The following is a 119,273-nucleotide window of genomic DNA, read 5'->3' as shown; positions in this document are numbered from 1 at the left end:
AAAATGACAAAGAATATATTGGAGATTTATTTATTAATGTCTTCAAAGTCAGAAGTTTACATACATGCTTACTATGTCTTTAAACAGTGAGGAAAAACCCAAATGATGATGTCATGGCTTTGGAAACTTCTGATAGGTTAATAGAAAAGGCCAGTACTTGAACAGGAATAAATTTCAATTTCATCCTGAATTGCTTTTAGCTATTGCAATATGTCCTTATTCAGCTATGAATCACATAGCAAATCGTTATTTGTGTTTACTGGTAGTATTTTTTAAAGCATTAACTGCAACACTAACAGGACTTCATGCAGTCTGAGCTTCTTCCTTATTTCTGTCCCCTCCAGTCTGAGCAAATCCTCTTAGAGTGGAGAGATAAAGCAAAACATCACGACTCCACCTGCAGCTCAAAGAGGAGTGGGACAATCCTGGTATCTTCAGCTAATCTAAGATGATCACCTCCTGGTTCCCTTTGCCTGCCTAGCTACAAGCTGAGGGGGTCAACACCAGGACAAGGGCAATGGGACAACAGGGTTGCTGTCTCAGATTCTAGGAGTTTCCTGTTGTCTTCTTCCGGTTCACTCCCACTTCAGTTTCCTTCAAAAGCAAATGGACAGAGCATACACAACATATTCACAGCGCATCACTTTTTCCACATTTCGTTATGTTGCGGTGTGGCGGATACAATAGCTTTGTCCGAATTCAGGGTCTGCATCCTTCGAAGGAAGGCCGGGAATAAACTAAGACCGGAAGAAAAATATCTGTGGATTCGGACAGGTCTAGCCTTCACCAGCTGTCCCCGCCCCTCAGCGTAACTCATGTTGCCTAGCAACCGTGACAGCGAGAAACAGAGAGCAAAGGAAAAAACGGAGCCGAAGATGGTTTTTCAGTCATGTATTATTGATTTCTATATTATTCTTCACCTTTTATAGTAAAGGATGTTCCATAGTAAAAAGGAAATATCTTAGTTGATGATTCTAAAATGTTCAAATGTGTACTGCACTTTTCTACAAGGAATACAAATTATTCATTTACAAATATAATACTCTCCACATCGCAGATAGGACATTCCGGTTAAATAAACATATTATGTTTGAAGGCTTAATTTTAATTAATCAAACCGATGTGCTCTGCTTTGAAATACTTTATAAACCAAACATTTTTCAACCAGACCTGTTTGAATAATATCGGTGTTTAACTCCCACTCATTGGGTAAAGCTAGCGGGAGTTTTTATAACAATGTGCCAGGAGTTAGGCGTTTTCTCTCGGTGTACCGAACCTGGAGCGCCCGGCCAGCTGACAGCTGGCGAGGGGAGCCTGGCTGTTAACGCAGCGGTAGCAGACAGGTCCGAAAATGTCAGAGCAATATTGCATTTAGGTGATGTATTGCAGATATTTGAGATTTACACACATTCACGCCTAAAAACGTTGTACCAAATCATGTTGTGTCATTTAAAGTGTTATATAGCTAAATAATTTGTCGCTATTCACCGCCATTGACGCTCTGCCTGAACGCCCAGTTGGAACCCGCAATGAATTATGGGATCTCGTGGGCCGTGAAGGATACACAGGACCCATCCTTCAAATCTGGGGAAAAGAAGGACGTATTTGAAGGAGTCTTTGAATTCGGACAGGCCTTGTCATAGACATTAATACGTAGACGCCTTATGGAGCGGGCCGGCCCGTTGCTGCAATACTTAACAGCGTCCGCCATATTGAATGTGGAATATGTGCCAGTAAGCTAATACAAGTGAATGGACCGAACTTTATAAAGTGCCGTTCTATAAAGTATTTTAAGTTAATTCCTGCCATTGACACATTTTCTCACACACATTTCTTTGGCAATCAAAGAAATGACTAAAGAGCGGTTCTAACTTTTGATGTGATTATTTAATTGTTTTGGGGCATTTCTGAATAAAGAGCACAATGTTTTGATAGAAATGATTCTGATCATTTTTATATTGAATTGATGAACAGACACACTTTTACAGTGTTTTATTAAAGAATATATTTACATAATTCCATAATTTAATTTACATTTCAAGATAAGAAACAAATAATTTTCCTGTATTTATTTTTTATACGTTATTGAGAAATGACTTTTGATTTATAAATCAGTCATTGTCAAACATTAAACTACATATTTTTCTTACTTTTTTCCAGAGAATAAATATTTATTACAGTATGTCAACTCTGCTATTGACAGCAAAGAGTGAAAATAATTCTAACAGAGTAAATTATGTTTATTTCATTACATAAGCTACATTAATACACTAATACTTCAGACTGAGATATTTAAAAATACACAAAAAGTGAAAGAATAAAACATGTATTTATTATACTGGGAACACTGGTCACAGGCTTCAGTCTGCTGGTCACACTGGGAGAACTCAATGACTTCTGAGACGTCCTGGTTCACAGGCTAAAGCCAAGAATAAAAGAGAAATTATCCAAAAGTGTAATAGAAAATACATGCTTCCTTCACATTCAGAAAAAGACATTTTCAGCATGTTGGGCTCTGACTCGTAGCATCTTTATAGCTAAATACCGACATGGTGAAGCTGAGCTGTGAAACAGACTGAAGACCAGCAGCTCCAGCTCTGATCCTGACTGATCTTTCCTCACTAAATCCTCTGGTCTTTAATTAATTTCTCCTCTAACAGCGGTTTTTCATCAGCTCTCGCTCATTAGAAAACAGTATGAAACGTTAGCTGCTATGCTAACAATCAGCGGTTATTTCACCGCGGTAAAGTTAGCCGGCTCTGCTTCCAGCCGGCCCAGCACACGATATACAAGTGCGCGGTAGCTCAAGATATTATGGTACACCCATTTACATGCTGCTTTCAGAATAAAAGCGCACATTCGGTCCATGTTTGAGCTACTCAAAATAGGATTCCAGCCGCTGCATTTGCAAACAGAAAATAATATATGCTGAAAAACTAATGCAAAATAAAAACTAATATCTCTCTCATATATATATATATATATATATATATATATATATATATATATATATATATATATATATATATATATATAGTTGCAACAAGATCTGATGTGTAATTTCAAAATAAAAGACCATTAAAATAGTACTTTGCATCTTTCCCCCCCTAAGTTTCCGTGCCCATTGCCGAGAAACTCTCTGTTTCCAAAGACTGCTACCACTTCTGGATGACAGAGGAACATCTCTAGAACAGAACCAGAAAGTGGCAACTAGATCTAATGTATAATTTCAAAATAAAAGACCATTAAAATAGTACTTTGTAGCTTTTCCCCCTAAGTTGCTGTGCCCATTGCTGAGAAACTCTCTGTTTCCAGTGACTTCTCTCACTTCTGGATGACAGATGGAGACTAATAGAAGACAACCAGAAAATATCAAACACATATATATAATTTCAAGATTAAAGCCTTTTAAAATAAGACAATTTTACCTTTGTATTCAAAAATAAGTAGAAAACGTAGTGAAAAGCTGCCTCACTTTTCATTTCGGGTTTAACTCAATCATCTTATTTATATACACATTTTTTACGTTATATCCATCTCTATCTATGTATGTATCTATCCATTGTCGAGAAAAGTCGAGCTCATCCCACTTCCCCATGCTGGAGATTTTAGTGTAATAGTAACAATAAATAAATTTACCTTAAAATTAATTACACAGGTGACATCAAGACCCAGCAGTAGAGTCAGACGGTAATAAAATTAATCTGGTTGTGTGTGTTGTTATTGTGTCCTGCAAACTTTGCTTTAATTCTACTTTTTTCTATTTAATCATAAAAAATCAAAGTCAGGCAGAAAGAGAGTCATGAAACAGGAAGAGCTGGTTTCCTGAAGAAAAGGGGAAGTTTCTATCTTGCATCAGTATAAAAATAGTTCAGACCATTCCTTATTTTACACGTTAGCCCCGCAACATGTGGCTTCAAATTGCACTTCTCACATCAGCTGGGTTTAGACCCCCAAAGACAAAGACCAAGGCAAAGAACAAAGGCAAAGAGGAAGAACTGGTGTGTTCCTTCCGTGGGACCAGGAAGATCGTGAGACGAGGAGAAGGGAGCTACAGAGCTGCAAGACAAGAAGCTGAGGACCGTTACGCACATGAGGATCTGGACTGCAGGCTGGACATTTCAGTACCCGGATCCTTCTCCTACGTAGCCATGATGTTGTGATTGCTGCAGAATGTGGTCTGGTATTATCTTGTTGAAAAATGCAGGGTCTTCCCTGAAAGAGATGTCTAGATGGGAACATATGTTGTTCTAGAACCTGAACATAGTTCTCTGCATTAATGGTGCCTTTCCAGACATGCAAGCTGCCCAGGCCACAAGCACTCATGCAACCTACTTTGAGTAGCTCAAACATGGACCGGATGTGCGGTTTTATTCTGAAAGCAGCACGTAACGTTATACCGGGCCAATTTAGCTACATGGGAAATATTTTCCGGTTGTTTAGAAGCACATTTCTGGCTGCAAAGTAAAGTAATTCTGATCTTTCATCTTTACCTGGGGAAGGTAATCCTAATGAATCCAGTTTGTTTCGTAAAACGGTTGAAATAAGTCCACACAGCCCAGGACTGAAGGAGCTCCGATCGCCCTGCTGCCACATAGAAGATGGCGGACGCTTTTACGTACGACTCAGCGCTCCATGAGGCATCTAGTATTGATGTCTATGGGTCTTGTCGCCACGCTATGGCCTACAAATCCGTCCTTCGAAGGATGCAGACCCTGAATTCGGACACAGCTAATGTATATATTTCACACCAGAATGTAGGCTTTTATTGTGAAGGGGAGAAGGTGAGGTGTGATGACACCAACGGTTGTTATTCATTCCATTTTTGGTTTTTGTTGGAAGACATTGAGAATTAAACAAGACTCAAATCACTTTTTCGTCCTTTTCTGCTGACTTCCACAGCGGTCTCTTTCCAAATTGTACTAAATTCATCTCTTCTTCAAAGTTCTAAAAACAGTGAAATAACAAAGGGTTTCCTGCCAAAACAGAAAAACTAGTGGATGTTTTTCTTTTCAGTGGGTTGGAGTACTGCAATGCTGTCTAAAATGCAGCTGCCAGAGTCCTGATAGTCTGTGTTCATTCTGGCAGTTTGTTTCTAAATTAAAAAACACCAGCTGTTTCATTTTTCTTTTTAAACCAAAATAAAAAATTATTAAAAATGATGAGTATGTAACACAGTTGTGTTCATATTTCTATCTCAGGGATTTATTCTAGTTGGTCTCCAGAGTGAGATTAATTTTCTGAGAATGTAGGTCACCCCGAGCTCATCATCTCGCACATGTGCATTAATACCAGCCGGGTGGGATCGGCTGTGTGTACTAAACCCTTTGGCTGTTCCTGTATGTCAGTGAATACTTCAGTAGGATGGGAAAAGCTGATGATTGTTGTCGCACACTCAGCAGATCAAACAGGGAAGTCATAGTTAATTCCCAGACCTGCTGATGTGGTAACAAACTGCTGACAGTGGTGTTCCTCGCCAATTAACTTCATTACAGCCTGAGCTCTGTCAGTGTCGCCATGGGAACATCTTGTCCCGTCAAACACCTGCTGGCTAAAAGATGTTCCAGCGTTACTGAGATCTCAGTGAAGGATCCAGTTATAGGAGCAACATCACCTGATGGACTGATGGACAGACCAGTAGTAAACAGGAATAAAGTCACTCAGAAGTGGCCTATTCAAAGGCTGAACTGCATTAAGATGCCATGGAGAACCTTTGTTATGGGAATTTCATTTTTTCATTTGTCAAAGAATGAGAATCTGTTTCAATAATAAGAGAAAGATTAATCTTTGTCTTTAAGTTCAAATAAAGATATTTGAAAGCAAAAGCGTTCGAAGACCCGTCTCACTGAACGCAGTCATCACATCATTATAGAGTCACAGCAAGGAAAAGAATCTTACCTCTATTGCCAGATGGACCATGAACGCAATCCTTACCCCCACCTCATGAAGTATTCCTCATCTCTTGGAGGGGATAATTTTATGGCAGGGAAGAGAGCTGATAAGGATTTCAGGAGAATCTCCCAATTCTTCTTTGTCAGTTACTCATGTGTGCAGGGTCAAACGGGTACAAACTACATTCCACACATGTCAGTCCTTTAAGACAATTGCCAGGTTAAGCATTTTACGCAAGATGTCTTCAGGTCTCTTATACTATCACAGCTGTGGAAACATCTAAATATTATCTGGAAACTTCTTTAATGGAAAACACATCTTGCAGAAATACAAACCACAGCAAATATAATCAGTAAATAAATGGTAAAAAAAAAAAAAAAGTATCATCAGTTCCATCAAAGATGAAATAAGGCAGAAAACGAAATTTTCTATTACACCTCAAACTGATGCAGGTTGAAAAATTCTGAACAAAAAATAAAAAAAATAAATATTTCCTTCAATATGACGGAAAATTAAACAGCATAGTGCCACCTGGTGGTAGACAGAGAAAGCTGGCAGTGGCTTCCTGCAAATTCGTGAGGAGGCTGCTGGTTGGTCATCACAGCAGAAAGATCTACTGAGGACTAAAGATGGTTGTCATGAAGGGGTTGAATACATTCAATTGGAGACTAGGTTGTTTAATTTGGATGAACCAGCTCTAATATGAAGATGTCAAAAATGTAATAGTTGGATTTTTTTTAGCTGCTATTTTTTATATTTGGTAATTAGTTTGTCCTGCTGTCTGGTCCATGGTTCTGTATGAACTGACAAAATCCCAGGAAACTCAAGCAGATCCAACTAGAAACCCGCTGGTGTGACCTCTGTGTAGTGAAGGTCGGTGCTCCACCGCGTCACAGTGGACAGTGGATCCTCACACCCAGAAATCCAAACAGCTTCCTTCATCGCCTCTCACTGCACAGGGGAACTGCTACACTTTCTGCATGATGAGAAGGACTAAGGTTGGTCTTAAAATTATTGAGCGAAGAGCAGTGGAAATTAACCCCTGCCTGGGGGCAGAGAGGCAGGAAGAATGTGATGCATTAAGCAGCTGCCGGCTCTGCAGGCTTTTGCCTCGGGGGTAAGGTGAAACCCTGAAACAGCATCCCTGGTGTTAGCTGGCCTGCAGCAGCTCCCTCCTATAATTACAGAGACAGGCATCTGCAACTGAATCCCACAACCTCCACCTGCCTGCACAGCCACCGCAGGATTACTTCACAGTTACAGAAATCCTAGAGTCACTTGAGACAACACGATCCCCCTCCCTCTCAGGTCTATGAAGTTCATTCATGTCTGAGGTGGGATGAGAAAAGGAGGATCAAATTTTCCGCAGAGGGAGAAAACAGGCCCAACATGTCTTCAGGAGATTTTTAAAAGCATTTTGATCGTCATATTTCATCTTTGTTTTTAACCAACTGAGAAGAGGCAGAAATTCTCTCTTCTCCTGCCTGACATTAGCTACAAAGTGGCTTAGAAAACCCAAAGTCAGACAGTTTAAAGGGAAATTTCGCCACTATTCTGGCATTTAGAAAAAATGGTCAAAATAATAAGATTGGTAACCCAAATGACACAAAACAGAAAATATTTAGTCATATTTAATCTCAGACATTGTGGCAATGTCTTTTTGATAAGGTTTTGTTGATCAGCTCCTTGTTGATAAAGGAGCTGATCTTGAAATGATCAGCTCCTTTCCTACAGGTAGTTTGGGTTCACATTGAAGAACTCCAAATAATGTAAACTTACTGAACTGATAAAAGAATTATTAGATGAAGGAAATATCAGATCTAAAACAAGTTTTTAGGTCTAACAAGGATTTCCAGTGAGAGTTAGCTTTTTTTCCCAGAATGAGCACCAGCACCATGTCCAGCAAAGATAACACTCTTTAAGTAGAAACCATTCCACATCCCTTTGGGTGTTTATTGTAGTGGACAACCCAACAACGGGTCAAATGCTTGATTCCTTTAAAGAGCTCGTTAAGCCTTTCCAGGAACAGGAAGTTCTCTTCCCCCCTTTTGCAATAACAATGCTTCTTTGTCCTATGAATACTCTACATGAGTATTCATAGGACAAATCAATGTCTTCCATTCATTGATTCATTCCATCAATGAATGGAAGACATTCATTGATGGAATGTCTTCCATTCCATCAATGAATGGAAGACATGGAGCTTGTACTGCATTAATAGTGTTAAAGAAAAAATACATAAAATTATGTGATGTTTCACCATAATACACTTGACCGTTTTCTTTCCAAGACAACATAATTACAGGAGCCAGTTCTGTGACTAGCAGTGTGTACTCCAATTTTCCAGACCAAGTGAGTTCTTATGTTTTGTTTCTTACCGTCAACTCTTCAACTTTATTTCAACATAGAAAGCACTCCTGGCTCGTCACTTTTTTTTGTGTATGTTTCATCTTAAACCCAGAATCAGGTGAGCAAAGATGTCTGCCAACAATGGGACCAGTTCTGGTTTTGCTGGCGGTTTCTTCCTGTGAAAGGCGAGTCTTCCCATCTAACGTCACCACATTTATGTTCAGTATGAGATTCCTTCAGAAGTTAGTCTTGATGCAGCTGACTGGGTTTCCTCAGGAAACTTCCTAGATGGAATAATAAATTTAACTGTTGCTGTAGAGTTTGGATTGAGCGTTGGTACATTTCTACATAAAAATTGACCCTCTTTGTTTTTAAAGAGCTTGGAGAAACTGAATTGAATTGTGAATTTACCTTGGCTGCTTAGTAGGAGGCTATATCAAATGAAGTGGACCTGATCAATGAGTGAGCAGCAAAGCTCCAGCAATACATGGAAGACTTTGACAGACATCAAATGAAGCACAGGACAAAGGTTCACTATACTTTATTTGTTTTCATCTCTGATTAAATAAAGGTGGGTGAACTGATGAAAGGCTTGCTAAACATCAGGTTGAGCATTTTACATCAACATGAGATCCTATGGAGTATTTAGGGTACCAGCATTAGGCAGAGTTAGTTAGCTTTATCTGAAATAAATGGAGTTCTACCTGCGACTAGTTTAGTCTACTTCCAACTACATTCATGACCAGAAGTTAACCATTGAAAGGTTGCAAGGCAAGACATGGACTTTAGCACTTAACATGATGACCTTCTAGAAAGGAGTACAGCATTGCTTCTCCAACTCACTTTGGTATTGCCTTTATACATTTAAAAGATTCTGCAAAGAAACAAAAATGTACATCTGCATAAATATAAAAATTTTTCCACCATGTTTAAATGACTCACATTCAGAGTTGCATCACAATGCTGTTTGAAATCCAGCAGAACAAAAAAAACAACAAAAAAGAAATGTTAAAAACAAGTCAGCACCATTGCCCCATCAGCAGGCTAAAGTGTCTAACAGGCTGGACACAAGTCTACATTCAAGGCAAACAAAAAAAAGAGAAAAGGCTTGAACCCCAGCAGTAAAACCCACAAGAGGAAAAATAGAATAAAGTATCTCATAATCAGCAGTAAAAGACACAAAGGGGAAAAGGTTCCCTGGACCGTAGCTTTCCTTACATAGATCAGAAGAGTGAACTACCTGTTTGAAATCATGGTGTTAATGGAAGTGTGCTTTGGTTTCAGGCACACCAAGAACTGCTAAAGCTTGCAGATGCATGGGGGGAAAGTGCATTTTAGAGGGACCAGATTCACCAAGTCCTGCTCTCTCCAAAACCACCACAAGGCAATAATATGTAGAGGGGACAGACATGATGAATTACACTCTTCAGTGATGTCCCATGGCTTGTGGGAAACTCATTTACATTTGAATAACTAGATGTTTATTGGCCCTATTGCTAATTTCATCTCTAAATTTAAGTCTAAAGGCTAGAAAGAGGTGCAGAAGCTAGTAATGAAGGCTGATTACCACAACGCCCCAACAAGCATTTCCTTTCATCGGTTTAAGACTAGTGAGGGTTGACTCATCCCTTTGTGTGTGCCATACCGTTTAAAGGGACGTGTGGGGAGAGATGGGGATGCTATATTCCGGACGGTCATGAGTTAACCTGGATCTTGATGTCAAAGCGTCCCTGGTAGCGGTCCTTCTCGTTGTAGTAGATGTTTTCTCCGAACACTTTGCACTCGATGCGCAGTTCAGTGTTCCGGGTCAGGTTGGTGAACTGCAGCGCTACCAGTGGCTGGAGGTATTGGGGTTGATGCCGCTTGCCGTAGTAGGGGTAATACTGCAGAGGGAAGCCTTCGCCTATTCCGTAATATTTGATCTCCCCGATTTTATCAGCATCCTCCTCTCTCTGGGATGTAGGAAAAAAATAAATGCATTGATTTGGAGAAAAAAAAGGGTGTTTATAAGAAAGAAAAAAGTTAAAAAGGATTTGATACCTTGTTAGTGCAGTAGAGAGGGATGACATTGGCCTGGACTTTGGGTTTTGCCTCTTCAGGAATGCTGTCATTGTTGCCGGGAGGCTAAAGAAGACAAATGATAGATGTCATAAAATGAAAGAAGCAAAGAAGGCAGGACAGAAGGTGGAGTGTTTGGACTTGTGGGAGAAAGTTACAATTAAGAAAGAACTTGAACAACTGAAGAAGGAAAGATAAAGGAAGAATGAAAAGAAAAAGAAGTAGGAGATTAAAGGAAAATGGCAGCAAAGATAAGGTAGAAAGGAGATGACCAAGGAAGATATGAAGGACCCAGAAGGAAATGTAGAAGTGGGACATCAAACATAGAAGTAGTGAGTAGTAGTACCCTGGGACGAAAATTGACAATCCGGTTGAGCTTCACAATCAGGCATGGCTTGCCATCCTTGAAACCAAAATCATTGTCTTCAAGGCCGGAGCAAGAACCCAGCAGAGTCCTGGGGAACCTGCAAGCCTTAACGCCACCCATGTCGCTCTCCAAGTCACCTCTATGCTTGTAGTCTGTGGGTTGTTCTGAAAGGGCCAGTGGAAGGGGACATAGAAGCCGTTTTAATTTTCTGCCTGCTTCTCAAACATCCCTTCAAAGAATAAAAGGAAGCCTACCTCCGCAATCCTCAAACAACATGTTGTTGCTCTGAATGTTGTCATCATATTTTTTCATGAAGTCCCTCAGAGCTTTGACGTAAGGCAGGTAGGTCTCAGACTCCCTCACGCTGAAGAACACCTCAGCTTTGTCAGAACGTGGGGTGTGTGAAAGGCCTGCAGGGGGCACCAAAGAAGCAGAGTTATTAATGACAGCACTTCCCACAGACCAGGATTCAGCAGAAGACCAGGACCTTCAAATCTGTCCGAAACTAAACAAAATTCTGTTAGATAAGCAAACAGCCCATACAACTTCAACACTCTTTGTTGCTGAAGTTGTTACAGTTGGGGGGGAACTCTTTGAGGATCTGTATTCTCAGAGAGAATACAGTATAGATTGGAGTTACATCTCCTGGTCAGTAGGTGGCAGTATGTTGCGTCAAATGAAGTGGCTGAGAGGAACATGTATGAGAACCAACAAACATCCTGTTTAGTTCCAGGTTTTAAGTGATGGATGTGAACAATTCCATGTCTGAAGTGATAAAAAAGTGAGCTGCCAACTTCAGCAGATAACAGGAAACTGAACAGAGTAGTTCAGTTTTAATCTTTTATGCATTCAACATTTTATGCCATGCAACATTGTGGCTATAGAAATCTGAGCTAAAGCAATTAGCACTAGCTGTGCTAAGTGCTAATATAGGACACTAAAAGAAAGCTTACAAATTGATTTAAATCTTTTTTCACACCTATGATAAAAGGAAAAATACCAGTCTCAATTCCCAGACACTGTAGGAACCCATCAAAAACCTGATCACCCCAAATCTCAACACAAAGAGGTATACTTTCTCTTTGAACAGCAGCTGACTGCCACTTGGCCTCCAATTGGCCCAGCTACCCTCAGGTGCGTCAACCTGCTTTGGCAAACACACTGCAGAGTGTGGCCTCTGGGAAGGCTGCGATGGGACGAAGGGTACCAAACAAAACAACATGCATCAATGCTGATTATGGTCAGAAGGAGCTCAGGTCCATAAATGTTAGACAGACAGAGGCTTCATTGGCCAGATTAACACTAGTTTCCTCAAAAGATTATTTTCTCCATGCATTATTTTCCTAAAACTTTTCATGTCAGCAGGATTAATAAAAGCTACATTTTCTGATCCACCGAGTAAGCTCCACATCAATATAAAATTTCAAAAACTCAGCTGGAAATGGAGCCAGTTGATCCTTCCATAAGGCTATAATTTTACATTAAATCAGCAAACATCCCAGACACCATTTTCTTACAGATTAGACAGAATATGGGTGGCCGGCTCTTACCAGGGGGTGCAACTCTGTCCTGCCAGGTGGGCTTGTACTCACTCAAGGTCATCAACATGGCCTGGATGGTGCCAACAAAGACCCCTGCCAGGAGGCCGTAGAAAATGACATAGAAGAGTGCAATTTTTACTGCAGGAGAGAAAAACAAAGGAGCTTAGAGTCACGTTTTAGAGAGAAACACAAGAGGAGTGTGATTCCTCACCAACACATCTGTTCTGCAGAGGAAAGCACTCTGAAAATACCCTATTCTGAGCCTACTTTATGAAGGGACATGCACGTGGGAACATGACTGCAAAAAAGTTGCAAATGAGAAATAAAGGAGCATGTGGTGGTCAACTGAGAATTCATGCAGAGTGACATCACTGCAGCACTTTAATGATCTGCAAGAGAACATGAAGCTGTGGCAGCCAATCAGCAGCCTCAAGCTCTTTTTGCAGCATGAAGGGAAGGTCATCAGGTCACGGCGGAACATTACTTCTAACAGTGACCAGCAGACATTTGTGCTTTCTGATCTTGACTGTTTTTGCATAATTCTGCCAGTACTAATGGTGAAAATTGTAGTTAAAACTTAAAGCTAATGAGAGCATCTCATAATATTTGGGGGAAACTTCTCATTTATGTGCAGCACAACATAAATGGGACCAAAGAAGGTAACCTTCAATCCACAGCACTGCGCATGTCAGGTTTCTCTCATGCATCAGCACTTTCAGGTGTCCTCAGGAGGACAAATGACCTCTCCCCTCCCAGAGGATGGAAGCGGGATGCAAATGATGCGGACCCTAGCTGGGGCTCGTGCAGAGAGCCTCCCTGCTCCCAGTCATGTTAGCCAGGTGTTCCCATTTGTCCCCGGCGTGACATTAAGAAGCGGCTACCGCATGCGCAGTGGCGACGATAGGGGAAAGTAGAGCAGAGAGGTAATCAGTCATATTGTTGTGTCCCGGTGACACCTGATCAGGGGAATGGACGTCGATAGAGATCCATAAACCGACTTTTCGCTTCAGTTCCGTCCAGGCCCCGTCACCTTGAGTCACCTTGGACTCTGATGCAGTTTTAACCCTTAGACATCTCATTCCAGGGCAGTATTAAAAACGTAAAAGTTGACGTTTCCCCAATAACCAACTCTGTGCCCACTGTCTCAGCAGCCCGCAGTGCCAGAGCTCCCTGCCTGTACAATAAGGAGGAACAAACGTGTCTTAACCAACAAGATGCGTTCCATACATTTTTATAATAAAAATAAAATATTTAGAACTAGCGGAGAACTTCAGAAATAAGTTATGCAGAGAGAGAACAGGGGAACGTCGTCAAACTTCTCATCAATTATGTTTGTTCTAGAAAACAGCAGATCAAACAGGTGGCGGCACAGCGCGGCACGCGCTCACATTCAGCCTGATGATGGGAGAAGAGAAAAGCGGCCATTCAGCACAAATACTCACACCAGCTTCCCCCGGTTCGCCCCAGCAGTTCCCCCCTCTCTGAATTCCACAGGAACTCCTTCCAGCCGCCGTCATCTTTATTGGAGGGCATTTTGCTTGCTTTTATTTTCTTGTATTACTCGTTCCCCGGCGGACTCCCTCCGTCTGCCACCCAACCTCAGAGTAGTGGGAGAGGTACCAAGGTTACGGCTGAGCTCCCATATATAAACCCGACGCTTCTTGACTCCGCCCGAAAACTTCGGACAACTTACCTAGTGGTGCTGATTGAGCGCAAGGGGCCAATTACGGACCGGAGACGCAGTGCGTCGATCTGACGTCAGGACCATGGACAAAAACTATTATAGAAGTATACAATAATAATAATAATAATAATAATAATAATAATAATAATAATAATAATAATAATAATATAGACATATGTGCTTGGTGACAAAAAGTGACATTATAGTGTGTTAGACCTTACATTAAACTAGACTTTAAACTTTGATATAAAGTATCTCTAGTTTGTAGAGTAAGAGATCTTCCTGTTCAGGTTAAATCAATTCATGTCAACTGTTATGTGGCACACAAAGCCAGATTACAGTCCTCAAACCTACAATTGCGTGTGATGGTGGTTCCTCTAAAACAATAATTACTGAGCAAACAATGTGTTCATCTGATCCCCGTCATGAAGTGAAAAGTTTTTTTCAGCTTGTGCTTGTGTTTCTCTCCTTTTTATTTTTTATCTGTATGGTGGGTGTCCATAGCTGTGCCTGTATGGAAACCTTCTAATCAGATATCCCCTACTACTTTCCAACCACAGGTATAATAATAATAACCAAAGTACTGTCATCTATAGTGACAGCTTAAAATGAACTACATAGTCTGGGTTAAATTTGAGAGCAACTTAAGTTGTCTTGGTTAGAGAACCCAACCGTCATGTGCCCACTATTAACATACTCACATTCAATGAAAAAGGCACAAGCCATTGAGTGTAAAACTAATTATTCAGACCACAAACTGCTGAGCAGTGTGTGGCCATGTGGGTGTCTTACGCTTATGCGTTTGTTTGGATGTAAACATGTGTGTGTAAGAGTGAATGGATTTCACACATGGTGGTTTTACCTTTAAATATCAGCTCAAGGGCAAGGAAAGTCAAATCTCTAATGTCCTTTCTTCCAACACGACTTTGACAGAACTAAAATCCAGTATTCTACTATATTATTTTTGCTAAATTTGAAATTTGAGAAATTTTGCTGAATTCAAAAGTTATTACTGTATATTTATACAGTTTGTATAAATATAGTAAGTTTGTGAAAAGGTCACTTTGATACTTTTATCTCTCCTTTTGATCTCTCCTCTAGGAAGTCAAAGCTGAACTTTCTAAACATATTCACAAGACGGTTTAGATTTACTAAATGCCACAATAATGAAAAAGAATTTTTTTTATGACTTTTTAGAATACTTAAATATTTACTCACTAAAGCTGGGTGGACAGCTTTAATGTGCATGGTGTTTATACTTTCAGAGTTCTGATTATGACTTCATCAGAAGTTGGGTCTAACTTCTGATTAGACCTAAGTCTAATCAGAAGTTAGAAGTTAGACCCAACATCCTTGGGTCTAACATTCTTAGACCAAGTTATTTAAATGACAGTCTGACTGTATGTGAAGTTCTGACTTCCACAGTATATGTAAACATCTTATTAATTTGTGTTTGAAAGACGTTCCATGATGGAATGGAGATGCTTCCTCACCCTGCTTTCTATAATAGGCCATTATTACTGTCATTGACTCTGTGTTTAGTCTTTCCTTTTTCCCACAGCAGGTATCTTTTGACCTGAAGTTCTCATATTTGTTTTCTTCTTTCTGGCATACTTTCATTCCCAACATGTTGAGGCGGATACATTCTGAGTCTGGCTCTGCAGGAGGTCTCCTTCAGAAAAGTACCGTTCTTCATCTTAAATGTTGCTCTACTACAGTGAATTGGATTACATTCAACTGTGGACTAAGGTGGCACAATTAGTTGATTGTGAATATGATGTTTTTCTGGGTCTTTTGGAAAAATGTGTGGATTTGTTGTGCCTCCCAAGTGTAACACACAGAAAATTATTTTTCCTTTACACAATAAAATTTTTATTAATTACTTTGAAACTGATCCTACTACTACAAAGATAAATATATCTAAAATTAGCTAGCGTTTCAGTTGTACTAGGGCTACTTTCCACCATTTGTTGTTGTTGACAGAAGACAAGGTCAGATAATTCCTGGCAGCCATGCGGATCCAAACTGGACCATAATTTGCGCTGCTCCAATCCTTATTTCCTGTGTTTGATAAGAAGCTGTCACATGACTGTAACTGATTGCAACCCAGCATGGTGATGTCCTCATAATGATACGGCCCGGTGTCTGACAGGTACTACGCCCAGTCACAACTGCCAACTATTGTCAGTTTGTATACACTATAAACACTTGTGGTGTGGAATGATGTGAGGAGCAGGGAGAATCAAGGTGAAAGGGACTCATCCTGTTTTGGGCCTACGCCTTTTTCATGTGGAGGTGTCGCCCTGAAGGAAGACAGTTTATGCATAATATGGCAAACATCCTGCCTGAACTTGGTTACTTTTTTTCCAGGAAACAACTCAAAACTGGTTTTGAAACTCATTTCATAAAAATTCCAAGGTAAAAGTGAAAAAAATTCAGATTTAAGTAAGTTGGTAAAAACTGATTTTCTTAGTCTTGATTTGCTTCAGTTTAATGTTATTTAACCCTCCCTCGGTCCTAAAAGACGGGGTCCAACGGACCCCATGAACTTTTCACCCTGTGGAGTCTGGAGGGGTCACACTGACCCTGCATGTGCTTTTATGAGGGTTTTTTGTTTGTGATTTTTGGGAACTGACAGTCCGACGGGACCCTCTAACCATTATTGCTCAGTCCAATTCAATACATACAAAATCAAATCAGTGTCATACAATAAAACATGATTAAATTAGATAGTATTTGTAAATTCATATACATATGCATTAATAACTAGATAAGAAAAGCGGACAGAAAGAAATTAATATATATTATTATCAACACCCAGCTTTAGTGAGTAAACATATATTATTATCAACATATACCTTATTTTCCTGTTCATACTACAGAAAGTAGATATTTACTCCATAAACAGACACATAACCTTTCCTGCTTTGGGTCCGTTAGGATCAACCAAATGACTTCTGTTTGACAAATGTAAGGAGAATTAGAATAGGCCTTCGCAGCGCTTTCTTTGCTTGGGCCTAATAAGGGAGATAATTGTTTTATTGCTTTCTTTAAATTTAGAGACACAGTACAGTTATCATGCCTTTAAATGTTTGTCCTAAATATGTGTCATATGTGTTCTAAAACTTCCCCACAAAAGCTCTCTGTGTAAGAAAAGAAACCATTTTCAGATATTAGTCAGGATGTTGTGGGTCTGTACTGCTTACATATCAACAATCCTTCACTGACAGAGTCAACTACCAATTCACCTTAACAGGCCTTAAAGTTAAATACTATTATATACTGATTGGGACTCAATGTGAAACCAACAGTAAGTAGTGCTTAATTGTGAAGTAAAAGGCAATAAGTCTCCGTTTCTAGCATTTTTTTACGACAAATTTATAAAAGGTGGAGTGTGTGTTAGTGTTTAATAGTTTTACTGTCACTGTTATCACTCCCTGTTTCTGTGTTGCGGTTTTAGTGAAGTGACAGTTTGTTTAGGGTTAGGGCTCCATTCTGTTAGCAGCAGGATGCCCAGGACTCGGGTCAGCACATTTTAAAGGAAATTGTAAAATGAAATACTAAGTCCAGAGTTTGTAGGAAGATCATATTTCCAGCAGTCAGAGTGATTGTGTTGCTAAAAGTAGCTGAAGACATTCAAAGCACCTGACCTTGACTATTCACTGACGAACCTGAAAATGTCCTATGCAGTTGTTTACAGATGAAACACTCAGATGAAAATCATAATGTTTTTCCTAAAGGATATTTCTCTGCAAGTATTCTTCATGAAGTCTTATTACTTAACTTTTTATATTGTAGGTTTTCTAAGTCAAGCTTCTTCACTAAGTGTTGTTTTTTTGATTTGATAACAATAAAGAGGCGCTGGAATGAGGAAAATATTTCTATTTTCTACCCTGGTTGTGACATGTTTAAAGCCTCTTCATGAATGTTCCTGTCAACATATTCCAGGCCCATGCTCTCCCTGTTCTCCCTGTTTACCATGTGTTCCCTGTTCTCCCTGTTTTGGCGAAGGGTTGGTTCCGGTATCTCCGGTTCTCTCTTGCAGCCCCGAGACATGAATAATAAAAATCAGCTGACAAATGTTTTCTGGAGTTGTGAACATGGCAGTGAGAGAGAGAGTACCTGTATTCTTTTACATTTCCCCAGTTCATGCCAGTGTTCTAAATCCTAACCAATGTGTTAATACAGTGAGTACAAAGTATTACTTTGACAGGACTGGAAGTTGTTGCTTTTTTTGGAACTCAAAGGAGCTCAAACACTGCAGGGTTCTGTATGTCCTTCAACTGCAAAATAAACCCACATCAGTAGCTTCTCACCACCAAGCATTAGTTACTATAAATATTTCTACTGTGTGTGGTTTTTACAAAATCAAGATGTTTAGGCTGATGTGAAACAAAACGAAGTTATTCTAAAAACAACTGTTTCGCAAGCGGATTGCTGCTCTCATTAAAACACTCCAGAGCAGAAAAATGTCTAACGTTTATGTTAATCAAACAACTTATTGGCAAAATGTTTAGCTTATCAGAAAAGTACAATATTACAGCAGACCAATTAAAAAACATCTATTAAAATCTGAATCACAGCATTAATGTTATGGGAAATGAAGGTAATCAGCCTAGACCACTGTTACGCTTGTGTTGCTGGTGGAGTATTTTCTATCACACTTTTTCCTTCCACTCAACTTTCCATGAGCAATTTAGAGGTGAAAATTATAAACTGCATTTGTTTGAGTTTGTAAACACTTTAATGGTTTAACAGATTGTAGCCATATGAATATTTCTCCTGGTGGAACACTGATATCCAACCCCTCTGGGCAAAACATGATGTCATGATGCAGTGAAGGTGGCAACTAGATATGCTGGCTAGCACTTCACTTGCTACCGTACTCCATTACGCTTATAGAAGCAGGGTGATTGGAATGTAGGAATTCTCACCAATTAAATAATAGAAAAGCATAAAGTCAGTTTATGATGATCAGGTAGTTTAAAACTCTGATTACATGCTAACGTACTGGAACTTTAAACGGGACTGAGGGCAAGCAGTGGCTGTGTGTTTATTGTTAATGGCTCATGTTCCAGTGTAACATACACTCTCCCTATTAAACTTTCATTGTTTTTCCTTGTGTCTCGGAGATCTGGACATGAGAAAACCCGACTGCTCAGTGTTCTGGTTCTATACAGATAACTCTTGAAAAGTTTTGCTCTGGTTACAAATTAATCCACACGTCGCTCATAGATAGCTACTGCTTACCATAGTGCAAAGTTTACCACATATGTTTCTAATAAACATATGTGACTTCCTGTACGATTATATAGGAAGTCAGATAATTGTGATAGTGGCACAAACATTAACACGCCTGTTGCTCAGCAACAGATAGTCACGCAATACCTCAATATGACATTTTACTCTAAAGAACTGCTTTTCACTGAGTCTGAAAAATATCCTGGCCAGCCCACATTCCACAGTAATGATGCCCCATGATCTGCAAAAGATGAATGTATTGATGACTTTAAAGTATTATCACCATAATGACTGTGCTTCTATGTTACACAAGTATAAACTGGAGTTAGTGTAACTTCAGGTGTGAAAACGTTTGCATTTTATAGTAAGTTGTAAATAAAAAAGAATCACCAATTTACTGTTTTTGGTTGAGATGGCCAATGTCCTAACCTTGACTTTCTCCTGTTGTTGGGAGTGTGCTAGGACTCTGGTCTTGCAGCTAGCACAGTGTGATGCCAGACCCCCGAGGCAGACCAGGTCTGGTACAGGATCTGTGTGGTCTGGTATTACTGTCTGCTGAAAGGCAGGACGAGAACTGATCCCAGGCTGAGACACAAAGGAAACACTGTGAGTCTGTTGAGCCGAGACGTCCTCTAAGAACAAGGTGAAAGCAACACCTGAGGACAGCCACTCTCTGTAAGAAAGGCTTAATTTCCTGATCATACCAATCACTTTATCCTAAATCTTTATCAGTTCTTACTTCCAGGATTTTTCGTGATTAATTTTGAGTTAAGAAGCACCAAAAGCAGAGTTAGAATTAACCCCTGGGTTCTGTTTGAGGGAGTTCCCTGTCTGAAGTTCAAAGCTGCTTTCCTGAACTTTCAAAATTTTCCTATAGCGGTACAGGCTGTTCCAGAGTGAAGTAAGGTTGCTAATTTCATGTTGACCTCTTTCTTTTTCACATCCTCTACATACTAGTGGGTTTTGTTTTGGCCATTTTACAGCCTTTTGCTAAATTTGCTTCTGTTTCACAACCAAATTAATGTTTTGAAAATGGGAATGCTTTTTAAGGTGCAATGGACCCCCAGCTATATTCAAATTCTTCACATTGTTAATTGAAAATGTGCCTATTTGTGGATATTTTTGGTGGAACATATCCAAAATATTCCAAAGAAAATGCAGCTTGGGAAGCTGAAATACCTTGGCCCAATCCCAGTTGCTGGCATTTGGAAAGCAGCCAACCCAGGACTGGCATTCATTTTCCTTGCTGCTGATTGGCTGTATCCAGAAGAGCAGAGGTACAGAAGACAGTGAATGCTAGCTTAGAAGTGCCCAGATGGTTTCCATGTAATGCATATTAAAGTATATTTGTTTTTTAAACAAATAGGCAGTAATTAGCATTGGATTGCGGATTTTAGCTATCAGTGGTTGGTTAACCCCCTCAAATACCTCAAATACCGGAGGTCCACTGTAATCACCCTCTGAATTCCTTTTTATACTTAATGTTCTTGTACTAGTCTATTAAAGTCGATGGTGTCAGATTTTTCAATCAGCTGTTTGACATTTAATATGGTTTTCTATAAAATATCCACTCTAGTTTTTGTGTCTCTTGATCCTGTTTCTGCTTTCTGAAGCATAAATGTGTATATGTGGATGCTATGTAGCAATTTTACACTCAAGCTACATTCAACGGAAATACAGAGTACTTAGCAATGTGGGGTAAGGTGCCCTGCCAAAAGGCACATTAGTGTATAATAGTGGAGAACCATGGAGAACCCATAACTTTCTGACTATTTCTGTTTTTATTTTCCTTTCTCCCATCCTATCCCACCGGTGCCTCCATACCTGTGGTCCATTTAGCTATCAAAGGCCCTCAAGCCCACCCATACCGGGCTAGGCAAAGATAAAGAGGTGTGGTCGACTGCTCCACCAATACAAACCCTTTATTAATTCAACTGATCAGGAGTGTCACTCAGGGGTGCGGTGTAGGGTAGGAAAGTGATGACAATTCTAGGGGCCCTGATCAACAGGGAGCCCTCCACAATTAATTAATTTATTTATTGTTAATATAAATAAAAAAAACTAAAAATGCGGGGCCCTGTCAATTACAAAATTAATCATATCGTATTTTCGAAGATTGTTTTTATCAGTAAAAATTTAATGTTCCCACTCCCAGACCAAAAACACACATCCATATTTCCCCTGAATCTCCCCCCTGCGTTAAATGGTTCGTTCCTGCTTGGAGCGCTTCACTGTGACGCTGTTTTGCTGCAGTCAGTGGAAGACACCAAGAAAAGTTATAAAATCAGGTTTTCAAAAAATAAAAATAAAAAAATAGAGAGCGGGAGAGAGAGAAAAAGGCAAGAGTGTCAAGTTATAGCTCCGTTTTTCTCTGAGAGGTGGGTAGACTGTGTGAGATTATCAACCATTTAGCATAATTAGCTTAGCTACAGACTACTGATTACCTCCATTTCACTAGTATTTAATGAATTAAGGAAAACAAATTACCAACATATTTATATATTTAACTTGTCCCTTATACCTTTTACCACTTAACAGATGAGTCAGTCAGCAGCAGCTCTAACCCACGCCCTTCCTGACCTGTTCTCTCCTTAGTGAAATTAAAGCTGCGGTATGTAACCTTTATATGAATATGTTTTTTCCCTCATATTTGTTAAAACTGTCATTATGTGGTGACAGTATGGTATGAAAGGTAACGTGAAAAATATATTTCTTCTGTCTTCTCCCAGTGCTAGAAATAACCAGTCAGTGACAGGAGAGTTTTAATGCTGTCAGTCACAATCTCATGTGGCGCATCCTTCCTCCGCCTCGCTCTCTGTGCTATTCTGCAGCTAATATAGCCTGTTGTAAATGCTTAGTCTAGTAAGCATAGCTACCAGTGATAGCAGATAAACGATTTTCCTGTAACAATAAGTTGTTTCTCCACCGTTAGCATATTTAGCAGTGAGTGAATGAGGCTAATTGACAGCGCTGAGAGCGTCCTACTGGTTCTGATCGGTTGTTTTGGTCAGAATGGTGCATTACTTTAACCAGTAATAGTAATTCAGGAAGGAGATGGAGGAGATTGATTGTTTTCACAGATTATTTTTCTTATAACAAACTGTCAAGACATGGTGACAGTTTTAACAAATATGGAGAAAGCATATTTTTTATTAAAGTTATGTACTGCAGCTTGAATAAAATGCAACTACATAGCATTTTTTAAGAAGTCTGGATTGCTTCATGTATATTTTGCATGTCGCTCAATGGAGAGACATTGCAATAATCTAAAACTAATAGAAAAAAATTAAGCAACCTACTTTCATACTGTTTGCAGACTGTATGCATACTGAATTTTACTCTTGCATGTAAAATTCATGAGCAGTAAATATTGTACTAGTTATCAGTATTGGACCAAAGAAAGGATGGCAGTTGCAAGCCTTTGAAATTGTGACACTTTTGATGGGTCAGATAGACTCAAGAAATTGTAACAGCAGCTGCGTGAGGGGGGGGGGCAATTAAATTTTTTGTCAGGGGGCCCAAGATTCCTGGCAGCGCCCCTGGTGACACCAACTACTAAGAAACCTTATTCATGATAAACTACCTTGTAGTTAAGAATTATGGCCTTGTATGATACACATTTTAGCCGTAACACTACATCCTGCCAAGTCCGGTCCTTCTCCTCACTGTACACAAATATGGAGGCCAGACAAACCACTCCTCCTGCACAAATACTGTGAAGGTCATGCTGACGGGCAGAGTTCTCTTTTCACCTGGACAAAAACTACCACAGAGAAATATTCATATGTTCCATAAAGCGCCTTATCACTCATGCTTCTGAAAACACAGCCTCCGTGCTGCAGATTTATGGCTTGATAGAGATCTGAGAAAGGAAAGTCAAGGAGACACTCATGTCTGCTACGGATGACTGTCTTCTCTTCAGGACGTCAAGATGGTGGCTAGCAGAATGCCACACAGACGGAGGTTTGTTTGGTTTCTCTGATTGTTTCGGTGAAATATGTTCCCAGGAATTGGTTAACTGATCTAATCAGCTGCTCTGCTCTAAACATACCCTCCGCAAAAGGGAGTGTATACCTTGCTCAGCCCCGTCCTGTGCAGGAGTCACCTTGTCCCTGCAGAACATTCCGCCACTTCCTGTCCAGCCCTCCCTTTTACTCTCACTTCCTACTTGCGCCTCCACCTGTGTTTGACTGCGTCAGGCTCAGTTCCCGGGTGGATGCTGAACATACTATGAAAGAAATTGATTATTTCTACCTCGACCTCCTTCTGCACCCACTGATCACCTGAGCGTTGAACCTGGAGGAGAGGACTGCAGCGTCCAACAAGGGCTAACCTTCGACTTCAGAACTCTGTCAGTCTTAAATAGTTGCATGTGTAAAGTAATAAGGATCATTTGGGTGGATTAATGAGAGAATGATTTGTTTTCTGAATAAGATTAATTATCTGCAGAGACTCAAGCCTTCCTCCACACTATCAATGAGCAGAGATCTCATGTGCTGAAGGTCTCTTTACCAGCACTAACCCTGTTTTCAGTAACAACAGAACATTTCCATGTACCAGACACTGTGTACCTGCACACATGCAAAGAGAAAGAGAAGGAGGCAGAGAGTCAAATTGCAGTGGATGCTGTGTGCCCTCCAGATGTCACCAGTGACGGAAAAGTACCGTCACAACCTGCCGGAGCTCTGCTTGGTTCTGCAGGAGAAGGGATTAAATGATTAACCTCCCGGTCGATCTGCTCATCTTGCTTTTTGTTCTAACATTCTCTCAGTTCAAAAAGAAGAGAGGAGGAAAAATATGCTGACTGCGGTGTTCTTTCAGCAGCTGCTGTGTGAGCATGGAATGAGTTCACTGCGCTAAGTATAGAGATGATGTTACAGGATGCACACAATGTCTGATTTGCATCAGCATAGTTTGAATATATGCAATGGAAAGTCAATGATGGAGATTTTAAGGGATTCTGGGATTGATTTAAGAAGTTATTGTTTGTCGCTGTAAAAGTTACTCAGAATCTGCTGATGTCTTCACCTCCTTTAAGGATTTGCTTATTGTTCCCCAAGTGAACCCCTGGTCTGTCTGGACTTTCTTCCTTTTGCCATAATAATGTAGTGAGGTCACTTCACAAGTACTGATGATGCAGTCAGGGCATTACAGCTCTGACGGCACTCTCCTATCCACTCTACTGCAGTACTGGGAGACTGCCATCAAGTGGTTGAAAACTGCACCTCATCTTTACTGGGAGCTAGTTGGAGCTAGTAATAGTTTGGGATTTTTAATTATAGTTTTGTCTTATTTCGTTGTGACTTTTTTTGTCTAATTCAGTTAGTTTTAATTAGCGTTGAGTGTATTTGCTAGTTTTTATTAGTTAAATTGTTTTTTGTTTTGGTTTTTAGTTGTAGTTTTAGTTCTGTCATTTCCTTAATTTTTAGGTGAAGAATTAAAAAAGGTCAAGATATTGTATTGTGATTACGTATAAATCGACTGGGTAATGAATTCTGAACAGAAGATAACATTTTCACAAACTGTATGATTATTGTTGAACAACCGACTGGCGTTTTCTTCCAACTTTTGCTGTTACCATTTTGCGGAGCATGAGTGCAGCCAGGAGGAGTATGAACCCGATGACTGATGTAAACTGCTTGTGTATGGTGTGTGTGTGTGTGTGTGTGCGGGGGGATCAATATGACATAAGTTATAAAGATTAATAAATAGATTCATAAATACAAAAATGAAAGATATTATATCTATAATTTCAATATGTTTTAGTTAGTTTCATAAATGTGTGATATTCCAGTTAGTTGTAGTTTTCCCCCATTAATTATCATTTTTATTTATTTCAGTTAGCAAAAATGTTTTCTTAATTTCAGTTTTTGTTATTTTGTTGGGTTTTGGCAAGTTTGACCAGCCAAATAATTCTGTCCACTGGCATAATCTGTGGTTTGAACCCAGAACAGCATGGAAAGCTCTGCAGGATTCACTGTCTCAGAAAATGACAGAGGTTATGATTCAAAAGAGATTGGGGGAAGACAGCCTCCATGGGACAGCTCCAGGCCCAGAATCACTGCTGACCCAAAATGTCACAAAGACCCGTTTCACATTTACCAAAAGACATCTTGACAATCCTCAAGATGTTTAAGGAAAATATTATGTGGACTGATGAGAAAAAACTGGACCTTTCTGGAATGATTGGGTCCCGTTACACCTGGAGTAAAACTAACCCGAGTCCGAGAAAGAACATCATGCTTGCAGTCAAATATGGCAGTGATAGTTTGGTAGTCTGGGTGTAATCAATGGAACCATGAATTCTCCTCTCTGGAAGAAAATCCTGAAGGAGAATATCCAGCTACCAGTTGTGTTATGCAGCAGAAGAAAGTTTCAAAGTTCACAAGAAAGTTCTCCTGTGAATAGAAGAACCAAAGTAAAGGTTTTAGATTGGCCCAGTCAAAGTAGAGTTAAATCTGACTGCTGTGGGAAACCTTGGTGGTGAATCCAATGAATTCAGCATATAGAGTAGGCTGGAAAATACTCATTTGTAAGAGGACAACAAAAATGATATATTTGTGTGCATTAAAATGTAAGAGAGAGAAAACATCTGGAAATAGATTCTCTACAATGCCAAAGTAAACCTACTTTCACATCCCACCCGTATAACATTTGGTTTAATATTTTGACCTTTAAGCATCATCTCTTCGGGAAATGTTTTCCAGAAGGTTCAGGAAAGTTTATAAGATCATTTGTGAGGTCAGACACTGATGTTGGACAATAGGGCCTGACTTGCAGTATTCACTAATTTATTCCAAAGGTCTTCTATTGGATGAAGGAAAGGACTTAAACTCTTCTGCTTTGAAATAATGATTACAAGAGTAAATATTTTAGTGTGAATAAATGAAGAAATTTGTGAACAAAACCAAAATAGAAAGTTTCTTTTCACCATTCATTTATTGGTTGTTTACATGGATCATACAACATATTATACCATCATATTATACAAGTACAGGGCGAAGATCCACAGTGCTATATATCAAAAGTAAAAGGATGGAAAACCACAGTTAAGAAAATAGAATCACATAGTTATTAACAAGTTAGCATGGAAGTCAAAGTTCAGACCTACATCTCCTCCCACAGCTGTGACGTTTACTGTCAAATACAATTACAGTACAAAGATCCAGAGATTATTGGGTCTGCAACTGATCACAGAATCAAGGAGGAAGAACAGTACAGAGAATCCATGCACACAAAAGCTACCTTCATGAAATCCCCACTGAAGAAAAACAGCATCTATTTTCAGACATTTCTGATGAATAAATTCTCTTCAAACCTTATTACAGAAACACAAACATGATAGCCTTGAACTTCTACATGGCACAGCTTCCATCAACACGTAGTGCTTACCCCTCTCAGTAGCTGCAGTTTCTGTATGTAGATAAATGAAGTTCTCCATTCTGAAATTATTTTGATTTTTTACAGCCAAGCTGTGTTCAACAAACAAGAGTTCAGACCATAGCTTTTCGCTGCTCACATCTCCATGGAAACCATAGGCTCTGCTGAACGCAACTCTGGTCATTTTAATCTATGGCCACACTGGCACTTAGATGGCTAAAGAGTGAAATGACTTTGGAAACACAAATAAGGCACAAGCACACAAACACACATAGAATTTCCTTTAATAAATTCTAAAAAACAAACTTGTTTTGACTTGGTTTTCTTTCTTGTTTTGTAGTAATTTTTTGTGGTTTTCAAAAGTCTATACACCCTGGTGAAAATGATTTCTCCTCCTTTTGTGAGACTTTACTTCTGTCTAGAAATCAGTCAAAAGGGAAATACGGACATAAAACAGATGAAAAATGGAACTTTAACCAGGGTGTGTGGACTTTTGAGAAACACTGTACCTTAAAGAGACGTTTCACATCACATATCAAATAAGAACAAATCTAAAAATCAACCATGCTGGAGTTACAACGTGGTCACCTGATTACACACACCTAACAAATCCATTGAATTTAATGACTTCTACATACAGTCACACACGCACACGCACCCTCCCCCCCCACACACACACACACACCACAACATGAGCATGTCAGTCACCATGGCACCGCTGGAACAGCTACTGCTTTTTTTTTTTCTTTTTGCTCCAGTTGAGCAAAAATTTCTCATTTTTTGGTGTTTTTCAAACATCTTAGGTAACATAGCAACATCACATCACAAATATTCAAAGGTTGCAGATTATTTTGGTGACATATTTATGACTGTGACAGAAACCGAGCCAATCGATTCTGTATGACTCTCGGTTAAAATGTATGAAGATTTCACTTTGACACTGAATACTTTGGATAAACTGCATAATAAACGGATAATAAAAGCTTCAGAGTCCAACACGATGTAAAACAACGAAAACTCACAGGTCATGACTAATAATAATTTTAAAAAATGGAGCAACATGTTGGCAAGTATTGCAGGCGCTTCTGTTTCACACAGCTTTAGTGTTAATAAATATTAAGTCTTTTAACAGCCCTGATACATCCCACAACATTTAAACCATGAGTGGAAGTGCTTGATTTTGCTCTACTAAAAGCTAATCTGCAAATAGTCAAAAGACTAAAATTTAAATTGAAGTTACAGATATGGTGAACAGAAGTCCAAGGGAGAGACTACTATGCTGGACCCAAAATGAAACACCATATAGGCTTGGAACTAGATGGCAGAGTTATGAAGAAAATTGTGTTTTGGTGGGAATTTAATAAGGTAGGCCAAAAAAACCCCAGCAGGAATTCTGGATCTCAATGCTCAACTGCAGGCAAGGAGCTGCTGTCTTGCAGGAAGAGGGCAATTCACTAAGGCATATGTGGAGATTTAAAACCGTATGCACTTAGTAAAAAAAAAAAAAAAAAACAGCAACAAAAAAACATTGTACAACTTGGATGAACTCCATTGGTGGCACAGCATGAAACAAGTTATAAGGCAACAAAAACACATGGAATAAAACACTAACAACACACATCGGTACAGCATTACGTAATTAGCGTTCTGAATATGTTACATGAAGAAAAACGTGTAGAAAGTGTTGCTTACAGTATGACTGAAGATGATCCTCTGTGGCAGCTGGAATGAGAAGCAATTACTGTCATGTACCTATAAAAAATGTGCTCCTATTAGCAATAAAAGTCTAAAAAGAAAGGTCGACACCATCCAATCATGTCTGGTCTTTAGGGGGCGATGAGGGCGAACTGTACTTTCCTACTCACAACCTGAAGTTTACCAACGAGGCGCTGAAAGACTATAAAAACCAAGAGATCATTACCAACAATGAAACATAACTTAAGCCAACTGTATAAGGAAATATGACAGTAATGTGGGACTAAATGGTGCATTGCTATGGAAACAAAGCGTTTCTAGTACATGAATAAGATAATGAATTTGCATCCCACTAGGAAACAGGAAGTTTCTCCACCACCTAATACTGCTGACTGAAGCGGTCACTCAGTCACCAAACAACATGATGTCAAGCTGGGAAGGAGGTCTAGAAATCCAAAGGTAGAATTAGTTAAATCTTTCGGTCTAGTCCAGACTCTACTCCAGTAGCTGAGTTTGGTATCTGCAAGAAATGACACCGAAGCCACTCAATGGCTTCCTTTGACCACAGCACTCCGAAGATTGTCGACACAATTTCAGTACCAAGTTCACAATTATTTAGGTAAACCTGAGTCCATCGCAGACACACAAACTTCCACCTCCGTTCTGACGGCCTCTCCTGACTTCAGCTAAGAAAGTCTCCCACAGGACATTTGGTCATGATTGAGGCAGTTTTTTTTTTGGCACCAATCAAGAAAGGGGAGCAAGAAACGGGACATTACCTTAGAGAGAGCAAATAAATACATGGTTTTTGTTTCATATTGTTTACCAGGATCTTAGCAGTTTAACTCATTCATGCCTGACTCACATGGATAGGAATGCAGCCTACAGGCGGGGTAATCAACAGGACAATGCTAGTGGACGAGTCAGAGAGATGAAACTATTTGTGATTGGTCCACAGTTTGTGGTGTTGGTATGAGAGTTCCTTCCTAATTGGTGGTGCTCATGTTTAAATGCTGCAGAGGAGGGAGGTTTCCATGGCAACACAGGCTGCATGAAAGACCTCAAAAAGAAGAAGGGGAGAGGGAATTAGGTAAAAACCAGATGCTGCTGGTCCAGCAGGGTTCTGGTGAAGTTGTTGATTGGCCCAATAGCACTGAGCGACATGGCATTGTCCCGCCCCCACAGCAGGTTTGGGCCAAACACCACAGCCAGGTTGCTGTTGGTCATCTTATTCACTTCACTGTTGGCTGACACCTGGAAACAGAAACACGTTAGTGGGAGCTGGTGGAGTGAAGTGGAACTGTTCTCAGAGTGTGTGTTGTACCTGAGCCAGGAATGTGATGAGGTACCGCAGTGAGGCGTAGTTCTCCTCTGGAAGAGACTCCACCAAAGTTTTCATTACTTCTGCCTGATTATCACTGGATACAGCTGAACAAACCAAAGAAACCATCAAACCCATTTGAATTATTCAGCACATCTGTCTAACCACTTTTTCCTTAAACATTACAACTGGTTGGAATGGCGGGGTAGGACACGTGTAGTTGAGCTCCCGCAACAATTAGATATAATTGCTATTTTAGGCACATTTTTGTTAGTTTTTTACTGCTTTTTGGTGTGTTTTTTGTCCACCCGTCTCAAGTCCCGGCTTTTTTCTCAACCAAAATACCTCCAAAAGTCAAATCGTCTGCACAGCAACAGAGGCCTGCATCTCATGCTACATCCCCGCCTTGTGGTGACTCTCCTTTCTGCACGGATGAACTCACTGGCAGTTCTCCTTCCTCGGCCTTTAAGTCCAAGCTGCTATCGGCTCTCCGGGTTGAAATGGCACTTATTTTCAAGACCGAACTCCAAGCAGCTCTCACTGAAACTTTGTCGAGTATAAAGGCCGAGTTCCCAAAATTTTGCGGCTGATCGGCATTTCAGAGGATTTTTCTACTGCATCTACAGCCATTTCCACTTTGCTTAAGGAGGCTTTTCAGTTGGAGAAGGAGCCCTTGGTGGACCGTTCCCATCGTACTCTCCAACCGAAGCCGAAACCTGGAGAGCGACCTCGTCCTATAGTCGTTCGTATGCACTATCATTCGGACTGTGTGGACATATTGCGCTGATCTAGGACCCAGCAGCGGATCATGATTGGAGACACACGCTTCTCTGTTTTCCCTGACCACACTCCGAGGACGGCTCGTGCCCTTGCTGCCTTCAATGATGTCTGCCGTCAGCTTCGCGAAATCCCGGGGATCCGTTTCGGACTGCTCTATCCAGCGCGACTTCGGATCACACACAATGGTATGGAGAAGCAGTTTAATTCACCAGAAGAGGCCAGCGTCTTCATCAAGTCGCTCAGAACATAAGAGAACTTTGCAAAGGTACACGGCTTTGAATAAGCAGCTACGTGTTACATTTACTGACTATTATTCTCTTTGCTTTACTGAGCTTGTGTTCTCTCTTTGTAATTAACATTTTGTAATTCGTTATATTTTGGTCTCAACCAGATGTGCCACAGTGATGAATGTTGTTGAGCTTGCAGGAGCTCAGATTGCAGCTTTTCTGCTACTATGTTGCTAAAAACTGTAAGCATCCAATTTAGGGATCTGACTCCTTTCGGAGTCTGCACTGGGTTCTCCATCATTTGGGGATGGAGTCGTTGTAAGTGCTGTGGGGAGGCGGATGGCGGGGAGGGTGGTTGTTCAATTTGTTAGGGTTCTTTTTTACTTGTCGTTATTTTTATTTTTTCCTTTCTTTTTTCTTTTGCTCCTTTTTGCTCCCCTTTTTTTGTGGTGGTGGGGGACAGTGCACCATATTCAGTTTTCTTGTCCCTTCTTTTGCAATAGACTTAAAACATGTCTACTAATGATAATAATGTGAACAACCCACAAACGGGGTCTTCTGTGAGATTTTTGAGCTGGAACATCAAAGGTATGGGAAGCCCACTTAAGAGATCAAGGATTTTTGCCCATTTGAAACGTCTTAAAGCTGACCTAGTGTTTTTACAGGAAACCCATATGCGCACCAAAGATCAGGTCAGGCTAAAATGTCCTTGGGTTTCTGATGTATTTCATTCAAATTTCAATTCTAAAGCCAGGGGGGTTGCTATTTTAGTTGGTAAATCAATTCAGTTTTTAGCTTCTAAAATTATATCAGTTAAAAATGGCAGATATTTAATTGTTATTGGTACCTTATTTCATGTCCCAATTCTGTTAGTGAATATATATGCCCCCAATTTTGATGACCCAAACTTTATGAATAAGCTATTTGAATCTCTTCCTTCTTTAGATAATAATCTCCTTATAGTAGGTGGGGATATGAATTGTGTCATTGATCCCAATTTAGATTGGTCTGACCCACGCAGATTGGTCCCTTCATAAATGTCTAGATCACTCTCAGATCTCATGTCAAAAAATGGATGCGTTGATCCTTGGAGAGTTTACAATCCCCAATCCAAGAAATTTTCTTTCTTTTCCCACTTGCATCGGTCTTTTTCTCGTATTGATTATTTTTTTGTCGACTCTAAACTAATTCCAAATGTTCTACCTGTTAATTATCACCCTATTGTAATTTCTGATCATGCCCCTCTTTCATTAGATATTAAGTTTGCTTTTCAACATAGGTATGTCACGCCGTGGAGACTCAACCCTGTACTTCTTTCAGATGAAAGGTTCAACACATTTATTGCAGCTCAAATTGATGATTTTATTGTACTAAATCAAAATGAGAGTAATCCAATTTCATATTCTTTACTTTGGGAATCACTAAAAGAGTTCTTACGAGGACAAATTATCTCATATTCCGCCCATTTGAATAAGATGCATAAAGTGAAATTGCTAGAATTTAACGTTGATATTACTAATCTGGATCAACAAATTGCTATTTCCCCCTCATCAAGTTTACTTAAACAACGGGCTGATTTACAGACTGAATTTGATCTTCTTACCACCAATGATGCAGAACGACTTCTCTTACGATCACGGTCCACTTACTACGAACATGGCGATAAGGCTAGCCGACTTCTCCCTCACCAGCTTCGTCGTCGGGCAGCTTCGCATATGATCCTTCAGATAATGGACTCATCAGGCACTTTGCATCAGGATCCCACTACTTTCAATTTAGTTTTTCAGTCATTTTTTTCTTTGTTATTTAAATCTGAATTTCCAGCTAATCCTACTGAAATGAATCAGTTTCTTGACAGTCTCAAGTTCCCTGTGCTAAATTCAAATGTTGCTAAGGAACTTGACTTGCCTTTAACCAGGGAGGAGATTGTTGCTGCCATGAAAAGCATGCAAAGTAACAAAGCTCCCTGTCCGGATGGATTCCGGATGGATTGTTGTTTTTTTTTTTTTTAAATCTCTCTCTTTCTCACTGATTATTTCTGTTTTTATTTTAATTATGTAAAGCACTTTGAAATGCCTTGCTGCTGAAATGTGCTATACAAATAAAATTTGATTGATTGATTGATTGATTCCCTGTTGAATTTAAAAAAAAATTCCAGGACAAGCTATCCCCAATACTCTAAACGATATACAAGGAGTCATTACAAAAGGGCAGTCTCCCCCATACTTTAACACAAGCCTCTATTTGTCTCCTCTTAGAAAAGGATAAAGATCCAAATCTTTGTAGCTCATGCAGACCTCTTTCTTTAATAAATGTAGATGCTAAGATCCTTGCTAAGGCTTTGGCTTGTCGTCTGGAAAGTATAGTACCAACCATTGTTTCACATGAGCAAACTGGATTTGTTAAGGGCAGGCAACTATTCTTTAATATCCGTACACTCCTGAACATTATTTACTCTAAAGCCACCACTGAAATACCTGAAGTCATGATCTCGGTCGACGCTAAGAAAGCGTTCGACAGAGTTGAATGGGATTACTTATTTGCAGTTTTAAAGAAATTTGGACTGGGTGATGCATTCCTTTCTCTTTTATATTTCTCCTCATGCTAGTGTCTCTTCCAATGGTATTCAATCCAGTTTTTTCAGATTTTTCCGTGGCACTAGACAGGGATGCCCGTTATCCCCTCTATTGTTTGCTCTGGCCATAGAGCCTCTCTCAATCTTTTTAAGGACCTCCAACACTTTTACTGGAATTTCCCGATTAGGTACAGAATCTAAACTATCTCTTTATGCTGACGATTTATTGCTGTACGTCTCAAATCCTAGTCTTTCCATTTCATCAATTTTATCTGCTTTTCAGAGATTTGGGTCTTTTTCTGGTTATAGAGTAAATATTGCTAAAAGTGAATGCTATCCTATCAATGCGGCTGCATTAAAGCTTTCACACTCTGACATCCCATTTAAGTTGAGCTGCTCTGGTTTTAAGTACCTGGGTGTCAGTGCAACAAGATCACTAAGCTCTCTTTTCGCTGCTAATTTTCTGCCTTTAATTTTTGAATTTAAATTGGACCTCCAAAGATGGAATAGTTTACCTCTCTTGCTTATAGGTAGAATCAATGCAATTAAAATGAATGTTTTACCCAAATTCTTATTTTTGTTCAATAGTCTTCCACTGTTTCTGCCAAAACATTTTTTTTAAATGTTGGATCAAGTTATTTCTGGCTTCCTATGGTGTGGAAAATCACCCAGAATCCACACTTCAAAGATGCAAATTCAGTGGTGGATTGTCACTCCCAAACTTCCAGCTGTATTATTGGGCAGCACATATTCACAAAATTTCATTTTGGTTTGGATCCTTGGACTTCCCATGGTGCAAGTTGGAGGCACAATCATGCTCCCAATCCTCACTAATTGCTCTTCTCACTTCCTCCATTACATCCAACCCCTCTGGCTTTACAAACAATCCAGTAGTTCGCTCTGTCTTAAAAATTTGGTGCCAGTTTAGGAGGCACTTCAAATTTAACACAGCATCTATGCTTGCTCCTTTAATGAAGAATCACTTGTTTCAACCAGCACTCACAGATCCAACCTTTTTGTCATGGGGTAATAAAGGGCTGACATGTTTTAATGATTTTTACAAAGAAGGCATCTTTCGCAGCTTTACAGACCTTTCATCAGAATTTCATCTTCCTCCTTCTCATCTATTCCGGTACTTTCAAATTAGACACTGTGCCAGGGCTCTGTTTCCCAGTTTCCCTTCCAGGCTGCCGAACTTGCATTGGGAGATGTTTCTGAGCTGGGATCCTCTTCAAAGTTCATATATCTCTAAAGTTTACAATGAAATTTTGTCTTTTGATTCTTCACCCATTACCAAGGTTAAGGCAGCTTGGGAACTCGAACTGGGTTTAAATTTGGGAGAGGACTGGTGGAATAATGCTCTTAAGAAAATTCATTCAAGCTCAATCTGTGCTCGACTTTCTCTTATACAGTTTAAAGTTCTCTTCAGGGTTCATATGTCTCTAAAAATCGATTGTCGCATTTTGTGAGAAATGTCATGCACCTTCCTATAATTTAACTCACATGTTTTATCCTTGTTCATCTCTCCATAGTTTTTGGCAGACCTGCTTTGATACAATGTCAAAGATACTTTCAGTGGTCATTAAACCCTCTCCCCATGTTGCCATATTTGGGCTTCCACTTAACTACAAACAGTTCACTTCTAATCAGTTGGATATTTTAGCATTTACTTCCTTATTGGCAAGACGCCGTCTTCTTTTCCATTGGAAACTAACTAAACCACCCTCTAGCGGCCAGTGGCTTAAAGACACCATGTCTTTTCTAAAATTGGAGAGAATTAGATATTCAGTGAAAGGCAACTCAGCTAAATTTCATAACTTATGGCGCCCTTTCATGACATTCTTTCACTCTCTTCAGTCTCTTATCCCGGATTGAGTGATACACCCCACCCCACTCCTTTCCATTTTTTTATTTATCATTATTTTATTTATATATTTAAAAAAAATTATTTTTTTATTTTCCTTCTTTCCCTGTTTTCATTAAAAAAAAATTATTCGCTAGGTTTGTACATGTTGTGTCTTGTTCACTTAAGAAAAAGAAAAATACTCATAGGAGGTAAATTGTATGCCTTTTTTCATCTATATACTTTTTTCTTCTTCTGTACCTGTGTTGTGTTCTTTTCTATCGATGCCACAAAGAAGTTGTTTACCATATGGCATACTATGTCGTTAATGGTTATAATTTTGCTTGTAATGTCTCCTTCCCTCCTAATAAAAATATAAAAAAATAAAAATAAAAAACATTACAACTGGTTGCTGCAACCCTTTGAAAGTAAATCCTTACAGAGTAAAGAGCAAAATTAGTTAGAAAAGCTGGATTTTCAGTCGTTTCCACAAAAAGCAATAAAGTCCTGAAAACATTTTAGACTGAAAATAAGCTTCTGGTACTTCTGCCAGTCTGTCACCCTCCAGAGAATGAGCGATTAGATTGATTTATCCTCATTCTAACAAGTCTTGAACTTACATGTGAAGTTGACAATGTCATTGTAGAGCTGGTATGTCAGCAGAGGCTCAGGAAGCTCTCGAAGAAACGTCTTTAGTATGACAGCGGCCAGGTGAACGTCCTCCATGTCTCTGAAGTTCACTGTGGCTCCTGAAACACAGTCAGAAGATGACAATAAATGCAAATTCTCAACATTAAAGTGATCTACCACATCATAACTACAGCCACAGATTACTGTTTGTCAGTAGATCTTGGTTTGATCAAAATTTTCTGGTAAATTTCTGATCTCTCATTTTTGTAATGGTCAGATGTCCAGATACCAGTTTTAGCCAATTCTGATTTCCGTTTTAAGAACTATAAAATAACTGAATATTAGAAACAAATTCTTGGATCTTTGAACTTGTCTTCAGCATCTTTTATCAGGAATTAACACAGCTATTTTGCAATAGCTCAACCCCAAAAGGTGTGGATTTATTCATGTTTCCAAACAGTTGGCCTCTAATAAGAGCTATAAATCAGCTGGTTTCTCAGTTCATTCCAGCTTTAAAAGACATGGTTAAGGAGTGGGGTGATTCACTTAAAGCTGGCCACCAAGTCCTGTCACTCATACCGGAGTTGTACTTGAGTTGGACCTCCTTTACCAGAGTCACATTGGCGGACCGCCTGAAGATCCCCTCAATCTCCAATCCTGACAGCAACAGAGCAGAGAACAGGAAGCAAAGGTTTTCAATGTCTGTTTTACAGACCAACAACGATTGGCTGTCTGTTCAGACAGCACTGTTGTCTGTCCCACCACATGAGATGCACAGCACTTCATTTCTTGCATTACCTTGATCTGACAGGAAGCTAATCGTATCTCTCATCACTATAGGAACTAGATGATTATCTGGATCCTTCTGTCTCAGCCTAGGACACAAAACAAAAAACGTCAGCCATGAACAAAACCAAAAAGCATTCATCTGCAGACAGAAAAAGCAAAGATTCTGTGTTGTGAACTTACATGACTAGTGAAACCCCAAACACCTGCTCAGGCAGTGGGGGGCTATGAGGAGGAGACATGGAGGGCAGCGAGCTGGGCTTCAGAGATGCTCTCAGTTTGTTGTCATACCTGATCCAGATCAGATGTAAACATGCTCAGTTTGGGATCAAGAACCAGATTCAAATGTCTGCAGAGGGTTCTAATGCCAGTCAGTTCTTACTCTCTGACACGGGTTGGGATGACCAGCTGGTCACACTTGACCACGTCCTCCAGCTCACTCAGGTAGCTCACGTAGTTAATCTTCCTGCCGAACTTAAAACTATGACCAGGACAGAGAGACACCATCACAGACTATTCACTCACTGGTCAACACATATACAGAGCAGAGCTGCCTTAAACTGCTTGGATAAGAGTGGAAACCTTTAAGCTAAAATTTATTCAGGCTCTTAGCCTCCTCCCTTATCTTGACCAGTGGAGTTTAACGTGACACTGATCTTATCTACGTCTGCAAAGATCTAAACATCAGCCAAAATCAGAATCAGCAGGTCAGGCTTCTTAATGATTGGCCTGAAAACTGCAATCAGTGCATCTCTAGTATAGACTTTTTACATCTGTTGTACATTTAACAGTTAACTGTTCAATATTTCCCTACTTTGTGACATTTGGTGGTTCTATATTTGAGAGAACAAATATCAAGTGTGATTCCTCAAGGCTTCATTGCTGAAATATCCACATGCTTCCGTAGTTCAGATTACCAAGCATTCCAATATATCCTGTCATAACTAAACCCATGAAAAAACTTTGTAGTTTCTCTTTACATGTCAGCAAGCAAGCAAGCATGTTCACAATATCAACAACGCTCCTGTTGGTCAGAATTTATATTAGCTTAATGCAGAAAAGACTGGCGTTTTTGTTTTTGTCACCAAACATGCCAACATGGTGGAAGATCATAGAATGTGATTGGAATTATTATTATAAGTTTTAGTAAGACCAAGCACTGGTTTATGTTTGCACTACTTTGAATTCAAAAGCTGGAACAAGGTGCATTATAGCAACAAAGCGTCTCACCAGCAGAAGGCAGTACACAAACTTTTTCTAAAATGTTGACCATATGACAACTTTTAAGAGAGGAAGATATCATTTTACAAATTTCTAAGTTCTCATCACTTTAGTTACCACGCTATTTTTCTTCTTAAGTCCCAGTTTTAAATTTTTCCCTAAAAATCCAACCTGATGATCGGTTTGAAGAGGATCAGCAGAGTCTTGATGAACATGGTGGGATGGACGATGTACAGCGCCTTGATGTTCTTCTTATACCTGAAAATACAACCAGCAGATTTAAACTCAGCATTCTGTCTCAGTAGATGGACCTTCCTTTATTTATCACCAAGTGTTTCTCATTTTTACTGAGGAACTTGTTTTTAAACACACAGTCATAAAGAGAACCAGGGTTAGCAGAGTGCAACCAAAAGACTGTCTCAGTTTGTTGTTGGGGTTTTATTGTTTAGATTTAGGAGCTCTGGATCTACAGACGGGTTTCTCAGTACATTAGATTTATTTTAATATATAAAATATGACAGCTCACTTCCTGTGAACTTATGCAGGGATTCCTTCAAGTTAGTGAACTTACTTCCGGTCGAACTCCTTGTATGCTTCTCGAAGCCAGCCAAATGAAGGCTTGTTGTCACTGGTCAGCCCATGATGGAAGTAGATCAGTGTGTAGTCGCTCTCTACATACTGATCCAGAGTGGCTTTAAGATACCTGCAGGAGAGAAACCACTTCAGCATCAATCAGGGAGACAATCAATAGAATTTTATTCAGTAGGGCTCCGATTCAGCCATCTTATTTTCAAGGGTAAAATGAAACCAGTCAGTGAAGAATGGACAAAAAAAAAAAAAATCAGATCTTAGATAATTTGATGTGGGTAGTATGGAGATACAATTCCAGACCTTGAAATACTTTAATTAAATTCCAGATTGTTCACTTTAGCCATATGAAACTCCAACTTCTAGAAACATTTCTGTTAAAATTTCAACTTGGGAGTAAAAATCAACGCATCATTAAACCCTGTGGCGAACTGTGTTGATGTGCAGGGTTACTTACATCAGCAGCTTCTGATGGTCGAGCTGATGCTGTGGCGGCAACCTGCAGGCACTGAACACTATCACCTTCCTGCCAAAGTTGTCGTCGCCTCCACACACAGATCAAACGGCATCAATATTACACACACTTTACTTTCTCAGAAACAAATAAGCAGAGGTTTAATATTAAAGAGAATACCTGCAACCTCAATGATCTGATGCCTGGCTATGTCGTAGAACGGATGGTCCCAGGGCAAGTGGGGAGAGCCGGGGTCGAAGCCCTGGGAATTCTCCGTCTCTGAAACACATGGAGCCACATGTTAATACAGCTGAGAGATAAAAAATCACCAAAGGAGAAAAACCAGGATGTCTGTCTCACCTGATTTGCTAAGTGAGGACTCATCAGGTGGCCATTGCTGGTCCTCTAGGGTGGAGAGCTTCAGCTGTCCTAACTGTGCAGTTGCAGCGTCTTCACCCAGATCTACCAGCAGCTCAGAAGACATCCCACACAGAGGATGGGACAGCGATGTCTGGGAAACCTTCACACACCAAGATGGAGTCTGGAAGACACAGATATGCCTCATATCCTCAGCAACATGCTCTTCTCCTGCCATACTGAATGTCTTTTAGTGGATGACGAAATTAGGATCAGACTCATATGGGATTACAACACAAAATAAACATTATTTTTTGTTTAGCACTTTTGCTAAGTTTGAGAAAGAACTTAGCTACTTAGCTTCCCCTGAATTCATTTTTCAGGATAAATACTAAAGCGCTAATTAGTTGCTTTGTAAACTTCCAGTTGAATAAAGTTTTACATCTGTGTTCAAGTTCCATTAATTTTCTTTTTTTTATGCCCCAGTGACTTTATTTCAAACAGGAAACATACAGAAACAAAAAAGAAAACAAAACACAGAAAGTAGTGAACAAGACAAACATAAATACAATGTCTATGCGCATTAAACAGCATATAAATTATGTCAAAATTAAATTGGTGTTCTAGGGTTTAAGTTGTTCAAAGCAAATACAGTGTGAATTGAAGTTAGCAATTTAGCGCTAGATGAACTAATGTTTATGAGTAGAACGATAGCTTTCACTACATAGTGACATATAGTGCTTTAGCATTAGCAAAACTAATGTTTATAATTAGCTTCTGTTAAATATCATGATTGCATGATTGTATAGCACGTTAGTGCTAGCTGAACCAAAGTTTATGATTCATGTCATCACTTCGGTTTCCGCTAAATACTGTGACAAAGTAGCACGTTAGTGTTAGTGGTGTTTATGATTAGCACATTAGCATAAGCTTCTGTTAAATAGTGATGATATAGCACATTAGTGATAGACAAACTAATGTTTATGATTAGCACTTTAGCATACACTTTCATTAAATATAGCACTTTATTGTCAGCAGAACCTAACTTTTTAGTTAGCGATGGTCAAGTTAGGAAAAACATACATTTTATAAAATGACAAAACACAGAAAATGAGGAATATATTCTGCCCAATAACCATAGAAGAAATTCTATGCTGTGTTAGTGTATTTAGGTCAACTGCAGTTTTTAGTGACTCAAATGTTCACTGAAAGTGATGGGAACATTTTAAAAGAGGAAGAGTGAGAAAAACATAACATGTCACTAACATGACATGATCACTTTGTCCAAACAAGAGGTGAAAATTGTTTATCGTTGTTAACTTTTTAGGCTAAAAATTCATTTGGTGAATAGTATGGTCAGTTTTGAGGCTCAAACCATGACTGTATTCTGGTAGAAAACCCACAGCAGGAGAAATCCTGCAGAAAACTGGGCTTTGTTGCATAACAGCTGGATTATTCATAATCAAAGAGAAAGCAAAATACCCAGCATATGGAGCAGATGCTGGGAGAGAAACTGAAAACTGTAGTCAATGTTGCTGACAGAAGGAGCAGCAGATCCGAATCGACTGAGCAGGATGTTTCAACATTCCGATGCTCCCATGTCTACGGGTGTGGCACCCACTCAGGCCTGGATGCAGAGAAATTAGGTGTGAAGTCATTAAAGGCACCGCAAGATCCATCTGCAAAAGCATCAGAACTGCCATCTCCTGGGTGATGCCAGTAGTCCAGATTACGTTTGGCAACATTGAAGGAGGGGGTGAGGGAAGACATTTGAAACATCTGCTAAAATGTCCAGATTCAACTGTCCAAGAAAGTTCAATCTGAATGGAGATTGAAAGAAGATACTAAAAATCCTGATACCCCACAGCTGTCTCTGGCTGTAGCTCATAAGAAAGCTCTGTTCAATCAGCAACAGGATGAACACCTTTAACCTTCATAGAAGCTGAACAAGGAGAACCCCAACCCAGTTGTGCAGCATAGAGGTGGCTGTGTCATGGTGACCACAATCCTAGAATCTGTCATCTATGTATTGGGGCTTCTTTTCGATCCTTGGCTTGCATCATGGAGAATACATTAACTGTAAACTTCATGGTTGGGTGTAACACATCATAATTAGCTTGTTGGTTATTGACTGAAAGTGTGCATTAATGCTTTATTGTGTTGCATTTGTGTGGCGAATGGAGACAAGGTTGGAAGTATCATCAGATGTAGATAGTGGTCAGCGAAACACCAGGAACGGCAGAATTCCGACTGCTGGGTAAGGATTGACACAGATCCAGCCGATGGAACATGGTTGAACAACTGCACTGTGCTTCCTCCTCTCTGATGGCCGCAGCGTGCAGCCAAATAAGAGCCTGGAGCAGCTCCAGCTACTGCCAGTGAACCTGAAACTGCTGCATGCTGGATCTGCATCCAAATAATGGGAGCATCTCCCGCCTACTTTCCTCAGATTAGCTCTGTCCCCACGCCGCACTCTCATCTCCCAACCCCCACATGTTCTTCCTTTATTCTCACACACACATGCACACACACTGCTGTTTGATGTTATGCTGGCTGACAGCATGTTGCTTTAAATAAACATTGCTAGAAACCAACAGTCAGTCAGCTGATTGCTGCTGACTAAACACACTCACCCACATAGTGAAATGCAGCTGTTAGCACTGACTCCTGAGTGAAGAATGGAGGAACCGTAAAGGCTGACGAGGTCTTGGAGGTTGAGTGACGCCGACAGCAGTAAGTTCCTCTTTTCGCTGTGAGCGTGCTCACACAACGCGCCGCTGCAGGGGCTGCGAGCGCATTCCCACATGACTCAGCTGTGCAGTTTGTGTTCAGAGGTGAAATAGGTGAGGCCTGCAGGTGGGCCGGAACCGTTTTATCTCTGTGCTACTTATCAGGTTGCTGCACACTTTATTCTTTCTGGTCAGAACTTCACACACAGGCTGCAGTGTTATTAAAAGAGGTGGAGTTTTAGCTGGAGCCATCATAAAAAGCCTTGGAAATCCTGGGATGGATGAAGGAATGTTACTGGCTCAAAGAAAGATTTGAGTTTGTTCCACCCATCGTTAAAATCTGGTTATTCTTCAGACATGGTGAAGAAAAAAAATACCATCTGGCAGCTAACAGGAGCAATGCAGAGACCAGCATTCCCAGTTTGAATGTGCGTCTTCAAAGACAGGTAGGCACGTGACGTTATTCCACCACTAAAGTTGAGCCTGGTATTGGTGGGAGTTACGCAAGCTCAAATCTGTGGAATACTTGAGACTCACTATAACATACAACCAACTACTGTATGAATTTAAGATAAATTCATACAGCGCTCACTAGAGTTGCAAAACTCTAAAGTTATTTTCAATGTCTAAAACTTTTTATTTGGAGATAATGCTGATAGTGAAGAACACAGGCAGCAATGGTGTGAGAACTAAAGCAGGAAGCCAGACTAATTATAAGCTTATGTCACCATATGAAGAAGAAGAAGAGCAAAAAGGGAAAAAGAATATTCTGTTGAAAATGACTAAATTTAGCAGCTTTTCACTGGTTCCTACTGGAATTAGTTTTACTTGAATCTGCTTTAATGTAACATTGAAATGACAACTTCATCTTTGGTTTGTAGTCTTGGTATTGTTTTTCTTATTCACTTGAAATCATCAGCCTCTCAACACACTGCTCCCGTCGATCAGCTGGTGACCTAATCACTCAGTCTGTAAAACCAGTTTGTTAGCTTAACAGCTGTGTAAAGGTGACGTGACAAAAAATGCTGGTTATCAACAAGAGAATGTGTAAAAACGGTTTCAAATCGTTTTAAATAAGAACGTTGCTGAAAGGCCACATTTTTTTCTGGCTGTTCAAAGCACACTCACACTCTTCCCAGCCCCATTTGTTGTTGGACACAACCAGGAAGACATCTTTCCCCAACCATCCGTATAAACACAAACACAGCCTCCCTATGTTCATGTGTACAGGATAAAATGGAGGCAGCAGTCACAGCATGCATCCTGCCTTGCCTCTATGACAGCTGCCATTATAAGTTTGAAAAGTAATTACCATGAAAACTAGACGCCAGTGGAAAGCTTTGTTGCTACTGCTGGTCATTTGCTCCTTGTGTTTGATCTAAACAGCTCATTTTATAGACCTAAAACATCAAGCTTACAGTAACAGTCACAGTTGTAGGAAGGCATTTTTCTCCAACTGTTTGCTTTCAGAACAGTTGTCTACATCTGATGTGACTCTTCACATACACATCTATTTAATGGTTCTGCTGTCAACCAAAATGTACTAGAATTAGGAAAAACCTCGTTTGTTAAACGCTATGTGATAAACATGTGATCAACTACAAAAAATAATCAAAAAGAATCGAAAAGAAACCCAACATGCTACGATCTGTGACTGCTTTATCACCTCATGTGGGTTATAGGTCAACATGTTAACAGATGACGTTAGCTCATGCCATTGGGTATGTTTACTCCTTCACTGTTCCAGACAGAAGAGCTGTACTGACCTTTTTAAATTCTAATCAGACAACCAGGGTTGTGGTGTTTCTCACCAGTCCCCACAACTGATTTGATGCTCATTAGCATTCATTCAGCTTTTCCTGTTGTCTGCCTCATAACCCCATCAATGGTTTTACCATTTTCCAATAAAGAATCACAAACGCCTTTCTCCAGTCATATTTGCAGTGTTTAAAACATCTGCAAGCAGCAGATTAGGGCTTTAATGATTCCTTGATTGATTTGAGTATCTCAATTATTAAAATTTCTCGAGGAAAATTTATCTGCCTCAAAGCTTCGTTAAATTATGTTTTATTAATTAGCGCAGCGTGTTCCGGCTGGGTCATTATTTACGTTGCACAGCGCTCTCATTTCCACCTACGAGTTGAGACTTGACTGGACCTACAGCACCTTGATACCTGCTTTGTAGAAGATTAGATATGTTTGGAATCATCGTCCTGTTGCTGACCCAGTCCAGGCTCTACAATACTTCAGTATAATCCTTGCTTGGTTGAACATTAAGTTGCATCATCAGATACCTCAATGCTTTCAACAGAGATAAGTGGTTTGTGTAACAGTTTTTAAGCTGCCAGTTCACAAAGTTTTTAGCTTTTTTCACATCTTTGTCCAAAATAAAAGAGGAACGAACAGCCAGTACCAGAAAAACCATCTGGATGACCTGCCAAGGAGAGTTCTTCACATCAATGTGAGAGTTCTTCCCATCATTCACATCATTTAAGGGCTGTAACAATTCCTTGAATGATTTGAATACCTCGAATATTACAATTCCTTGAGGCAAATTATTTGCCTCGAAGCTTCGTTAAATTATGTTTTATTATGTGGCCAGGTGATTATTTGTGTTGCGCAACGCTCTCACTTCCGCCTATGAATTGCTGACGAAAGTCAAGTGCTAGCAGCATAATGTCCAATTTTCAAATTTGGGTCATTGATTGATGATAATGTCCAGATTTTTATTATTCGGCTCAGTCAAAAATTCTGGACACCCTAGATAAACTAGATATTGTTCATTTGACTTTTTTATTTTTTTCACAATTGTTTCCATAAGCACGTCAATATATTCCAAATTAAATGCAAATATTGTGTGCCGTTTAGCAGTACAACTGCACTACTTAGTAGTACTGGTCATTTTCATGTTAGTAGCAGCACTTATGTCTGCTGGGCTCTATGACATACAGTCATGTTAGCTTTGTCTGGAGGTATTTTGCCTGCAAGGCAAAAGAACAGGATGCCATGCAAGCTGTGCTACAGTGCCGCGGCTCAAGGTCGAGTCACTCTACAAACTCAGTCAAGCATCTTACAAACATACAATCTAATGTTTAAGAGGAATTTAGAAAGTTCATAGTTCCATTTCTACAGCAAAGTGTTAAACATTCCAGGCAGCAATTATAGCAACTTCCCCACAGCTGCCATTACTCCTCTGTTCTGTAGTAAATTAACCAGTGGAGGCTAAAAATAAATCAAGTACTAGTAATCTAAGAAAACATTAATTATGTTTTCTTTAGGATTCTTAAAAAAATCTTTAAGGATTTTTTTTTCTTAAAACTGAAACTGGGTAGTTGTCCAGATCTAATCAGAAACCATGGGAACCTACTCCGCTGTCTGACAATCAGAGAAAATGTAATGACAATCATTACATTTTTATGGAGTCCCCAACATTATAACGGTCGTTATAATGTTGGGAACCTGGGTTCCAACTAACTGTTCAACAACTGAATCCACACTTCCTCATGACTATCAACACTTCTACATGTTTTTATGACACGCATCAGTTTTTGTTTCGACCTAAATTGCTGCCAAATCTCCCGTTACGGTTTTGCACTACTGTGTATCCCACCTTTTCACTGATTTCTCTGTGGAACGTAACTCAAACTTATTTGGGAAAAATTAGCCAAATAAGTTTGGCTTAATTAGCCAAATACAGGTAGCATTGTATCAGGCAATGCTACCTGATACAATAATGGCTGGCATCTGCAAAGCAGCCAATCCAGAAGCGCCATTAATTTTCTTTGGTGCTGATTGGCCCCAAGAATGGAGATGAGGAAGACTGTGTAGATAGTAGCATCTAAAACTATTTCTAATGAGCGTAATAATACATATTGAGGTATATTTGGAAACTGAACTGCAACAGACTGGCGACCTGTCCAGGGTGACCCCGCCTCTCGCCCGAAACGTTTAGCTGGAGAGGCACCAGCAACCCTCCCGACCCCACTGAGGGACAAGGATGTAAAGAAGATGGATGGATGGATGGATGGATGGATGGATGGATGGATGGATGGATGGATGGATGGATGGATGGATGGATGGATGGATGGATGGATGGATGGATGGATGGATGGATGGATGGATGGAAACTGAACTACTAAGACGGGCAGGCATAAGTCCTTGGTGAGGGGTGTCTCGAGAACCCCCTCTCCTTCTGTCTTTATTTTACCACCAGTACCAGACAGAGCATTGCATCTTTGTCAACTCATCACTTTGGGCTACAAGCAAGAAAAGACTATCTAATTCTTGACTTGATAGAGTCCACTGACCAGACTATAAGGAACATGAACATTCTGACAGGCCAAGTTGACCAAGCTATCAGTCGTCTGCAACACAAAGGAACTGTCAGCAGGGTCCAGACAGAAATAACTGGTCTAGAATTGGAGGAAAAACCTCAGTTCTGGTCCAAGAATAACCAGAAGGAGAGGAACAAGATGGTGATGACAGAGGTGATGAGGATGGAGGAAGAAAGCCACAAGATCAAGGCTATATCATACAACACTGAACAACCTTGGAGGGAGAAGACCTCTGGAAGGTCAACAAGATGCAAGAGCCACAACAACCAAAGGCCACAATGGAAGTTATGTCAGCATAATATAACTTCCATTGTGGCTTTCTTAGTGTTGCATTGCAGCTTTGTAGATAGGTTGTGATTTTTTGCTGTCGAGTTGTGGTTCTTGTTGTTGCACCTTCTGCTGTTCCATTGAGACTCGTATTATTCCATTGTGGATTTTACTGTCACGTCGGTTTTTAGTTGTTAACTTCGTTGTTGTGTTGTGGCTTTTGCATTTTGTTAACCTTTCTAGGACTAGGTAAATTTTCACCAAATGGTGTTGCAAAATTTTTTAACAATTATGGGGTGTTATTATTTTTGATCCATCTCCACTTTGACCACTGCTGAATGGTTATAGATAGGTATTTATAGGTAACCAAAGTCAGCCTAAAAAGGGCATATTAAAAATATAATCTGGAAGTTCCTTTGTACAGAAAGCAGCCAGATAAAGCTGCAGCATGTCTGAGTAGATCAGCTCCAAGGCATCAGCCATCAGAAGCAGCTATGCTATAAAAATGCTAAGTTAGCCACATTAGCTGCGAAGCTACAAAGCCAGTATACCTACCGTAGATAATAGAGCTTTGTGTCATAAACCTGTTTTCACACACTGAAAGCAGTTCAAGGCTAAAGTCACTAGAACGAGTGTAAACACGTCCAGAGTGGCTAAACCTCATCACAACAAACCAACATGTAAATAAAACAAACAGCCTGCAGATAGATACAGGAAGCAGCAGCAGCAAAGCTTGATGAAATATTTCTGATTCAACTTCATTCGATTTTAATAAAGCAGTTTCTACCGTCATAGAAAACATAAATGATTATTTACCGTGTTATCTCTCGGACAGTCGCTCTGGATTCAGTCGAAACGGTCTGAGCTGCCTGACGTCGTTGTTTCAGCGTAAACCACTTATCCGGTTCGTTTCAAAATACAGGTAGGAAGTCGTCTTTCCGTCAAACTGAATCTGTCAAAATAAAATAACTTAAAAACAGAACTTATCCTCTTCCAAATTCAATGACAAGTGCGCACTCTAGTGTTTTTGGTAGAGTTACCATAGCTTTCAAAAGTATTCATACCCTTATAAAACCGTAAGCATTTATTCACATCCCAACAACAAACCTTAATGTATTTTCATGGAATTTTATGAGACACACTGGTCTGTCTCATAAAATAAATCATCGAAAGAACCAGCAGTTTACCTTTTTTTCTTTACAAATAAATGTTAGGCGCAGCCACTCCTGAATATCAATATTCAAGTCTTGCCATAGATTCTCATTTAGATTTTATTAGACCGTTTGTCACATAAATATAGTTTGATCCAAATCATCTCCTTGTATTGTTCGGTGCATGTTTATTGGATGCCATTTGTAATACTACATAGTCAAAATTCACCACAATGGGGTGCTGTGGTGGGACAGGGGTTTAAACACAACCCACATATGGAAGCCTTAGTCCTTGTCGTGGCTGTCGCTGGTTCAATTCCCAGCCTGATGACCCTTGCTGCATGTCTCCCCCCCTCTCTCATTACACACTTCCTGTCAATTCACTATTAAATAAAGGCCAGTAGAGCTAATAAAAATACCCCAAATACTTTGCGATACCCCAAAGTAATATTTTCACCATATTGTAATTCATTTGAAAGTCAGTTTCTAAAAAAATATTTAATTAACAAGATAAATATTTAGTTTAAAAACTACATACCTCACTTACTACTTAGCTTCAAACTATTTAGGTAGAAGATTATACATATTTAGTTTAAAACACTAATTTCAGTTAGGATTTTAAATATTTAACCTCCAACTAAATGTTTAGTTTGTAAACTAAGATAAAATTTTATTTACAAACAAAATATTTAGTTAGCAAGCTAACTGCTTTTTATTTAGTTTGCTAACTAATTATTTCCAAACAATATTTAATTAGAAGATATATTTGATTCAATAGTAAATGAAGTTATCAAGTTTGTGTTTAGCATGTTAACTAAACTTTTAGTTTGAAATTTAGTTGTTTATCACTACATTTAGCTTGTTAAATAAATATTTGAAAAGTTGACATTTATAAATGAAAGAATTACACAGTGAAAATATGACAACTAATATGAAAGGTGAATCCCCATTTTATTCTCTGTTATTGCTGAAATTTTGACTGTGTCACTTTACAAACACCTCAAATATGAATTTAATTTAGCTGTATAAAGGAGGTGAATGCAATGCACGCCACACTTTTCAGTTACATTTCCTTTTACCTTTTAATGTTACACTACTGTATGCTGATTTACGACTTAAAATCCGTATAAATCATAGATTCTCTGCAGAGAACACTTTTGCAAGTCGCTGTAAATGTTTTACACCTTTATGTTTGAAAACCGGTTACGGAAACTCCTACAGGACAATCTTGTGGGCGGAAGTGCTCAGGCAGGTACGTTAGTTCCTGGATGTGATGCGGATCAACGTTCGGTCTCAGAGAACCGGTTCAGAACCAGCAACAGAAGCGCTCTGACATGCCGGGAGGGGCGTCCTGGAGCCCGGCCCGACCTCCACAGCGATCAGACCGCATCCAGAGCTCTCGAGGCGCTGAGAGGGTCATGTCTACACACGGATTCAGTGGGAGGTTGGGGAGCAGCAGACTCACACCGTGGCTCAAAGCCACCTTCTCGGTTCTGGGCTCGGCTTTTGCGATGTTTGCTGTGGGTGCCTTCTGCGCCCTCACCTATCCCATCCTGAGAGGTAGCCACGGCTCTAAAGCTCTCTGAGTTAGGGTTGTGTTTCCATCCATGTGTCTCCATGTTCTCACGCTAACCTCTGCTGAATGTCTCAGAGCTGCGGGTGGAGAGGCTGAGAGACGAGAGTGGAACTGAAGAGAGGATGCTGGGTGAGTATCCCAGGGTTCCTTTCTACGCATTTTCCCCATTAAAGGCCATCAAGACTTTTTGTCGTAATTATAAAAACTAAAGTTTTGTTATAGAAATAAGATCACATTTATAATTTTGTATAAATTCCACAAGGCCAACATAAATGATTACAGAATGAAAATGTTTTGATACAAATCAAAATTACATATAAATCCTCTCTGGCCCTGTCAGACAGATATTAACGTCTTTGTCAATTAAGATACTCTTTCTGAGACATGCACCGAGAAATGAATTCCTTATACCAGGGATGCATGATATTATTGGGATGGTATTGGTATTGGCCAATATTAGCTGTAAAATTTAATATTGGACGTCAGCCATTCCATCACAATAACTCACCGATATAAAATACATTGATTTTATATGACAAGCAGCAGGGCTTAAAGAGCTCCGGCCAGGGGCCGGATTTCCGGCTTTTGACCAAACGGTCGCTTCAACCAAACTGAAGTCTCCGGGCTTAAAGAGCTCCGTCTACAAAGATGTCTGCCAATCAGAATTCTAGCTCCCGTGTTCTTGACCAATGACTGTAAAACGGTTTGTAGAAAAGAAGCGCATGCGTTCGGTTCGGCGGTTAAATCAAATGCGATATGAAAGAAGATGGAGTTTGTCTGACCCGGTAAAGAAACACGTTTACTTGAGAAATGAATTAAAAACAAGTGGCCCTGGGCATGGCTACAGGAAAGAGGACAAGACGGGAAGCTGGTGGAAAGTTTTACAACAGGGGGCGCTGGGATTCCTTTGGGGGGCGTTTGGTCGAAGGTAAACTTTACACCTTACAAACACAACAATACCAGTTTAGACTTTGAGCAACTTGCTAAAACTATATTTCGTAGCGTTCATTTTATAGCGTTAACACCGGAGCTGTAAGTGGTCCGGTATGAAACGGGTGTGATGGAACAACGCAGCACTTTTAAATTTCAATAATCAGAATAGAATACCGAAATTGTTTCCGTTGTTTTAAAAGGTTTATGTCAGTCTGCCTTTTCCCCATCGATACGCTTCCCGAACCCCTGCACCATACTGGGTAAAAAAAAAAAAAACAGGCGCACATTGCGCAAAACTCTGAAACAGGAGAAGTGGGACATGAAACGGAGCGACGAACTAGATGTGAATTATGGCATAAAAACAGAGAATCCGACGCTGAACAGTGAAAAATCAACACATGATGTGAAACATATGATGATTAGGCGGCGCAGCAGGTGATGAGTGAAGATTACTGATGGTCAATAAACGATAAAATAAATGTAGTAACAGGAAAGAAACTAAAGTGGACATAGCAATAAACCAAGAGAGGATAATATTAATCAAAGGAAACTAAATGGAAATGAATGAAGAACAAAATTCAAGAATAAACTAAGAAACTAAAGTAAATACAGAGGAATAAACTGGTATGGCAAGACCTTTAGAGCAATAATTAATACAGAGACTGTATGGCAAGAATAAACAGACACTATTTCCACATAAAAGGTAAAATAATATTGTTGAAATGTCATGGGTTTGTTGAGATCACATCTAGTACTGAGAATAAATATATCTTACAGACCATAACAGTAAAGAACTGATGACTTATTTATGTTTTTAATTAGATTTGATATATTTATTTCTTCAATATTATTTTTCATGTCAGTGTTGATGTCATGAGGCTGATGACTCCATGACACTTTCAATTTGACTCATTAGGATTTGATTAAGAACCAGATTTGTTCTTTGTAATTTCTGTCCAGTAAAACTATTAATCTATAATCAATAGACAGGTCTATATGAAGATATAATCCATGTTTCTGTCTCATATTTGTATGGCATTAAAAGGAGCTTTAGTTTTTCCACTGAAAGCTCTGGTTTGCACAATAAATGCCATGTGGGTGAAATTTATGGTTGATACTGTGATGTCCCATTCTCCTGAAACACTGAAGAGAAGAAGAGTTATGATTAATGTAGTTACAGTTTTATCCATGTTTTAATGTTGCAGAGCTCAGTCGTTTGCAAATAGTTCAAAGTTTAAACTGGCATGTTGAACATCTTTTATCTGGTCATTTTGTGGAATATTTAACAACTAGAAAATGGCAAAGAATAAGAATATTTTTCCACTCTGATTGGCTGTTAGGCCGACCGATTTTAACTTGAATGTTCATTGCATTTTTCTTAGACACTTGTGAAAATAATTTCTACTCCCATGGCTTTTTTGTTCTCTGGGAAATTATCTTGATGATAAATACAGAAACAAGCATAAAAATCAAAACATCTACAATAGTGATAGTAATATTAATGATAAAATAATAGTCAGTGCAAAGTAGCCTACAAATTCTTTGGTGGGGGGCGGTGAGGGACCTGGATAAAGGCTGGGGGGGCGCTGGCCCAAAAAAGGTTGAAAAACATTGATCTAGTTGGTAATGTTGCAAGTTCTAAATTACTTGCAAAAACATTGACTGAAAGGACTCTTTATTTAATGTTGAGGGATTTTCGCCTGTAAGGCGAACCTTTAGGGCACAGACACTTTACATTTTGTTTTGAGTTGAAATGTACTCAAGTCTTATTTAAGTTTGAGTGTTTAGCTTGTTAATTGTATTGTTAGAAGCCATTGTTTGCACTATTCAAAGACACTTTTTATTAAACTGTGGCAATAGCAACGGTATAGTTAATTTCTATCATAACTATAAGTTTCAGGCTCAGGATTTTTTTTTACTTTAAGCCCTGCAAGCAGTGACAATGATGCCTGCAGCACAGTACAACATGAAATTTGCACTGTTTAAGTGTCATTATTGTCTTAGAGAGCAAATGCAAATTTGACATTAAACATAATGCAAATGCTTAAAATGTTCCATCATTTTCAGCGTCCTTTTTAGCATTTTGCATTTGGTAACAGGCTAAATTGACAAAGACAATATTTTAATTCTACAGTAGAGAAAGCCATATAGTTTCAGCAAGAAGGTATAGGAAAAAGTATTGGTATCGGTTATCAGCCAAATGAGTTTTGGTATATCGGCATGTCAGATATTGACCAAAAATCCAATATCGTGCATCTCTAAAGTCAATGTGTGTGTCTCATAATTTGCACTTGCACCAAATAATCTTGTACCAAGAGGCTCACACACTCTTAATTCCTCTCCTAACACACCATGGTACAAACAATCCCCATAAAAGTAGTGTTGCACCAATTACAGTGTTATGCTGACCTGTCAATTTCAATTTTGCCAATGGTGATTTTTCTGTCTGAAAAGTCGCTAAATGTGGTGTCAAAATCAATAAGCCAGCGACCAGAAACCAGTAACCAGTGACCAGTCACCTGCGTGTTCCAGGTTTCTGGAGCATCTTGATGATCTCGGCTGTTGCCGGATGCATCTCCTGTATCTACTCATGGACTCTCACTCAGCTGGACTCGTACCAGCCTGGCATGGCCTTCCCCAGCCTCCTGTCTCTGCTTGATTTCAGGTACTGCAGAGTGAAGCTGCACATGTGTTTAGCTTTACTTACTGGATGACATTTATTGTGTCTGTTTGCTGCAGAGACCCTTCCAGCCACGGATTCAACATGAACTCTGGGCTAGCTGTTCTGAATGGCATCCTGGCCATGCTGACTGTCATCTGGAGCCTCTCCTGAGGCTTCGTTCTCAGTTGCACAGAGACCTGAAGACAATACACTCTGTATGAGACTTTTGTATTGGACTTTGGATTCATATTTCTGTATGACAAGATAAGGGATCTAGCATTGGAGCCTTAGGAACATGGGCGAGCCTGGAGATTCTGCAGTTGCAATTTGGAATATTGTGCTTTTTTTTACCATTTATTGCTGTATTCACATTCAATTCTCTCTATTTTTATGAGTATAAAGAAACATTCAAGTTATTTTATTTGTCTTTTGTTTCTCTTGGTTCTTTTTTACTGGGGGTCGTTTTCTCACCGATCACCAGTCCTTAAAAAGGTTGACCTTCAGTTTCCAATTTTTTGGCCGATATCAATTTTGTTTTTCTGACAAAGTCATTACATTATCAAGAGCAGGGTGGCTGACACACCACTGGTGGGCTAGCCTGTCAGTCAACTGACAGGCTAGTTTTTACTGTGTAGTTTTACTGTGTAGTTTTGTACAGTTTCAGTCATTCGAATATTAGAATTGGGGCAGTTTTGAGGTTCAGAGGATCAAATATTTCTTTTCCTGGTCTTTTCTTTCAATAAACACATCATTCAACAGCTGGTAAGTTGCTGTGAAAAAGTATTTCACATGTACTTACAGGTTCTTTCTGGTTTTCTTTTAATTTGACAAAGTTTGTTTCAAATCAAACTAAATTTAATATCAGATCAAGATAATTTCAGTACATGCAACAATGAATTAGCTGCCATTAAGTGTTTGTGATAACTGGTAATGAGCAACAATTACTAGTGGATAATTGTTCTTTTAGTAATTTTTTAAACTTTGTAACTTTTTCCAGATAGATGTAATTTAATTTGTTATTCAGTTTCTTTATAACAGGCTATGATGTAGTGCTGCCTCTGATTTTTCATTGTTTTAATCCTTTGAATTCTAAAACAGGAATCTGCAAATCAGACATGAAAGAAAATTAGAAGTAGGCATCGGTCGATGAATATCTAGTTTCTGAATTATAAACATAACCAACAAATATTTAGGAAAGTTGCTTGGTCTCTCTTCACTTATACTGATTGGTTTAAAAATGCTTCAATAATGCCAAATTCTCTCTAAGACCCTTATCTGATGCCAAAGATCTCAATTATTAAATTGCTAGAAAGATTCAGCAGCAGAGTTCTATCTTGTTCTGTGGTTGAAGCTTCCTGGAGTGCATCAAATTTTCTCTTGAAAACAAAGATGGAGAACCAATGCAAGAGCCTGAAAAACATTTTTGTGTTTATTGTTAAGCTTATCGTAATGGGGCTAGAGACTCCTAGAGCTAGCTACCCTTCAGGTTTTTGATAGACATATGTGTCAAACAACTTTTAAAACATCCTTCATTACCTTCAATATTTCCATATTTATTTTCTCATCTTTGTTTCGTACACCAATCTCTCCTGCAGCAAATAGCCCCACAACATGATGCTGCCACCACTGTTACACTGGATGGTTTCTTTAAGGCATGAAATCTTCCCCCTTTATTATCCAAATGTAACAATCTCTACCAAGGGACGTCTCCAAATATTAGGGTTTTCATACCAGAGAGCAATTTTAAGAGATAATCTGGATTTTCATGTTGATTTCGGATTAATTGATTCTTCCTCTCAGAGTGGCCTTTCAGTTCCTGTTGCAGGACGTGTTTCACAGACTCTCCTACCAGCTTCTGCAGCATATTCACATGAGTTTTAACTTTGACATCATCTCATTTTTGCAAATTGTATAAAAAGTCATAAACAGTGTGTAAAATGTTAAGAAAATAATACAATTTAAAACAAAAATGTTAAATATTTTTGCTAACCCTAACAGACCAAAGACAGGAAAAAGTCTGATGGCACACACACACCTGTTCAGATAACAAATGAAACACAATGACCACATGTATAAAAAGAATTTATTCAACATATATATATTACAAAATGACATTTTTACATTGTATAAAAAGTATTTGGTTGTCTTTTGCATATATTAAAATAATTGCCCTTCAGCAAATAGAGTAAATTTCATGTTAACTGTGAAGATTGTTCGATAAGTTTACAAGAGCCTGAAACATTTACTTCAAAGCATCAAAAGATGACAGATGTGAAATCAATAGGCATAGAAACAGATTATAAGGCAAACACTGCAACTCAATTAGACATCTCTAAATCTAGAGACGAGTGATGAAGGAGTAGTGTCTAGTTGTACATTCATATGTCCAGTGGTGGAGAAAGTACTCAAAGAATTTACTTAAGTAAAAGTACAAATACACAGACAAAAATGTACTCAAGTAAAAGTAAAACTACCACATTAACATTTGTACTTAAGTAAAAGTAAAAAAGTACTGGCTTTTAAAAATACTTAAGTATTAAAAGTAAAAGTACTTGCTGAATGCATTACCTAATCACTAATACAATATCAAAGTGAACCAATCGTATTTAATTTTAATACATCAGAAATGTGCCATTTTAATAATGAACAATGCCACAGATAAAGCATGTTTTTATTATGTTTACTCTCTGTAACATAGTTTAGACTTAGATATGTGATTCTATGCATCATAATTTCAGGGATGGAAACATCTTGTCTCCTGTCCTAACAGCATGAACTTCACTTTTTTTTGCCACTAGTGGCATTTATTTTTAAAGAAATCCAACAGAAAGGGGATGGAAAGAAGGTGGGTGGGGGAGGACATGCAACCGAGGAGCCACGTAGCAGAGTTGTAGTCAAGACCACCTACCCAAGACCAAGTCAAGACCAGCACCCTGCGCTACGTGACACAAAAAAATTAAGTTTTACCTATCAAAATTGCTTCTCAAATTGATCTGAAAGATCCACATTCCCATAAAACACCTAGATATTAAATACTTAGAGCTGAAATAAATTTAATCAGTAAAGATCCGTCCAGAAGAATCGGATCGTTCCTGAATGTCATATCAATGCAGACTTTGATCACAGCGTTGTCCCATATTTGCGACACCTCAGTCAACACCTCCACACAATAATTAGCGCATGAGTGACAACTTTTTTTTTCCATCGCAGATGCAACATGTGTCTCTGTACAGCTAGCTTTGCTAGCATCACGTCCACGGAGCTTACGTTTCTTTAAGCTTTCCTTCGAAGTGACGCTAAAAGTTGGACAAAGTCCCCACCGTCTGTGAAAGCGAAGCGCTGCTGAGTTTACATGTCGCCATATCTATGATTTATGCAGCGCTATTATATTACTGACGATTAGACAGACATCTTCTTCCCCTCAGAGGAAACCACTGCGCATGTCTGGAGCTCCGCGTGCCAGTAAACGGGGAGGCGATGGGTGACAACAGACACGCAAGTCACGTTATTGTTTGGATTTTACGGCACCACCTTAAATCCCTGAACTTCACATTTTAACGGACAAAAAGCGCAACGCGACTTGGATGTAACGAGTAACGCGACAGTTTGTAGAAATGTGTCGCGTTACTACATTTTACAGTATCTGTACTGTAAAATGTAGTGGAGTAAAAGTAGAAAGTATCCATTATTAAATCTACTTAAGTAAAGTACAGATACACGAAAATTGTACTTAAGTACAGTAACGAAGTACTTGTACTTCGTTACTTCCCTCCACTGCATATGTCAGACGAGCCAATGGAAACGACAGTCTTTGGCATTAAGCTGCCACAGCAAGGAATTCTGGGATTATATTCTCTGATTATATCAAAATTCATTTGGTCATTTTGCTTCATCACATATGAACACCTGGCAACAGTGAAACAAAAAGTTCAAAATGTTTTGTTTTTCTCTTTAAGAACTTTTCTTTCTGCCTCTTCATAAATTGGATCCATTTTTGCTTGACAGAGATGAATGTTTCAGATCAGGGGTGCACTGATAATTCGCCTGGCCATAAAATTGGCCTCGATTTCCTTAATTTTAAGTTTGTGTTGGGCCAATACTTGGGTGACAAAGGAAGTAAAGGTTTGAAAATCAGCTACTGTCCAATTCAGCTGTCTCATGGCGGAAGGGACTGACAGACACACCCACCAGGTCACGTCTACACATGCTTTGTTAACAATAATTGCTCCACTGTTGGCAATTTAACAGCTTTGACCCTACACTTCGTTATAGGCAGGTCAGGCTTTTTAAAGATCAGTGATCGGCAATCGGTACACACCTATTTCAGATCAAACTATCTTCACAGATAATCTGAATAAAAAGATAAAGCAGAATTTAAACGAGGATTTTATTTATTAAAAAGAAGAATGGTATGAACTAACCTGAGGGTGTAGAATAAATAATCACCTCTAATCGTGAGGAATGGTTGTTCAACTCTTAACTGCTGGAATTTGGGGTCAATCTGAATTTAGCTGCATTAATGGTCTTCACACATGAATTGTTTATGGAGTTAAGACGTGGCTTTGAAAACTTTCCAAAAAATGTGTTTTTGTTTTCATAAAGAATTCATGACATAAGGTGAGAGGGTGAATACTTTTCACATATTGGGTTGGATAATTTTCCCCTGAAATGGAATCATTTGAAAGCTGATATTTTTCTTCAGATTAAGTTTGTCTAATTATATGAAATATTTACCTCTGACAAAAGAAGCAAAGAGACTGGCGACCTGTCCATGGTGACCCCGCCTTTCGCCCGGAACGTTAGCTGGAGATAGGCACCAGCAACCCTCCTGACCCCACTAAGGGACAAGGGTGTAAAGAAAATGGATGGATAAAAAGAAGCAAAGTAGAAACACAATTACTTCTCCTTACTGAACATTTATCTTCATTGATGTATTTTAAAGCAGCTTTTCAGTGCAATTTGTCATCAACTAAACAAAAACTAAAAGCAGCAACAACAAATGACAAAGGAGCAGGGGATCATTTCAAGTTTCACAATGTAGTGTTCAGTGAAAACCTGCCAACAGTAATTGTGCGTCTCAGTACCACTACTTCCAACATGGAAGTATACATCTTTGTTAATTAGTGCATTACAGTCTACAGACTCGCAGAAAGAGAAAAAACACATTTACAGTAATATGAAGTCATTTTGGCTGGTAACAAACGGTAGAACACTTAATATGGTACTGTAGTGAATTTGGTTTCTATTACAGCCCAAAAACACAAGATAATGTTTTTCTGTCAATTGCCAACCTTAATTTATCTAAAACACAAGTTTTTAACAGTAGGAAGCATTAGATCAGACAGTATTTTTTATGTATGAAATGTAATCTAGGACAGTTAATATCTACCGTCTATGGTAATCTAACCATTGCTATAATATACTCAGTGCATTTTATGCACACTTTACTCCCAATGACTACATTATGTATGAATAGGATAAAATAAGGGTTTGATGATGCGTTTCTACAACATGCTGTAATTCAAGTAATTTTAACATTTAGAACTGAGACTCCTGAGATGCTCCTGTTTGATAAGCAACGGTGACAATTTTTATAATCTCATAATCTGAGTAACAGACTACAGTCACACTGACTGCTTTGACTGAATTAACTTATCCCATATGCCAGTGCAACACACATTTGTTTTTTTTTGGCTGGTCATTCTTTGGGGGCTCGTCTATCCTTAAGTTCTATAACTTAAGGATATTTTCTAAACTCCCAAAGACATGTGAAATATTTCATGTTATATATTCCACATAATAACCAAAATGTGCACCTTGTTAAATTGTACCTTCCAAGACAAAATGTAAACATAGTTATATAAAAATGTTTTCCAAATAGTGAACTGCTCCCAAGTAACATCTTAAAAATTTTATGTTTCTCTTCTTTAACCATGTTTATGACAAACCTGTGCATCATCAACAGGGTCAAAGTTAAAAAATAAAAATATGCAAACATACTAGTTATTTATAAATATGATAAATACAATAATTTGACAAGGACATAAAAACATTGAATATTTAGTTTTTAACCATTTCAGTTGATAGACATGAAGAAAATGGTAACACTTTATTTGAAGGGGGGTGAATAAGACTGTCATAAACATGACATAACACATGTCATGAACATGAATAATCCTTCATGAATATTTATGACTTGTCATAAAGCGTCATTCAGTAAATTATGACACTTTTAATACAAAGTTGTCATTATTCAAAATGTCTTTGTTATGACAACTTGACATTAACCAAGAAATCATTACTGTTGAAATTTTACCTTTAATAACATAAAGTTACCTAATTTTTAAAGTGCAATCAGTAATACTTTTATAACAAATTTATATCAGTAATGATTTCTTGGTTAATGTCAAGTTGTCATAACAAAGACATTTTGAATATTGTCAACTTTGTATTAAAAGTGTCATAATTTACCAAATGATGCTTTATGACAACAGTCAAATATTCACGAAGGCTTATGTATGTTCACGACATGCGTTATGTCATGTTTATGACAGTATCATGACAGTCTTATTCAGCCCCCTTCAAATAAAGTATTACCAAGAAAATTAATTAAAGCTGTTCAGATTTGAGTTTGTCACGTGATAGCAGCTCCTAATACAGCATGTTTTAGAGACATCATCTGAATCTTGTTTTAGCCATCCCATTCATTCTCCCATCTGCAACAGTAGAGGTCACAAAATTGTTATAAACACTGCACAGAGCTGCAGAAGCTAAATAACTATTGGTTGCTGTTCATTATGTCATCATATGCGTCATCCAGCTGAGTTAAGCAGTTTTATAAACTCCCAAAGTGATCAGGAAATTAACCGACTTTAAATAGTTCCAGGCATCGACACCCCCAGGAGGCAGAAAGATTTGGAAAACGAAGCTTTTCCAAATCTTTCTAATAACTAAGGTTAAAAAATGGTTTGGTTAGAGGTTTGACTTTCCATCCTCGTTTCCATAAATGCATCAAAGAATATCTCACATTTAGAAATTAAGATAGAGTGCAAAATCAGAGTGTCAAACCTCCTCTAAAAACACTTCTAACTGTATTTTAACAGTTTAAACACCAAATGTTGGTGTTAAATTTCACTGAAAATCTGCAAATACTGAATCAGTAATAAGTGGGAGTCCACTGTATGGCATCTTGTTAAGGGCAAAAAACCTGAGGATTATATATAAAAACTTAATATAGTTGCTTTTATTTCTATTGAAAACAAACCCACTGACTTCTGTGGTTAAGTTTCAGGTCTGTATCACTCAGACCTGAAATTACTCGGCTCAGAGGAAAACTTGGACCATTAATACTTTGGTGGATCAAGAAGTTCAGGTCCAGTCCGCTTCAGAATATGATGACATTATGAAAAGCCCCCATTCAGTTTGTTCCGAAAAAGTGATTCAATGTCCACTCAATGCTTTAAGGTGAATTATTCACTGTGTCACGGCACCGTTTGGAGGAGGGCTGGAGTCTCCATTGACTTCCTGCATGGTCCGCCTGGAGGAGAAGACTCTGTAGAGGCCGGCCAGGAGGAAGACCACCGAGATGACTGCGAAGTAGCCTCCGTAGATGAAAAACTGAGGGAGCGTGACCAAACAGCCAGCCATTAAACACAACTCTGGCATCAGCAAAGCTTTCTTCACATCACTAAACAGCCGACATGTTACCTGAGTGACAACGTCAAGGCCGAGTCCGGCTGAGTCCACCACGACCACGGTGATCAGAGTCCAGAGCAGCAGGGCACCGAACGTGTTGACTCCAAACACCAGAGCGTATCTCTGCATGCTGAGGCTGGCCGCTATCTGGTACCTGGAGGTCAGGGAGCAACACTGAAACCAAGCGCAGTACTCCACCTCATCTATGTTGACATGCTGCAAAAAAAGCTGCAGGTGCTTCATGCTGAAACAGCAGGAAGCTTCAGATGGAGTAAAAGCTGCTTGCTGCAATCTGGATTCACTGAGGCACACTTCTCCTTTCTGCCTTCCCTCTTTTCTTTCTTAAGGTCTCAAAGAATTGCTCAAAATCAGATTCTGATGCTTCCTCCTCACACTGTGGTTTTCTAAGCAAAGTTAGACTCACGTTGCCACGGTGATGAGAAGCATGTAGATGGTCCTGAAGATGATGTAGGAACTGTAGCTCACCCAGATGTTCTTCAGTATGGCCATGAAGAAAACGCAGGCGGCCATGAGGAGGGAGAGGACCCACAGGAGCAGTTCTCCCCAGTGGGTCCAGTCCACTGGGAGGCAGCCCACCAGCAGAGCAGCCAGAGCGCCTGCAGGACACAACACAACTCAGACATCTGGACTCAGAACAACCAGGGATGAAGAAATCACTTTTTTCTGAATATGACTTTGTTGTAGTGCTGTAGAAAAGTATTTACTCCCCTGTAGATGGCTGTGATTAAGGAAAGAAAGTGGTTGTCACATCAAGGGGATAACCCTGTTTGATTAAAACAGCCCAGGTTACTTTTGGTAGTTTTCATTAGAAGTAAATGAGTGCTTTAGAATTTATTCAGAAAAATTATTTTAGGGAAACTAATTACATAAAGCATTTTCAAAGTTAGCAAAAACGCTAAATGACACTAGCTCTTCTATTAGCGCATCAGCAGATTAGCGGAAGTGTGCTCACAGCTGGGATATTAATAACATCTCACATTTCTGTAGCTCATTCATTTTGAGAATTGACAGCAATCTAGCTAACGTTAGCCTTGCTAAGGTGCTAAGCTTGTTGCCATTTTGTACTTTTACAAGTTGAGGAAGTTTTGAGAATCTTAAACTGTTAAACCTTAACTGTGAAAGAGTGTCTGTCCAGTGAAGATTCATCAAAATGTGGCTTGACTGGTCAAAATCTTTCTATGTTGAACACGGAGTTGTAGTGGTTAGCTGCTAGCAATTTGTTGAGGGATTGTTTAGTAATCACATCTTGTCTGTTTCTCCCATTGTCAAGCCAAAATGGGAACATTAAAGTGTTGTTATGGGGTCCTTTAAACAGCTTTCAATAACCAGCATATTAAAAAAATATAATAATACTTTCTGTCTTACGTCAAAACTAAAGTCTACTTCCAGAATCTTACAGGAAGAGTGCTTCATAAGCAGTTTCTCTTGGTAGTATTGATATTCAGTATATCAGTATATTTAGTTAAACAGTTTAATAAACGCCATACTATTCCACATTTAACAATGGTTACCAAGAAGGAATATTCTGTTTTTATTTGATTTACCTCCTAAGTGTGACTTAGATTGAATTGACTTGTCATGTCTGAAATTTGCAAAACACCAGTCTAGAAATTCATAAATGAAAGCAGATGCCGTACCAAGCAGCGTGGACAACGTCTCTACATAGCCGTTGTAGATTTCATGGTGTTGGGATGAATAGAACTTCTCCCACAGTGCCTGAGCGTAGTTGATAATCTGGAAGTAGCCACATGTGGCCAGGGCCCACCACACCGACCATGCCAGCAGGGGGCGACACCTGTAGCACTCCACGAAGTCATGGAAAAGCATCCATAACACCTGCACAAGCCCACTGCTGCCACCTGCTGCTTCGGATGACCTGGATATCTGAAAGAGAAAGAGTTCCCTTCTTCACACAACACACAATCTTCCAATAAATTGTCAAGACATGTAGATTTCTTACCATGGGCGCTCTGCTTTCTGAATCCTCCACCTTATCAGGGCTGGGACTGGAGCCAGCTGCAGGTTCCTCAACTACTCCTGGACTCATGTGGAAAAACAAACTCCTCTTGGGCATGGGGAGGAACCAGGGGGCAACGAAGGCCACGGTGGCTGACGCCAGCGTAATCTTAACGAGGTGCACTAGCTCCACTTTGGCCAACGACAGCAGGAGCTGACCGAGGAGTGACCCAGTGGCCGAGCCGAACAAAGTGACACTGCGGCAGTAACCGGTCACTCTCTGGTAGAGCTCTGGCTCCACCACACTGTAGATGTAGGAGTAGTAGGCCACCTCCGACGCTGTGGCCAACCCAAAGAAAAACTCCAGCAGCTGCATGGCCAGCATGCCATGGGCCTTCCAGAGCATGGCGTAGGTCAGTACCAGGCTGCAGGCCTGCAGTACCAACACCGGCTTGTAGCAGAGGTAGTCTGTAGCCAGGAAGACTGGGAGCAACAGGGCAAGGTAGGAATATGTCCATATGGGATAGATTCCATTGACAACCTGCAGAGAACACAAGAAACAGATTTTTAACTTAGAATTATAAAAGAAAAAAAAAGATTTCCCCCAGAAAACTCCATATTTATATTTTAGAATTTGTTTTTCAGAGTGGCTTTGCTTCTGCTTTTGATATAATTAATTCCTACAAAACTAAAAAAAAAACCTGTTAATTTATTTCACGAAAATGTATTTTTATACAAGTTTAATCAGTATAGTGAGGTCAAATTATTAGACTCCTGAAGAAAATCACACAAAACTTGTAATATTTACAAAGAAGTGACTATAATAAAACTGTTCACATTTTATTGCTTCCAAAAGACCAAAGACAAAATCTCCAAAGATTGATCTGTATGTTTTACTGATGTGCTAATTTGTCAAAACTGAAAAATCAATCAAAAATTTATTACAACTGATTACAATTTTAAATTGCAATCAGCAACAATTATACCTTTCGTTTAGACTCCAAACTTCAGTTAAATGCAAAATAAAAACTTGGTTTCTAATACTGGACTTTGTGGAAAACCAAAAGATTTTCTTAAACTATGGTTTGGTATTATTGTTCAATACTGAAACCTCCTCTGAATGTATTCTTAGTCTAAAGTTTTAAAGCATCTATATCAGTTTTATTTGGTTTTAGTTCAAGTCAAACCTTATGAATCAAAAATTAGCAGCAAGATGTGAAGTTGAGCTCTGAACAATCAACATCTGTGTTAGTAGAACAGCACTGAAAAACTGTTACATGTTTCACCACAGCACAAGAAATAGTAACAGTTTTATAGTAACATTAGATTTAGAACAGTCATATGCTTCTGCCTTGTTTTCTATTAGCTACTAATTCTCTTCCTTTCCCGATGCAAACATAACATGATGTGGCTACATGATCAAATGTAGAACCGTTTCATGTTGACAGATTTGTTGCTGGTCCACATTACAACCTGATGAAGGTCATTATTTAAAGGATTAGCAAGAAAGCTGACATTTTTTGAGAGATTATCAAAATCTGAATGAAGTGTGTGTGAGCCTCCTTCTGCAAACAGTACGACTATAATGGAGAAGTGCTGCTCACACACTCACACCGGACGTGCTGGTTTTACACAATCACCTTCCAAAGTATGGCTCATTAGCCATAACAGCAACTAAAACTGTTTTCGTTTAGGATGCACCAAAATAAATTTTTTTAGCAAAGAAGCAAAACTAAAACCTGACACTTTTAGTGTGTTAATGGATCAGCCAACAACCTGTTCTATCTGTGGTTTAGAAGAATCAAAAAAGTTTATGGACGTATGTTTTATTGTGTAAATGCAGTGAATGTAAAATTAAAATTGATGCCAAAAAAATCTACTTTATTCCAAGTGTTTCTGAAGACAAAGAAAAGTGAATGAATTACAAGATTTTACCAATTAAATTTGATATATTTAAACATCAGGGTTTCCCGCTCTGTATTATAAGCCTGGTGGGCTAACAGGCTTTCCTTGTGGCCCCACAAGGTTAAGCATTGCTTATTTGTTTAAAGTCTTTTTAAAATGTTTGCAATTTGAATACTTCATAGTTTGTGTTCAGGTATTAATTTTCCAATCTTTTAATAACACATAATTATCAAGTGATATTTTCAAATTTCATGTAAACTTAAAACATTTTTAACTCAAAAACGTGATGGGCTGAATGACTGCCCTAGCACCCAACCACCGGCCTTAGCGAGTTTTCTGGGGGAAATCTTTAACATCAAAACACATGCTTCATCTTTTTTTCAGTTACTGGTGTATTTCAGAATAGAAAAACAGTAGATTTTTTTGCTTTGCTATGTTTAAATCTCTTGCAATGAACAGAGTAACAACATAATGAAACTCAACAACTGAAGGAACATGTGGATGTAGAAGAAGTAATTTCCCAAGAGCCATACATTCCTGCTCTGCAAGCCAGCAACATATCTGGTCAGCTGGATTTACTGGTCACTAACCTTGATGCTAAATATCACATAAATCAACATGCAGATATTTGTACATTATATTTTCATTTATTAAAATGTAATTAGAAATTGTAACTCATGAGTAAACTGTGATAAACAAAATTCTTGGTTCCCTTTCATCATGAAAGGGCACACCCAAAACCAAAAAAATCAATTAAATCCAAAATTATGACAGATCTAGAACAGCAACAGAGCGTATTAATCATCTATCAGGGACAGTGGCGGAGCCAGAAGGGGGGTGGGGGTGGCTGTCATCTGATTGCCCCCCCCAAGGCCCCCCCCGAAATGATTGACATGTAACAGCACCAGGTCATTCCTGTACATTATTTGGAATCATTTTAAGCCAACTTAATATCTAAAGAAGAAAAACAATAATAAATATATGATATTGATATATGAAAAGAAAATGTATAAAACTTTACATAAATCCATGTGATGACATAAATATATAGATTTATATCAGGCGTGATACCAGCCTCCTTTATACTTGTACTCGTACAAAGCAAATTCAAAAGTGTTAAATGTTTTGGTGTTAGTAGACTTTGTGCAAAAGCAGAGTTAATTTTACTCTTATAGAGTCACTTTCTGTTTATGTATCTCTGGGGTGTATATTATTAGTAGTTAAAATCCAGTGTTAAAACAAAGTGTTTCCGTATGAAATCTAGAGCTGTTAAAATGGAATCAATGACTCTTTACTTCTTAACTCTGAACTCCACCAGCGGCTCTAACACTGAAGGAGTTAATTCACTGACTCCGCTCCCAGAATCACAGATTCCCACCAAAGCGAAGCGACAGAAGCCAAGTTATTTCAGGACTATTTGCTTTCCACATGTCTGAGGTGTTTATCACGCTTGGTAAGTTATTTCTTTTGGGGGGGGTTTCTGAGATGGTTTATAACTATAATTTTGAGTTGAGCTCAACCTGTATGATAGACGTCACGTTTGCCACACGGCTCGGTGTTAGTTAGCATATTTACCTTAGCATGCCGAATGTCAGCGGAGTATAAGTGTTGGAAAAAATCAAGCCGGTGAACATTCAATCAAATTCTTGGCTAACTTGAACAGATCCGTAATAATCTGCAGTATGTTTTTTCATGATGTTGAACATTTACATGCATATTGGTCAGATTTATCAACCTTTCTGATCAATTATTTTCCTTTGAAAAAAATGTAAAAGGCTTTTTCACGTTGAGAGCATTATTCCCGCTGTTCTGTCTTCTTATATACGTTTTGCAGCATGTTTTAATCCTTTTATTGCCTTTGTGTATATATTAGATCCAGTCTGGTTGAGGATGAATCTCCAGTCGTCAGCCTAACCTCTCCCTCCCGATCCCTTCATGGATTCAAGCTCAGAAAATGATTATGTAAGTATTAATATCTCTGAAACTCTACATTTCTGTAATTGAGACTTGTTGTAGTAAAAATGTATTCCTTCGCTCCATTCCTCATTGTTATGATTTTTGTTTGTTATGATCCAGAGACCGACACTGACTGTCCTACTCAGAGACAGAAGTCTGTCTGATGCAGTAGAGGAGCATGTTGGTGTCTCCGGCCAAACGTCACTAACAGCCCAACAACCTGAAGACAATCTGTTAGAGAGTGGACATCTCTCTGGTGGAGTCAGAGAGGAACTGACTCTTATCAACAGAAACAGAAACTGGATAAGAAATGATGGATCTGAGTATCAGGTTGGTCTGTTATGTAATGTAATATCCAGTAATCTACCTGTTAAAAGAAAATGTGCTCCATCATATTACATTAACTGCTTGCTTTACTTTCTCCACCTTGTACTTTGAACAATTTCATGCTTATTGTATGGAAGAAAAATGTATTAAGCACAGCTGATATGTCAGTTCATTTGATAAGCAATATGTGAATGAAAGTGACATGTGAAACATGCACATTATTCCACGTTGTAATATGTTTTGTAATCATGGTGCACGTTTTAAAATAAATGCATTTTGAGAAAATCATTGCCTATTTAATAAATGTTTATTTTAAAAAGAATTTTTAAAAGTTAAAAACAATAAAATACCTATTTAATATTAATTACAAATAACTCTTATGAAGTTAAAAAAATACTCTGTGAGAGTCAATATTAAGATCTAACACTGAATTAGTGTTAGTAAATGTTAAATTATTAACTCCAGCAGATTTGATATTTGACACTTTATAAGAGTTAAGGTACTAACTCTCCAAAAAGAGTTAAATTAACACTTTCTGGTGTGGACCCATATAGACACTTTAAAAGTGTTGAAATCAAATCTGACAAAGTTAATTTGGGCCTCCTGGATTTGCTGTGAACACACTGCGCTTGGATCTAATTAACTTCTGCACCTTTATTTATTTCCTCAAAATTAACTGCTGGCTCCTCTGTTTAGACTGTAAATGGATAGCTCTACGTTGCATTTCTTTAGTTTTCTCTGTTCTGTACTGGAGACTGGAGTTAAAGGCGCCATTTCAACTAAAGGTTTGCAATGAGCTTCCTTATCAAGGTGTCCATAACTCTTCAACACGCTGCCAGCTCCCGGTGAGAAAGACGCTTTTAGTTCAGTGTCCATGAGATGATATTCAGAAAGGATTTTTTTATTGATTGATTTTAGTTGCCTCTGCGATGAACCTCTTTGCGTAAAGTCTGTCATGTCTCCATGTGCGCCAGTCAAAGGTGTTAATTATAAACTGTCAAATGACAGAGGGGCTTAAAAAAAGAACCAAATATTCAGTTTGGTTATTTTTTTAAATTATATATAGTGGAGAATAATTCAGTTCAGGTTTGACCAGTCTGTTCTCCGGATTACAGAAACTTGTGCGTCTCTGGAACCAGAATATAAAAAGTTAAGAACTGGGTCAGAAGCTCTGCGTTAACACAGCAGGTCAGGTTCGTCTGGAAAACGTCAATTCGGTGCAGCGTAGCACGTGGGTTCTTTAAAAACAACAGGAAGTTCTTTACAACTATAACTTCATACCTAGAGAAGCTACAAGAAGCCACGAACAAGCGGGACCAATTCTCCTTTACTTCGAAGGTCCAGAACCAGTCAGATCCAAACATGTGTGAGGAAACAAGCTGGAAAGTGATGCAAGAGCAGCTGTGACCCCCAGCAGGGAACCTCACCTGGGTCTCCGTCAGGTTCTTGTCCGGCCCCATCAGGTAAGCAGTGAGGAAAGGTTCCGACGGCCGCAGGCTGGAGAAGAAGCCGTACACACACAGCAGGACAGTGGGATACACCGCAGACATCGTGGACCAGTTCGTTTCGACCTCCAAGCGCTTCTGCTTCTATGGTTTCTCTCATTTTTGACTGGACTCTGCAATAATCTGGTTTGAGTAAATTACCGCCCCAGCTGTTCTGAAGATGAACTGCAGCTAAAGGAGTTGATCTTCCTGAGCTAGAATAAAAATGAACGGATCAGTTTTAAAGTACGGGGTTCGTTTTAGAAAAATTTATATAATCTTTTATTTTGTCACAAATCACAAACTTCCACATATTTTATTATGATTTTATATAATGTTGTCTTTTCACAGCAAAATCTTCAAATATGAGCGCCACACCTCAAATCAACTCAATCCTTTTTATGATTAGTGGTGGGATATTCATGAAACTTCTTTGGGGGGAAAAAAATCCTACTTTAGAAATGTTGACTTCCTCATTAGTTGACATTAGCATTGTTTAGCGTTGAGATGCTATTTTAGTCTTGAACAGCTTAGCTGATAGGCTAACTCCTTTTAGCACAACTTGAACACAACGGTAGTATTTTCCATCGTCCAATCAGGTCATTGTTTGAAGCAAAGACTATCCCTCCAGTGGGCCAAGAGAGGAGGCTTCATTGTCCGTCATCTTTAGCCCGGTCCCAAGGCTCAGTGCGCAGCCTACGCCCCTCTGTGAAGTGTGCATTCAATTGAAGTGCACATAAGGGTTCGAGTGCGCAGGTTTACAAGCAGCAAAAATGTGAGAAATGGGACAGTACGCCTCTGTGTCATAACTTCACATCCAAAATGGAGGGACTGGTCAGTGTTTAGGCATTTGTGCTACTATAAAGTACAACTACAAGAAAACAAATTATTTTAAATGTACAGTAAATGTATTTTAGCTTTCCTAAGTCATATGTGTTTTGCTATGGCTTGTTGAATACAGAAAATTCTATGTAATCACACATGTTCAGTAGAGTGAAACAAAAATGATTTCAATAATTTACTTTTGAAAATTCCATCCACCCATCCATTTTCTATACACTCTTATCCAGGCACGTACAGAGGGGGGAGTGGGGGTGCTTGAGCACCTGCCCTTTTTGCTCCTTGCCCCAAAGTGCCCTTTTGGTCTATTTTTTTATTTTATTTTAATTTTTATTTTTTTGGTATTATTTCCTAAGCCCTTTTCTGACACATAAAACATGTGCTAAAATTCTTTGCTTTTTTGTTTCTTTTTTGTACAACATAATAAGCCGGTCACCTTGTTACCTTTGACCTTTTGCCTGTGACGCCTGACGAGTTGCCTCTCGTGCAGTGTGATAAAGCGGCTAACTGCGGAGCTCAACGTTCCAGATTACAGAACAGTTTTTGATTAATTAAAAAAAAAGTTTTTGGTGAATAAAGTGGAGTAGACTTGCTACTTGTCAGATGACGGAAAACGTTGAAATATGTTTCTGCTTCAGCTCGGAGTTACGGTTTAAACAGAGAGGTAATGAAATACAACAGACACTGACAGGCCTCTGCGTCTGCCTTTCTCTGATGAACTACTGAGTGGAGGAGACAACCAGGTGAGGAGAAACTGTTCTTATCTATCGATTCACTATTTTTATCATACAGACATTAGGCTGTTGTTGTTGTGCTATTAGCTAGCTGCTAGCTAACGATTTTGCTAGCAAAGCAAGATAACTAACAGCTTCTTCCCTGTACCGTTAATGATATCAGTCATTCTTCAGTATCGCTTATGCAATGGGGAACATCGCCCGTCCAAAACCGATCATCTCCATAATGGATATATGTCCGATCTTCTAATTTCCTTTGCTGCATAATGTACATTTCATTTATTCCAGGGTTATGTAAATGTATCTTGAAGTAAAATAACACTTAAATAAAAGTCCAACAAGGATATTTATTTAGAATTAAAAATAACTCACCCTGAATTACCATGATAGATATAATGAATGTAATAAAAGTGTCATTAATGAAGGGAAAAAAACTCAACCCAGATTTTAAGTTTAGGGTCTGGTTCACAGAGTATGAAGTTAAATGTGTTTCCCAATTATTCAATGGAAAAGAAAAACTAAACTCAGTTAAGTAAAATAAAATTGTAATCAAAACTTGTGGAATTGTAATGATTCCTTTAAAAAAAGTTTTGTTTAAAAGGCTTTTTTTAATTAACTCATTTTTACCAAACATAAACATTTATTTCCCTTACTAATAAAATATCTTACATAGGCATAGTGTTATGCTCTATATGGAGATGTTCGTTAGCTTTGATTGTATATGTCACAATTTTGTAATTTATCATTGTTTATTAAACTCTGAAAGCAGAGAGGCTTTGTTAATATTCTGTCCTAGAATGTAGTTAGATGGGCCCTTTTTTTGTTGTTGAGCACCTGCCCCTTTAGTGCCCATGTCCCTTAGTGGGGTCGGGAGGGTTACTTTTGAAAACTGATTTTATTAAATTTTTTTGCGACAGACAGCTTGCTCAATGCACTTTGCCATATTTCCAAGATGGCAAAAAATACACATTAAAATGTGCTAATAATCAATTTAACATCAATTTGACTAATTAAAAACGGGATTTGTTTTTACTCATAAAACCATCTCTTTTATCCAGCTAAAAGTTGGTATAAAGTGGAGCTAATGTGCCAACAAAGATCAGGTTAAGGACAAACATGAGGTATATATATAACAATTTCTTTTTTTTAAAAGAATTATTATAATGGAGGCTTGTTTGTATTAACTTTTGGATAAATTGTTGCCACTTCTTAGATTTTTTAATATTGTTCATTTCATTTTAACTCTTCTTCCAGTTTCTTTTTAAAGTCTGTTTGGTTGTGAACACAACAGTTTGACCTCAGTCACATGAAATAAGTCTAGATTTTGCTATGATTGTTTTTTTTGGGGGGGGTCAGGGGGTTGTTTAATCAAAACAATATATTGACAAAATATTTTGTTTAAAAAAAAAAATAAAAAATAAAAATATATATATATATATACCTGATGCTACATTTGTAAAATAAAAAGCAAAGGTAACTAAAATGTCATTATTAAAAGAAAAAATAAATGTTGTGACTTTAAAGACAAAAAATGTTACAAAAAACTCGTCAGTTTTCTTCCCCTCTACCCTGAAAAGAAAACATTTGTTTAAAAATCATATTGCTACAGAAAAGAACCAAATAGCTTTCTATTCCATGCACACAAAAAAAGATATTAATTTCCCTATAATGACTTTCTGTGAAAGAAATTCAAACACATCACAAAAGCCCAATATTTATACTAATATGTTAGTATCAATTTAAGATTTGAAATTTGTCTTGCATTTGTGACATTTTGTTTTACTTTCCTCACAGTTGGTTTGTGACCATATTCTTTATTTCTTCTTTTTCTGCTCAGTTTATCATAAGCTTTTTTATTACTAATGTGTGCCTTTTCATGCTATTTTCTTTGAATTTTCTATAAAGACTGGAAAAAACTAAACATTACCCTAAACCCCCCTTTTAACTCAAAACGTCACATGCAGGAATGAATTGTGGGTAATACACTTTGCCAAAGTCCGTAAAAATGCGGACTTCACATAAGGGCGGAAATAGTACCCAAATGGTGTGAAGAATGTGGGACACACTGCACTCAAACCCTTCAACATGAATGCGCATTAGAAGTACACAAGGGCAGAATGACGGTGGAAGTGCCAGTATTGGGACAGGGCCCTTGTTGTGGATGTTGCTTGTGCATCACATTTATCGGCATACCAGAAACACGAAAAGACAAAGGTTCCCTTCTGTACTTTTGTATGTTCAAAAAATTTAGATTAATTGCATAAAAAATTTTAACATTAAAATCAATGTTAAAATGAGCACAATTAGTTACTTAAAACTTAAAGTTTTAGTTACTCAAAACTTAAAGTTTTGAGCCTTGCCCCAGACCAACAATCTGGGAGCAGGTGATCAATATCTCAAATAACCAAACAAACAACGGGGAAATCCAAACAATTCATGTCAGGAATTACTACATCTAATTTATTCAAGGGGTTAAAGCAGCAGAATTAAAGTGTTCCAAATCAGCCAAGTTTAAGCCACGTTCTACTAGGTCGCAGAGTGAATAATGAGGCCTTTCTCCAGTATGAAAGGCTGTCAGATATTAGTGGATATCAAACCAGAATTGAAGGCAGTTTAAACATTCACAAGCACACCACAAAAGGATTTATTCAGCTGGACTTCATTTATTTTTTAGAACCTGACTCGTACATCTAAAGCAGTGAGGAATGATGAGTTTAATAAGTCAGTTTAAAGTTGTCAGAATGCAGCGATTGAGTTGAACAATTGATAGAAACCATCAAAAGCATCTGGACAGGATCGTAAAGATGCTAACTTTCATCACATGGATGCCTGGGTTCTCACCGAAAGCAAGCAAATTATACAATAAATGATTCATCACGTGGCTTAATACACCTACATCCACAGAGCATCAAAGTAACATAAACCGGTTTTATAGTTGTGTTGAGACCAAGCAGACCAGATATACCGTTAGCTGAAGCACTGCTATGCAGTTGGAACTACATTGTAAAGTGTCTTGTGTAGTCATATTCTATTGTGGGAATGACAGCCTGGACAAACTTTAGGAAAATCAGAAGATACCTGGAAGTCTTAGTAAAGGAAAACAGTTGTAGGATGGAAGGTCAAGAACACAGAAACACAGCAAACTGAACTAACCAAAGGAATACACAGCAGTTTGTTTGGATCAAGCCACTTGGAGCTGTCAGTATCACATGGTGTAAGATTAAAGGATACATATGCACTCCCAGCTCTCCACCTCCTTCAGCCACCGTCTCAATGATCTTTTTCATCACTTCAGCATGTCTGAAAACAAAGGTCATATCAGTGAGGTTCTTATCGACGAGTCTGAGATGACGCCACAACAAAAGTATCTCAACCTTGTAGAGAAATGGAAACAGTTTGGGAGTTTTTGTGCTGTAGACTGTGTAGGAACTGGTCCCAAGTGAATTCCTCACCTGCATGGATGAACAGAACACATGGCGGGTGGAGGCAGGTGGGGGTGGTTCTCAATGGTGACCGTCTTCTTCACATGATCCTGGCTGATGTCCTCATACATCTGCTCCACAGTCAACGGCTGCCTGTCCTGGGAAACAAAGAGCTGGCCATCAGTTAGCGTTTTGTCTGTATCAACATTAATTTGTTGATGTTTAATAAGAAAAAACCGTCTCAAACTACTGAACAAAACTTTTTGATAAAGAAGAAAATGGGGCAGTTAAACAGTTGTTTGCAATTTGTAGGTTATTATGGTCCAATCATTTTCACTTTATGTTGTAGAGCTCAATAGAGTTAGCATAACCGCAGCAGAAGTAGAGTTGTCTACCGCTAAGCTAAGCTAAACAGGCTAATCATGTGACTAAAACAATTTGCTCTAATAGCAAACAAATCTACAGCAAAGTTTACAGGCTAAGCTACAACAGCATGTTAGGGCCACTGTATATAAAAAATAACAAAAGGGGTAGTAAATTTCCACCAAAAATACAGAAGCTTTTAGTTTAATTTCGTAGAAAAAATGGGAAATTTTACATTTGAAAAGTAAAAAATTTTCAAGCGATCAATTTCAAAATTTCGAAGAATTTTACTCTTTTTTTCCCAATCTACAATTACCCTAATACACCGTTATACTAAAAAGATCCATGTATTCTGTTGGGTAAAAATTTAGATGAAATTGCAGTTTTACTGTGTACAGTTTGCTGTACTTCTACAGTTTGCGCACCTGCCTGGACCCCCTGAGAAAAAAGATCTAGACACAACCCTACACACCTTGAGCGTTCAACTACATACTTCATCATATCCAAAGAGCCAGAGTCGAGGCGTCTGGTAGTATTTGTCGTAGGTGATGTAGAGGTCGTAGGTTCTGGTTTGGAGGATGGCATCCTCACTGCCGGGTTCTGCTTTGGCTTTGGTTTCCACCATCTTGCTGGTGTCCAGTGTGGCCTGGAAGCAGGAGACAGATGGCCATGAGACAGATGGATTCCCCTCCGCCGACACCAGGAAACACACTGAATGTACCTCGTCTGTTTCCAACAAGCCGCTCTCCTCGTATTCTGGAAAAATTTCAAGAAGGCACCGTCAGAGCGGCTGCAGGCACTGAGATCTGACAACACACTCAAACATCGGTACCTTCCATATCCGCTGCTTCTCCATCTTCATCTTCCTCTTCGTCTTCATCGCAACACAGTGAGGACGTGGCATTCATGTTCTTGTCCTGAAAGTATTCAGAGTTCTGACTGCGTGCTCTAACCATCCAGAAGGACGAAGAAAAACACTTTGATCTTAATTCCCTAAAGACTAGCTTAAAGAATGCTGCAAAGCTGATTGGTTCCCTGCATCACAGGTAGAGATCATCATCCTGGCCAGCAATGTTGTTCCACTGTTCAGACAGAAGAGGGAGCTGAAGGGCAGTCTGCATAATCTTATCTCAGCAAGTTTTTACATTTTTGTCCCATGAAAATCAGAAATGTGACGGCAACAAAGTCTTGATGGACTCTTGTTGCCATGGTGTTTTTTAGAACTTAAAAATTCTGAAAAGTGTGACATGCATTTATAATATTCCCCCCTTTAGTAACCAGCAATCCTACAGCATGTTCCTGCCACCACCATGTCCAGCCTCAACTCTCCTGTAACCTCTAGCAGGTTTTTCCCCAGGAATTAGTTCCATCCACTTTCTCCACCTGAAGAAAAGCATCCCTGCAGCATAATGCTGCCACCACCATGTTTCACTCTGGTGATGCTTAGTGACTGCTTTCCACCACGTATATGTTATGTTAGTTCTGATTTGTTCATTTCTTATTGTAGCGTGTTTTAATAAATATTTCTTCTGGTTTTGGATGCTGTGCAGCCAAACCTTTTCTTTTCTGACATTTATTAGGATGGGTAACCATAGCAACACATTTTTTTAGTTAGGTTCTGTTTTTTCCTAACAGTGAGCTGCTAATTTGCATCACAAAAGTTCAAATAATACCTGAACTAAAATCCCAGAGAAGTTAAAAAGGAGCAGAACCAAACAGGAAGTTCAAACCATCTCATCTCTTCCACTGATCATAACACACACGTTTGGTTCTGTCATTCTAAGAAACACAAAGTGAAGAAGCTGACCTTGTTGTTGTCCAGAGAAATCTCTCGTACTGCATCTGTGACGCCTAACACACCTGCTGGGGGACACACACCCACATGTCAGCCTTCATCATCAGTGTGGAAAAGAAACCACATAGACAAAACCAGAGGCTGGGATTCCGGGTGATTAGGTCAGATCAACTGCATGCTGATCAGAACCGGTTCTGTTGGACTGAGCGTCTCCTACCCGAGTTGTGGTAGGTGTCCACCCAGCCGCCGTCTCCATCATCCTCCTCTATGATGGCTTCCAGCTCATCTGAATACTCCATCTGTTTACAGCGCTTGTAGCATGGAACTGGAAGAGGCAGAGAAGAAGAGTAGGAAACAGACGGAGCAGAAATCTGAGCAAATTTATTCATCTGGAGTTTAACGCAAAGAGGAACAAAAAAAAAAGAACTCTGAGAACCTAAAGAACTTCAGAAGACTAAAACAACAACCAATCAAGATCTCTTTAAAGCATCAGCAGGAAGTCTGACTGCTTGGGAGTGAAGGCTGGACTGACAGCAAAATTTAACGTCATATTTGACATGGAATTTTGCATTCCATGTCAAAATTCCAGACTTTTCCGCAGTTCTCAGTCCTTTACAATCATTTTAAAATATAAAATATGGGTTCAATGGATGGGATAATGTAAGAAAGAAACAATGAGTAACTAGAAAGAAATTAAGTATAAAACAAGAAATGAAGGACAAGAAGGAAAACACTGAAGAAGAAAAGAAGGAAGGATCAATAGTAGATGGGAAAAAAAAGAAAAGAGGATTTTGTCCTGATAGAAAATAAACCAGGACACCCTGGTACTGAAGGAACAGGAACTTAATCAGATTATTATTCATTGAACTAAAGCAAAAACAGAAACTAAACTAAAATATTTGCTGAACAGTCAGAACCAACTGTCCTCGTATTTGGTATTCTGGAACCAATCAGAACTTCACTGAGAAACTAAAACTCAGCTTTGAATCAGAACTTCGGTTTTCTTTGAGCGACGACTGTAGACTTTAAATTCATCTCTGGATGGGAATGCTGCTTCCAGAACAAATGGATAAGAACTAAAGTGTGAACTGGACCTGGACTTACCATTCCGGGTCAACAGAAACTGTCTGTCCTGTGGCAAATATGGCTTCACCTTTGCTTCTTCCCCAGAGGCCCTAAACAGAGACATCATTCATATAAGGCAAGGTTACATCAGGAAACCATGCCAACAAGAGTTCTTCTAGAAGGCCAAAAATCTTTATTAGAAAACAACATTTTACAGTAACCCTGATATTTACTCAACTTCCAGTTTCACTTCCTGTCATGTCAGCTGCCTCTCTTCCTGGATGTGAACAACATCCTGGTTGGTGTGGTTACTCATCAAATCAAATTTTATAAACATAGATATTAATCAAACACAGTGGTTTGTTTTTGTGACACATAAATAAGTCAGATCAAACTAATTAGAATATCAAAGATTAGTGAATATTTACAAAAATAATTTTATTTAATAGCAGAAAGCATTCTAATTGTATGCAAATTTAGAACTTTATCACTTACTAAATTATGAATTAACTGTACTTAACTAAATCTGATGGTTTAGTTTCAATATCCAGATATATTACTTCCTGAATGTGAAATCAGAACCTATCTGACAACTCGAAGCAGGCAGAAAACATAATAATGCCTGCAGACAAACAGTGCTTTAACATTAATTAACAGTGAATGCATTCAAGATCTTAAACAGGCTGTTTATTATGGAATTTCTTATATAAGCTACTAGGTAGATTAGTTTATGGGAAAAAAGAGAAATAATTATTTCGAAACTACTGTTTGTTTTGATCTAGGTTGATAATTTGGAACATCACAGTGTGACCAAAAAAGAAGCAAAAACAAAAGAAATCTATAATGAGGGAAGTATTTTGAATTGAACCTGAGGTCTCTGAATCACTCTGAGTTTATCTCTGCAAACAGTTAAATGTAACCTCTGACCCCACTGTATGTGGGAGCTTGATAAGACCAATCAGCCAGATGTGGCCACTCACCACTTCCATGTGGGACAGTGATGAACCAGGTGATCTCCAGCTGCTACAAACTAAAACAAGACACACAAACACACACAGTCCTGAGTTAGTTTGTCCTCATTATGATGTTCAGATGGACCATTTAAAGTATGCTCTCACCTCCTCTGGGGTGATGACTCCAGTCTCTTTGAACTTAGATTCCTGTGAGGAACAAACCAAAGCTGTGTGTTAGGAACCAGAAATATACAAAACTACAATATTTTAGATTTCCTAGAGCTTCAGAGGAAACTGTGTTTGAGTGAAGCAACGACAGATGCAACTGAACGCAGCTCTGTTTACTTCTAAGGGTTCCTATTCCTAGATGAGCCACTACCTTAGCTAGCTTCTCCCTGGAAGTTTACCTTTAACACGGGCGTGAGGAACTCGGCCACTCCCAGAGCGGTTCCCTTCACCGTGTTTATGACGTTCTGCATCTTGGATCAGATCTTCAGCAGCGAAACGAGCTTGTTGGGAACCCCCTCCTCTAAAGTATACCCTTATTTTCACATAGCTACTCAGGCAGGCTGCCAAAAAGAATGATCACATGACACGAGACTGACACTTCCTTTTCCAAGTTATCGCGATACACAGGCACAAGCATAGACAATGCTGTCCGCCATATTGTGTGTGGCAAATAAACTTAGAAAAACCTCTTGTAAGTTGTTTTATTATTATTATTATTATTATTATTATTATTATTATTATTATTATTATTATTATTATTATTTAATTAAATAATAAAAATAACGTCTGGTCACTTTTTTTATTATATTCTAATAATGGTGATCAATACGACCAAAAAAAATATCAATAAATGCTAATAAAAAACGAACCTAACAGCCAGTATAAAACAATTAATGCTCTACATCTGTTCTAATGTGATACACGTATAATAATTATACTGTAATGAGATTTTATGCTAATTTTGGCGTAATGGCTTTTTCTTCTCTGAATTGCATTTCAGTCCCTGTTAGTCTGACTGCATAAATATGCCACAAAACTTCTGTTCACTGGAAAATGTCTCCCAATTCAGACTATTCATTAATTTTATGTCGTGTTATTTTGAGAAATATCAGGAAAAAAAGTCAACTGAATGAAAATAAATGTATACGTAAACGTGACAGGGGTAGTTCTGGGCTTAACTGTGCAGAGAAATATTATATATTTATTTAATTATTTTTCTTCCACTTGTTGTTTACTATGCAAAGTACACGGAACCAGAACCAAATAAACCTGATTCAGCTCTTTCTTTAACAAAAATGCAACTCACAACATGGCGGCTATGCTGACATATGGTCTTTTCGGAAATTTTTTTTCTCTTAACATTCATTATGACAACACGCTCATTATGAACACATTAAATAAAAGAGTACATGAAGGGGAAAAAATCGAAATAATAAAGTTAGGAAATAATTATGACGTCATTACGTCTCAAATATTCAAATTAGCCGTAGACATCACTGAGCTGGAAGCCTAAATGTTAGCATGATTTAATTTCAAATCACTTTCAGTATTATTATGCTAATAACAGATATAGAGATGGGGTGTACGGCCATGGTCATCACTGACATTGATGACAGTTGATTATTACAGGTGGGACATTGAATGGTGTAGCTGCTGCTCCAGAAGCTAACGGAAGCTAACAGCTAACAGCGGTTGCTCAGAGGGCACTGTGACTGAATGAGCTGAACCATGATCCGGAGTGGAAAGGCCCTCTGCGGGGTCCTCATCTCAAGCTGCTGTGTCCCTGTCAGGCACAGTGTTTCAGGGAAGGCCTGGATCACTCCTAAAGGCTTTGACACGGGAATAAAGACCTTCAACAGCCTGACCAAACAGAAAGAAGCTCTGATCCTAGCAAGAGAAGGAACAGCCACCTGGTAGGGAACAGACATGACTCTCACTCTGACTTTAACTGTTTTTATGAGCCTAAAAGCTTGTTTTATATCACAGGTACAGCTGTGGACCTACAGTGTATGACCATGCTCACCTGGGCCATGCATGGTAAACATGTCAACACTGATCTATTCCAGGCTGAGAGGCAGGACTGAATGAGTGAACACATGAACCCTCTGCTTCCTCCCAGTTCTTATGTCAGGTTTGACATCCTGCAGAGAATCCTGACCAGGTTGTTTGGCGTCACCGTGATCCACGCCATGGTCATCACTGACATTGATGACAAAATCATCAGAAGAAGTTGGGAGGTTTGGATCAGATTAATATGTCCAACACAGGGAGACTACAGAACGGTTGTTAAGTGTTTTCTTCTCATGACAGGAAAATGTTTCTCCAGATGTAATTTCCAGAATGTATGAGGAGAAATTCAAGAGGGATATGCTGTCATTAAAGGTACATTGCAAACTGTAATCATGTCTGCTCAGAGGAGAGGATGATTGTTATGTTGTAAAAAAAAAAATAATAATAAAGTTTTGACTTCTGCTTGTCTTTGAGGTGGCTCCCCCTGCTGTGTATCTAAGAGTCACAGAGAATATGCATCATATTGTTGCATTTATTGAAGGGATCATCAGAAATGGGCATGCTTATGCCACAAAGGAAGGTAAACATTTCTAATGTTCTAAAGTAATGCTTGTGTTTTTCCTGTGCCTGAATTATCATTAGTCTGCTTCTTTTGTTGCAGGCGATGTATATTTTGACGTGCAGTCCATTGGTGACCGCTATGGGAAGTTTGTTGGAGCTATTAGTCCTCCTGGACAGTCTGGTAGGCATTGAGAAGGCATTTTGAGAAGATGAATATTATGTTTTTCCAAATTTTTGAGTTCAACTTATGAGAACTGTTTGTGGACAAATGTTGGAGGAGCTCTGTTGGGTTAGTTCTGATTTATTAATTTATTCACTTCCTCTGGTTGTGGTTGCTGTGCAGCTGGGAATATTACAGGCTGAGCTAAACCAAATGGTGTCGTTTAGTTTTCCTATAATATAACATATTAATAAATGTTTTTTCCTCCAGGTAGCTCAAACAAACGAGACTCCAGGGATTTTGCTCTGTGGAAGCGCTCTAAAGCTCAGGAGCCACACTGGGAATCTCCGTGGGGCCGAGGAAGACCCGGCTGGCATATCGAGTGCTCCACTGTTGCCAGGTTGGATTTACCACACTTTGTTTTCTACTGTCCAGACCTGCCAATAAACTGTATCACAGTGCAGCAAATGAACTTCATCACTGCTGCATTGAAGATTTTTTTAATTTAATCTTAAAAGGTTATGTTACATAAACTGTGCATGTAAATATTTGTTTTTACCATCATTTCCTTTATTAATGAATATACTTTCCTTACTCAAAGTGTTTCTGAAGGAATTGATTGTGTTTAGGAAACAATTGTTTAACTGAATGACTGTCATATGATTTCACTACAAATCCATCTAATTCTAACTGACCTGAACAACGAAAAGTTTTGTCTGATTTCATGTCAGACAGAGAGAAATAAAGTCTTTTTAAACAGTGGATGTAAATATTTGGTTTCAACTGGACACTTGAGACTTCATCTGTTTGAAACGGCAGAATAAAAGAAATCCCTCACACTGGATTAAAGTGTAAAAAATGATTTGAGTTCATTTTTCATGTTATTTAGGGGTAATAGCAGTTACTGGTACAATTTTTAACAGATATCTCATTATGCTGCCGCTTTCAGTCACATGTTTGGGAGTCAGCTGGATATTCACTCTGGAGGAATCGACCTGGCCTTTCCACACCATGAGAACGAGATCGCTCAGAGTGAAGCGTTTCATCAGTGTGGACAGTGGGCCAACTACTTCCTTCATTCAGGTGAATCCTTTACATTTTCTAAAGCCTTTTGGACTTTGTAACTTGAAGCAAATATGAGGACTCTTCTTTAATTTAAGGACTTTTGTCCCTCTTAGAAATGATACGTTTTGACTCATTTTATCAATATATTTCAATACTTCTTGTGTGTTTGAGTGTAAAATATGCATGTGTAGCATGTGTGTAAAGTTCAAGTGATAGAGCAGTTGGAGTGAATGTGTTGCATCAGCAAAGCAGCAGGGAGGGAATATGAAAATGTTTCAAATTCTATTGGTAATGACCAGAAATTCCTGTTTCCATCTGAGTGCTTTTGTTTTTGCTTAGAGTTGTTTTTACCTTGTTGATATCCATGGAAAACTTCACATGTACAAAACTGTTTAGCATACTGAGGAAAACATGACTGACAAATCATGAAATGTTTGACCCAGCTTCTATAACTTTATATCAGTACACAATACTGACATCTGGATATTTTTCACACATCTTTAGACAAAATACATCAGTGTTTTATGGCTTAATGAAGTCCAATAAACCAGATGTACAGAGTGATGTGCTGTGTATAACAAAATTAGTCATAAACTGTGAAGAGCCAAGAAACATAGAATCTAATCAGGAACGTGCAACAAACGTCTGCATAAAAAATGTAAATGACATTAAAACATAGAGCCAGAAATGGAAACAAACCCTATTTTTACAATTAAAGTCTATTTTAACTTTCTGCTTTAAGAAAAAAGTTAAACATATTGAAAGGCAGTTATCCAGGAAAATATCCAAATATTTATAGGATGACAATCTCTTGATGAAAGTTCTCCCTTGGTGGTAGAAATACCATTATTATCTGAAATACAGAAGTTAATTAGGAAAACATTTATATTAATAATACATTTTTAGCTCTGCCTGCTGCTGCCTACACTGAAATTTTACACCAACTGTGTAAAATATGGTGTTGTCTGCATGTGGGTGGACCTCAGCTGTAGATACCTTCTTCTTTTGGGAAAAAATGGAACGGGGCCCAAAATTAAGCCCTGGTGAACTCCTTTTGAAATCTGATTTGTAAAAATATTTTCAGGTCTTTGAATCTGTGTTACTTTTACACCTGACACAATCATGTTTAATAATCCCCTACTTACTCATAGCAATAGCCTGTGTAACAATATGGTTGATATGAATGTAAAACTTTCTCTTTATGATGTGTCTAACTGACTGGTTGGTCTAATTTTTTAGGTCATTTACACCATAAAGGCAGTGCAGAAAAAATGTCTAAATCTCTGAAGAACTATATCACTATCAAGGTAAAGATATTGTAGATTATTACAATTCAAGCTAAGCTGGAAACTATAAAACTCCAGCTTCTTTGTGGACTCCATACAGAGATTTTTTAGTTTGTTTTCTTGTTCTTTACTCTTGTTTCACATTAGCGAAATCCTTTTCATATAATTTGTGTAAACATTTTGTATGTTCACATCGTTATGCTGATTGGTTGAACCTTCTCTTAACCAATCAGCTGCTGCATATCATTTTTACAGGCACTTCTGTAACTTTGAATAACCTCTTCTAGGCCTGTCACAGTAGCAGTTACCTACCACTCAAGTTAAGTTGTTCAAAAACAAGGCCTTGTTGAACTCCTTAGTGCTCTGTAGTTTCACTGAAACTGTAAAGCAACTTGCATGTGATGGAAGCTTTTGTAAAACCTCTAAACTAGTTTGTTTTGGTTTTTTTGCTAGAAAGTGTCCAGATAGATCTCATATTTGGAATTTCTACCTCAGTTACAAACATTTCATTAAAGTAGAAAAACAAAAGAAACAATAAACAACAGCAGCTTATCTTGTGCTTTTCAAGTAAATATTATTTTTCTTCTATCAGGATTTTCTACAGTCTCACACTGCTGAAGAGTTTCGGATGTTTTGTCTGTCGACCAAATATAGATCTGGTGGGTAACCTGAAAAACTAATTACTATAGAGTCTCTTTCTGCTGTCAGTTGAACTGATACAATCAGTGAATCTTTACTGGAACTACATCATATCTACTTCCTGTTTCTCTTTCTGACATTTAGTAAAATCAAACTAAACATTTCCTGTTTTAGGTCAGTTTGGATTAACACAATTATTTCTAGTTCTAAATTCCAGAATAATTTCACTCCAGAATAATAGAATTGTAGATCCCTGATTCATGTTGAGAGATTTTTGTTAATTTGACTTTGTTGTCCGTAAGCCTCTTTGTTACTTATTTGATGGTATGCTGAGGAATATTGTCTGTGTGGAAGACCCATTTTTTCTTGGCTAGAGTGAGTTGGAATGCTAACGCTGGTTATCAAATGTTTCAATTTCAGTTTCATCCGACCACAGCAAGTCTCCAACATTTAAAGTCTTTGTTCCTAAGGACATTTACAAACTTTAATCTGACTTTTTATGTCTGTGTTGAAGTAATCGTTTCTTATGATTGGCCTTTTATGATAGAATAGGACTGGTTTCACCATGAAGAATGCCAATCTAATCTTTTTAATTTTAAGGTTGAGCCATCTAGGTACCAAAGCTAAATCTCTAAAACCCTTTCTGTGTGTTTTATAAAGTGTGTGAACATCTGGTGTTAACAGTAGGTGTGCCCCAGCATTCTTCTGTCTGAACTTTGACAGTGACAGATCAGAGCGTGATGTTGTCCTGCTGTCTCTACAGCTATAGATTACAGTGACGGCAGCATGTCAGAGGCCCGCACCTCTCTGGAAACCATCCTTACCTTCATTAGCGCCGCTCAGGCCTACATGAAGGGTCAGCTCCACTGTCCACCTATGCAGGAGGATCTTCTCTGGCAGAGGTATCGAGGTTTTGTTGGTTCTTCCATCATTTGTGTTTTTCTCCATTTCAATCTCTACGTTTCATTGATTCCTCAGACTGACTGAAGCTAAATCCAACATCCTGACAGCACTAGCAGATGACTTTGACACACCCAGAGCCGTCGGTGCACTGATGAAGTTGGTTTATCATGGAAATTGCCAGCTGCAGCCAGTTTCTACGGTAACGCAGGATCTCTGATTCAGCTATTTGGGGTGGCGGCCTTGTGGTGAGAAGTGTGTGTCTGTTTCTGTTCAGGCAGAGGGAGGCGTTCGGAGCCCAGCGGTGTTTGGAGCCATGCTGACCTACATCAGAGATGTGCTGGACGTGTTCGGGATCGACCTGCTGCACAGTCGGGTCAGGACCTCCATGTGGAGCAGCTGGTGATCTGACCCCATATTTCCTCTTTACTCTCCCATGGCTGTTTTATTTTTGTCTGAAGGAGGCTGACGTGCTGAGCAGCGATGGAAATCTGCAGGCTGTGGTGGAGCAGTTGACTCGTTTCAGAAGCGAAGTCAGACAGTTCGCGCTCACCCATCAGGACTCTCAGGATAAGAAATCTGACTTGTACCCAGACAGAATCCCCCTCCTGAAATCCTGCGACTCCCTCAGGAAGGATCTGGCCCCATTAGGAGTGGTGATAAAGGTAAGCTTCATCTGAATCTGGTCTAAGCACAGACCCTCAGTGTTGGCAGTAGCAACAATCTGTGAATACCTGAGACCCATTCTAAAATTGTAATTATTCACACCAAATATACCTTAATATGCATTGATACACAGTGTAAACCCTCTTACCACTACCACCAGTGGTAATTCGCTAATGGCAAAGCTAATTTCTCTAACTTTTGGTAACTTTAAAATCATTTAGCGCACTTAGCTCCTCATACATAAATTTTTCTGTATGAATTCTAAAAGGCTAATTACATTGGCTGTTTTGTAAACTTTCAGTTGATTATGACTTCTTGAAGTAGACATTTATATCAATGCTTTTATTTTGAAGTGAAGATGATTTACATGGCAGTTCCTTTTTCTTTCTGCACTTTGTTGTTTCCCCAATAACTTTATTTCAAACATATAGCAACAACACATAGACATTAGAGAAGATTTAAACATGAATACATCATTAAGAATTAACTTGGAACTTAAGGGTTGTTGTCTTTTAAGGGCAGATATAATTTGAATTTAGTTAGTGGTTTAGCATCAACTTCCGCTTGATGTAGCGTGTTAGCAGAACTAATATTTGTTTAGCGCTATAGGATTAGTGCAGCTAACGTTTTAGCTAGCAGTGCTCACCACTGACTGTCACAGAAGTTTACATCTACAGTCTGTCTAATCTCCACTGTTGGGATACAGCCAATCATCAGCAAGTAAAACGAATGGTGCTCATGGCTAAGGTGCTTTGCAAACACCAGCCAATAACATTTCAAGAAGCATTGCGCTGAGACACTTCAGATTCCAAGCCAAATATTTCAAATATTCTTTATATGCTGTAAAAAATATCTGTGAATAATTTAGTTTAACAGAAAAATTCAACAGAGGCTGGTCTGATGTGTTCTGTGTTTCCAGGACAGAGGAGCGACGTCCACCTGGGAGATAAAGCAGACTCAGAGTGGACAAACCACAACCCGCACCAGCAAACATGAAAAATAAGATTTCAGAACTTTATTCTTTTTCGCCTAGAAGTAATCAGATGAATTAAAAGGTTATAATCACTGGTTTTGATCTTTGGCTCAGATTCTGATCAAACTGGTCACAAAATGTAGAACTTCAACCTAACTGTTGTACTGATTCTCAGCAGTTGGTAAATAGAGCTGAATTTTAATGTTCTCAGAACTGATAGATCCTTGTCTGTATTATATGAGGTGCTGTCCTATTGGGTGTGCAAACTATTAGCAGAGGAAGCAAAAACTGAGCGAGTAGGTGAATATTTTCAGTTTTATTTTCTGTTTTTTCCCCCAGGATTTTTTATGCAATGTTTCCAGTGTTACCAAAATGTTTTTGGAGCATATTTCTTGCAGACTCTATTCTGGAACTTGAAATCAAAAGATGATTCCAGAATTTAAAAAAATATATATTCTAGGAAATATTTTATATGCAGAACATTCTGAGATCTCATGTCACAATTCAGCAGATGTTAAATCAAAGAAACCATGTTATTTTTATTCCTTTTCAAAGTGAAAAGTGTGATCAGAGAAGCTGTAGCCTCAGCCGTTATGACATCATACGCTCCAGTCCCGGTAGTTGTGCAGAGCTCCCTGTGCTGCCCGTCAAGCAGAGCTGCAGCTCTCAGGCTCCAGGTTGATGAGGGAGTTGCTGGCCTGAGCCAGCTCAGTGATGGAGACTCTGCCTCTCTGTCTGATGAACTGAGCCACCAAGTCCAGCTCCTCTGGAGTGATGAAGATGAACTTCCCTCTGTCGTCGATCACACCTGCAGCAACACGGACAGCGACTTTAAATGTTGGAGATGTGCTGTGGTCGGATGAGGAAATCTAACAAGGAACAGACAGAGTCATGAATGGGCGCTAACCTGTGAGTGTGCCCTCAGCTAACAGGTCCTGCAGCCTGGCGATCGCGTCCTGTGTTCTCATCCCGAAATGAGAAGCCAGGTTCTCAAGGAGAACCACTTTAGACTTCTGCAGACACAAAGAGGATCCCAGTTATCTCAGAAACATCAGCACAGGTTAACATGGAGGCAGAGGCTCAGACTCACCTGGATATATTCTATGAAGTCCTGCAGCAGGCTGCGGGACTGAACACAACAAGTGGAGCAAGTTTAAAATCATCGCTTTGGGAAACAGGAGAGAGACGTGGCAAACATCTGACCTGGTCCTCTGACAGCTGCTCCTGCTCTCCCTGGTCCTCAATGATGAATGAAGCTTTGAGCTTCAAGTACTCCTCCTCCTCTCGCCGCTCCTGCTCCTCTTTAACGCGCCGCTCGTCCTCTTCCTGCAGAACACATAAGCTCAGGCTCTCAGCTCCTCCTGACGCAGCAGGTCTCAGATGCAGAGGAACCAACCTGTTTCTGCTCCAGCTTCCGTTCCCTCTCCTCCTCCTGACGTTTCTCCTGCTCTCTGAGCTCCTGCATCCTCTTCCTCTCCTCCCGCTCCTCCATCTCTGCCTAACATAATGAAAAAAATCTAACTGAAATGATGAAGTCACCTTTTAATCTGCAAGTCCAGCATCCAGAATGTCTCGTCACCTCTCTTTGGGCTTTCTTGGCCTGTTTCTCCTCCAACTTCTTTTGCTTCTTGGCTCCGATTTTTGCTGTTGGCTGGGCAGCCTGCAGCTCTGCCTCCTCATCTCCTACAGGCTCCTCTTCTGAAATCCACAGAAACTTTGTTACACACTCAATAGCATTCATCAAACGGTCTGTGTATCATGTCAAAGTTTAAGCTGAGGTTTGCACCAACAAACAGAAAGCTGCTGGAGTTTACCCTCCTCTGGTCTCTGAGGCCGCCTGTTGGCCATTACAGCTGCCAGGTTCCTCCTCCTGCGGGGCATCCCGGCTCCCCGCTCCTCTGGGGCCCGCAATGGGACCGCCGCTGCTCGGACAACATCTCTCCTCTGCTCCTGATCAGCTGAAAACAACCAACACATCCGGTTCCAGCTCAGATTGTTCACATTTACATAATAAGAAATGTCTTTTTTAACACATATGTACACATAAAAGGATATAAAACAAAACAGATGTCTCAAAGATAGCGTTTATATGGACCTCTTGGGCTCCCATAGTTTCAAAAGCAGTAAGCTGACGTAGCCTGATGGTAAACAGTAAAACCAACAGCTTTCATCCCCGCGGCCTTTACAAGTGTCTATATTTACAGCAAACAGAGCTTTGAATCATAAAAGTTCTCGTCTAAAAGTTGAGAACATCTTAAAAGTTAACGTAGCTCCTTAGCATTAGCCTCAAGCTAACCTACCTTCCTGTGCTTTCCTCTGTACCTTCAGCGCGAACACAATGAGGACGAGAAGGACCGCAGCAGCTAGAATATACAGCACTATGTCCATGGTTTAATAAATACTGGTTTTATACAAATAACTATTCACCTCATTACTACCGAGAGCGCGACGTTTCACCGGGACTACTACTACTTTTTCTTTGGTTTTAGGCGGCGGCTAATAGCGAATTGGAACGTTTTCGCCACCTGCTGGTACATCAGATATGTGTTGTGGGGTGGAGCGCATACTGCGGTTAATTCAACATAAAAGTTGAAACTGAAGGACTAAAGTCTAAATTTTTGTAATTAGATTATGTAATCAGTTACTCTTAGATGTTGAAGAACTGGATGTATCATAGACTAGAAGAACTCTGAGATCAGTAACTTGTTATTGAACAGACCCCTCCAGTCCTCCAGCCCCATCTGAGCTGAGAGTTGCCGACATGAACTTTGGCCCTGGCAGATTAGTGACAGCGAGGATCATCTGGGACATTCCGACAGACCTGGATGTTTCCATCCACCACTACAAGGTCAGCTGGAGCTGGACAGCAGCTGGACACTCATCCATGACCAAGAGGAGGAAGACGGAGAGGTAAGAGCTGTGGAATAAGTGAACTTTGTAAATGTGCAACAATTTACACAAATAGATTGCTTTACGTTTGTCCTAATCATTGATAGCTTAGTTTGTTACTTATTTATTATGTGTAATTATGTTGGATGAAGTGTTATGTTCTCTGATTGAAAATATATTATAGAACTGGAAAATAAATTTAATTCCTGGTCTTCTGAAATGTGTAATATTAATTACCTGGAAAGGTCAAAGAATCATATCAGATTATTAAACTGACTGGCTAATAAATATGGGAATTGATGATTATTCTTCAAAATTTTAAACTGGGTTTCCAGGCAGACAGTGTGATGCATTAACACTTTTTGCTTCAGTCAAGTTACTTACTTATCTCTACAAGTTTGCTTGTCTGTGTGCCTGAAGAACCAGGTGGAGCTGAGCAGCATGAGGTCCAACAGGAAGTACAGTGTTGAGGTCCAAGGTGTGTCTCAGTGGGGACAAACGGAGCTCAAAGGTCCTCCAGCTGTCCTCCATTTCATCACCCAGAGGAGTAAGTCTCCAGAAAAAAATGACAAAACAGATTTGGGTGTTTTAAGTGTTAATGTTTATTCTTGATTACATCACAGATCTTTTTAAAATAACTCCAACGTGGCAAAAAGTTAACATTTTTGTCACTTTGTATTCAGTACCTCAAAAACTATTTTTAATATTTGAAAGCCACATAACAAAGCAAACTCTTTTCTTTGCACACACATTTTTAAATGTTTTAATGGATTTCTCATGTTTTCTGTGGAAGCTTTCAGTCCTGCACCACCACATCCCACAGGCAGCATTCTAGACATTGGGACTCTAACAGGACGGTCAGCTACATGTTTATGTTTACTGGCAGACCAGTTCAGGACAGTATGGTCTGAGACTTATCTTCAGCTTTTGTTATGATGATTGGACGTTATACAATCACTGGAACAGATGCAGTGTGTTTGAGATGTTGCCTAAAATATGTCCTTCTGACCTCTGACCAGAAATTGAACATGATTTTCTAAAGCCTCATCCTGAAAGCTGATGATAGTTCAGCGGATAGATTGTTTTTATCACTTTATAGCTACGTTTTAACATATATTCACAAAATGCTTTTATTTTCAAACATTTCTTTTAAACTTGAAGTAATCCAGTTTAGCTGCGAAGCCTGAACAACACTCCAGATAAAATATCTTCATTTAAAATATCTTCATTTCTCTTTCCTTGAGCGTTTTTCTTTTCCACCACAATATTAATGTGATTTCTTCCTTTTGTAGATCCTTCAGTTGAATTCTACAAATTTCACTGGGGACCTGAAAGCTGCACACCCAACCTTACCAAACCCATAGAGAAGACCAGAACAAGGGTGAGTACTGAATATGAAACTCCACCACCATCAACAGAAATGTGAAATCCAGAGCTGTGAAAAATATTTACTTCTGTACAAGGATTGTGATAAAAAGAATATTTTAAAGTCAATTCAGACATCAAGAAAGATACTCAATACTCGCTACCATTTTGATGTCATGGCAACCCTTTTGAAGGCACAGGATTGTTTCCAATAAAAAGCAAGAATTGTTTTTCATTTTCCTCATCAGCAAACTCCCCTCTCAAAGAAAGGGATATTTAATTAGAGAAAACTGCACTTTTATGCCCTCTCTCTGATTTAGAAGAACATTGTTAGTCTGCAAGGTCTGCTCTTCTCCTGTAAGTACAAAGTCGTTCTGCAGCCAGTCAGCTCAAAGAGTCGTCCTCCAGCAGAAAGCTCCAGTTTCTTCACTCCTTCCTGTTCCAGCATCCAGGCTAAGAGCCCCAAACTCATCCACTGTCCTGGAGAGAGGGGTATAATGTGTCTATTAATACAGAAAAAAAAGTATACAGTCAGAATCTATTTTAACTCCTAAGTGAAAAATTAAAAACGAAACGAGGAATGTTCAGCATTTTGTGAAGTTATGCTTTTGAAAGTTATGGTTTACAAATATGGAAATACTTAATCTTTTAACACCAAAGTATCAGCAGGACTTTGAATCAACACATGGACAAGCTGATCATATTAGATCTGCATAACTTAAACAAAGCTTTGCACAACTTTTTACCAATAAATTTACAACTTTTGGTAACATTCCATCTTTATTCTAATAATATTCTGACTTTTCTCATAATTAAAAAAAAAATCTTAATCTGGCCCTATAATTCCATTGTACGCCAGAGTTTATGAGTGGAGAAATGTCTGTGTGATGTTCACCAAACATTCTGTTTGATTTGTTCTTCCAGCTGAGCCACCAGAGTTCATCCACATGAAGGTTGTTAACCTGACAGCATCGTTTGAAGCTCACCATGACAATGTGTCGGCCTTCTTTGGCTGGGATTTGGCCCTGAGTCCTTCCAACCAGCAGCTTCTTGATTACCAGGCAACATGGATGGAAGTCCTTTCGCCCAAACGCCACAGCAACAGGAAGTTACCTCACAGCCTGATCTCTCAGTCTCAGATCTTGCCTCCGGTCAGTAAACTTCTTTGGTTGCACAAAGATGATCTCTAATGACTTAATAGGTGATTTATGAAGAGATATTCATAAACTATCATTAAGGGTATCAGTGCAAAAAGTCCTCACGTGGATCAATGTTTTTAATGTTTTTATTTTTACTTTTAATAATGTTCTTAACTTTTTATCTTTTTTAATCTTTTTTCAAAATCTCTTTCTCACTGTTTATTCTGTTTTTATTTGTATTATTATTATGTAAAGCACTTTGAAATGCCTTGGTGATGAAATGCGCTATACAAATAAAATTTGATTGATTGATTGATTTCCCTCACCTTCACAAATGTGTACTTCTTATAATATAATCATAAAATCCTAATCTTTTTTTGCCATTATAAATCCTTTTGCTTGTAAATGTTTAACAGTTGTTAATTTTTCGGTTCAAACTGATGCCTGCCTTCCTGTTTTAGGACAGTAATGTTTTGATTGTATCAGGCTTACAGCCTGCCAGTGTGTACCGCCTGGAGGTTCGGGTCATCTCAGCCAAGGGCGAAGGCCCTGCAACCAGCCGCACCTTTCAGGCTCCTGGAACACAGCACTTTTAAATTTCAATTATCAGAATGCATAAATTGTTTCCGTTGTTTTAAAAGGTTTATGTCAGTCTGCCTTTTCCCCATCGATACGCTTCCCGACCGCCCTGCACCTTAGGGGGTTAAAAAAACTAAGAAACTAAAGTAAATACAGAGGAATAAACTGGTATGGCAAGACCTTTGGAGCAATACTTAATACAGAGACTGTATGGCAAGAATAAACAGACACTATTTCCAGATAAAAGGTACAATAATATTGTTGAAATGTCATGGGTTTGTTGAGACCATATCTAGTACTGAGAATAAATATATCTTACAGACCATAACAGTGAAGAACTGATCACTTATTTATGTTTTTAATTAGATTTGATATATTTATTTCTTCAATATTATTTTTCATGTCAGTGTTGATGTTATGAGGCTGATGACTCCATGACACTTTCAATTTGACTCATTAGGATTTTATTAAGAACCAGATTTGTTCTTTGTCATTTCTGTCCAGTAAAACTATTAATCTATAATCAATAGACAGGTCTATATAAAGATATAATCCATGTTTCTGTCTCATATTTGTATGGCATTAAAACGACCTGGAACTTTTGTTTTTCTACTCAAAGCTCTGGTTTGTACAATAAATGCCATGTGAGTGACGTTTTATGGATGATGCTCTGATGTCCCATTCTCCTGAAGGCAGCACAGAGCTGCACCACCAGAAACCCACAGAAACACTGAAGAGAAGAAGAGTTATGATTAATGTAGTTACAGTTCTATCCATGGTTTAATGTTGCAGAGCTCAGTCGTTTGCAAATAGTTCAAAGTTTAAACTGGCATGTTGAACATCTTTTATTTGGTCATTTTGTGGAATATTTAACAACTAGAAAATGGCACAAAATAAGAATATATTTTCCACTCCGATTGGCTGTTAGGCCTACAAATTTTAACTTGAATGTTCATGGCATTTTGCATTTTTCTTAGACACCTGTGAAAATAATTTCTACTCCCATGACTTTTTTGTTCTCTGGGAAATTAATTTTGATGATACAGAAACAAGCATAAAAATCAAAACATCTACAATAGTGATAGTTATATTAATAATAAAATAATAGTCTGTGCAAAGGAGCCTGCAAATTCTTTGGTGGGGGCGGTGAGGGACCTGGATAAGGGCTGGGGGGGTGTTGGCCTGAAAAAGGTTGAAAAACACTGACTTAAAGTGTACTTTCACAAATTTAAGTATGTTTGAAGTATACTAATGTATCCCTTTTTCACCTGGGTATGCATGCTGTACATTTTCATGAGTGAAAATGTACAGCATGCAGTCCACCAAATGTCCCCTTGTTGTAAAATCCAGGAAGCCGTCTGTAGATCATGGATCGCTCTGATACTGTATGAAAAGTCTGTTCATGTTGTTTGCAACTATCTCAAATGTTTTTGAACACATATGGCCGTTCTGACTCCTAGAAACATATAGCCTGTATGAAAATGCTGATTTTCCATCAGAAATACATTTTATGCACCAAAATGAATCTGTTTTGAGTTTAAAAAATTAAAACTGTTTAAATATTGTAATCATGTGTGACTTTTCTTCAGTTAGAGAAGAAAACAATTCAAAATAAACTTATTTCACTCATCACTACAGACTTCCTGGAGAACCTTTAGATTTATATTCTATAGAGCGGGTGTATCAAATTCATTTTCATTTTGGGCCAAATCAAAATCATGAATGCTCTTAAAGGTCCGGTATGAATTGATTAAATCAGTTCACAAACTGTTAAAATATCAATGAATTCTTCAAATTAAATAATATTATTGAACTTTTTTTCAGTCCCTCCAGGATTTCAAGTTTCTGGTACTAATTTGGAAATATTTGCAATATTTGCGCTTATTTTTTATGGTAAATGTGACTTTTTATTACTCATTCTAAAGATCGTGGACTACAATCTGACATCAGATAAGGCTGAGGCAGCTGTTTAGCACAAGTAAGAGTTTTTGACAATTTTGTATTAGTGCAAAAAAGTGTGGGGATTTGTTGATTTTACATAAATTTCCACGACAATTCTCAAGAAACTGGAGGGACTGATTTTATAATTTGGCAGCAAATAGATAAAAACTGCATTGATTTGATCGAAAACATAATATTTAAGCATACTTAGTGTTTAGTCTAGAATATAGAGGGCTACATAAAAAGCTAAGGCAGGCCAGATTTGGCCCATGGGCCTTTAGTTTGACACAGGTGCTTTAGAAGATCCTACATTATGTGCACTAACACACTCTGCTCTTTCTTTTGCTTCACAGTGAGAAAAATATTTCATAATGCCTCATTTTGACAGTAAATGTTTTAATATTATTGAAAATGTCATGTGTCAAGCAGTTATTGTCTCATTCTTTAGCAAAGACGGTGTAGACGAAAATCAATGTGTGATAAAAACACAGATGTTAACATGTTAAGTATTTTTATTCCTAATAAATTCAATAGTACACAGCTACTCGGAAGGTCTGATACATTGAGTTGTCAAACTGAGAAATAACGGTTCACAAAATATTCTTCAAACTATCAAGTTTTTATCAGCTCAAATCATTCCTGCTTTGATATAAGACCAGTTCGCATTCCTTGTAAATTGTGATATTGGACAAATAAAACAATATAAAACAGCCATTTACATTCTGCAATTCTTAGTAATTTCCCTGGAGTTTAGAGAGGTTTTCAGAAAATTATGCAGATGAATATTAATGCAAAGATGAACACCTTCTGCAGACAGTGAGAACTTGATCACTCCTCATACTCTGCATCACAGTGAAGAGGAGGAGGAAGGTGACGCTCCTCTGGGCGGTGTCCAGCCTCCGGCCTCATCTTCAGCTCCATCATGGCCGTCTGAACCAGCTGCAGTCGGGTCTCTCTGAGTGAACGCCTCAATTTTGCTCGTCGGTTCTGGAACCAGATCTGATAAGAAATGATAATCTTGTAATTTGTCTTTAGCCTCACTTTTTATTATCTCACACTTTTAGTTCTTGTATGTCTTTAAGTGGCAATATGTGCTTAAACTCATCTATTTGGTTATTTTTAAGTCTCCATGCATCTACAAACTTCTAGACCTTCGTCTTTTTAACAGCTGATCTAATTTTTAAGGAAACTGCCTGAACCTGGATTCGGTCCTCGTCCAGGTCCAGCCTCCCTGCCAGCTGCTCCCTCAGCTGGATCCCTGGATAGCAGTCGACCTGGAACACCATCTCCAGAACATTCACCTGATTGAGCAGAATCAAAGCTAAGTTTGTAAAAAAAAAAAAAAAAAAAAAAAAGGTGCTGTATGAGATCCTAAGTTCCAGGTTAAATGGATGACAGAACACCTGGCTGCTGCTGAAGGCTGTGCGCGGCCGTCGTCCAGTATACCAGCTTAGTTTGGGTCCAGTTTGGTTTTGCAGCGGAGCTTGATAACAAATGTTTTGTTTACAGCAGAAACTTTTCTCTCTCTTCCCCATCTCTGCTCCAAGTTCTGAGGAGATTTTTAAAAGATAATTTAATAAATAAATGGAAAATTAAATAACTGGACATGCATCCATGAAAAGTATTTCATCCCAATCTGTACTCTGATCAGCCTAGGAAAAAAGGATCCTCACAGATATGATGCTGCCACCACCCTAAACTTGTTTCACTTTGGGAAGGTTACCTGATTGGTGGTAAGTTATTATCCATATAAAGAGTTTCATTTCTATTTCAATCTAATCCAACTAAAAAACGTCTTCCAAGCTCCCCAACAAACCTCTGAGACATTTTACAGAGTTTCTACACAAGATTGATAGTGAAAATATGGATATGAAATTCCATATTTTCCAGACTTGGACATTAAGAATCTTCAGTTATAAATTTCTCTTTGAATTTATGGTGGATATTTCTAGAGTGATAATGCTTTGTACCTATAACCTGCTAACGCAAAAAGTAGGCGAGTTGATGGGGCAGGTAAATTGGAAACATTTTTAAAATAGTGGTAAAGTCTAGCAACATATTTTTAAAAAAATTATTTAACTTTCAGATTGAAAAGAACAATTAACAGTAAAAAATTTATTTATCTTCCACTTTCATAAGAAATCACAATAAAATAAACCGTTTTGTGGACCTCTTACAAAGAATCTTTTAATAAAGATTGTTATTAATTAACATGTCAATCTGTAAACCAAAGAATAAAAAAAAAAGTAAAATAAAGAGATGAAGATACATTATGCCTATATCAGCCTCATCAAACAAATCAACATAAATGTGTGTCATATTAAATAACTAAGTTAGGGTAAAAGTAAAGAAATGATCGCACAGCTTGATCAAACTTTCAAACAGATGTGACTGTTCAAACAGAAAACAGAGCTTATTAGTCCTGAGGGTGAGTCAAAAAGCAAAACTTCTCACCTGTCCAGGGTCGGTGTAGTTTTAGATTCTTCCCAGAGTTTTCCTGATCCAAACCCAGAATCTGATCAATATAAAATGCTGAGTGGCGTTCTTCCTTCAAGGGAGTCACAGTGTATTCCATTATGTCTGAACCGAGGAGTTTCTTTAACTTCACTGACACGCAAATAGTCCTGAACGGTCAGAAATGTTCATTAATGACCTCAGTGTCTGTGGAAATCCATTATACTGCCTCAGAGGTCCACGGAAAACTAACAGGAAAGGCTGAAGCTGAGCACTGGTTTTAATGGGAGTAAAGGATTTAAACTGGCCCCCAATTAGAAGTAAGAAGTGTTTTTCCACGTGAATAAGGTACCCTGATGCTCCATACATCCGCTAATCTCAGTTAAGACAACATGTGCTGCTGGCAATTTCACTCTGACATTCAACTTTTCTTAATTAATATGAATGACATAAACAAGTCAGATTTAATGTGTTTCTCTGTTTCACACCAGCAAATACATGTTTATATAAAACCATCACCATGACATGAACACAATGCAAAACGTCATTCCTTTTCTTCTAAATTACCAAAGTAGAAAATTAGTTTAGTTTTGAGCTGCCGTGAGGCAGAGTTTAAGCTAATAATAATGACAATGATGGCAGGAATAACAACCCGGTGAGACCCAGTAATGCTATTAGCCTGATCTGAATGTGTTGTGATGCAGATGAAGCTCATAGAATGTGAATGCAGTCTGAAGTAGCTGGGAGGAAAAACCTTTTCAGAACTGGATTAGCTCCCACTAAAGGCCTACGGCAGCTTTAAGCCAACAGCACACTTATTTATCCTTCAGTGGGAGGTGGCGGACTCTGGGTCAATTTGTACTCCCATTTCATCCTCACATGATGCCATTTTCTCCTTTCCTACTTTTGATTTATAGCTGTCAACACGCTATTTAGGTACATAGGTTGACATGTTGGTTGAACATGTCGTTGCTCCTTATTTCTATTTATTTTGGTTTTTATCACCATTTGAGTCTGTTGACTCTCATGGAATATGACAAATGATGGTGGGTGTTGGTCATTTTAGTTTCATTTTATACCTTTCGTTGTTTTTGGAAATGAAATGGTATGTTTTGTGTCAATTCATATCTGCTAAAGAAGCATTATGTTTCTACTTTAACAATCAGCAATTTACTAGTGTTCTACCTAGTGTAACCCACGTTAAAATCTGACATAAATAGGAATAAATAGTTGATTAAAAGTCTGTGGACAGAAAATAACGTTCCTGCTCCTTTAAGAAACCAGCGTCACAGACGCGGCGCCTGGGTGACGCTGCAGTGCACAAACTTGAGGGAGAGAGCAGAGGAGGAATCGGAGAAAAAAAGCGGTGATTAATTAACGGAAAAAGTTATTATTAGAGATGTGCCGATCAGGTTTTTTCCTGCCGATACCGATACGATCACCCATGAGGGCCGATCACCGATACCGATCACATAATTATTATTTATTTATTTTTTTATCATAAACACTACCGGTTACATTATGTGGAAAAAGGAACCATGAATTCACCTTAATTTAGACAAAAACTTATTTTTAATAACTTTTTCCAAGAAGAAAACTAAACAAAACAGGCATTGTGCAAATTGTACTGCTATCGGTGATACTATCTTTAACAGACTGATAACATATGAAGGCTCTGAAGAGGCTAAATAATGCAAAGAGCCAAAATAAAACCTCTCAACATTGCCAAAAAGTTCAAGTATAAAACTTAACATTCAAAGGCAAATACAGGATCCATTACAATAAACAATCCTGAGTTACTGAATGAAAACTTCCTGATAGCATGGTGGCTAGCTGATTACTGCTAGTTCAGAGTGGCTGTTTCTGACTGAGCAGAGTAATTATGCAGAGCAGGGAGGAGATCGATTATTTTTTAGAGATGATCTGTCTCATGTTAGGACAACGAAAGTTTTAATACGTATGTAAAATGTATTTTTTTAGGTTAGATGCTGCAGCTTTAAACAGAAGTTAAGTGTGAGAGTCACTACCAGGTGGAGCAGAAGCGGCGCTCCGTCTGTGAAATATTACTACCTGTAGCGCGTAGCAGCGGTTCAACAGCGAGAGCAGAACCAGCGTCTTACATTGCAGCTCAAAGACTTAAATAATTTTGTGGGTTATTTGTTTAGCTTTCTGGCCGTCATGCTAATCCGGGTGAGTGTTTGTAGCTGTGCGCTGCTTTACCTGCTATCTGATCCTCCATGTCTTTTTTACTGCAGTGAGCCTCGATGTAGCCAAACTCCGTCAGGTATGGCATTGTTTTTATGTCGTATTAGCTTCGCTGTGTTGATGCATTTTGACGTGCTTCAATTTTCCGTCGCAACACGGAAACTTTCCCATTCACTCAGTGTGTTATAGTTCCACATCGCTTAGGATTTGTTGCTGCGCGTTTGCGCAGTGTGAAGGAAAGAGGAGACCAGCTGCACAGGCAGGCTGCAAAATGAGAAGAAGGTGATCGGTATCGGCAACAAGAGCCAATGATCACCGATCACCGATCATGCACTTTTTCACGGAAATCGGCTCAATTATGATTGGTGACCGATCGGCACACCTCTAGTTATTATGGTTGAAAAAACATAAATTACCTGGTCGGAAACTGACGGGGATTTTATGAGAAATAAGTTACATCGGTTTTGGTGAGTTTTGTGTTTATTTTCTTACATTTTCACCGTGTACTTTTCCTTTTGAGCTAACGCTAAAACGTAGCTGTTTGCAAATAAATGCTCCGTCGTAAACTGTGTCAGGTTAATATATAAACTGTTATTCTGTTAATATATTGGGTTTATGAAGAATTTATTTGTATAATTTGAGGATTTAAAAAGAGTTTTGTTGTGTTTGTGGCCTGTTACACAGGTCTGCTTTTTTGTTCGGTTGGAAGCTCGGTCGGAGCGAGGATTGGTCTGCCATGTGCGACGTGGACATTCACAGACGGGATTCATGATGGCGAGCCAGACCTAGACCTTCAATTCATCTTCTCCATCGTATCAGGGAGGAACTCTCCTGTGTATGGTAATTCGCTGCTGGAGCGGTAGGAATATCAGGAACTAGTTCAAACCGAACTAAACAGGATTAAGAACTGATTGAATAATTTTTTTTTCTGGACTGAATCATACTGAAGCTTTTCATTGAACTGAGTACCTGAACTTACATTTGGACTTGAACTTGAATTTAAAGTGCCATACTTTGATTTTAATATGTTATGTCTCTCAATGTGATTTGAATAATTGTGGTCCGTTTTGATTTAATCGTGTTTGAAGGTATTTCCTTACCTGTAAAAAACAAGAAAACGTGTTAACTCAGGAAAAAAATAGGAATTCTAAAATAGGTGTAACCTAGGAAAAGAGACTGTTCTAACTAACTTAAATTAGTCCGGCTAAAATAACCTCGGAGAATAGAGACTGGTCTAATTAAACTAGATTAATTTTACTAATCTAGTTTAGTCAAAAGTCAAAAGAAGGAGTGATATACTTTTCCTTTTTTGGGGGGGGTTTCATGTATTGTATTTTATGTGTGTGTTTTGCATTCAGTAAATTGGCGGCTTTTTCCATTTAAAGCAGCGGTCTCTGGTGTTATTCTTGCTTCCCCACTCCTTAGAGCCTAGAACTGGTCCAGTGGCTCAGTTAGCGGTGTGATACCAGTGCTACACTAGTCTATGTTGTGTTCTGTGTTTTCTGTGTAGTTATTTTTGAGGTTTTCTGTGTTTAGTCCTGTTCCTGTCCTGTCTTCCTCGTTGATTGCTTCCCAGGTGTGTCTCATTCCATGATTACCCTCCTTGTGTATTTAAGTCCACTTGTTGTCTTTGTCTTTTGCCGGGTCCTTGTCAAACGTAGCATGTCAGTTGTCTTCGTCTGGCTTACCTGTCTGTTCCCTTCCTTGTGCTTGAGTTCTGTGGAGTCATCATTAAATTCTTCATAAAATGTCTGCCTGGGCCTACGAGCGTCATTCTCACCGCCACCCATATCACATTATGACAGTCTACTCTTAACTGACTGGGATTCAAACTCACAACTATCTGGCTGCAATGCAACAGTGCCACTAACTGCAACGCCACCTAGCAACAATAATATCACTGATTATTTCCGGGTTTTTTAAATTTCTGTTTTCACCCTGATGTTTGATACCCTCACTGTGCTATATGCTCTAGTTTTAAGAGCTACCATTCTGCAACTTTTGCGTGGGCTCCATCTAAAACAAACACACCTGGATAAATGTGGGGATATTTTGCCATTTAGTTCAACACTGCCATTGAGTTGTGTTGAACAAAGACACAAATGTTGCAGGACAATAGGTCTGGAGGGCTAGAATAGACAACTCAGCCCTGTACTCTCTCTGTTCCCCTCTGCTGCATTGTAATTGCTGCTTCAGTGTACTTCCTGAACCAGTTCGACCTACTGTGCCATCAGTTTAATGATAACTCTATAATTGGGAAAAAGTCACATTTTTCCCCTGCTGCAGAGCAAATTTTTCTCTGACATTGCAATGGGGTTCAATTGTTCTGTTTGCCTAATCTATCAGGACTGGACACTCGAGAAATATTTGTGATAATTATCAGTAATAGAGTGTACCCATAAGTAGATGTATTTCTAACCTTGATAGAACATATCAGAACTATATTTTCTGACCTCTCTTTAATCTTTAAAAGGTTTTGTGAAGCAGAAAGATGCCATCTTGTTTCTCAAAGGTTCCTTAAATGATTTTAAAGTAAAACTCCTGTAGGCAGTGAAACTCTGGTGAACCTGAATCTGTCTACGCTCTGTCAGGCTGCCTATTGTCTGTCCTTGTTTCCTGTTTTCTCTGAGAACAAAGAGCCAACAGACAATGTGGAAAACAAGCGGCGTGCCTGGTGACACTGCAGCGGGATGGAATGGGGGACTTCAAATGCCTTTCAGTCAGAGATGTACCATCCTGTCTGCTGCCTGCAGGCCACCTCACAGCCACACTGTTGTTTGCATTCAACCAATCACTTTCTCCCCACTGACTGGTTTAGGGAGCAGCTCACATTTTCACTCACTCTGGACGGTGGTGTTCCTTTTCCAGAGGGTCTGATGTCTTCCTGACACCTAGCAGCTGAGGCCATCATGGACTGGAGTGTTGGGACTGTGGAGATGCTGGGGGTTCTGCTGTCAGCAGGGGGCTGGCTTTGCTCTCTGTGCACAACTATGATGCCGTTCTGGCTGACACTCTCCACAGACCTGCTCCCCACTGAGAGTTTGGAGGTGGGACTGTGGAAGACCTGCGTTATCCAGGACTTGGGTCTGCAGGAATGTCGACGGTACAACAGCCTGCTGGGTCTGCCGCCAGACATCAAGCTGGCCCGGATTCTGATGTGTGCTGCTCTGGGTTTTGGGCTCATGGGCTCGGTGCTAGCCGTCCTGGGCCTGAACCTGATCAACAGCTGCTGTCGGAAGGTGGATGACCGAAGCTTTAAGAAGGTCCTGAAGACAGCAGGTGGGACGCTGAGCCTGGCAGCTGGAATACTGGTCCTGGTCCCAGTCTCCTACATAGCTCACCTGACTGTGGTGCGATTCTTTGACGAGTCTGTGCCGGATGTGGTGCCTCGCTGGGAGTTCGGCGATTCTCTGTTCTGTGGCTGGACAGCTGGAGTTCTGCACCTGATGGCGGGAATGCTGCTGCTGATTTCTTCTTTGTATCTGCAGGAGCAGAACCGGAATCTACCCGTCCGCATCCCTCTTTTCCCAGTGTCCCAGAGACAACAGTCAGTCAGAATCAGTACAGAGTACATCTAGAGCACCAACCAGGAAAAAGTATCCGCTTTCACATTGTTAGAAATCTGACTTGATATGACGGTTTGACCAGTTATTTGAGGAAAATTTCCAAGATTCTTTCCATGTGTATGGAGATATCTGTAGTTTGTTGGAGCCAAAGAAACAAAAAGCTGCTATTTCCTGTAACCTCTCATTTAACAACCTTCAGCACTCTATCTCTATCTGTCTACCTGGAAAGTTTAAGCAAGACACAAGGATGCTTTCAGCTTCATTTTGACCTCAGAAAACATTAGTGACTGCAGATCAGTACTGGAAACTTTGAAGATGGGCATGACTGAAAAGAATAAATTCATAGAAGTGAAAAATCACTATATAGATCAGCCTAGTTAACAGCAGGCATTACTACTTAGTATCAATGTTTAGATAACCAATGCATGTTTATACAGTGTAATGTAATTGTTACACCACCAGAGGGATATAAGTTACCATCAATAGAATCCAGTTCCTTCATAGTTACAGATAATCTTTGTTACCTTACAACCTAACTAATAATTTTGCTCAGAATGGGTTTATTTATGTTTGTTTATGTTATGCTCTGAAGTCAAAGTTAAATGTTTGTCACCAGATTAAAGATGACAAACAGTACTGTGTGTGTTTCTGGATCAATGTTGTCCAGTCTAGAAGACAAATATTTACAAGTGTAATTACATATATGTAAAAGTTATCTTACAAAACTGAACACATGGATGCTCAGAACACTCTGCCTTTGCCCCTCAGAATTGGGACGTCAGGTGTCGCTCTTTGTGAATTTCTGCCTTTCATGTCAATAGCACATTAATTTAATTGAACTGACATCACTTAACTAGCCTGACATCTTCAATACCTCACAGAGTAATTCTAGGTTTAACACATGTGATTAAGCAGAAGCTGCTTGGAAACAGTTCTAACAAAATAACAGAAACTTTATTGAATAAATCTAAAGAATAATCAGATTTTTTCAAAGCTGTTCTTGACTTTCTTCCTGTTTTATTTCTTTCACTTTCACCTTGTTGTGGTTCCGTTTACATTCTTGAAGTAAACTTCTGCCTAATGGTAATGTAACTTTGTTATTAATTAATTTATTAAAACAACCTTAGTTGGTGCAGGAACAGCAAGATTCTCTAGGTCCTGCCATCCAGACACTCTAAGCTGGAACTGCAAAGTCGAACCTGTCCAATGGTGAATCAGGTAATCTGTGTTGTTTCTTTGTTAGAAGAGTCTAGTTAGTTGAACACAGAGGTGGTGGTTTGATACAACTGCATGTACAGGTTATTTAAAATTAGAGCTGTGCCGATCGATCGGTCACCAATCATAATCGGGCCGATTTCCGTGAAAAAGTGCATGATCTGTGATCGGCGATCATTGGCTCTTGTTGCCGATACCGATCACCTGCTTCTCATTTTTCAGCCTGCCTGTGCAGCTGGTCTCCTCTTTCCTTCACACTGGGCAAACGCGCAGCAACAAATCCTAAGCGATGTGGAACTAAAACGCCCTGAGTGTATGGGGAAGTTTGGTGTTGCGGCGGAAAATTGAAGCACGTCAAAATGCATCAACACAACAAAGCTAATACGACATAAAAATATTGTTATAATTGATGGAGTTTGGCTACATCGAGGCTTACTGCAGTAAAAAAGACACATGGAGGATCAGATAGCAGGTAAAGCAGCGCTCGGCTACAAACACTCACCCGGATTAGCATGACGGTCAAAAAGCTAAACAAATAACCCGCAAAATTATTTAAGTCTTCGAGCTGCGATGTAAGAAGCTGGTTCTGTTCTCGCTGTTGAACCGCTGCTATGCGCTAAAGGTAGTAATATTTTACAGACGGAGCGCCGCTTCTGCTCCACCTGGTAGTGACTCTCACACCGAACCTCTGTTTAAAGCTGCAGCATCTAGCTTAAAAAAAATACATTTTACATGTGTATTAAAACTTTCGCTGTCCTAACATGAGACAGATAATCTCTGAAAAAAAAATCGATCTCCTCCCTGCTCTGCATAATTACTCCGCTCAGTCAGAAACAGCCACTCAGAACTAGCAGTAATCAGCTAGCCGCCATGCTATTAGGAAGTTTTCATTCAGTAACTCAGTATAAACAATTGTTTATTGTAATAGAACCTGTATTTGCCTTTGAATGTTAAGTTTTATACTTGAATTTTACTTTGGAAATGTTGAGAAGTTTTATTTTGGCTCTTTGCATTATTTAGCCTCTTCAGAGCCTTCATATGTTTTCAGTCTGTTGAAGATTACGGCACTGAAGCGGACAAAATAGGTCAAACTAAAACTAGAAATACATACATGCTCCCCGTCAGGGAACTGAACCCTGGTCTCCCGCGTGACAAGCGGGGATAGTTACTACTATACTAATGAGGACCTGTTTTCTGGGAAACCACACGCACACTTGGGGTTTCCTCAATTTCCATGAGAGCTACATTTATAATATCACTGGACTATTACGGCACTGAAGCAGACAACATTGCCCAAACTAAAACTAGTAGTGACAAGCGGGGATACTTACCACTATACTAACAAGGACCTGTTTTCTGTCAAACCACACCCACACTTGGGGTTTCGTAAATTTCCACAGGAGCTACATTTATATTATCACTGGACAATTACGGCACTGAAGCGGACAACATTGCCTAAACTCCAACTAGAAATATGTACATGTTCCCGTCAGGGAATCAAACCCTGGTCTCCCACGTGACAAGCGGGGACACTTACCACTATTCTAGCGAGGACTTCTTCTCTTGTAAACAACACCCACACTTGGGGTTTCGAAAATTTCCACTGGAGCTACATTTATAATATCACTGGAATATTACGGCACTGAAACGGACAACATTGGCCAAACTAAAACTAGAGATACATACATGCTCCCCGTCAGGGAATCGAACCCTGGTCTCCCGCGTGACAAGCGGGGATACTCACCACTATACTAACGAGGACTTCTTTTCTAGCAAACAACACCCACACTTGGGGTTTCGAAAATTTCCACTGGAGCTACATTTATAATATCACTGGACTATTACGGCACTGAAACGGACAACATTGGCCAAACTAAAACTAGAGATACATACATGCTCCCCGTCAGGGAATTGAACCCTGGTCTCCCGCGTGACAAGCGGGGATACTCACCACTATACTAACGAGGACCTCTTTTCTAGCAAACAACACCCACACTTGGGGTTTCGAAAATTTCCACTGGAGCTACATTTATATTATCACTGGACTATTACGGCACTTAATCGGACAACATTGCCTAAACTCAAACTAGAAATATATACATGCTCCCCGTCAGGGAATTGAACCCTGGTCTCCCGCGTGACAAGCGGGGATACTTACCACTATACTAACGAGGACTTCTTTTCTAGCAAACAACACCCACACTTGGGGTTTCGAAAATTTCCACTGGAGCTACATTTATAATATCACTGGACTATTACGGCAGTTAATCGGACAACATTGGCCAAACTAAAACTAGAGATACATACATGCTCCCCGTCAGGGAATCGAACCCTGGTCTCCTGCGTGACAAGCGGGGATACTCACCACTATACTAACGAGGACCTCTTTTCTAGCAAACAACACCCACACTTGGGGTTTCGTAAATTTCCACAGGAGCTACATTTATATTATCTCCCGACAATTACGGCACTTAATCGGACAACATTGCCTAAACTCAAACTAGAAATATATACATGCTCCCCGTCAGGGAATTGAACCCTGGTCTCCCGCGTGACAAGCGGGGATACTTACCACTATACTAACGAGGACTTCTTTTCTAGCAAACAACACCCACACTTGGGGTTTCGAAAATTTCCACTGGAGCTACATTTATAATATCACTGGACTATTACGGCACTGAAACGGACAACATTGGCCAAACTAAAACTAGAGATACATACATGCTCCCCGTCAGGGAATTGAACCCTGGTCTCCCGCGTGACAAGCGGGGATACTCACCACTATACTAACGAGGACCTCTTTTCTAGCAAACAACACCCACACTTGGGGTTTCGAAAATTTCCACAGGAGCTACATTTATATTATCACCCGACAATTACGGCACTTAATCGGACAACATTGCCTAAACTCAAACTAGAAATATATACATGCTCCTCGTCAGGGAATTGAACCCTGGTCTCCCACGTGACAAGCGGGGATACTTACCACTATACTAACGAGGACCTCTTTTCTAGCAAACAACACCCACACTTGGGGTTTCGTAAATTTCCACTGGAGCTACATTTATATTATCACATGACTATTACGGCACTGAAACGGACAACATTGGCCAAACTAAAACTAGAGATACATACATGCTCCCCGTCAGGGAATCGAACCCTGGTCTCCTGCGTGACAAGCAGGGATACTCACCACTATACTAACGAGGACTTCTTTTCTAGCAAACAACACCCACACTTGGGGTTTCGAAAATTTCCACTGGAGCTACATTTATAATATCACTGGACTATTACGGCACTGAAACGGACAACATTGGCCAAACTAAAACTAGAGATACATACATGCTCCCCGTCAGGGAATCGAACCCTGGTCTCCCGCGTGACAAGCGGGGATACTCACCACTATACTAACGAGGACCTCTTTTCTAGCAAACAACACCCACACTTGGGGTTTCGTAAATTTCCACAGGAGCTACATTTATATTATCACCGGACAATTACGGCACTTAATCGGACAACATTGCCTAAACTCAAACTAGAAATATATACATGCTCCCCGTCAGGGAATTGAACCCTGGTCTCCCGCGTGACAAGCGGGGATACTTACCACTATACTAACGAGGACTCCTTTTCTAGCAAACAACACCCACACTTGGGGTTTCGAAAATTTCCACTGGAGCTACATTTATAATATCACTGGACAATTACGGCACTTAATCGGACAACATTGGCCAAACTAAAACTAGAGATACATACATGCTCCCCGTCAGGGAATCGAACCCTGGTCTCCCACGTGACAAGCGGGGATACTCACCACTATACTAACGAGGACTCTTTTCTAGCAAACAACACCCACACTTGGGGTTTCGTAAATTTCCACAGGAGCTACATTTATATTATCACCGGACAATTACGGCACTTAATCGGACAACATTGCCTAAACTCCAACTAGAGATACATACATGCTCCCCGTCAGGGAATCAAACCCTGGTCTCCCACGTGACAAGCGGGGATAGTCACCACTATACTAACGAGGACTCTTTTCTAGCAAACAACACCCACACTTGGGGTTTCGTGAATTTCCACAGGAGGTACATTTATATTATCACTGGACAATTACGGCACTTAATCGGACAACATTGCCTAAACTCAAACTAGAAATATATACATGCTACCCGTCAGGGAATTGAACCCTGGTCTCCCGCGTGACAAGCGGGGATACTTACCACTATACTAACGAGGACTTCTTTTCTAGCAAACAACACCCACACTTGGGGTTTCGAAAATTTCCACTGGAGCTACATTTATAATATCACTGGACTATTACGGCACTGAAACGGACAACATTGGCCAAACTAAAACTAGAGATACATACATGCTCCCCGTCAGGGAATCGAACCCTGGTCTCCCGCGTGACAAGCAGGGATACTCACCACTATACTAACGAGGACTTCTTTTCTAGCAAACAACACCCACACTTGGGGTTTCGAAAATTTCCACTGGAGCTACATTTATAATATCACTGGACTATTACGGCACTGAAACGGACAACATTGGCCAAACTAAAACTAGAGATACATACATGCTCCCCGTCAGGGAATCGAACCCTGGTCTCCCGCGTGACAAGCGGGGATACTCACCACTATACTAACGAGGACTTCTTTTCTAGCAAACAACACCCACGCTTGGGGTTTCGTAAATTTCCACAGGAGCTACATTTATATTATCACCGGACAATTACGGCACTTAATCGGACAACATTGCCTAAACTCAAACTAGAAATATATACATGCTCCCCGTCAGGGAATTGAACCCTGGTCTCCCGCGTGACAAGCGGGGATACTCACCACTATACTAACGAGGACCTCTTTTCTAGCAAACAACACCCACACTTGGGGTTTCGTAAATTTCCACAGGAGCTACATTTATATTATCACCGGACAATTACGGCACTTAATCGGACAACATTGCCTAAACTCAAACTAGAAATATATACATGCTCCCCGTCAGGGAATTGAACCCTGGTCTCCCGCGTGACAAGCGGGGATACTTACCACTATACTAACGAGGACTCCTTTTCTAGCAAACAACACCCACACTTGGGGTTTCGAAAATTTCCACTGGAGCTACATTTATAATATCACTGGACAATTACGGCACTTAATCGGACAACATTGGCCAAACTAAAACTAGAGATACATACATGCTCCCCGTCAGGGAATCGAACCCTGGTCTCCCGCGTGACAAGCGGGGATACTCACCACTATACTAACGAGGACCTCTTTTCTAGCAAACAACACCCACACTTGGGGTTTCGTAAATTTCCACAGGAGCTACATTTATATTATCACCGGACAATTACGGCACTTAATCGGACAACATTGCCTAAACTCAAACTAGAAATATATACATGCTCCCGTCAGGGAATTGAACCCTGGTCTCCCGCGTGACAAGCGGGGATACTTACCACTATACTAACGAGGACTCTTTTCTAGCAAACAACACCCACACTTGGGGTTTCGAAAATTTCCACTGGAGCTACATTTATAATATCACTGGACATTACGGCACTAAACGGACAACATTGGCCAAACTAAAACTAGAGATACATACATGCTCCCCGTCAGGGAATCGAACCCTGGTCTCCGCGTGACAAGCAGGGAAACTCACCACTATACTAACGAGGACTTCTTTTCTAGCAAACAACACCCACACTTGGGGTTTCGAAAATTTCCACTGGAGCTACATTTATAATATCACTGGACTATTACGGCACTTAATCGAACAACAATGCCTAAACTCAAACTAGAAATATATACATGCTCCCCGTCAGGGAATTGAACCCTGGTCTCCCGCGTGACAAGCGGGGATACTCACCACTATACTAACGAGGACCTCTTTTCTAGCAAACAACACCCACACTTGGGGTTTCGTAAATTTCCACAGGAGCTACATTTATATTATCACCGGACAATTACGGCACTTAATCGGACAACATTGCCTAAACTCAAACTAGAAATACATACATGCTCCCCGTCAGGGAATTGAACCCTGGTCTCCCGCATGACAAGCGGGGATACTTACCACTATACTAACGAGGACTCCTTTTCTAGCAAACAACACCCACACTTGGGGTTTCGAAAATTTCCACTGGAGCTACATTTATAATATCACTGGACAATTACGGCACTTAATCGGACAACATTGGCCAAACTAAAACTAGAGATACATACATGCTCCCCGTCAGGGAATCGAACCCTGGTCTCCCGCGTGACAAGCGGGGATACTCACCACTATACTAACGAGGACCTCTTTTCTAGCAAACAACACCCACACTTGGGGTTTCGTAAATTTCCACAGGAGCTACATTTATATTATCACCGGACAATTACGGCACTTAATCGGACAACATTGCCTAAACTCAAACTAGAAATATATACATGCTCCCCGTCAGGGAATTGAACCCTGGTCTCCCGCGTGACAAGCGGGGATACTTACCACTATACTAACGAGGACTTCTTTTCTAGCAAACAACACCCACACGTGGGGTTGCGAAAATTTCCACTGGAGCTACCTTTATAATATCACTGGACGATTACGGCACTTAATCGGACAACATTGGCCAAACTAAACTAGAATACATACATGCTCCCCGTCAGGGAATGAACCCTGGTCTCCCGCGTGACAAGCGGGGATACTCACCACTATACTAACGAGGACTCTTTTCTAGCAAACAACACCCACACTTGGGGTTTCGAAATTTCCACAGGAGCTACATTTATATTATCACCGGACAATTACGGCACTTAATCGGACAACATTGCCTAAACTCAAACTAGAAATATATACATGCTCCCCGTCAGGGAATTGAACCCTGGTCTCCCGCGTGACAAGCGGGGATACTCACCACTATACTAACGAGGACCTCTTTTCTAGCAAACAACACCCACACTTGGGGTTTCGTAAATTTCCACAGGAGCTACATTTATATTATCACCGGACAATTACGGCACTTAATCGGACAACATTGCCTAAACTCAAACTAGAAATATATACATGCTCCCCGTCAGGGAATTGAACCCTGGTCTCCCGCGTGACAAGCGGGGATACTTACCACTATACTAACGAGGACTCTTTTCTAGCAAACAACACCCACACTTGGGGTTTCGAAAATTTCCACTGGAGCTACATTTATAATATCACTGGACAATTACGGCACTTAATCGGACAACATTGGCCAAACTAAACTAGAGATACATACATGCTCCCCGTCAGGGAATCAACCCTGGTCTCCCGCGTGACAAGCGGGGATACTCACCACTATACTAACGAGGACCTCTTTTCTAGCAAACAACACCCACACTTGGGGTTTCGTAAATTTCCACTGGAGCTACATTTATATTATCACATGACAATTACGGCACTGAAACAGACAACATTGGCCAAACTAAACTAGAGATACATACATGCTCCCCGTCAGGGAATCGAACCCTGGTCTCCCGCGTGACAAGCGGGGATACTCACCACTATACTAACGAGGACTTCTTTTCTAGCAAACAACACCCACACTTGGGGTTTCGAAAATTTCCACTGGAGCTACATTTATATTATCACTGGACAATTACGGCACTTAATCGGACAACATTGCCTAAACTCAAACTAGAAATATATACATGCTCCCCGTCAGGGAATTGAACCCTGGTCTCCCGCGTGACAAGCGGGGATACTTACCACTATACTAACGAGGACTTCTTTTCTAGCAAACAACACCCACACTTGGGGTTTCGAAAATTTCCACTGGAGCTACATTTATAATATCACTGGACTATTACGGCACTGAACGGACAACATTGGCCAAACTAAACTAGAGATACATACATGCTCCCCGTCAGGGAATGAACCCTGGTCTCCCGCGTGACAAGCGGGATACTCACCACTATACTAACGAGGACTCTTTTCTAGCAAACAACACCCACACTTGGGGTTTCGAAAATTTCCACTGGAGCTACATTTATATATCACTGGACAATTACGGCACTTAATCGGACAACATTGCCAAACTAAACTAGAATATATACATGCTCCCCGTCAGGGAATTGAACCCTGGTCTCCTGCGTGACAAGCGGGGATACTTACCACTATACTAACGAGGACCTCTTTTCTAGCAAACAACACCCACACTTGGGGTTTCGAAAATTTCCACTGGAGCTACATTTTTATTATCACCGGACAATTACGGCACTTAATCGGACAACATTGGCCAAACTAAAACTAGAGATACATACATGCTCCCCGTCAGGGAATCGAACCCTGGTCTCCCGCGTGACAAGCGGGGATACTCACCACTATACTAACGAGGACCTCTTTTCTAGCAAACAACACCCACACTTGGGGTTTCGCAAATTTCCACAGGAGGTACAATTATATTATCACTTGACAATTACTGCACTAATCGGACAACATTGGCCAAACTAAACTAGAGATACATACATGCTCCCCGTCAGGGAATGAACCCTGGTCTCCCGCGTGACAAGCGGGGATACTCACCACTATACTAACGAGGACCTCTTTTCTAGCAAACAACACCCACACTTGGGGTTTCGAAAATTTCCACTGGAGCTACATTTATATTATCACTGGACTATTACGGCACTCAATCGAACAACAATGCCTAAACTCAAACTAGAAATATATACATGCTCCCCGTCAGGGAATTGAACCCTGGTCTCCCGCGTGACAAGCGGGGATACTTACCACTATACTAACGAGGACTTCTTTTCTAGCAAACAACACCCACACTTGGGGTTTCGAAAATTTCCACTGGAGCTACATTTATAATATCACTTACGGCACTGAAACGGACAACATTGGCCAAACTAAAACTAGAGATACATACATGCTCCCCGTCAGGGAATCGAACCCTGGTCTCCCGCGTGACAAGCGGGATACTCACCACTATACTAACGAGGACTCTTTTCTAGCAAACAACACCCACACTTGGGGTTTCGAAATTTCCACTGGAGCTACAGTTATAATATCACTGGACAATTACGGCACTGAATCGGACAACATTGGCCAAACTAAAACTAGAGATACATACATGCTCCCCGTCAGGGAATTGAACCCTGGTCTCCCGCGTGACAAGCGGGGATACTCACCACTATACTAACGAGGACTTCTTTTCTAGCAAACAACACCCACACTTGGGGTTTCGAAAATTTCCACTGGAGCTACATTTATAATATCACTGGACTATTACGGCACTGAAACGGACAACATTGGCCAAACTCAAACTAGAAATATATACATGCTCCCCGTCAGGGAATTGAACCCTGGTCTCCGCGTGACAAGCGGGGATACTCACCACTATACTAACGAGGACTCTTTTCTAGCAAACAACACCCACACTTGGGGTTTCGTAAATTTCCACAGGAGCTACATTTATATTATCACGGACATTACGGCACTAATCGGACAACATTGGCTAAACTCAAACTAGATATATATACATGCTCCCCGTCAGGGAATTGAACCCTGGTCTCCCGCATGACAAGCGGGGATACTTACCACTATACTAACGAGGACTTCTTTTCTAGCAAACAACACCCACACTTGGCGTTTCGAAAATTTCCACTGGAGCTACATTTATATATCACTGGACAATTACGGCACTTAATCGGACAACATTGGCCAAACTAAACTAGAGATACATACATGCTCCCCGTCAGGGAATGAACCCTGGTCTCCCGCGTGACAAGCGGGGATACTCACCACTATACTAACGAGGACTCTTTTCTAGCAAACAACACCCACACTTGGGGTTTCGAAATTTCCACTGGAGCTACATTTATATATCACTGACATTACGGCACTAAACGGACAACATTGGCCAAACTAAACTAGAGATACATACATGCTCCCCGTCAGGGAATGAACCCTGGTCTCCGCGTGACAAGCGGGGATACTCACCACTATACTAACGAGGACTCTTTTCTAGCAAACAACACCCACACTTGGGGTTTCGAAATTTCCACAGGAGCTACATTTATATTATCACTGGACATTACGGCACTAATCGAACAACAATGCCTAAACTCAAACTAGGAATATATACATGCTCCCCGTCAGGGAATTGAACCCTGGTCTCCCGCGTGACAAGCGGGGATACTTACCACTATACTAACGAGGACTTCTTTTCTAGCAAACAACACCCACACTTGGGGTTTCGAAAATTTCCACTGGAGCTACATTTATAATATCACTGTAGTATTAGGCACTGAAACGGACAACATTGGCCAAACTAAACTAGAGATACATACATGCTCCCCGTCAGGGAATCGAACCCTGGTCTCCGCGTGACAAGCGGGATACTCACCACTATACTAACGAGGACTCTTTTCTAGCAAACAACACCCACACTTGGGGTTTCGAAATTTCCACTGGAGCTACATTTATATATCACTGGACAATTACGGCACTAATCGGACAACATTGGCCAAACTAAACTAGAGATACATACCTGCTCCCCGTCAGGGAATCGAACCCTGGTCTCCCGCGTGACAAGCGGGGATACTCACCACTATACTAACGAGGACTCTTTTCTAGCAAACAACACCCACACTTGGGGTTTCGAAATTTCCACTGGAGCTACATTTATATATCACTGGACATTACGGCACTAAACGGACAACATTGGCCAAACTAAACTAGAGATACATACATGCTCCCCGTCAGGGAATTGAACCCTGGTCTCCGCGTGACAAGCGGGGATACTCACCACTATACTAACGAGGACCTCTTTTCTAGCAAACAACACCCACACTTGGGGTTTCGAAATTTCCACAGGAGCTACATTTATATTATCACTGGACAATTACGGCACTAATCGAACAACAATGCCTAAACTCAAACTAGAAATATATACATGCTCCCCGTCAGGGAATTGAACCCTGGTCTCCCGCGTGACAAGCGGGGATACTTACCACTATACTAACGAGGACTTCTTTTCTAGCAAACAACACCCACACTTGGGGTTTCGAAAATTTCCACTGGAGCTACATTTATAATATCACTGGACTATTACGGCACTTAATCGGACAACATTGCCTAAACTCAAACTATAAATATATACATGCTCCCCGTCAGGGAATTGAACCCTGGTCTCCCATGTGACAAGCGGGGATACTCACCACTATACTAACGAGGACCTCTTTTCTAGCAAACAACACCCACACTTGGGGTTTCGCAAATTTCCACAGGAGCTACATTTATATTATCACCGGACAATTACGGCACTTAATCGGACAACATTGCCTAAACTCAAACTAGAAATATATACATGCTCCCCGTCAGGGAATTGAACCCTGGTCTCCCGCGTGACAAGCGGGGATACTTACCACTATACTAACGAGGACCTCTTTTCTAGCAAACAACACCCACACTTGGGGTTTCGTAAATTTCCACAGGAGCTACATTTATATTATCACTGGACAATTACGGCACTAAATCGGACAACAATGCCTAAACTCAAACTAGAAATATATACATGCTCCCCGTCAGGGAATTGAACCCTGGTCTCCCGCGTGACAAGCGGGGATACTTACCACTATACTAACGAGGACTTCTTTTCTAGCAAACAACACCCACACTTGGGGTTTCGAAAATTTCCACTGGAGCTACATTTATAATATCACTGTACTGAAACGGACAACATTGGCCAAACTAAAATTAGAGATACATACATGCTCCCCGTCAGGGAATCGAACCCTGGTCTCCCGCGTGACAAGCGGGGATACTCACCACTATACTAACGAGGACCTCTTTTCTAGCAAACAACACCCACACTTGGGGTTTCGTAAATTTCCACACGAGCTACATTTATATTATCACATGACAATTACGGCACTGAAACAGACAACATTGGCCAAACTACAACTAGAGATACATACATGCTCCCCGTCAGGGAATTGAACCCTGGTCTCCCGCGTGACAAGCGGGGATACTTACCACTATACTAACGAGGACTTCTTTTCTAGCAAACAACACCCACACTTGGGGTTTCGAAAATTTCCACACGAGCTACATTTATATTATCACATGACAATTACGGCACTGAAAGAGACAACGTTGGCCAAACTACAACTAGAGATACATACATGCTCCCCGTCAGGGAATTGAACCCTGGTCTCCCGCGTGACAAGCGGGATACTACCACTATACTAACGAGGACTCTTTTCTAGCAAACAACACCCACACTTGGGGTTTCGAAATTTCCACTGGAGCTACATTTATAATATCACTGGACATTACGGCACTTAATCGGACAACATTGGCCAAACTAAAACTGGAGATACATACATGCTCCCCGTCAGGGAATCGAACCCTGGTCTCCCGCGTGACAAGCGGGGATACTCACCAGTATACTAAAGAGGACTTCTTTTCTATCAAACAACACCCACACTTGGGGTTTCGAAATTTCCACGGAGCTACATTTATATATCACTGGACATTACGGCACTTAATCGAACAACAATGCCTAAACTCAAACTAGAAATATATACATGCTCCCCGTCAGGGAATTGAACCCTGGTCTCCCGCGTGACAAGCAGGGATACTCACCACTATACTAACGAGGACTCTTTTCTAGCAAACAACACCCACACTTGGGGTTTCGCAAATTTCCACAGGAGCTACATTTATATTATCACCGGACAATTACGGCACTTAATCGGACAACATTGCCTAAACTCAAACTAGAAATATATACATGCTCCCCGTCAGGGAATTGAACCCTGGTCTCCCGCATGACAAGCGGGGATACTTACCACTATACTAACGAGGACCTCTTTTCTAGCAAACAACACCCACGCTTGGGGTTTCGTAAATTTCCACAGGAGCTACATTTATATTATCACCGGACAATTACGGCACTTAATTGGACAACATTGCCTAAACTCAAACTAGAAATATATACATGCTCCCCGTCAGGGAATTGAACCCTGGTCTCCCGCGTGACAAGCGGGGATACTCACCACTATACTAACGAGGACCTCTTTTCTAGCAAACAACACCCACACTTGGGGCATCGAAACTTTCCACTGGAGCTACAATTATAATCTCACTGGACTATTACGGCACTAACGGACAACATTGACCAAACTAAAACTAGAGATACATACATGCTCCCCGTCAGGGAATTGAACCCTGGTCTCCCGCGTGACAAGCGGGGATACTTACCACTATACTAACGAGGACTCTTTTCTAGCAAACAACACCCACACTTGGGGTTTCGAAAATTTCCACTGGAGCTACATTTATATATCACTGGACATTACGGCACTAACGGACAACATTGGCCAAACTAAACTAGAGATACATACATGCTCCCCGTCAGGGAATCGAACCCTGGTCTCCCGCGTGACAAGCGGGGATACTCACCACTATACTAACGAGGACTCTTTTCTAGCAAACAACACCCACACTTGGGGTTTCGTAAATTTCCACAGGAGCTACATTTATATTATCACTGGACAATTACGGCACTGAAATGGACAACATTGGCCAAACTAAAACTAGAGATACATACATGCTCCCCGTCAGGGAATTGAACCCTGGTCTCCCGCGTGACAAGCGGGGATACTTACCACTATACTAACGAGGACTTCTTTTCTAGCAAACAACACCCACACTTGGGGTTTCAAAAATTTCCACGGAGCTACATTTATATATCACTGACATTACGGCACTGAACGGACAACATTGGCCAAACTAAACTAGAGATACATACATGCTCCCCGTCAGGGAATGAACCCTGGTCTCCCGCGTGACAAGCGGGGATACTCACCACTATACTAACGAGGACTCTTTTCTAGCAAACAACACCCACACTTGGGGTTTCGAAATTTCCACAGGAGCTACATTTATATTATCACGGACAATTACGGCACTTAATCGAACAACAATGCCTAAACTCAAACTAGAAATATATACATGCTCCCCGTCAGGGAATTGAACCCTGGTCTCCCGCGTGACAAGCGGGGATACTTACCACTATACTAACGAGGACTCCTTTTCTAGCAACCAACACCCACACTTGGGGTTTCGTGAATTTCCACAGGAGCTACATTTATAATATCACTGGACAATTACGGCACTTAATCGGACAACATTGGCCAAACTAAAACTAGAGATACATACATGCTCCCCGTCAGGGAATCGAACCCTGGTCTCCCGCGTGACAAGCGGGGATACTCACCACTACACTAACGAGGAACTCTTTTCTAGCAAACAACACCCACACTTGGGGTTTCGTAAATTTCCACAGGAGCTACATTTATATTATCACCGGACAATTACGGCACTTAATCGGACAACATTGCCTAAACTCCAACTAGAGATACATACATGCTCCCCGTCAGGGAATCAAACCCTGGTCTCCCACGTGACAAGCGGGGATAGTCACCACTATACTAACGAGGACCTCTTTTCTAGCAAACAACACCCACACTTGGGGTTTCGTGAATTTCCACAGGAGGTACATTTATATTATCACTGGACAATTGTGGCACTTAATCGGACAACATTGCCTAAACTCAAACTAGAAATATATACATGCTCCCCGTCAGGGAATTGAACCCTGGTCTCCCGCGTGACAAGCGGGGATACTTACCACTATACTAACGAGGACTTCTTTTCTAGCAAACAACACCCACACTTGGGGTTTCGAAAATTTCCACTGGAGCTACATTTATAATATCACTGGACTATTACGGCACTGAAACGGACAACATTGGCCAAACTAAAACTAGAGATACATACATGCTCCCCGTCAGGGAATCGAACCCTGGTCTCCCGCGTGACAAGCGGGGATACTCACCACTATACTAACGAGGACCTCTTTTCTAGCAAACAACACCCACACTTGGGGTTTCGAAAATTTCCACTGGAGCTACATTTATAATATCACTGGACTATTACGGCACTGAAACGGACAACATTGGCCAAACTAAACTAGAGATACATACATGCTCCCCGTCAGGGAATCGAACCCTGGTCTCCCGCGTGACAAGCGGGGATACTCACCACTATACTAACGAGGACTCTTTTCTAGCAAACAACACCCACACTTGGGGTTTCGTAAATTTCCACAGGAGCTACATTTATATTATCACCGGACAATTACGGCACTTAATCGGACAACATTGCCTAAACTCAAACTAGAAATATATACATGCTCCCCGTCAGGGAATTGAACCCTGGTCTCCCGCGTGACAAGCGGGGATACTTACCACTATACTAACGAGGACCTCTTTTCTAGCAAACAACACCCACACTTGGGGTTTCGTAAATTTCCACAGGAGCTACATTTATATTATCACTGGACTATTACAGCACTAAATCGGACAACATTGCCTAAACTCAAACTAGAAATATATACATGCTCCCCGTCAGGGAATTGAACCCTGGTCTCCCGCGTGACAAGCGGGGATACTTACCACTATACTAACGAGGACTTCTTTTCTAGCAAACAACACCCACACTTGGGGTTTCGAAAATTTCCACTGGAGCTACATTTATATTATCACTGGACTATTACGGCACTTAATCGGACAACATTGCCTAAACTCAAACTAGAAATATATACATGCTCCCCGTCAGGGAATTGAACCCTGGTCTCCCGCGTGACAAGCGGGGATACTTACCACTATACTAACGAGGACTTCTTTTCTAGCAAACAACACCCACACTTGGGGTTTCGAAAATTTCCACTGGAGCTACATTTATAATATCACTGGACTATTACGGCACTGAAACGGACAACATTGGCCAAACTAAAACTAGAGATACATACATGCTCCCCGTCAGGGAATCGAACCCTGGTCTCCTGCGTGACAAGCAGGGATACTCACCACTATACTAACGAGGACTCCTTTTCTAGCAAACAACACCCACACTTGGGGTTTCGAAATTTCACTGGAGCTACATTTATAATATCACTGGACTATTACGGCACTGAAACGGACAACATTGGCCAAACTAAAACTAGAGATACATACATGCTCCCCGTCAGGGAATTGAACCCTGGTCTCCCGCGTGACAAGCGGGGATACTTACCACTATACTAACGAGGACTTCTTTTCTAGCAAACAACACCCACACTTGGGGTTTCGAAAATTTCCACTGGAGCTACATTTATAATATCACTGGACTATTACGGCACTGAAACGGACAACATTGGCCAAACTAAAACTAGAGATACATACATGCTCCCCGTCAGGGAATCGAACCCTGGTCTCCCGCGTGACAAGCGGGGATACTCACCACTATACTAACGAGGACTTCTTTTCTAGCAAACAACACCCACACTTGGGGTTTCGAAAATTTCCACTGGAGCTACATTTATATTATCACTGGACTATTACGGCACTCAAACGGACAACATTGCCTAAACTCAAACTAGAAATATATACATGCTCCCCGTCAGGGAATTGAAAC

At 39.7% G+C, this 119,273-nt stretch overlaps 10 protein-coding genes, 1 long non-coding RNA gene and 53 other non-coding genes across 66 annotated transcripts; 4 read left to right on the top strand and 60 right to left on the bottom strand.

Moving 5' to 3' along the window:
* Positions 1-2,310: 2,310 nt before the first annotated feature.
* Positions 2,311-4,739, bottom strand: LOC145554465 (uncharacterized). Its single transcript, XR_014090420.1, has 2 exons — positions 4,494-4,739; positions 2,311-2,419 (listed from the first exon to the last, which is right to left on the bottom strand). It is a non-coding gene; the product is annotated as an uncharacterized LOC145554465 (long non-coding RNA).
* A 4,027-nt stretch (positions 4,740-8,766) lies between these two features.
* atp1b1b (ATPase Na+/K+ transporting subunit beta 1b) lies at positions 8,767-13,846 on the bottom strand. The gene is made up of 6 exons (XM_008429936.3): positions 13,650-13,846; positions 12,217-12,345; positions 10,921-11,076; positions 10,646-10,830; positions 10,282-10,365; positions 8,767-10,193 (listed from the first exon to the last, which is right to left on the bottom strand). The coding sequence occupies exons 1-6, from the start codon at positions 13,738-13,740 to the stop codon at positions 9,936-9,938; spliced, it is 903 nt and encodes a 300-aa protein (XP_008428158.1). The 5' UTR covers positions 13,741-13,846; the 3' UTR covers positions 8,767-9,935.
* Positions 13,847-26,052: 12,206 nt separating this feature from the next.
* On the bottom strand, positions 26,053-47,271 carry arhgap1 (Rho GTPase activating protein 1). The gene is made up of 13 exons (XM_008429922.2): positions 47,136-47,271; positions 38,993-39,173; positions 38,813-38,911; positions 38,636-38,723; positions 38,162-38,293; positions 37,762-37,848; positions 36,752-36,850; positions 36,553-36,660; positions 36,382-36,458; positions 36,163-36,240; positions 35,574-35,702; positions 29,532-29,635; positions 26,053-29,461 (listed from the first exon to the last, which is right to left on the bottom strand). Exons 2-13 carry the CDS (start codon positions 39,114-39,116, stop codon positions 29,294-29,296), a joined length of 1,293 nt encoding a protein of 430 aa, XP_008428144.1. The 5' UTR covers positions 39,117-39,173; positions 47,136-47,271; the 3' UTR covers positions 26,053-29,293.
* Positions 47,272-48,686: 1,415 nt separating this feature from the next.
* On the top strand, positions 48,687-53,057 carry arl6ip6 (ADP-ribosylation factor-like 6 interacting protein 6). Its single transcript, XM_008429911.3, has 4 exons — positions 48,687-49,030; positions 49,122-49,175; positions 52,512-52,644; positions 52,719-53,057. The coding sequence occupies exons 1-4, from the start codon at positions 48,805-48,807 to the stop codon at positions 52,810-52,812; spliced, it is 507 nt and encodes a 168-aa protein (XP_008428133.2). The 5' UTR covers positions 48,687-48,804; the 3' UTR covers positions 52,813-53,057.
* A 1,649-nt stretch (positions 53,058-54,706) lies between these two features.
* On the bottom strand, positions 54,707-68,181 carry slc19a2 (solute carrier family 19 member 2). 2 transcript variants are annotated; one of them, XM_008429886.3, is made up of 7 exons: positions 67,929-68,167; positions 62,318-62,854; positions 61,995-62,241; positions 60,761-60,953; positions 60,349-60,490; positions 60,132-60,258; positions 54,707-57,478 (listed from the first exon to the last, which is right to left on the bottom strand). In XM_008429886.3, the coding sequence occupies exons 1-7, from the start codon at positions 68,049-68,051 to the stop codon at positions 57,441-57,443; spliced, it is 1,407 nt and encodes a 468-aa protein (XP_008428108.2). In that variant the 5' UTR covers positions 68,052-68,167; the 3' UTR covers positions 54,707-57,440. The 2 variants fall into 2 exon arrangements, with proteins under 2 accessions (XP_008428108.2, XP_017163677.2); XM_017308188.2 differs by lacking the exon at positions 54,707-57,478 and having other exon boundaries at positions 60,823-60,953; positions 67,929-68,181.
* Positions 68,182-72,202: 4,021 nt separating this feature from the next.
* Positions 72,203-77,758, bottom strand: atg3 (autophagy related 3). 2 transcript variants are annotated; one of them, XM_008429855.3, is made up of 12 exons: positions 77,565-77,758; positions 77,323-77,364; positions 77,185-77,234; positions 76,244-76,314; positions 75,357-75,464; positions 75,152-75,207; positions 74,177-74,261; positions 74,066-74,100; positions 73,838-73,990; positions 73,012-73,139; positions 72,791-72,859; positions 72,203-72,637 (listed from the first exon to the last, which is right to left on the bottom strand). In XM_008429855.3, exons 1-12 carry the CDS (start codon positions 77,634-77,636, stop codon positions 72,556-72,558), a joined length of 951 nt encoding a protein of 316 aa, XP_008428077.1. In that variant the 5' UTR covers positions 77,637-77,758; the 3' UTR covers positions 72,203-72,555. The 2 variants fall into 2 exon arrangements, with proteins under 2 accessions (XP_008428077.1, XP_008428087.1); XM_008429865.3 differs by having other exon boundaries at positions 75,152-75,204.
* An 865-nt stretch (positions 77,759-78,623) lies between these two features.
* cars2 (cysteinyl-tRNA synthetase 2, mitochondrial) lies at positions 78,624-85,518 on the top strand. The gene is given in 16 exon segments (XM_008429823.3): positions 78,624-79,079; positions 79,153-79,203; positions 79,286-79,403; positions 79,477-79,548; positions 79,651-79,756; positions 79,838-79,918; positions 80,168-80,297; positions 80,847-80,980; positions 82,202-82,269; positions 82,841-82,907; positions 83,651-83,789; positions 83,866-83,989; positions 84,065-84,163; positions 84,249-84,452; positions 85,373-85,421; positions 85,424-85,518. Coding segments are annotated over 16 exon segments (1,653 nt in total). The 5' UTR covers positions 78,624-78,894; the 3' UTR covers positions 85,450-85,518.
* A 209-nt stretch (positions 85,519-85,727) lies between these two features.
* Positions 85,728-87,937, bottom strand: ddrgk1 (DDRGK domain containing 1). The gene is made up of 8 exons (XM_008429809.3): positions 87,727-87,937; positions 87,241-87,384; positions 87,006-87,124; positions 86,823-86,924; positions 86,630-86,752; positions 86,517-86,555; positions 86,334-86,439; positions 85,728-86,234 (listed from the first exon to the last, which is right to left on the bottom strand). Exons 1-8 carry the CDS (start codon positions 87,812-87,814, stop codon positions 86,074-86,076), a joined length of 882 nt encoding a protein of 293 aa, XP_008428031.1. The 5' UTR covers positions 87,815-87,937; the 3' UTR covers positions 85,728-86,073.
* A 140-nt stretch (positions 87,938-88,077) lies between these two features.
* LOC103477506 (uncharacterized) lies at positions 88,078-91,133 on the top strand. Its single transcript, XM_081613954.1, has 5 exons — positions 88,078-88,094; positions 88,180-88,336; positions 88,736-88,862; positions 89,608-89,696; positions 90,605-91,133. The coding sequence occupies exons 1-5, from the start codon at positions 88,078-88,080 to the stop codon at positions 90,629-90,631; spliced, it is 417 nt and encodes a 138-aa protein (XP_081470080.1). The 3' UTR covers positions 90,632-91,133.
* A 2,700-nt stretch (positions 91,134-93,833) lies between these two features.
* Positions 93,834-95,971, bottom strand: hesx1 (HESX homeobox 1; the record flags this gene model as incomplete). Its single annotated transcript, XM_008429796.3, has 4 exons — positions 93,834-94,338; positions 94,539-94,640; positions 94,743-94,888; positions 95,794-95,971. Coding segments are annotated over 4 exons (597 nt in total), but the record flags the coding sequence as incomplete, so codon positions are not given.
* Positions 95,972-98,915: 2,944 nt separating this feature from the next.
* LOC103476989 (claudin-24-like) lies at positions 98,916-102,547 on the top strand. The gene has a single exon (XM_008429783.3). The coding sequence runs from the start codon at positions 100,908-100,910 to the stop codon at positions 101,574-101,576; it is 669 nt and encodes a 222-aa protein (XP_008428005.1). The 5' UTR covers positions 98,916-100,907; the 3' UTR covers positions 101,577-102,547.
* A 1,921-nt stretch (positions 102,548-104,468) lies between these two features.
* trnad-guc (transfer RNA aspartic acid (anticodon GUC)) lies at positions 104,469-104,540 on the bottom strand. Its single transcript has one exon. It is a non-coding gene; the product is annotated as a tRNA-Asp (tRNA).
* A 135-nt stretch (positions 104,541-104,675) lies between these two features.
* On the bottom strand, positions 104,676-104,747 carry trnad-guc (transfer RNA aspartic acid (anticodon GUC)). Its single transcript has one exon. It is a non-coding gene; the product is annotated as a tRNA-Asp (tRNA).
* Positions 104,748-104,882: 135 nt separating this feature from the next.
* On the bottom strand, positions 104,883-104,954 carry trnad-guc (transfer RNA aspartic acid (anticodon GUC)). The gene has a single exon. It is a non-coding gene; the product is annotated as a tRNA-Asp (tRNA).
* Positions 104,955-105,089: 135 nt separating this feature from the next.
* On the bottom strand, positions 105,090-105,161 carry trnad-guc (transfer RNA aspartic acid (anticodon GUC)). Its single transcript has one exon. It is a non-coding gene; the product is annotated as a tRNA-Asp (tRNA).
* Positions 105,162-105,296: 135 nt separating this feature from the next.
* On the bottom strand, positions 105,297-105,368 carry trnad-guc (transfer RNA aspartic acid (anticodon GUC)). Its single transcript has one exon. It is a non-coding gene; the product is annotated as a tRNA-Asp (tRNA).
* Positions 105,369-105,503: 135 nt separating this feature from the next.
* On the bottom strand, positions 105,504-105,575 carry trnad-guc (transfer RNA aspartic acid (anticodon GUC)). The gene has a single exon. It is a non-coding gene; the product is annotated as a tRNA-Asp (tRNA).
* Positions 105,576-105,710: 135 nt separating this feature from the next.
* trnad-guc (transfer RNA aspartic acid (anticodon GUC)) lies at positions 105,711-105,782 on the bottom strand. The gene has a single exon. It is a non-coding gene; the product is annotated as a tRNA-Asp (tRNA).
* Positions 105,783-105,917: 135 nt separating this feature from the next.
* trnad-guc (transfer RNA aspartic acid (anticodon GUC)) lies at positions 105,918-105,989 on the bottom strand. The gene has a single exon. It is a non-coding gene; the product is annotated as a tRNA-Asp (tRNA).
* Positions 105,990-106,124: 135 nt separating this feature from the next.
* On the bottom strand, positions 106,125-106,196 carry trnad-guc (transfer RNA aspartic acid (anticodon GUC)). The gene has a single exon. It is a non-coding gene; the product is annotated as a tRNA-Asp (tRNA).
* Positions 106,197-106,331: 135 nt separating this feature from the next.
* Positions 106,332-106,403, bottom strand: trnad-guc (transfer RNA aspartic acid (anticodon GUC)). Its single transcript has one exon. It is a non-coding gene; the product is annotated as a tRNA-Asp (tRNA).
* Positions 106,404-106,538: 135 nt separating this feature from the next.
* Positions 106,539-106,610, bottom strand: trnad-guc (transfer RNA aspartic acid (anticodon GUC)). The gene has a single exon. It is a non-coding gene; the product is annotated as a tRNA-Asp (tRNA).
* A 547-nt stretch (positions 106,611-107,157) lies between these two features.
* trnad-guc (transfer RNA aspartic acid (anticodon GUC)) lies at positions 107,158-107,229 on the bottom strand. The gene has a single exon. It is a non-coding gene; the product is annotated as a tRNA-Asp (tRNA).
* Positions 107,230-107,364: 135 nt separating this feature from the next.
* Positions 107,365-107,436, bottom strand: trnad-guc (transfer RNA aspartic acid (anticodon GUC)). Its single transcript has one exon. It is a non-coding gene; the product is annotated as a tRNA-Asp (tRNA).
* A 135-nt stretch (positions 107,437-107,571) lies between these two features.
* Positions 107,572-107,643, bottom strand: trnad-guc (transfer RNA aspartic acid (anticodon GUC)). Its single transcript has one exon. It is a non-coding gene; the product is annotated as a tRNA-Asp (tRNA).
* A 135-nt stretch (positions 107,644-107,778) lies between these two features.
* Positions 107,779-107,850, bottom strand: trnad-guc (transfer RNA aspartic acid (anticodon GUC)). The gene has a single exon. It is a non-coding gene; the product is annotated as a tRNA-Asp (tRNA).
* A 135-nt stretch (positions 107,851-107,985) lies between these two features.
* trnad-guc (transfer RNA aspartic acid (anticodon GUC)) lies at positions 107,986-108,057 on the bottom strand. The gene has a single exon. It is a non-coding gene; the product is annotated as a tRNA-Asp (tRNA).
* A 544-nt stretch (positions 108,058-108,601) lies between these two features.
* trnad-guc (transfer RNA aspartic acid (anticodon GUC)) lies at positions 108,602-108,673 on the bottom strand. Its single transcript has one exon. It is a non-coding gene; the product is annotated as a tRNA-Asp (tRNA).
* Positions 108,674-108,808: 135 nt separating this feature from the next.
* On the bottom strand, positions 108,809-108,880 carry trnad-guc (transfer RNA aspartic acid (anticodon GUC)). Its single transcript has one exon. It is a non-coding gene; the product is annotated as a tRNA-Asp (tRNA).
* Positions 108,881-109,015: 135 nt separating this feature from the next.
* On the bottom strand, positions 109,016-109,087 carry trnad-guc (transfer RNA aspartic acid (anticodon GUC)). Its single transcript has one exon. It is a non-coding gene; the product is annotated as a tRNA-Asp (tRNA).
* A 135-nt stretch (positions 109,088-109,222) lies between these two features.
* Positions 109,223-109,294, bottom strand: trnad-guc (transfer RNA aspartic acid (anticodon GUC)). The gene has a single exon. It is a non-coding gene; the product is annotated as a tRNA-Asp (tRNA).
* A 337-nt stretch (positions 109,295-109,631) lies between these two features.
* On the bottom strand, positions 109,632-109,703 carry trnad-guc (transfer RNA aspartic acid (anticodon GUC)). Its single transcript has one exon. It is a non-coding gene; the product is annotated as a tRNA-Asp (tRNA).
* A 135-nt stretch (positions 109,704-109,838) lies between these two features.
* trnad-guc (transfer RNA aspartic acid (anticodon GUC)) lies at positions 109,839-109,910 on the bottom strand. Its single transcript has one exon. It is a non-coding gene; the product is annotated as a tRNA-Asp (tRNA).
* Positions 109,911-110,248: 338 nt separating this feature from the next.
* Positions 110,249-110,320, bottom strand: trnad-guc (transfer RNA aspartic acid (anticodon GUC)). Its single transcript has one exon. It is a non-coding gene; the product is annotated as a tRNA-Asp (tRNA).
* Positions 110,321-110,455: 135 nt separating this feature from the next.
* Positions 110,456-110,527, bottom strand: trnad-guc (transfer RNA aspartic acid (anticodon GUC)). The gene has a single exon. It is a non-coding gene; the product is annotated as a tRNA-Asp (tRNA).
* Positions 110,528-110,860: 333 nt separating this feature from the next.
* trnad-guc (transfer RNA aspartic acid (anticodon GUC)) lies at positions 110,861-110,932 on the bottom strand. The gene has a single exon. It is a non-coding gene; the product is annotated as a tRNA-Asp (tRNA).
* Positions 110,933-111,067: 135 nt separating this feature from the next.
* trnad-guc (transfer RNA aspartic acid (anticodon GUC)) lies at positions 111,068-111,139 on the bottom strand. The gene has a single exon. It is a non-coding gene; the product is annotated as a tRNA-Asp (tRNA).
* A 339-nt stretch (positions 111,140-111,478) lies between these two features.
* trnad-guc (transfer RNA aspartic acid (anticodon GUC)) lies at positions 111,479-111,550 on the bottom strand. The gene has a single exon. It is a non-coding gene; the product is annotated as a tRNA-Asp (tRNA).
* A 332-nt stretch (positions 111,551-111,882) lies between these two features.
* trnad-guc (transfer RNA aspartic acid (anticodon GUC)) lies at positions 111,883-111,954 on the bottom strand. The gene has a single exon. It is a non-coding gene; the product is annotated as a tRNA-Asp (tRNA).
* Positions 111,955-112,291: 337 nt separating this feature from the next.
* trnad-guc (transfer RNA aspartic acid (anticodon GUC)) lies at positions 112,292-112,363 on the bottom strand. The gene has a single exon. It is a non-coding gene; the product is annotated as a tRNA-Asp (tRNA).
* A 533-nt stretch (positions 112,364-112,896) lies between these two features.
* Positions 112,897-112,968, bottom strand: trnad-guc (transfer RNA aspartic acid (anticodon GUC)). The gene has a single exon. It is a non-coding gene; the product is annotated as a tRNA-Asp (tRNA).
* A 333-nt stretch (positions 112,969-113,301) lies between these two features.
* Positions 113,302-113,373, bottom strand: trnad-guc (transfer RNA aspartic acid (anticodon GUC)). Its single transcript has one exon. It is a non-coding gene; the product is annotated as a tRNA-Asp (tRNA).
* A 333-nt stretch (positions 113,374-113,706) lies between these two features.
* Positions 113,707-113,778, bottom strand: trnad-guc (transfer RNA aspartic acid (anticodon GUC)). Its single transcript has one exon. It is a non-coding gene; the product is annotated as a tRNA-Asp (tRNA).
* A 342-nt stretch (positions 113,779-114,120) lies between these two features.
* On the bottom strand, positions 114,121-114,192 carry trnad-guc (transfer RNA aspartic acid (anticodon GUC)). The gene has a single exon. It is a non-coding gene; the product is annotated as a tRNA-Asp (tRNA).
* A 135-nt stretch (positions 114,193-114,327) lies between these two features.
* On the bottom strand, positions 114,328-114,399 carry trnad-guc (transfer RNA aspartic acid (anticodon GUC)). Its single transcript has one exon. It is a non-coding gene; the product is annotated as a tRNA-Asp (tRNA).
* A 124-nt stretch (positions 114,400-114,523) lies between these two features.
* trnad-guc (transfer RNA aspartic acid (anticodon GUC)) lies at positions 114,524-114,595 on the bottom strand. The gene has a single exon. It is a non-coding gene; the product is annotated as a tRNA-Asp (tRNA).
* A 135-nt stretch (positions 114,596-114,730) lies between these two features.
* Positions 114,731-114,802, bottom strand: trnad-guc (transfer RNA aspartic acid (anticodon GUC)). Its single transcript has one exon. It is a non-coding gene; the product is annotated as a tRNA-Asp (tRNA).
* Positions 114,803-115,342: 540 nt separating this feature from the next.
* On the bottom strand, positions 115,343-115,414 carry trnad-guc (transfer RNA aspartic acid (anticodon GUC)). The gene has a single exon. It is a non-coding gene; the product is annotated as a tRNA-Asp (tRNA).
* Positions 115,415-115,548: 134 nt separating this feature from the next.
* trnad-guc (transfer RNA aspartic acid (anticodon GUC)) lies at positions 115,549-115,620 on the bottom strand. Its single transcript has one exon. It is a non-coding gene; the product is annotated as a tRNA-Asp (tRNA).
* Positions 115,621-115,755: 135 nt separating this feature from the next.
* trnad-guc (transfer RNA aspartic acid (anticodon GUC)) lies at positions 115,756-115,827 on the bottom strand. The gene has a single exon. It is a non-coding gene; the product is annotated as a tRNA-Asp (tRNA).
* Positions 115,828-115,960: 133 nt separating this feature from the next.
* On the bottom strand, positions 115,961-116,032 carry trnad-guc (transfer RNA aspartic acid (anticodon GUC)). The gene has a single exon. It is a non-coding gene; the product is annotated as a tRNA-Asp (tRNA).
* Positions 116,033-116,161: 129 nt separating this feature from the next.
* On the bottom strand, positions 116,162-116,233 carry trnad-guc (transfer RNA aspartic acid (anticodon GUC)). The gene has a single exon. It is a non-coding gene; the product is annotated as a tRNA-Asp (tRNA).
* A 134-nt stretch (positions 116,234-116,367) lies between these two features.
* On the bottom strand, positions 116,368-116,439 carry trnad-guc (transfer RNA aspartic acid (anticodon GUC)). The gene has a single exon. It is a non-coding gene; the product is annotated as a tRNA-Asp (tRNA).
* A 332-nt stretch (positions 116,440-116,771) lies between these two features.
* Positions 116,772-116,843, bottom strand: trnad-guc (transfer RNA aspartic acid (anticodon GUC)). Its single transcript has one exon. It is a non-coding gene; the product is annotated as a tRNA-Asp (tRNA).
* A 135-nt stretch (positions 116,844-116,978) lies between these two features.
* Positions 116,979-117,050, bottom strand: trnad-guc (transfer RNA aspartic acid (anticodon GUC)). The gene has a single exon. It is a non-coding gene; the product is annotated as a tRNA-Asp (tRNA).
* A 342-nt stretch (positions 117,051-117,392) lies between these two features.
* On the bottom strand, positions 117,393-117,464 carry trnad-guc (transfer RNA aspartic acid (anticodon GUC)). Its single transcript has one exon. It is a non-coding gene; the product is annotated as a tRNA-Asp (tRNA).
* Positions 117,465-117,599: 135 nt separating this feature from the next.
* On the bottom strand, positions 117,600-117,671 carry trnad-guc (transfer RNA aspartic acid (anticodon GUC)). The gene has a single exon. It is a non-coding gene; the product is annotated as a tRNA-Asp (tRNA).
* A 134-nt stretch (positions 117,672-117,805) lies between these two features.
* On the bottom strand, positions 117,806-117,877 carry trnad-guc (transfer RNA aspartic acid (anticodon GUC)). The gene has a single exon. It is a non-coding gene; the product is annotated as a tRNA-Asp (tRNA).
* A 134-nt stretch (positions 117,878-118,011) lies between these two features.
* On the bottom strand, positions 118,012-118,083 carry trnad-guc (transfer RNA aspartic acid (anticodon GUC)). Its single transcript has one exon. It is a non-coding gene; the product is annotated as a tRNA-Asp (tRNA).
* Positions 118,084-118,218: 135 nt separating this feature from the next.
* On the bottom strand, positions 118,219-118,290 carry trnad-guc (transfer RNA aspartic acid (anticodon GUC)). The gene has a single exon. It is a non-coding gene; the product is annotated as a tRNA-Asp (tRNA).
* Positions 118,291-118,425: 135 nt separating this feature from the next.
* On the bottom strand, positions 118,426-118,497 carry trnad-guc (transfer RNA aspartic acid (anticodon GUC)). The gene has a single exon. It is a non-coding gene; the product is annotated as a tRNA-Asp (tRNA).
* Positions 118,498-118,632: 135 nt separating this feature from the next.
* Positions 118,633-118,704, bottom strand: trnad-guc (transfer RNA aspartic acid (anticodon GUC)). The gene has a single exon. It is a non-coding gene; the product is annotated as a tRNA-Asp (tRNA).
* A 133-nt stretch (positions 118,705-118,837) lies between these two features.
* Positions 118,838-118,909, bottom strand: trnad-guc (transfer RNA aspartic acid (anticodon GUC)). Its single transcript has one exon. It is a non-coding gene; the product is annotated as a tRNA-Asp (tRNA).
* A 135-nt stretch (positions 118,910-119,044) lies between these two features.
* trnad-guc (transfer RNA aspartic acid (anticodon GUC)) lies at positions 119,045-119,116 on the bottom strand. The gene has a single exon. It is a non-coding gene; the product is annotated as a tRNA-Asp (tRNA).
* Positions 119,117-119,273: the final 157 nt, after the last annotated feature.

The sequence above is a fragment of the Poecilia reticulata genome, chromosome 2 (genome assembly GCF_904066995.2).
Source record: "Poecilia reticulata chromosome 2, P_reticulata-male-v2, whole genome shotgun sequence".
Classification (NCBI taxonomy): domain Eukaryota; kingdom Metazoa; phylum Chordata; class Actinopteri; order Cyprinodontiformes; family Poeciliidae; genus Poecilia; species Poecilia reticulata.
Note: the sequence above shows the minus strand (reverse complement) of the source record. Positions and strands in the feature narration are given on the sequence as shown.

What these genes read in the sequence shown, in the direction of transcription:
- ddrgk1 (XM_008429809.3), bottom strand. Translation starts at nt 87,814, where the DNA reads ATGGACATAGTGCTGTATATTCTAGCTGCTGCGGTCCTTCTCGTCCTC. An exon ending in ACAGAGGAAAGCACAGGAAG is followed by an intron (nt 87,385 to 87,726) that starts GTAGGTTAGCTT and finishes GGTTGTTTTCAG; the next exon opens with CTGATCAGGAGCAGAGGAGA. An exon ending in AGCAGCTGTCAGAGGACCAG is followed by an intron (nt 86,556 to 86,629) that starts GTCAGATGTTTG and finishes TGTTGTGTTCAG; the next exon opens with TCCCGCAGCCTGCTGCAGGA.
- arhgap1 (XM_008429922.2), bottom strand. Translation starts at nt 39,116, where the DNA reads ATGTCTTCTGAGCTGCTGGTAGATCTGGGTGAAGACGCTGCAACTGCA. An exon ending in TAGCTTCCTGTCAGATCAAG is followed by an intron (nt 36,241 to 36,381) that starts GTAATGCAAGAA and finishes TGTTGCTGTCAG; the next exon opens with GATTGGAGATTGAGGGGATC. An exon ending in TCATCACATTCCTGGCTCAG is followed by an intron (nt 29,462 to 29,531) that starts GTACAACACACA and finishes TTCTGTTTCCAG; the next exon opens with GTGTCAGCCAACAGTGAAGT.
- arl6ip6 (XM_008429911.3), top strand. Translation starts at nt 48,805, where the DNA reads ATGCCGGGAGGGGCGTCCTGGAGCCCGGCCCGACCTCCACAGCGATCA. An exon ending in CACCTATCCCATCCTGAGAG is followed by an intron (nt 49,031 to 49,121) that starts GTAGCCACGGCT and finishes TGAATGTCTCAG; the next exon opens with AGCTGCGGGTGGAGAGGCTG. An exon ending in CTGTCTCTGCTTGATTTCAG is followed by an intron (nt 52,645 to 52,718) that starts GTACTGCAGAGT and finishes TGTTTGCTGCAG; the next exon opens with AGACCCTTCCAGCCACGGAT.
- slc19a2 (XM_008429886.3), bottom strand. Translation starts at nt 68,051, where the DNA reads ATGTCTGCGGTGTATCCCACTGTCCTGCTGTGTGTGTACGGCTTCTTC. An exon ending in CTTCTCATCACCGTGGCAAC is followed by an intron (nt 60,491 to 60,760) that starts GTGAGTCTAACT and finishes CCTGACCTCCAG; the next exon opens with GTACCAGATAGCGGCCAGCC. An exon ending in GCCTTGACGTTGTCACTCAG is followed by an intron (nt 60,259 to 60,348) that starts GTAACATGTCGG and finishes ACGCTCCCTCAG; the next exon opens with TTTTTCATCTACGGAGGCTA.
- atg3 (XM_008429855.3), bottom strand. Translation starts at nt 77,636, where the DNA reads ATGCAGAACGTCATAAACACGGTGAAGGGAACCGCTCTGGGAGTGGCC. An exon ending in TTTCTCTGGACAACAACAAG is followed by an intron (nt 74,262 to 75,151) that starts GTCAGCTTCTTC and finishes GAATACTTTCAG; the next exon opens with GACAAGAACATGAATGCCAC. An exon ending in GGAGAGCTGGGAGTGCATAT is followed by an intron (nt 72,638 to 72,790) that starts GTATCCTTTAAT and finishes TAAGACTTCCAG; the next exon opens with GTATCTTCTGATTTTCCTAA.
- atp1b1b (XM_008429936.3), bottom strand. Translation starts at nt 13,740, where the DNA reads ATGCCCTCCAATAAAGATGACGGCGGCTGGAAGGAGTTCCTGTGGAAT. An exon ending in GCGAACCGGGGGAAGCTGGT is followed by an intron (nt 12,346 to 13,649) that starts GTGAGTATTTGT and finishes TCTCTCCTGCAG; the next exon opens with TAAAAATTGCACTCTTCTAT. An exon ending in GTTGTTTGAGGATTGCGGAG is followed by an intron (nt 10,831 to 10,920) that starts GTAGGCTTCCTT and finishes TGGCCCTTTCAG; the next exon opens with AACAACCCACAGACTACAAG.
- LOC103477506 (XM_081613954.1), top strand. An exon ending in CCATTTCATCACCCAGAGGA is followed by an intron (nt 88,863 to 89,607) that starts GTAAGTCTCCAG and finishes TTCCTTTTGTAG; the next exon opens with ATCCTTCAGTTGAATTCTAC. An exon ending in TAGAGAAGACCAGAACAAGG is followed by an intron (nt 89,697 to 90,604) that starts GTGAGTACTGAA and finishes TTGTTCTTCCAG; the next exon opens with CTGAGCCACCAGAGTTCATC.
- LOC103476989 (XM_008429783.3), top strand. Translation starts at nt 100,908, where the DNA reads ATGGACTGGAGTGTTGGGACTGTGGAGATGCTGGGGGTTCTGCTGTCA.